The sequence below is a fragment of the Urocitellus parryii genome, chromosome X (assembly GCF_045843805.1).
Source record: "Urocitellus parryii isolate mUroPar1 chromosome X, mUroPar1.hap1, whole genome shotgun sequence".
Classification (NCBI taxonomy): domain Eukaryota; kingdom Metazoa; phylum Chordata; class Mammalia; order Rodentia; family Sciuridae; genus Urocitellus; species Urocitellus parryii.
The window spans coordinates 129325897-129447950 of record NC_135547.1 but is presented as its reverse complement, the minus strand read 5'-3'; the positions used below and the strand labels follow the sequence as shown (position 1 = coordinate 129447950).

At 44.5% G+C, this 122054-nt stretch overlaps 4 protein-coding genes across 4 annotated transcripts; all 4 read left to right on the top strand.

Annotated features, from left to right (window-relative positions):
* Positions 1-528: 528 nt before the first annotated feature.
* LOC144250725 (zinc finger protein 124-like) lies at positions 529-23929 on the top strand (the record flags this gene model as incomplete). The annotated part of the gene is made up of 4 exons (XM_077793676.1): positions 529-693; positions 22822-22948; positions 23124-23184; positions 23872-23929. Coding segments are annotated over exons 1-4 (294 nt in total), but the record flags the coding sequence as incomplete, so codon positions are not given.
* LOC144250797 (uncharacterized) lies at positions 23926-27078 on the top strand. Its single transcript, XM_077793928.1, has one exon. The coding sequence runs from the start codon at positions 23990-23992 to the stop codon at positions 26288-26290; it is 2301 nt and encodes a 766-aa protein (XP_077650054.1). The 5' UTR covers positions 23926-23989; the 3' UTR covers positions 26291-27078.
* Positions 27079-40377: 13299 nt separating this feature from the next.
* Positions 40378-67208, top strand: LOC144250809 (uncharacterized). The gene is made up of 4 exons (XM_077793968.1): positions 40378-40522; positions 63290-63416; positions 63593-63653; positions 64341-67208. Exons 1-4 carry the CDS (start codon positions 40475-40477, stop codon positions 67135-67137), a joined length of 3033 nt encoding a protein of 1010 aa, XP_077650094.1. The 5' UTR covers positions 40378-40474; the 3' UTR covers positions 67138-67208.
* A 35512-nt stretch (positions 67209-102720) lies between these two features.
* LOC113175734 (arylsulfatase H-like) lies at positions 102721-115782 on the top strand. The gene is made up of 9 exons (XM_026380058.2): positions 102721-102854; positions 104095-104216; positions 106345-106470; positions 106800-107223; positions 109717-109853; positions 110801-110935; positions 113243-113405; positions 114428-114549; positions 115415-115782. Exons 1-9 carry the CDS (start codon positions 102721-102723, stop codon positions 115780-115782), a joined length of 1731 nt encoding a protein of 576 aa, XP_026235843.2.
* Positions 115783-122054: the final 6272 nt, after the last annotated feature.

Sequence of the window (122054 nt, the reverse complement as noted above, 5' to 3'; positions counted from 1 at the left end):
ATGTTTCCTGTTAAGCGCAGGCTGCCTCCTCAAAGATCAGAGGCCAGGAGGTAATGAGAACTACTAAAATAATTTTAAAATTGTTTTCATTAGTAGATATCATATATATGTGTGATATATATGATAGCTTTAAAGAGTGTTTGAAAAATTTGGAGACAGTGTCTTTCGAATTTGCCTGTGACACCTATATATATATATATGCTTTGTTTTTGTGTTGAGGTTAAACCCAGGGCCTCGCCATGCTAGGAAAGCACTCTATGGCTGAAGCCTAGCTCAGCGCCAGGTGTCACCACTGTACCAGAGGCTAAGCCAAGGCTTCCCACCTGGATTAGTTAGCAGCACAGCCAGGAAGCTCTGCCTGAAAAGGGCTTGAGCCAAGAATCTGTCACTCTACCCAATTTCAGCCAGTGATTGGCCACCTTGGCTGTCAGTCACGACGCAGAGGCGGGCCTGGAGGCCATCCATCCGGGATGCGTGGGGAACTGTCCAATCAGTGCGCAGAGAGACAGGAAGGGCGGGCTTCCGCAATCTCGCAGGCTGTTTTTCTTCCTGGATTCTCCTCCTGATCCTTCAAGCCAAAAGTTTTCTGCTCCAGGGACTCAGGTGACTTTGCACAGCCTGTGTCCCCACCCCCATCTTGGGTGCATGGAGGTTCCTCAAGAGGACGCGGGGTCACCACAGAAGACAAAAATGGTGAGTTTGCTACCAGGACTGAAGGTTTCGGTCACCATCTGCCTTGGGGGCCGGCGCGCAGGTGAGCTGGGGAGCGCCGAGGAGTCCCCACTGACGCGTGGCCCTGTCCCTTGGTCTCGTGGGGTGAGCTGGGTTTTGGGTTTTTGAGGTGAGCTGCTGAGCGTGGCAGAGTCCCCGCTGGCAGGTGGCCCTGGGCCCTGTCCCCTGGTTCCCTGGGTTTGGAAGGGCGGCTCAGGTCCCTGGTGTCCCCTTTGCTCCCTACTGGTGGCCCGACCCACTCTTCCCAACGTGGAGGAAGCAGGGCCACAAATGCACCTTCCTCCTCCCAGGGGAGCTCCTCCGGAGGCTGCTGTAGGTCCCCCAAATTGCAGGCGCCTCCTGCCTTCTAAACCCACCTTCCCTCCACCTCACAGCTCGGCCTGTAAGGGTCTGGCGGAGCGTTGGAGAAAGAGACCACAAGAGACCAGCCTCATGCAGTAAGGAGGGGGAAGTTTTATTGAACCAGCATGCTGGGGCTCCGTGCCCACTCAAGAAAGGAGAGCAGCCCAGAGCCCAGAGCAGAGGTCAAGCAGGGGAGGGCGGGGGGTTGCATACATCAGAACAAATCATGTTGAGGCGCGGGAAAATTGAACAACAACTTTGAGACATGATTAGTCACATTCATTGGCGTGAACAGTCTGGGTAGAGGTGATTGGTCACCCCTGAGCGGGGTACACATTTAAACAGATTGGTTTTGTGGCCTGGATGCTTTCCTGCTGAGCTATTTGGAGCCCTTAGCTATTAAACAACCAGGGAATCAATGGAAATATTTACTGGGCAGTTCAGGTATTGTCCTAACAGCTACAGAGATTACAGGTTCCGGGGTTGCAGAGGAATTTTAACAATACCTGGTCTATTTTTTTTTTTTTTTTTAGCCCAAGCCTTGTAATTTAGAAACCTTACAATGTCTTTTACACTTAAACTCAGACATTTGCAGCTTAGAATCAGCTTAGAAATTTTACCTTTACAGGCCAGACATTCGTTCTTCCCACTCGGTCCAAATGGACATCGTCTGGTAATTGTCACTTTTCATCTAGTGAAATATTGGAGAGAATAGTTCTTTTCTTTTAATTGGGGATCCAAACCCAGGGAGCTTTATCAGCCACATCCCCAGCCTCCCCTTATACTGAATTTTGAGATGGGCTTCCACTTGAAGCTGGTCTCCGACTTGTGATCCTCCTGCTTCAGCTTCCCAAGTCCCTGGGATGACAGGCCTGTGCCACTGTCCCTGGCAAGAAGAACACTTTTGAAAGCCTTTGTTTTCTATTTGTGAATATTACACTTGAGGGGAAACAGTAATCACTTAACACTTTCCTGTGTTTGGTCAAAATAATTACTTTAAAGGGAATAAGGCATTTGTTTATAGAACCTAGGGATATTGAATCCTGGGCTATGTACCCAACCCCCCTCCCTTTTTGACATAAATTATTTTTTAAAATTTATTTATTTTTTCTTCTTTTAGTTATTCATGGCAGTCGAATGACTTTGGACACAGCAGACATAAATAGAGTATAACTGCTCCTTTTTCAGATTGCAGTTGATGTCGATTCACACCAGTCCTGTAGTCATATATGCACATAGGGCAATTGTGTCTGATTCATTCTGCTCTCCTTCATCCCCAGCGCTTTAAATTTGATTTTCAGACAGGGTCTGGCTATGTTGCCCAGCCTGGCCTGAAAGTCATGATCCTCCTGCCTCAGCTTCCCAAGATGTTGGGATTAAAGGCTTTGACAACCCCAGCTATGGAAAATAGTGCATTTTAACCCAAATATTAATGACCATACTCAGGAACATGGATTCAAGTACTGCAAATGGTGTATGTGTCCCACCCTGGAGGACAGATATTGAACCCAGGGGCACTTAATCACTGAGCCACATCCCCACCCCTTTTTATATTTTATTTTCAGACATGATCTCACAAAGTTCCTTATGGCCTCACCAAGTTGCTGAGGCTGGCTTTGAATTTAGCAATCCTCCTACCTTAGCCTCTCAAGCTGCTGGGATTACAGTTGTGTGCCACTGTGCCTGGCCTACATGAACTTCTATAAAAGAAAGTTGTGGAACCAATTGCATTAGTAGAATCATTAGACTGGTGGACTACAGAAAAAATAAAATGAAATGTGTTCTGCCGTTATTACATTCTTTCTTTAGTAGATGGTGGGGACTAGATGTCTGGTAAGGGTAGTGATACATTCTGACAAGTTTTAAGAATTGTGGTCTGATACAGAAATTAAGATGATTGGCTATTAAACGGCATCTTCCTTAGGTGTAGACACCATGTCTGATTTCGTGGGCAGATTTTCTCTTTTGACGACTCACAGGGTCCTATGTTCTCAGCCACTGTCCTCTCCTGGAGCTGCCCCAAGGTGCCCACAGCTGCCCTGGTCCCTTCAGGGTGAACAGAACTTCAGGCCCTGGGTCAGCTCCTCCTAGAGGACAGCCTGAGGTGTGGGGTGCAGCCTCTCAGGGAAGCTGCTGGGGGCTCTGTGCTGAGGAATCTCCTGGAACAGGCCTCATCTAGACAGCTACTTCCTTGGGACTTTGTTTACCCCAAGCCCTGTTCCCATTCCTTGGAGACAGGTGGCCAGTCCACCTGTGGATGCTGGTGCTGAGTGGCCAGGTCAGCAGTGACTCCTGCCCTTTCAGTCTCTCACAGTGTGAAGGAGCGAAACCTCTCCCAGAGCATAAGGACCACCCACCCCAGTGCAGAGCTGTGCAAACCTGAAAAGCCTCATAGACTGGAGTCATGGTCCAGGTCTCTTGAAGGGTGATCCTGGAGGCTTTCAGTGAGCAAGACCAGGAGGGAGCATGTCCCTGCTGTCAGGGACCTTCCCTGCCCCTTGAGCCTGACACATGTGTGCTCCCTCAGCACCAAAGCTTTCTGTGTATCACTTTGAAATGATGTGCTCACTTATCTGAGGCCCAGGTTTATTTATTCAGAACCAAATGGGATGGACTATTATTAAATAGGCAAAAAAGAAGTGGATTTTAAAGTCTAGTAACATTTCCATTGTTAAAAATTCTAATTTACAGCCAGGTACAGTGATGCACACCTGTGATCCTTGCTGTTCCAGAGGCTGAGACAGTAGGATTGCAAACTTGAAGATAGCCTTAGCGACTTAGCCAGGCCTTATGCAACCTGGTGAGACTGCGTCTCAAATAAAATATAAAAATCGCTCAGGATGTGGTAAAGTTCCTCTGAGTTCAATCTCTGGTACCAAACAAACAAACAAACAAATAAAACCCACCTAATTTACCTTTTGCTACCCCTGATATGTATAGAAAATTTGAGAGTCAATCTTGTCTTTTCAATGATTTCCAGTTGAAAGCCATGTGGTAGATTCCAGAATGCCACTTAACATACAGAGAAACTCTGTCTTCCATTTTGCTGCTGAAAATGAATTCATTTTACAAAAATAGTTGTGAATAAATTTATGAATGCAATTTCATAAAAACTAGTTTCTCTCCTTTACACGGTCATAAATTTGACAGGGGATGACAGCTTGTGGTTGTTGTTCTCTGGACTTCACAGGTTCATGTTAACTGTGTGCTTTTTTGGTATCAGGAATGGAATCCATAGGTGCATAACCACTGAGCCACATCCCTGGCCCCTTTTAGATTCTTCCTTTTTAGTCAGGGTCTTGCTACATTGCCTCAGGCCTCTGACCCCTGAACAACTGAGGTTACAGATGTGCACTATCATACCCATCTTCATTGCAAATTTTAAGGACAACTTTGGCGATATCTGAAATACCCAACTGTGGTCATTTAATCACTGAATAATTTATCAAATAGTAAATGAGCATTCCCACCATGTTACCTGATTCCTGTTTCCTCCTAAGTGCCTCCTCTTAGGGCCTCCCTTTTGGGAGATGGCCTTTTAGCTTATGAAACTTGGGAGTAGCATAAATGCTCTCTCTGTTCTCTCTGTCCTGTACAATATTTTCACTGGTCTTAGATGCAGTGTACTATTATCCATGCCCTGACTTTCACATAATTTTCTGAAATGCTCTTTGTTTTTTCAAAGAGTGTGGATCATGGGAAAGTTCAGTCTCCTTTGTAAGAAAGTGTGTTGTCTTTCCATTGATTTTGTTGCCTCTCATTGTGTATCTTTTGTATTATAATCTTTTTTATCACTCATTACATATATTTTCAGTTTTTCTTTGTGATTTTTTTAATTGTGTGTTTGTGTTGTGTGTGTGTGTGTGTGTGTGTGTGTGTGTGTGTGTACTGCTGAGGATTGAACTGAGAGCTACCAAGTTCTTTACTACTGAGCTACTCTCCAGCCTGAGATAATTAGTATTGTAGACTGTTGTTTACTTATTTGCTGATGTATTGAGTGCTGGGATTGAAGCCAGGGACTTGCTCATGCTTATGTTGTCCTCCAACAATGAATTTCAATGTATGAGCAGCATTTTGGGGGTGGGCAGGTATTTAACTGGGGAATAAACCTACAGGCACTTGACCACTGAGCACATCCTCAGCCCTTCCTATTTATTATGTACTTTTTAATTTTTATTTTGTACAGTTGTAGATGGACAGAATACCTTCATTTTGTTAATTTTTGTGTGATGCTAAGGATCATACCCAGTGCCTCATACATGCGAACAAATGCTCTGCCACTCAGCTACAATCCCAGTCCCCCCATTTATAGTTGATGAAGACCAAGTCTCACAAAATTTCTGAGTGTCTTGCTAAATTGCTGAGAGAGCCTCCAACTAGCCAGTTTCATGCCTTGACCTCCCTAGTGGCTGAAATTACATGTGCACACCACCACACCAGCAGTTGGCAGGACTTTTGAAGACTTATCATCCAATTTCTTTCCAGATGGAAATAATATTGAAAATCATATTCCTTCCTTTTGTCCATAGATTTGAAATTTGTAATTATGACTCTTCTTCTTTGCTTTATCTTTGCATTATTATGAAAAAGGTATTTAGCATATAATATTGTTTCTTATGTATATATTTGTAAAAATCCATGGCTTGGTAGTTTATTCATTTCTTTATTAGATAAACTTTGTTTTTCAGAGCAATTTCAGGCTTACATTACTTATTAGTGAGTGTTCTCTAGAGGAACAGCATCAACACGAAGTGTGATTATAAAAGGGGGACATATTAGATTGGCCTACTTGACCTGAAGCTGGATGTCCACAGTGGCCATCTGCAGCTGGAGAGCTTGAGAAGTAGTAGCTGCAGAGTCCAAGAGGCTGAAGCCTCAGAAGAAGAGGGAGCAGTGGTGCTGCCCTAGTCCAGACCAAAAGTTCTGGAAACTCCCTGGAGAATCACAGGCAGAGTCCACTTTGGGAGAGTGAAGAAGGCAGAGTCTGATACCCTCAGGCCATTGCAGCAGCCATTGGAGAAGAAAGGGGCTTGCTCTGCTGCTGCTTCCTTCTTCTTCCAGCTTTTGTTCCACCCAACACACTGTCCTATTGGATGGTGCTGCCTAGCTGAAGGAGGTTCTCCAGGTTGATTCGCTGTTCCACATGTCAATCCTTTCTAGACACACCCTTATGGACACACCTAGAGGCCTCTTAATCACAAATATCTCTTAATCCAATGGGGTTTACAATTGAAATGAGCCATTACATATAGTATTAAACACCCTTTCTCCACACTGTTTTCAACATCTTGCATTGATTTTGGATGCTTGTTAGTTTCTGAACCAGTGTCCTACATTGAGTGGATGAAGCAACTGTTATGCCAGATTCGTGGGATCCCAATAGACCTCCAGGAGCTTAATCTGATGGAATCACACAAGAGTCTTTATTGCAAGCTCGAGCCTGGACTCACAACTGTTTCTGACTCAGCAGTCCCAGGGAGTGAGTCCCCGTCCTTTGTCCAGTGAGATTTTATAGGTTTGTGGGGGATACTCTATGCGTCACAACATCACACAATAAATCATCCCATACTGCGGGGAAGTCAAACAACAACTCTTAACATTGATTAGCACATTCAATGGTTGGAAAAAAGTTGGGTAGGGGTGATTGGTTATTGCAACAGGGGGATTCATTTTAACTGATTGGTTTAGGCCACGAGGGGTGTATGTGCTAAACTATATGGTTTCCCAACATGTTATCTACCACCATAATAAACTACTGGGGGGTCATCTGGCATTCCAGGTATTTTCCCTGTCTCATGCTGATTGGAGGTTTGCTAGGGAGTGCTCTGTGGTTCAGCCCCCTTCCCTAGGACAGGCCTTGAGGTAGAAGCTGCTGTTATTTATTTCTTTTTAAAAATGGAGTCACATCAGTTTCTCACAACACCTTATCATCAGCTGAAATCCATCCTTTTTCTTAGGGTTCGTCCTCTGTGTGGTGTGATTTTGTGTGTCACATATTCTACATAATAATGTCATGCAGAAGAGTTTCACTGCTCTGGGAATCCTGTGTTCCCCCTGTTCATCCCTCCTCCCCAGCCCTTCCTGCCTCTCTGCTCGCTAAGTTCCTGGCTCCCATCAGTTCTGCTAGTGCATCTATAATGTTGTCTCTTGTGGAATGTTCTTGACTTTGACTCTTACTGCACTTGCCTTTCAGACTGGCTTCTCTCACTTTCCAGTCTGCCTTTAAGGGTGCTGTATCTTTGCAGGCTGCAGAGCTCACTTTCTGAGTGATGATCTTTGGTGTGGTTAAACTGCAGCTTGTCCATTCAGCATTGAAAGGTGCATCTTCCTTGCTTCTAGCTTTGGGCAGATATGGATATGGCTGCTGTAGTCACTGCTGAGAAGTTTTCTGTGCATATTTTTCACCTCATTTGCATAGACACCTGGGAGTGTGGTGAATTAATTGTAGTGTGCACCATGTTTATTTTGTAATAGCGTGACTGTCTTCCAGAGAGAGTGTTCTTCTCTCCATTCACATGAGCAAGGGAAGGGTTCTTGCTGATTCATGTTTTCACTGTCTTTTGGGGCTGTCATTGTTTGGCATTTGACCACTCCAGTGGGTATCTGGTGGTACCTCATTGTTTAATTAGAAGTTTCTTAAGTATGTCCTGATGAACATCTTCTCCTACATATATTAACTGTCTCTGTTTCTTGGATGAGTGTCTTTCCAGATCTTTTGTTCACTTCCACATTGCTTGCTTTCTTACTGAGTGTTCTTCCTGCATGTTGAATACCAACCCAGTGTCACTATGTGTCATGAAAACATTTTGTCCAGTTCTCCAGCATGTCTTCTCATTCTCTCAAGTGCATCTTTTGAAAAACACAAACTTCATTTTGATCAAGTTCTATTTAAAAGTTTTTTGCTCACAAATCATGTGTCTGATGTTGCATATGAAGCTGTCATGCCAGCCCAGATTTCTGTGTAAGTACTTCTGTGTCATTTTAGTGAAGTTCTGAAGTTTGCATTTAGTACTATGATGTATAGGCAATTTTTTGGTGTTGGAACGTGAACCCAGGGCCTCCTAAGTGCCAGGCAGGTGCTGTGCTAGAGCTGCAGTCCCAGCTCTGTGTCCTACTTTAACACTGAGGCTCCACTGGGAGCTGATCTGTGACAATTGTGAAATGAGAATGCTTCCTTTCTTTGTACATTAATGTGCAGGTGTTTTGGCAGTATTTTCCAAGAGAGTGTATTTTCCATTGCTCCTTTGTTAAAGATCAATGGAATAGATTTATATTGTGCCAAATACCACTGTGTCTTGATGATTGTAGATTTTTAGTAGTTCTTAGCCTCAGGTAGTGTTCATCCTGTGAATTGAGTGTTCATTACCATGTTGGTTGTTCTGGATCTTTTATTACTGAAGAAATAACTTTGGGGCTGGGGAAGTGGCTCAAGCGGTAGCACGCTCGCCTGGCATGCGTGCGGCCCGGGTTCGATCCTCAGCACCACATACCAACAAAGATGTTGTGTCCGCCGAGAACTAAAAAAAAAAAAAAATATTAAAAATTCTCTCTCTCTCTCTCTCTCTCTCTCTCTCCTCTCTCACTCTCTCTTTAAAAAAAAAAAAGAAATAACTTAAAAGAATTTTGATTAGGATTATATTGAATCCATAACTGAAGTTGGTAAGAATTGATGATAGCACTGAGGTTTCCCATGTGTAAACATCAAATATCTCCATGTGTTTTCCTTGTCTTTGATAGTCTCATTGGAAGTTAGCAGTTTTTGTCATACAGATTTTTATCAGATTTATATATGAGTATTTCTCTTTCATTGGTGCTGTATAAGTGGTGTGTGTTTGTTTTTCTTTATGGTTTTGTTGCTGGGTGTTGGACTCAGGGCTGCTCTACCATTGAGCTACATTACCAGTCCTTTTAATGGTTTTGTTTGGAGACAGAGTCTTGCTAAATTGCCCAGGCTGGCCTCCAAGCTGGGATCATCCTGCCTCTGCCCCCTGAGTGGCAGGGATCAGAGGCATGGCCTCCATGCTCAGCTTGCTGCTGTCAACAGGATGATAATTGTCCTGTTTATAAACATGACAACACTGACATCATGGAGTTGCTTTTTATGGTTCTTTGGGGGATTCCACATAGAGTAAAAGATCATGCTGTCTCTCTATAAAGACATGGTGTTTTTCTGAGCTTGAGTGATTTTCGTTATTCTTGACTTTTCTCTTTAACTTTTTATATAATCAATATTTATTATTTAGCTTTTTGTTGTGATGGGTAATGTTAATTGGTTTCCAATTTTAAATCAGCCTTGCATAGCTGTAATAATTCCCTCTTGGCTGTGGTGTATAATTTTTTTTATTTATTTTTGGACTCAATAAAGTAATGTTTGAGGAATCTTGCATTCATAATTGTGAGAGTCATTCATACTTTCCTTTTCTATATAATACTTTTCTTTATCTAATTTTGATAATTTGGTAACATAGAGCTCAGAAAGAATTAGGAGGTTTTAACTCAGCTTCTGTGTTCTGGAAAAAAACAGTAGAAAGTTGGTGGCAGGTTTCACTGTCTCCTGGAAGCGTGTTTGACATGTCAGACCCTTTCTGTGTGTGTGTGGGTGGGGCGGTAATTAGTTATTGAGCCTGTTTTGTGTATCTCTCCTTGTGTGTAAGTTGTAGGAGATTGTTGATAAACACAGTCTGATTCCCTCTTTAAAATTGGGAGCCATCTCCCCACAAAGACATGAGAAGCTAATTTCAGGTTTACTAAAAATTACTGCAAATTCTGATCTTGCTTGGAATGCCTGCCCATGCCTTGAACTCACCCATGCCTGGCTCTCTCTGGGCAGATAGCAGCCCTCTCTGAAATTTTAGTGACACCTCAGAAATCTTGGCCTTCCCTGGCCAGAAAATGACCCTCTCTGAGGCTGTAATGACCTTCATAAATTCTGATGTGTTGGCCAGCAAAAATGTAAACTAGCCTTGTGTTATGCTCCTCAGAGTTTTGTTTTCTGTAATTTCTCAAACTCCTCTTTGGTGACCTTCTGGGCTATAAAGCTGGGCTGCAAGAAAGCTCCAGAATTTATGAAGGTCATTAGAGCCTCAAAGAGCATCGTTATCTGGCCAGGGAAGGCCAAGATTGATGAGGCATCACTAAAGTTTCAGAGAGGGCTGCTATCTGGTCAGAGAGCCAGGCATGGGTGAGTTCAAGGCATGGGCAGGCCTTCCAAGCAGTTTAGAGTTTGCAGTAATTTATAGCAAAGATGAAATTAGGTTTTCATGCCTTTGTGGCAAGATGGCTCCCAATCTTAAGAGAGAATTAGGCTGGGTTTATCACATGCTAGGGAAGCACTCTTGCACTGAGCCACAAGCTCAGTCTCTGTCCTTTGTATTTTGGGCCTTATGTCAGTTTTTCAGTGATGCTGATGTTCATGAAGAGCTTGATTTTGCAGACTGTCGATTTCCTGATTGTGGTTTCATCAACACCCTCTCTGTTACCTTCCTGTGCTTGATTTAGGTTTACCTTGCCCTTCTTTCTCTGGTCTCCTGAAGTGCAAGTTTCAATGGTTGCTTTAGCTCTTCTTTTCTGAAAGGTGCTTTGGATGCCTTAGATACCAATGAGGCATCCCCTGTGCTGTTCTCTACAGATTTCCTATGGTGGACTTTTGCATTTCATTTCCTTTAAAATGGTCACCTTTTCTCTCACCTCTTTCTCCTGATCTGTTGAGTCCTGTGCTTCACCTCCCTTTGCCTGGAGGCTTTCCACCTCCTTCTGATCTGATTTCTGCTTTAACTCCCATGTTCTTTGGGCATACATGGGCTTTCACTGGTGTTGCACACTCTCACGGGTGTAGTTTAGGGCTCAGAATGTGCCTTGTCCTGGGGGGTGTTGCTGTGACCCTCAGAACTCGGTGTGCTTTAGGTTTGAGTGAAGGCCAGTGAAGCCCTCCTGTCTGCTTCTCTGTCCCATGTCTGTCCTGACAGAGTTGGGCTGATGTCTCCCAATGGAAGTGTGGATTCGTTGTCCTGGGCAGTTCTGTATGTCTCTGCCTGATGTGTTTTGACTTTGTTTCAGGTGCATGCTTATTAAAACTCTCAGACAGTTCATTGAAATTTTAGCCTAGGGAGGGCACAGGTCTGTATTTACAGTGGTCAGGAAGGCGGAGGCAGGAGGACTCGAAGTACAAAGACAGCCTCAGTGTCTTAGAGAGCCCTGAATATATTATAGAGATCCTATCTCAAAATAAAAATGAATAAATAAAATTAAAAAGAGCTGGGAGTGTGGCTCAGTGGTTAAGCACCTCTGTGTTCAAAATCTGGTACAAAAGGAGAAGAGAAAATTTAACCTAGGCATTTGGGAGCCTGATCTTTCTCAGGGTTGGTCAATCTCATGTATTGTTTGTTGTTGAGCATTCTTTGTATATTTTGTTGTTGAAAAGTGAATGGAAATGTGTTCTCCCCTTTTCTCCTACCGTACTCTTCCTGTTTGGAAGGCTTCATGCATTTGCTGAGTCGCATTCCTCACACTAAAACACTCAGGGTCACTCCAGGGAAACTGGGCTGCATGAAATATTCACACAAGAGACACAGATACCTTTTTCTTTGGGTCCTGTGATGCTCCTCTGACCTTAAAGGGAGAGAGAGAGAGGGAGAGGGAGAGGGAGAGGGAGAGGGAGAGGGAGAGGGAGAGGGAGAGGGACAGGGAGAGGGAGAGGGAGAGGGAGAGGGAGAGGGAGAGGGAGAGGGAGAGGGAGAGGGAGAGGAGAGGGAGAGGGAGAGGGAGAGGGAGAGGGAGAGGGAGAGGGAGACCAAACTTGTTGAACCCTTTCACTGAGGAAGAACCATTGAAATGAGGCAAGGGGTCAGGTTTCAGGGGGCTGAGTCTAGCTTCCTGATGTCTGTGTCAGCAGGTTGACTGACATCTAGGAAGGCCACACCCAAAGGCACAGCAAGAGATGGGGAGTTTCCATGGACCATTCTATCCCAAACAGGGCAAAGGGGTAGGATTACAGAGGAAAAGGTGAGTGTAGCTCAACCTCAGGGGTGACACCTACATCTGAAGACATGCCTCTGACTTCCTGAGCTGGGACAATGCCCAAGTGACCATGAAATGTAGTGATCTGTCAGAGCCTTTTGCTTCAGGACTGGAAGGTGGGGGCTCAATAAGAGTGGCTCCCCACATATTTCCTCTTCCTTAATATTTGAAGGCAATTGGGAAATTATTTTTTTCCGTCACTGGATTCTTGGTCCGAGGTCATCATGATCTACTCTTGAAACACAAAAGGCATTAGTAGAAAACATACTATCTCAGGGACATAACCAACTTGGAAGATCCAGGTTATTAATATTATTCTTCTGCCAAACACTCATCAGAAGACTCTTCATCTTTTCTTGATTTATTGGGAAGCCTTGCACTTGGCAATGGTAACATGGACATGTTCATTTGGCGTGGTGCTTCAGCCTTTCCACAAACCATGGAGCAGAGGGCTCAGTCACAATATTTATTACAGTGGCTTTTTAGAGCATTTTAACTCAGTTCTAACTAAGTTTGAAACAGAGCGATAAAGACTATATCACAGAAGCAAGGAATGATATTTAAAGTAGTCACTTCAAAGATCATGAGACCGGAGCTGGCCTAGGTCTGGTTCATTGGCATGCACCTGTTTCAGACCCCAACATGAACTTCAGCAGAGTGCAGCTCTGAAATACCAGCCAGCAATAACTAGCGATGCCATAAGGTGAGTTGTATTCATACAGGCTACAGGATATTCATCATCCTTTTTCTTAACTCTCACATTTAAGGAATCTATTAGTTCGGTCAGTGATGTAAACATTCTGAAGGCAGAAGACAAACATCCAAACATCCTTTTGGGTGCCATCTCACTGAGGGTTAGGGTATTACCAATCAACCTCCAGGTGCCAGGCATCCTCCTGTAATTGCTCTTGTCCGTTCTAGGAGACCAGCCTAAAATGCATCCACTATTTCTAGATCTCTTGTGTTGTACTGACCAGACATTTGCATAATACTTAGGAATACCCAGGAATAATACTTAGGAAAGGTGCCAGTTTCTATTGTAGAATGATCAGGGCAAGGATGCATTGGTGGATATTTTAAAGAATAACTGGCCTATACAGAAAAAAAATCTATTAATCTTTCTGACAATTGTTCAGTTAGGTAAATACAGTCTTAATCTCTAAGGACCAGCATGATTGGCTGCTTTAGGTTTCTTCCATGCTGTCTGTTTCCAAAAGATATTCCCAGTCAGCCTGTTTACCACAGGATCAACATGTGGGTATAGCTGACCATGGCAGTTAGGAGAATTAATCTAGTTATGGGTGGACTTTCCAGTCCACACTGTAAAGTATATTAAAAATGGACCACAGCTTAAGTAATGGGAGAAGGAGAGTTTCCAGAATTCCAGTTTTTTTTTTCTCTTCCCCTGTAGTGGAAGGGAACACACTGGTAGGTTGAGATGAAGGAGAAAACACTGATTTTTCTTTCTTTCATGAGGAAAACATAGAGACGGCAGGCTGCTATGATGAAGTGCCAGATCCACCTTGTGATCTGGTGGTCCCCAACTCCCAAAGAAAAGAAAGAACACGGCTCCAGAGACGAAGAGCTGAGAGAAGGCGCAGACGCGGGCCAGCATGGGGGAGAACTAGGTGGTACCCAAATTCGCTGCCCTCAGCTCCCTGCTGGTGGGTCCCTGGGGGTAGAGAGTGGCAGGAGGGGGTGGGGCTGGATGCAGAGGAAAGGGACATGCTGGGGAAACCACCCGAGCTGAGGCCCGCGACCTGGGTCTGAGGAGTGGAAAACCCACAGGGGTCACCCGGAGTGTTCTGGTGGGTCACCCTGAGCCTGGTCTCAGTTCTGGCAGGTGATCCACACTGCCTGGACTGGGATGTGGGTTGGTAGCCCAGTCCTGGTCCCTGGCTCCCAGGGGATGGGGGAGGGGTGGGCGTGATGGGCTCCTCCCCTTCCCCTCCCCTCCTCCCTGCCAGTGCCGCCCCCACCCAGCCCACTGCAAGGAGCCTGCTGTCTCACCATCAGCTCAGCTGTGCCCTCAGCATCATGTGGGCCTGGCGATGTGGTTGGCACATCAGCTGGGGGTGGCCCATCTGGCCCCTGAGACTGGAGGAAGAGAGCTGGCCAGGTGGGGTGGCTCCTGGGGACAGTCAGGCACTGCCTCTTCTCTTACATTCTTGCCCCCGTCCTTAACAAACAAGGCGCACTCGTCCACCACACCCGTCACCCCCGCATCCAAGCTCCACAGTGCCGGGCAGGGGGTGCGGTGGGCGGGGGACTGTCCCCAGGCCTGGAGGGCTTGGGGTCTCAACCCGGCTGGCGTCATCTGCCCTAGGCAGCTGGAACTCCGTGGTGCTGGGAAGGGCACCCTGGAGGGGCTGATGAGCTGGTGTAAGTCACAGGTGATCTGGTCCTTGATTCCAGCCCCAGGGACCTGGGCTGCCAGGGAAGGCACAACCAGCCAGGCCCTGCCTCCACTGGGTAGGCTGCGTGGCCCACGGGGCTCCCTGCCATTGGAGACAGGAAGGCAGTGCCTACCTCACCAGGACCTGGCCCTGGTGATCCTCCTGGCGGAGGCCCTTGGTGGGAGTGTTGTCCACCGGGCCTCAAAATGGCCTACTGCTTCAGCCACACGACTGCAGTCCCCACCGCCAGGTCTCCTTCAGACCCCAACCCCTTAGGTGGTCCACCTTGCTCAGCAGACACAAAGACCACAGGCGCTGGGGTGGTGGGGTGGGACAGCTCTGCAGGGCCAGGGCGGCCCTCTGTTCTACCAAGGCCACCATCTCTATGACAGAGAGCAAGTCCACATCCTTCCCTGCTGAAGTGGGGTCCCCCTCGGCAGCAGGGGTCCCTCCCGGCCCCTGGGTCCTGAGGAGCTTTGGGGGCTTCCAGACAGCTTGACCCTGGAGCTCCTGTCCTCCCTTGTCTTTATTTAATAAAACTGAGTCAAGGCTTGGCATAAGCCATAGCACTGCCAGTTTAGGATGTAGGTAATAGTACAAGGATTTCAACGCTAAGAAAGAATTATCTTTTATGCATTATTGCAATTTCCCAATATAGACTAGTTGATCCATCCTAACAACTTAAAAAGAACTCTCAATCTCTTTTTGAGAGAAGGTCTCCAAATACCTCTGTATTTTAGAATATTATCCTTTCAGGACTGGGGATGTGGCTCAAGCGGTAGTGCTCACCTGGCATGTGTGGGGCGCTGGGTTCAATCCTCAGCACCACATAAAAATAAAGATGTTGTATCCACCGAAAACTAAAAAAATAAATATTAAAAAAATTCTCTCTCAAAAAAAAAAAGAAAGAATTTTATCCTTTCAATAGGTGTCTCTTAATTATCTTTTAGAAAATATGATGAAGATTACTTCCCAGGCAAGGGAATAACATATAAATCTTACCATATTTTTTGTGGATAATAGGTCTAGTCAGAGAACTTATATCAATGAATTTCCAACCAATTTTGCAACTTTTATTGTTCAAAACCAATGTGTGACTTTAATTTGAAGAACATCAATCTTAATAAAATGTTCTCCCAAATCTCTCAATTATCCAACAAAAGTAATATATAGGAATTAGCAGAGGATTTGAGTCAATTTTAGTCCTCCAAGGAGAATTGCCAAAATTGGAATCTAAGTCAGTAGTTTAATATATTTAGTGTTTAGTCAAGGATGTGAATTTATTCACCAAAATTAATCCTTACCTGAAACAGTAAAAAATCATTAGGCAATAAAGACCTTCCTTAAGAAAAATAAACTTAACATTTTAATAGGTCTTTATCTTGTCAAAATATGGGCAAATATTTTAGCTCATATCAGCATAGTAAAATTAGGGAAATACCCTGAAATATCCTTGAATTAATCAGTTAAATTTTTATGGTCAATCCAGTACATATAAATGTTCTTCTCAATTGTTTTAACTTTCTATGTCATCTGTCTAGTTATCGATGTAAAAATCTTTCCATTTAGACAACTACTTTTATCATTAAAATCTAGAATATAAAGACCTGTTTCACCCAAAGATGATTCCTTTCATCTCCTTAGGACCTCCTATGTGTGCTTTCTCTCTGTTGAAGCATCTTTTTCTTTTACGAGATTTTCCTAGTTATACTTTGGAACAATTTGTGAAAACCGTAGAGTCTAAGGAAATTATTGCACTTTCATAACAAATGTCTGAATGAAAATACAGTTAAAGCCCTTGGATATTCTTATAGACAAAGTCATATCTGTTTATTCTAAAAGTTTGTGCAGTAATTTGAGATTACTTGATTATGTTTTGAAAGTAAATTTATAGTAAAATACATTCATCTCAAATGTCTGTAACTAAAAGGCAGAGCATCAGGTAAATGCATGTGTAAAAAATATATAAATTATGTGTTTTCTGTTGAAGAAAAACAATTAGATAAATATATATTAATTAAATAATTTGACATATGTTAATTATTTTATGGATCAACAACTATAGGTTATTCAAAGAGCATAACTTGTAGTTGTATTAACTTTATGTAACCACGTGGTTCTTAAGATATTTTGGATCCATTTCAATTTATTTTTAACTAAGAGTGCATTCTTTTTTTTTTTTTTTTTTTTTTAAATATTTATTTTTTAGTTCTCGGCGGACACAACATCTTTGTTGGTATGTGGTGCTGAGGATCGAACCCGGGCCGCACGCATGCCAGGCGAGCGCGCTACCGCTTGAGCCACATCCCCAGCCCCCAAGAGTGCATTCTTAAATGTGATTCACACGATGTGGCTGAAATAAGATCCTTAAGTATATTTTATTCTTTTTGACAATACACAGGAATGAGAATAAGGATTTCTTGATTATCACAGGAACATTGCCGGCTTTTGTTCCTGCAATAAGCAAATGCATTCCCATAACCTCCAAAATGAAAAGCAAAATATAAGAGGCATATGTTTGATATCTCTTATCAATAGAACATTATTTAGCTACAACCACAGAGAAAAGTCAGGTTGTGGAACTCAAAAATAACTTAAACTTGGGCTGCCACACAGTAACCTGTGGAATTAGATTTTTTCCTGAAAAAGATGTCTTTCCTTAGCATTTCAAGTGGGGATTCTTAAAAGTGCAGGCTCTGTAGTTTCAGGATCAAATCTGTGTGAAACAGGAAGGAAGGTTAGTGGCTGGGAGGCGGGACCAGAAGTCCTGTCTGAGTGACAGTGGAAGGACCAATAGGAAGCCTTGGAAATGCGGGGGTGGGACCAGGAAGTCCACTTGGCCAGCCGGCTTTGGGCGGTTACCATGGTGATGGAAACAGCAAGGATCCTGCTGCCCATTGTTCAGGGCAGAGGCTCCCTGAGCTTCCCAGCGGGTTGCCTTGCCTTTGGTTTGTTCCTATGAAGCCTCATCTGGAGACCTGTGAACGTCTAGTGCGTTCGGGTCCCTGGGTAAGGGTCGGGAAATCATGGGGACACAGGGGATGCAGAGCCAAGGCAGCAATTGCAACTGCATGCTGAGCTTTATTTGCATGTTTCTTTTATATTCTTCTTCTATCAAAGCAAGCAATTCTTCAGTAACACTTCACCCACATAGCCCAAATATCATGCCTCAGCGGGTACACAGAGCTAAATTCAAATTGTTCCTGTTCCCTTTGATAAGTACCCTCCCAAAGTTCTTTGTAGACATTATCTAATCCCCGAATGTACTGTTCCCAGGTCCAGTATGCAGGAAGCTTCTTCCTCTAGGCCAAACCATGCAGAAGCTTGTGTCTTGTGATAAGGGGAAGAGAACATTTCCTCCTCCTAGCTGGGCTTGCCTCAGCTGACCTAAATCACAGTCACAGCTTCTTGCAAAGTGTCAGGCTGAGGGAGCTAAACTCTGCACACTTAAACCCCAACAGAGACTTGCACTGCTGTTCACACTCTTGCAATTCATGGATGTTTTCCTGTATGATCCCTTCACAGTGTCCTCCTGTCTTTTGTACTTTCCCTGGGAGTGTGTGGGTCCTTTAAAAGTGAGTTTTAACTTCAGACACCAGTGTTACTCTCAGATTTTAAGGCACTCTGCACCCAGGCCAGGTTGCTTAAGGGTTCAAAGCACTGTTGGCGGTGGCTCTAGTTACAGACACCACAGGGAGCAGAGGCTAGGCTCAGTTACAGTCTTTCTGATCCATAGGACAAGAGTGTAGCAGAGGTTCAGAACCTTCTGAGTATTCACAAAACAATAAAAATATAAAATTCACTTCTCTACAGGTAGAGAATCCTTGAATCAACTCTTAGCACAAAAATTTTCTTCCCTTTTTCTCACTGTCCCAGCACAGACTTCTAGTACATATACCCCCCAACATGTTTTTACCTAATGTTTCAAAACATAGATTCACAAAAACAATCCCAAAAAGTGCACAAAAGTACTTTTCCCATGGGAGAGGACTGAACTTCACAACATATCCCACTAATCATCTTAATAACTCTTTACATTTATTTAGAGTCTCTAGAATTATAAAAATATTTTTTTCTCTAAAGACTGAATATTCTCAAATATTTAAGAGTTTAATCTCACAGATTTTTCTTCTAATTCAGTTCCTTTCTATGATTCAGCCCACAATACTCTGCAATCCGAAGCATGCTTAACTTCTGGAGAGAAATTCCAAATGCACTAAATTCATAAAATCACTCTGAGGTGGTTATATGGGCCACAAATTGTCGCATTCCTCACACTAAAACCCTCAGGGTCACACCAGGTGAACTGGGCTGCATGAAATATTCACACAAGAGACACAGATATCTTTTTCTTTGGGTCCTGTGATGGCTCCTCTGACCCTAAGTGTATGCAGAAAGAGAGAGCACAACAGAGAGAGAAAGAAAGTGCTGAAACCTTTTATTGAGGAGAAGCCATTCCAATGAGGCAAGGGGTCAGGTTTCAGGCAGTTGAGTCTAGCTTCCTGATGTCTGTGTCAGCAGGTTGACTGACATCTAGGAAGGCCACACCCAAAGGCAGAGCAAGAGAAGGGGACACACAAAGGGTGTTTCCATGGAATATTCTATCCCAAACAGGGCGAAGGGGTGAGATTACAGAAGAATAGGTGAGTGTAGCAAAACCCTGTGGGTGACACACTTACACCTGAAGACATGCCTTCGACTTCCTGAGCTGGGACAATGCCCAAGTCACCATAAAATGTAGTGATTGGTCAGAATCTCTTGCTTCAGGACTGGAACGTGTGAGTCATTCAGAGTGGCTCCCTACAAAACTGCTTTGTCTGCGGTGTGTGGTGAATTGGCTTGTGTTCAGTCCATTTCTAGACTCCCCTGAGTGCCGGTGTGGTGGGACAGAAGGAAGCTTCAGCCATTTGGGAGCTGCCAGGCTGTGGATTTGCAAGCTGCCACCCAGCAGCTCTGCTCTCTGACCTTTCACCCTGCAGGCTGGCAGCAGACAGGTCCCTGTAAGGAGAGAACCAAGCAGCAGAAGCAGCCCACACAGTAGCAGGGACAGAGCAGCCCCTCTTTAGGTTGAGTGCAGCCAAAGGCCCTGGCCTCTAAGAGCTGAGTCCCTAGGCGGTGGATAAGCATGTGTCCCTGTAAGGGATATCAAATAGATGGCACCAACTCCCCTGCCTCAGTGTTCTCAAACGTTTCTTATGCTTAAAAGTAAAGGCCCTGATGTGCTCAGGCTCAGGCTTTGGGAGTTGTTCCTCTGGGCTCTGCTGCCACTACTAAAGTGTTGCTGCCAGATCTCGGTGTCCTTGCCCTCATTTGCTGCTTCACCAGAAGCAAGGAAAGAGCAGTGGCAACAGCAAGAGCTCCGTGCTCTGGCTCCTCCAGGGAGCTGTGCTGGGGCCTCTGCTTTAACACAGACTGGTGCTGCTTCAGACTCTGCTGTCCTGCGCTCTGCCCACCCCAGCCTGGAGAGACACCAGTGCTGAGCTTGCAATGAATGCAGCTCTTGATCTTCTCTGAAAGGGTTTCTCCTGGCCTTTGTGGGCTTCCTTACCTCCTCTGTATACCTAGGTATTCTTATTTTGGGGCACAATAAAGTGGAGTGAACTCAAGTGTTTTTAAACAATGAGCCAAATCCCCTGCCCCCTGTATTTAAATTTTTTTTTTTCAATTTTGAGACAGGGTTTTGCTCAATTGCTTAGTTGCTCCCTGAGTTGCTGAGGCTGGCACTGAACTTGCAATCCTCCTGCCTGAGCCTCCTGAACCTGGGTATTTTTGAAACCTGATTTCCAAAAGAAATTCTCCCTCAGCTTTCTTCTCTAGACTTCAGGTGGTGGTTGAGTGGCAAAACAATAATTTGCTACTATTCCTATATGCAGGCTGTGGGTTTAGTTAACTCTTTTTAAGGAATTCCACCTACTTTTTCACAGTGATTTCTTCTGACTTAGAACAGTGAGAACCTTTTAAAAATTTCTTTAAGATGTTAGCATAGTTAGTTCTGTGATAAATTTAATAGAAATTAAAGAAACTTGGGAAAGATCTGCTGTGTGCAGTCTGTAGCCAGTGACTAGGGTCTCACACTGGGAGGTCACACCCCTGTCCTGCACCAGAGAGGGGCTTTCTGAAGGGGGAGTGAAGGTCACACCCTGCTTGCTGCTCTCCACTGTTCTCCAAGCTGTGGAGAACCTCAGGAGCTTTCACACATGATGATGTTCTTGTTCTCATGGTTCTGCTTGTGTGTGGAACACTCCCTCTCTCTGGAGTCATCTTCACCTTGGATGTAAATGATTCTCCTTCTTGCAAGGTCCGTTGACTATATTTGTGGGAGTCTCTTTCTGGGCTCTGTTCTGGTCTATGTTGTGGAAGTACACTGAGGGTCCCAGACTCTGAGTTGTGTCATGTTGGTGTCTAGTTTGATCTTTTTTTTGTGTGTGTGCTTATCATTTTTAGAAAATTGTTTAGCTTATTTTTCTCTAAAAGTAAATTTTTCCTAGACATAGTGGTGAGTGCCTATAATCCTAGCTGCTGGGGAGGCTGGGGCAGGAGGATCGTAAGTTTATAAGCTAGTCTCTGCAACTTAGGAGGCCCTGAGCAACATACAACACCCTGTCTCAAAACATCAAATGTGTCAGGGATGTGACTGTGTGGTTCTGCTCCCCTGGATTTCATCCACACTGTGTTTTTGTTTATTTATTTGTTTTTCAATTTGTCACACATAAGTAAGTAAATAAAAATATATTTCTTTGAAATTTCTGAAATGGGTTTTAGTCTTTGACAGTTAAATGTACAATAAATCACATTTGTCTGCAGAATAGAGGGAGGAAGTACTTGGCATGTAGATTCTCATTTGCCTGGACTATCATTGTGTTCTCTCCCCAAGACACCTGCTGTCACCCATAATTTTTCCATGCCTTGAAGAACAGCCCACTAAAGGCTTTCTCTTGGGCTTCTACTAGCCTCTGTTGATACTGTCCTCCTTCAAATGCCATGTGTCTTGAGTCCTTGAGCATGGTTCTTTGTGAGTGGCAGGGTCATGTTCTGGTAGGTGGTCCTCTTGGCTGTTCCACAATGTGCAGAAATCATAGGCTGCTTAGAGACCCACATGGAGTGGCCTGTTTCACAAGCAGTCAGCGTGGCATAGTTCAGGATTCTGGGCTACAAACCTGCTGCTTTAACACACCCTGGAAGTGCTTGTGCCTGAGGTTTTCTTGCACCAGCTGTGCTACAGGAATGAGGAATCTCTTTCATGACAGACCAACATTGTACATGTGGCCTATCTTGATCAAAGTGTCCTTGAGCAGAACCGTGGTGTGTGTCTCATGACTGTACATGACCTGAGTGAGACATCTGCTGTTCAGAAGAGCTTGAGAATCATTGGACATTCATTGTTGCCACAAGGTTTGGAAAAGGATTTTCTGCTGTCTGTTAAGAAAACTGTTTTTCAGACCTATATCATTTTGTAAGGCTGTTGTTTGGATAAGGTGACTTCTGGGGGTCATTGAGTTTTTTCTAAGATACATGCCATCTTTCCATACACCCCATTCTGCTTTGACATTAACCACTAGAAATTATTATATTGTTGTGTTTATTAATCCATATGCTTGATTACTAATGGGTAAATTTGTTCTGGAGTAAAGCTCCTGCAAACTTCTTGTTGTCCTCAGTGAATCACACAAGTTGAGCTCAGTCCCCAGTGAACATATTGTGACAACCTGTGTGGAAGATCGTCTAACTGTTGTCTATGAGGGAAACTCTTTAGTGACTCCATACTCGGAGGGTGTGGGTTGGGGCTGATTCTAGGCACTTCTTTAAGGATGGAACAATTGACTTTCAGAAGGAAACAGGAGATCAGTAAATGCCATGTTGTCTATATTAACGTGGAGGCCCAGTGAGCCACTGTGGTTGGCAGGATCTGTCTCAAAGGCTAAGTTTTGTGATTCCAGCAATTTCCTACTCAGTCAGCTTTCTTTTCTAAGGGTAAATAATATGGAGAATGCTAATATTAGCTCTCTACTGCACAGGATGTTGGTAGGATGGTGATAGAGATGCAATCAACAAATAAGTTAAGGGTGAACCGAGAGCCCCTCTTACTTCCTGTGAACTCACCAAAAGTGATTTCACCAAAGGAAGGCTGTACAACACTCTCTGTTTACCTGGTGTGGGGCCCAATTCTAGTGTTGGAGTGGCTGTGAGGACTTAAGTACACTAAAGACTTCATGGGCAAAATCGTGGAATTAATCGGGAGGCCAGGGAATCATGTGAATATCATGCATGTTGAGTATAGATTTCTCACACTGTCAATCTCTCCTGGCCTCCACTACACATTTGTGGGATATTTTAGATCTCAGCGACCTTTGAGGATGTGGCTGTGAACTTCACCCAGGAGGAGTGGGCTTTGCTGGATGCTTTCCAGAAGAACCTTTACAGAGATGTGATGCTGGAAGTCCTCAGAAACCTGGCTTCTATAGGTAATAATGTTGTGTAGTTATTTAATCACATAGAGAAGTCGTGTTTATTTTGGTCATTCATGTAGAACATATAAAGACAATCAATTGGTGAATTATTGTAGCATAAAATGCTCCATAAATTTGGAAAAGCATTTCTGTCTCCTAAAAATTTATAATGTTTGGTTTGGCATTTTAGGAAAGAGATTGGATGACAAGAACATTGAAGATCAGATCAATAATTCTGGGAGTAATCTAAGGTAATTGTACTCACAAGAGGAATCCTTGAGGAAATCTGAGAATGTCATATAATTTGCAAGAAATGTGCACAACTTTAAATGTATTTATTCTTACAAGATTTTTTACCAAAAACATATACTTAACTGAGACTGGGGTTGTGACTCAGTGGTAGACAGCTTGCCTAGCACACTTGTGGCACTGGGTTCTCTTCTCTGCACCACATTTAAATCAATAAAGTTTATTCACAACTCAAATAAATTTTACATACATGTATATTTAACTGTAAAATATACTCAGTCTTTTCAAAGTACTTGACATTCAAAAGTACTATGAAATTGCATATGTAAATATGACTATTTGGATAATAGTCATAGGCAATCTGTGTTGCAAAGCATTGTTTCCTCTCAATCTCTTTATTTTCTGGCAATTTGAAGAAGTTGGAAAACCTAGTCTTTACCTGATGTTGGTAGTAATGTAAGCATAGCACCTTTAAATAAAAATAAAATCATGAATGAATCAAGCATTAATCATGTGCTGATCATTCTTTAAAGAAATCTTATGGTAAACTTCAAAGGCAAAGAACAGTATGGGGAAATTTTCAATGAGATTCCAGTTCTTAAGTAGACAAAGAAAAATTTTAATAGAGTGAATTGATATGACGGCATTATGTGTGCAACTGACTGCATATGTCCTTCATACCTTCACAGGCACTTCAGATCTCACTGTGGGCATGAATGCTATAAACATGAAGAGTGTGAAGAGAAGCCATGTGAATTGAAACAATATAGAAAATCTGTGGTTTCTCTCAAAAGTGTTCACACACAAATGTTAACACAAACTAGAGATGAACCATATGAAAGTACGATATGTGGAAGAGTCATCAGTTGTTCCAGTGACATTCAAAGACATGAAGATTCTCATACTGAGTGCCAACCCTATGAATGTCAACAATGTGGTGAAGCCTTTTTTTCTCTCCCAGCTGTTCAAAGACACATGACAACACACAGTGGAGATAAACCTTTTCAATATGAGGTATTTGGGAAAGCCTTTCATTCCCGCACTTTATTTAGAAAACATGAAAGAACTCATTCTGGAGAGAAACTCCATAAATGTAAACAAGGTGGTAAAACTTTGGTTTCATTCACAAGTCTTCGATGTCACATGATCAGGCACACTGGGAAAGCACATTTCAAATGTAAGGTATGTGGAAAAGACTTTGCTTATCCCAGTTTACTTAGAATACATCAGAGGACACATACTAGAGAGAAACCGTATGAATGTCAACAATGTGGGAAAGCCTTCAGTACTTCATCTTACCTCCAGATACACGAACAGACTCATACAGGAGAGAAGCCCTATGAATGTAAGCAGTGTGGAAAAGCCTTCACTCAGTCTGCTCACCTTCACTCTCATGAGCAAACTCATACTGGAGAGAAGTCGTATAAATGTCAACAATGTGGAAAAGCCTACACAACTTCATCTTACCTTCAGATAAATGAACAAATCCATGCTGGAGAGAAGCCCAATGAATGCCAACAGTGTGGAAAAGTCTTCACTACTTCCTCTAACCTTCAGAGACATGAACGAACTCATACTAGGGAGAAGCCCTATGAATGTAAGCAGTATGGCAAAGTTTTTACTCAGTCTGCTAACCTTCACTCACTTGAAAACACTCATATGACAGAGAAATTTTATGAATGCCAACAATGTGGAAAAGTCTTCAGTACTTCTTCCTACCTTCAGATACATGAACGGATTCATACTGGAGAGAAGCCCTATGAATGTAAGCAGTGTGGGAAAGCCTTCACTCAGTCCAGTCACCTTCACTCACATGTGAAAACTCATACTGGAGAGAAGCCCTATGTATGTAAACTGTGTGGAAAAGCCTTTGCTCGATCTCCTCAGCTTCACATGCATCATCGAACTCATACTGGAGAGAAGCCCTATGAATGTAAGCAGTGTGGGAAAGCCTTCACTTACTCCTCTAACCTTCACAGACATGAAAGAACACATACTAGAGAGAAACCCTGTGAATGTCAACACTGTGGGAAAGTCTTCACTACTTCAACTTACCTTCAGATGCATGAACAAATCCATACTGGAGAGAATCCCAATGAAAGTCAACATTGTGGAAAAACCTTTGATACATCCAGTGAACCTCACATGCATGGAAGAACTCACACAGAAGAGAAGACCAATGAATGCCAACAATGTGGAAAAGTCGTCAGTACTTCTTCTTCCCTTCACAGACATAAAGGGACGCATACTGCAGAGAAGCCCTATCAATGTCAACAATGTGGAAAAGCCTACACTACTTCATCTTACCTTCGGATACATGAACAAATCCATGCTGGAGAGAAGCCCAATGAATGCCAACAATGTGGAAAAGTCTTCACTACTTCTTCTTCCCTTCACAGACATGAACGGACACATACTGGAGAGAAGCCCTATGAATGTGAGCAGTGTGGCAAAGCTTTTGCTGTATTGTCTACCCTTCACTCACATAAAAGAACTCATACGGAAAATAAACCCTATGAATGTCAACAATGTGGAAAAGGCTTCACTACTTCTTCTTCCCTTCACAGACATGAATGGAAGCATACTGGAGAGAAGCCCTATCAATGTCAACAATGTGGAAAAGCCTACACTACTTCATCTTACCTTCAGATACATGAACAAATCCATGCTGGAGAGAAGCTCTATGAATGTCAACAATGTGGAAAAGTCTTCAGTACTTCTTCTTCCCTTCACAGACATGAACGGACGCATACTGGAGAGAAGCCCTATGAATGTAAGCAGTGTGGCAAAGCCTTCACTCAGTCCTCTAACCTTCACTCACATGAAAAAACTCATACAAAAGAGAAGCCCTATCAATGTCAACAATGTCGGAAAGCCTTCAGTACTTCTTCCTACCTTCAGACACATGAGCGGACTCATACTGGGGAGAAGCCCTATGAATGTAAGCAGTGTGGCAAAGCCTTCGCTCAATCCCATCATCTTCACAGACATGAAAAAATGCATACTGGAGAGAAGCCCCATGAATGTCAACAATGGGGAAAAGCCTTTGTTGCATCCCATCAGCTTCACTTACATGAACCAACTCATATTGCAAAGAAATTGTACTGATGAAAACAATTGGCAGAGTCTTCTGTTATTACTGTTCTTCTCATCAACATGTTGGAAGTTTACTGGAGAAAAATTCTTTAAGTGTGAAATGTGGTGGATCAATATTTCTTGTCCCCTTCAAACACACTGCTCACTCTGCTGAATATTGTACTGGGGATTGTACTGCAGATTTGGTCTGGTGGCCCTCTACCACTGAGACACATCCTCATTCTTTTTGATATTTTTAATTTTGAGACAGAGACTTGCTGAGTTCCTTAGGGTTGTTCTAAAATGCTGATGCTGGCCTCAAACTTGTGATCCTTCAGACTAAGCCTCCCAAGTCTCTGGGATTAAAGGCATACATCACCACATCTGGCTGAATAACTGTTTAAATGTGAAAAAAATATAGCAAATCATTCCATTTTCCCTGTTGTCTTCAAAGCCATTTCCCTCACTGGAAAACAAACACTCTGAATGGGGATGATTTCCTATACTCTATCAGCTTCATGTTGTAGACCTATTTTTCTTTTCTTTTATGAAAATTCTCATGGAGAGAAGCCCTATGAATGTGAAAAATGTGGGAAATCTTTTAATTTTTGCAGTTTATTCTGAGTACTAAATAGATTCTTTTGGAAAGATTCATGCCAAAATGAATAAATCCTATGCAAGTAGGAAATACAAAGGGTTCTGATATTTTAGTTTTGTTCAGTTGTATTAAAAAAAAAATACTGTAGAAAATCCTGTGGATAAGCCATGTTGGGCAGTACTTAATTTTGACAGTTTTATTCAAAGACATAAAAGAATTTACATCTGGGCTGGGGATGTGGCTCAAGCGGTAGCGTGCTCGCCTGGAATGTGAGCAGCCTGGGTTCGATCCTCAGCACCACATACAAAGATGTTGTGTCCGTTGAAAACTTAAAAATAAATAAATAAATAAATATTTTTTAAAATTCTTAAAAAAAGGATTTACATCTGGGAAATCCCGTCTGCTAAAGAATTTTGACACCCAATTCATGTCTTTATACATGTACTTCGTACAATGATGTCCTTCACATTCTTTCATCCTTGCTAATCTTTTGTCCCCTCCTTTTCCCTCCCAGTTCTCCACTTTAGCTAGAATTCATCTAATCCTTCCATGCTCCCCCCATGTTTCCCCTATGAGTCAGCCTCCCTTATATCAGAGAACACATTCAACATTTGTTTTTTGGGGATTGGCTAACTTCACTTAGCATTATCTTATCCAGTGCCATCTATTTACCTGCCGATGCCATGATTTTATTTTCTTTTTTATTGCTGATTAAAGTTCCATTTTGTATGTATGCCACTTTTTTTAATCCATTCATCCACTGAAGGGCATCTAGGTTGACTCCACAGTTTAGCTCTTGTGAATTGTGCTGCTATAAACATTGATGTGGCTGTGTCCCTGTAGTATGGTGTTTTTTAAGTTCTCTGGGTATAGTCTTAGGAGAGGGATTGCTGGGTCAAATGGTGGTTTCATTCCCAGATTTCCAAGGAATCTCCACACTGCTTTCCAAATTGGCTGCACCAATTTGGAAGTCCCACCAGCAAGGTAAGATGGTACCTTTTCCCCTGCATCCTCACCAACACTTATTGTTGTTTGTCTTCATAATAGCTGTCATTCTGACTGGAGTGAGGTGATAGGTTAGAGAAGTTTTGCTTTGCATTTCTCTAATTGCTAGAGGGGATAAGCATTTTTTCTTATACATGTTGATTGATTGTATATTCTCTTCTGAGAAGTGTCTGTTCACGTCCTTGGCCCATTTGTTGATTGGGTTATTTGTTTTTTTGGTGCTTAGCTTTTTGAGTTCTTTATATACAATAGAGATTAGTGCTCTGTCTGATGTGTGAGGGGTAAAAACTTGTTCCCAGGGTGTCGGCTTTCTGTTCACCTCACAGATTGTTTCTTTTGCTGAGAAGAAACTTTTTAGGTTGATTCTATCCCATTTATTGATTGTTGGTTTTAATTCTTGGGTTATAGGAAGTTGGGGCCTAATTCCACATGATGAATATTACAGACTACTTTTTCTTCTATTAGATGCAGAGTCTCTGGTTTAATTCCTAGGTCCTTGGTCCATTTCAATTTGCACTTTGTACTTGATGAGACCTAGGGATTTCATTTTATGTTGTTGCTTATGGATTTCCAGTTTTCCTAGCACAATTTGTTGAAGATGCTTTTTTCTCCTGTGCATGTTTTTTGCACCTTTGACTAATATAATATAATTGTAATTTTCTGGGTTAGTGTCTGTGTCCTCTATTCTGTTCCATTGGTCTACCAGTCTGTTTTGGTGCCAACACCATGCTGTTTTTGTTACTGTTTCTCTGTAGTATCGTTTAAGATCTGGTATAGAGATGCCACCTACTTCAGTCTAAGGATTGTTTTAGCTATTCTGCATGTCTTATTTTTCCAGATGAATTTCATGATTGTTTTTTTCTATTTTTAAGGGAATGCCTTGGGAATTTTGATGGGAATTGCATTATATTTGTATAATGCTTTTGGGAGTATGGTCATTTTGATCATATTAATTCTGCCTATCCAAAAGCAAGTTAGATGTTTTCATCTTCTGAGGTCTTCTTTGATTTCTCTCTTTATGGTTCTGTAGTTTTCATTGTATAGATCTTTTACTTCTTTCATTAAGTTGATTCGCAAGTGTTTTTTTTTTTTTTTTTTTTTTTTAGGATATTGTGAATTGGGTAGTCTTTCTCATTTCCTTCTCAGAGGCTTTTTCACTGATATTCAGAAATACGTTTGATTTATGGGTGTTGATTTTATATCCTGCTACTTTGCTTAGTTCATTTACTAGTTCTAGAAGTTTTCTGGTGGAGTTTTTTGGTTCTTCTAGATATAGAATCATATCATCAGCAAATAGTGCCAATTTAAGTTCTTCTTTTCGTATAAATATCCCTTTGATTCCTTTCATTTGTCTAATTGCTCTGGCCAGCATTTCAAGAACTATGTTGAATAGAAATGGAGAAAGAGAGCAGCCCTGTCTTGTTCCAGTTTTTAGAGAAAATGCCATCAATTTTTCTCTGTTTAGAATGATGTTGTCCTGAGGCTTAGCATGAAAGCCTTTACAATGTTGAGATATGTTACTGTTATCCCTAGTTGTTCTAGTGTCTTGAACATAAAGGGGTGCTGTATTTTGTCAAATGCTTTTTTCTGCATCTATTGAGATGATCATATGATTCTTATCTTTGGGTCTATTGATGTGATAAATCACATTTAGTGATTTGCGTAAGTTGAACCAACCTTGCATCTCTAGGATGAATCCCACTTAATCATGGTGTATAATCTTGGTAAGCTGTGTTTTCTATTTTATCACTTGATATTGGTCTGTTTCAATTGTGTATGTCTTCCTGATTCAATCTGGACAGATCGTATGACTTAAGAAATTTGTGGATAACTTCAATGTCTTCTATTATCCTCTGTATTTCTGTCATATCTGTTGTAATATTATCATTTTCATCAAGTATACGGGTAATTCGAGTTCTCTCTCTCATTCTCTTTGTTAGCATGGCTAAGGGTCTGTCAATTTTATTTATTTTTTTAAAGAACCAACTTTTTTGTCCATATTATCAACTGTTTCATTTGTTTCAATTTTATTGATTTCAGCTCTAATTTTAATTATTTTTTGCCTTCTACTGCTTTTGCTGCTGGTTTGTTCCTCTTTTTTTAGGGCTTTGAGAGGTAGTGTGAGGTCATTTATTTGTTACCTTTTTTTTCTTTGAAAGAATGAATGCCATGCAATAAATTTTCCTCTTAGTACTGCTTTCATAGTGTCTCAGATTTCCATCGGTTTTTTATATGTTCTTATTAATACCTAAGAAATTTTTAATCCCCTCTTTGATTCCTTCTGCAATGCATTCTTCATTCAGTAACCTATTGTTTAGTCTCCAGGTGAGGGAGAAATTTTTACTTTTTATTTTGTTTTTGATTCCCAATTCCATTTAATTATGATCTGATGAAATAAATGGTAGTGTCTCTACTTTTTTATATTTGCTAACTGTTGCTTTGTGGCATAGGATATGGTCTATTTTAGAGAAGGATTCATGTGTTACTGAGAAAAAATTGTTTCAGGTTGAAATATCCTATATGTGTCAATTAAGACTAAATTATTGATTATGTTATTGAGTTTTATAGTTTTTTAATTCAACTTTTGTTTGGAAGATCTGTGCAGTGGTGAGAGAGGTGTGTTAAAGTCACCCGAGATTATTGTGTTGTGGTCAGTTTTACTCTGGAACTTGAGAAGCGTTTTTTTGAACATAGCTGCACCATTGTTTGGGGCATATATATTTATGATTGTTACATCTTGTTGGTGTATGGTTCCCTTGAGCAGTATGTAATGTCCATCTTTACCCTTTTCATTCCCATTGGCTTGAAATCTACTTTATTTGATATGAGTATGGAAAACCCTGCTTACTGGTGCAGTCTGTGTGAGTGGTACGGTTTTTCCCAACCTTTCACCCTCAGTCAGTGTATGTCTTTTTCTATCAGATGAGCTTCCTGGAGGCAGCATGTTGTTGGGCCTTTTTTTATTTTTTTAATCCAGTCTGCTAGCTTATGCCTTGTGATTGGTGTGTTTAATCCATTAGCATTCAGGGTTATTATTGAGACATGGTTTGTATTTCCAGCCATATTTGTTTATTTTTGTTAATTATCTTGCCTTGGTGTTCTTCTTTGATTAGATTTTTTTCCCCCTTTGGGGTACTACCTTCCTCTTCTGATTTTCATTGTTGTTTTTCTTTTCCTCTTCATTAAATATTTTTCCAAGGATGTTTTGTAGTGCTGGTTTTCTAGCTATAAATTCTTTTAACTTTTGTTTATCATGGAAGGATTTTATTTCATCTTAAAATCAAAGCTTAATTTTACTGGATACAAGATTCTTGGTTGGCACCCATTTTCTTTCAGCTTCATAGATGTTGTTTGAGGATCTTCTAGCTTTTAGGGTCTGTGATGAAAAAATCTGCCATTATCCCAACTGATTTTCCCCTATATATATTCTGATTCCTTTCTCTCATGATTTTTAAAATTCTCTCCATATCCTGTATGGTGAGCATTCTTATTATTATGTGCCTTGGTATGGATCTGTTTTGAGTTTGTACATTCGGCATCCTGTAGCCTCTTCAATTTGGATTTCCAATTCATTCTTCGTGTTTTGAAAGTTTTCTGATATTATTTCATTGAACAGCTTCTTGATTCCTTTGGTTTGGTCCTCTATGCTTCCCTTTATGCCAATAACTCCTAAATTTGGTCTTTTTATGGTATCCCATATTTCTTGAATGTTCTGCTCCTGGTTCCTTACCATTTTCACTCTGTGGTCTATGTTCCCTTCAAGATTATATATTTTATCTTCATTGTCTGATGTCCTATCTTCCCAGTAGTCCACTCTGTTAATGATGCTTTCATTTGAGCTTTGAGTTTGGTTCATTATTTCATTCATTTCAAAGATTTCTGTTTGTTTGTTTGTTTCTATGTTTGTTTTAGAACCTCTATCTCCCTGTTGAGGTGACCTTTTGCTTCTTGGATTTGTTTATGTAGCTCATTATTGAAGTGATCTCTTACTGCTTGTCTTTGCTCTCTTATATCTTCTTGGAGTTCACAGGACATTTTAACCATGTATATCCTGAAATCATTCTGGGTCCATTTTTCTGCTGTAGCTGCCATGATTCTAATGATGTGTTGTCTTGATTTGTTTGGGCACTTTCTTCCCTTGTCTTTCATGTTACTTGTGTGTCTTCCTTTCCAGCTCTGTGGTTCTGGGGTGTTATTGTTTTTACCCTATAGATTTGTAGTGCTATTGTAAGTTTTCAAGATCCCTGCTTTGTGGGGAAGGATGATGTTAACAGATCCCAATATCAACAATACATCATGTATGAACAATTTGTTGTTATGAAGACATTTACAGTTTAGTCTCAATGTCCAGAAATGTTGGATTCCATTATTATTTAAAATATAATCCTAGTTTTGTAAAAAGGTTTACAGTCTCTGGTGGTGGACAATGAACTGGGGGTCTGCCATGATGATACGTGGCTCAGAGGGAGTTCCCATCTGCCAGCCATGCTCACCAAATATGGGGAAAAAGGTGATCCAAGATGGAGCCGGTCTGCTTCCAGCGCTGGGGTGACCAGTGACGTGGGGAGAGCTGGGTGATGGCCTCGTGCTGTGGGTAGGTAGCAGCTGCGTGACCTGTGTGGGAATGGTGCAGCCTGGAGTTCTGCAGAGGGGCTGAGAGGTATTTCTGCTGAGCCGCTCAAGAGCTGCTTGTGGCTAGAGCTGTGGGCTTTGGGCCTGGAGTAAATAGTCTTACTCGATCACTGAGGCTCTGAATTCTCCACTGGGCTTACAGCATGTTGATTTCTATGAGAATCCACTCTAGAGAGGATTTCACGCTCTCTGAGATCTGTATTCTGATGAGGTGAGACCTGGGCCATGGAACAACACAGGATGCTGCCTGTCTCTGGCCCACCATCTTGAATTTCCCCCCTTCTGCTCTTGACATGATATGGTACCCTTTCAACCGTCAAGGCCTCTTTAAACAGCAGGGAAGAACTCCAACTGGAGAAAAGCCTTGTATGTAGAAATTTGATAAGATATTCCTTGTTTCAGATCTAGTTAGACTTGTTCATATTTGAGGGAATATTTTGTATTATTTATTATTATTATTATTATTATTATTATTATTATTTCAACCCAGAGGTGCCTAAACACTGAGACACATCCCAGTCTTTTTTTATTATTATTTTTTTCAATGTTGAGACATGGTCTCACTTGGTTGCTTAGGTCCTAAGTGGCTGAGGCTGGCTTTGAACTTGTGATCCTACTGCATTAGACTGATATAGTCTTCACTGCCTTCAGTAACCTCGCTCTTTTGAGAAAACAACTGTGGGAGTGTGAAAAGTGTATGTGCCTTCATTATCCTATTCACAGGTGATAAAAATGCACCCTAGAGTGGATGTAAGGATGGCATCAAGGTGAAGATGTGAAAGCAAGGTTAAATCTGTTATTGTTAGATTCAACTTTTCTGTATTTTAAGTTCTTTGCATCTGCAGTCAAATCTCACATATTATGACATAATCTTATATATACTGTGCATTTTTGTGTGTGCAAAAATGTTAGTTGCATTAACTTTTGGTCACAGCATTTTAATACTTTTTTTAGAGTTTTTATGTCTCTCCTTCCATTAAGTACATTTTCTCTAATAGTGTCCATTTTTTGCAGTAAAGGCTTTATCAAATTTAAAACTCGGGTCTCATAATATGAAAACTTTTTCTATATGGAATTCTGATATTTTCTGTGTCCTCAAATATTGTATGACTTTTACAGATGTTGTGATAAAATAAAAATTGAGAGAGGTTTTAGATAAATAATTACCAGGGTCAGAGAATGGAGAAGAGAAAAGGAACATTACCATCATTATATCTGGAGTCTTTAAGCACTGAGCCCCATCCCTAGTCCTTTTCAATTTTTTGTGTTTTTTTTTGTTTGTTTGTTTGTTTCACTGAGGATCTTGCTAAGTTCTTCTTAAGGGCCTCCATTTCTTGCTGAGGCTGGGTTGAAGCTTGTGATCCTCCTGCTATGACCACTGAAATCACAGACATATGCTACTGTGCTCAGCTCCTGGGTGTTTCCTGAATCCCTGATGTAAATCAAAATGTGCCTTGTTTGTGTCCAGTTTCCAGGTGTCACCAATTCAGATGCAGGAATTACCTCTTCATGTCTTTCTCTATGTTAACGTCCTTCAAGGTCTAAGGTTCTAAAATGATGCTGATCATCATAAGAACATTAACTCACACCTTCCAAATTATTATTAGTTCAGTTGAACTAAACTGGAGTTGACTTGGAAAAATGTATACTAGATAATTTATGTTGAAAATAGGGGTGGAAGAACTATTTCAATATTTAAGTAAACCAATTATTGATTTCTATGAAGAGCTCATGATATAATGAACTTCGGTTACTATTCCCTTTCATGCACCAGGCACCAGAAAAGCACTTTAGCAGGGTCACAGAGGCTATCAGAAATGCCCTGGCGCTCAGGTGAAGGTTTTCCAGAGCAGCAAGTCACATTAAAAAACACCTGGGAGGGGTGAGTTGTGCCACCCACACATGCACTCACACCCATGTGCACACACATGTACAGGATCAAGTCACCCTTTTCTCTACATACCCTCCCTAGTGCAGTGCATTCATCCTCACTGTGTCATGCAACTATTGATTTCTTTGATTTTTCTCACAATGTTGCTGCCCACTATTCCTTCTCAAAAATCATTTGTTATTTCCTGACTTCTCAATTTAGCCTTGTGTCATTCAGAAGTTTCAGACACATTGTGTGTGTTAGTTGAGGCCTCTCCACTCCAGCTTTGTGTACAGATTAGTGAAATATCTCTTCCTTCCTCCTTTTCTCCCTTTGTTATTTCAGACATTACCCAGGAGGCCTCCACCACTGAGCTTCACCCTAACCCTCTTAATTGTTATTTTTTAAGAGAGTGAGGCTAGCCTTGAACTTGTAGTCACCCTGCCTCAGCCTGCTACAGCTGGGACCATAGGTATATGCCCTTGTGTGCCCTACAAGAATCATCACCAATCATTGCAATTACTGATATCTGTGAATCAGTCAAATTTACTCTCCAATTAGAAGTGTCAAAATTGGAATATAAGTCAGCATTTTAAAACACTTATTGTTTGATCAAGGTTGTATAAATTTGATTCATTATAAATTGGTCTTTGATCAAACAATACAAATTGTAGGTATAAGTTTAATATTTTAATAAGTTCTATCATGTCAGAATGTGGAGAAAAAGCTTACATCAGCATAATAAAATCAGGGAAATAGGCTAAAATATCCTAGAATTGATTGTTCAAATATATATAGTCAGTCCAGGTATACATAAATCTGTTTCTCAATTGTTTTGACCTTTCCATGTCGTCTGTCTAGATAATTATATAACATCTTCATCATTAAAATTTAGAATATAAAGACCTTTTCATTTACCTGAAGATGATTTCTTTCTTCTTAGGACCTCCTAGTAGAGATCCTTTTATTTCTGTCACTTAGGGCTAGATAATCATACTAGCAAACATGGGTGTTTCCTCTCTGCAGAAACATCTTTGTTTTCTTCTATAGAAATCTTTCTTTTTGTTTTACTTTGGGACAATTTTTATAAATCTTAGAGTCTAAACAAATTACTTATTGTACCTTGATAAGAAGTGTCTCAGTGAAAATATAGTTAAAGCTGTTGGACATTTCTGTTGACAGAATCATATCTATTTATCATCTTATAAAAATTGGTACAGTAATTTGATAATTAGAGATTGCTTGATGGTTGTATACCTCTTGAAATAGATATTTTAGAATAAAATACATTCATCTTAAATATCTACTATAAAATGCAGAGCATGAGATAAATGCATGTATAAGAAATATAACTGAAGTGTTTACTGTTGAAAAACGATTAAAAGCAAATAGATACATATTAATTAAAAATCAGACATGTATGTCAATTATTTTATGAATTAAGGACTCTAGATCATCCAAATAACTGGAAAAATATGCATTCATAATAAAAATATAACTTACTGTTATATGATCACGGAATTTTAAAGTGAGCCTCATTAAATCGTGTGGCTCTTAAAAGTATTTGGGCCCATTCATTTTACTTTGGACTAGTAGTGCACTCATTCTATTTGTGATGTCATGTGATGTGGTTAAAAAAATTCTTGTGTATACGTTTGTTTGTTTATTGTAATTACTTAGTCAGGAACGAGAAGAAGGACTTCTTGGTCATCACAGAATCATTGTGAGGAAGGATCTCAGATGCTGGCTTTGATGTCTGAGGGGTGCAAAACGCATTCCCATAGTCTCCAAAATTGTAAGAAGCCTATGTTTGTGACCTTTCCTCAATGGAACATTATTTAGTAATATTACCTAGAAGAGCAAAAAGAAGCACTCTAAAGGAAGCTGTTGAGACACACACACACACACACACACACACACACACACACACACACACACATATAGTTATTTAGGTTCAGAGCAAGTCAGGCTTAGGGCTGCAACGGGGAAGCCTGTGGAGTCAGATTTTGCCTGAAATAGATCTCTTGTATTTCAGGCGCACATTCTTAAAAATGCAGGCTCCCTGAAGCTCCAGTGACCAACCTGGGTGAAGCAGGAAGCACAGGTTAGTGGCTGGGAGGCGGGACCAGACGCCCTGCCTGGGTGACAGAGGAAGAACCAATTGGAAGCCCTGGAAAATGGGAAAGGCCTGATGAGGAAGCCAGGCTCCGCCCCCTAGGCTCCCCTGGTTACCATGGTGATGGAACAGCTGGGAACTGGCTGTGGCTGCTGCAGCTGCCTGGGTCCCAAGGTCAGGGGTTAGCTCTCTCCTCCTTAATGGGCTGTTTCGCTGTGCCTTCCCCTCCCCCTCCTGTTCTCCCATCGTTTACATTTTCCCTTTCCAGAGCGTGGGCACTTTAAAACAGTGATTTAAAGGCAGAGGCCAGCATTACTGTCCGACCCTAAGGCGGTCTGCCTTTGGCCCCTAGACCAGGTTGCTTAAGGGTCAAAAGCACAGCTGGGTGGGGCTAGTTAAGACATTTTAGGGAGCAGCAGCTGGTCTTCTATCCTGCAGCTGAGTTAAAGCTGTTCCAACCCCAGTGGGACAAGACTGCAGGGAAGAGGCTCAGTACAAATTGTTTGAGCACATTTGAAAAAATAGCAGAAAAACACAATTTGCCTCTCTACCGGCAGAAAATCTCCTGCATCAAATCGCACCACGAAAAATGTTTCCTTTTTCCTCTTACTCTCCAAACATTGACCCATAGACTATAGATTCCAAAAAATCTTTATGTTGTTAGGGGGGCAAAATTGTGATGTATGCAGTGGAGGGGAGAAGAATGTGCATACGCTTTTGCCCCTTCCAAAGCTTTATTCACTCAAGTTCCTCCATACAGTTTCACTCTATAGGTTCTTAATTCGGAAAACACAATCCTTAATGCTGGGCACTGCAATAGACATGATCAATCCTCAGCGAACAATTCTAGATGCATTCTAAGCACTGCAAAACACACCTAATCAGGGCAGGCTAGTGACAGCCATTCCCTCTGCATGCTGAGTTCAAAGGTCTAAAGTCCTAGGCTTTGAGTCCAGCAGATGCACACTCACTCAGACCGTGGTAATCAGGTCTGGATCCAAGGTAGGCTTTCCCTAGCGTGGAGCGTGGAGTGGATGACCTGTTGAGGAGGGGGCCGTAGGGAGGAGTTGGGGCTCTCACCAAGGTCCAGGTGAGGCGGTAAGTTTGAGAGCCATGAGGATCATGCAGAGACTCAGGAAAGATGCCAAGTGATGGGATGTCTGGTCCTCAGCAGGCTCTCCAGCTCTAGTGCATCCTTGTTTCAGCTGGCTGAATCCCTGTTCATCAGCTCTATCATTTATACTAAATTTGGGGGCTTTTGACCCCCCTTGAATCCTTATCAGCTACCACCATATTTCTCAGTGATGTCATTTACCCTGGGTCAGAAACTCTAGTCTGGTGGCCTCCACCCTGATCTTCTCCCTTTCCCTCTTTTCAGGCAAGGACAGCCTGCCAGGGGCTTCACTCTCTCTATCAGGGTGAGGGGAAGGAACTTGTTTGAGGCCTTACTGGAGGGATCTGTGGATGTGCCTGGTGAAACTGCAGGTTAAACTGAAGTTTTTAAAGTGGAGTTGCTTAGGCTCAGGCCTAAGGCCATCCTAACACTTTACCTAATACTTCAAAATAAAAAAATACACAAAAACAAAACCTTCTCAGAAAAGCAATTTTCCCATAGGAGAGCACCGAACTTAGCAACATATCCCATGAATCACCTTCATAATTCTTTATATTTACTTATGGTTTCTAGAATTGCAAAAATATTTTTTGTTTTTCTTTCTACAGACAACAAATTCCCAGATCTTATGAGTTTAACATCATAACTTCTTCTTCTGTCTAATTCACTTACTTTCTACAATTCAACCCACAACACTCTGAAATCCTAAGTGCACTTAACTTCTGGAGAGAAATTCCAAACTCACTAAATTTCTAAAATTTACACTGAAGTTCAAGTACAGGACACCACATGTCCCGACACAGGACTAAACCAGTCAGGGTCACTCCAGGTGAACTGGGCTGCATGACATTGTCAGACAGAGACAGAGAAATGTCTTTTTCTTTGATTCTGTGATGACTCCCTCACCCAGCTCCCCCAAAGGAGGCAAGGCAGGCAAGAAAGAGAGAGAGCAGGCCTGGAGCCCCATTTTACTGGGGAGAAGCCACTCAAATGAGGATAGGGTCAAGATTCAGGGGGTGGAGTCTTCCTGATGTCTGCTGCCAGTAGGTTGACATCCTGGAAGGCCACACCCATCTCATGTGCTGTGTGGGGATCAAGGGCAGAGCAAGGGAAGGGGACACACAAGGGGAGGTTCTATGGAACATTCTATCCCAAAAGGGCACAGAGTAGGATTCCAAAGGAACAGGTGGGTGTAACTCGACCCCACTGGGTGACGGCTACTCCTGGAGCCACACCTCACTATGTGAATGGGGGTGAGGCCCAATGTGTTGTGGGGTGCAGCAGCTGTTCCATACTACCCAGCTGCCCAGCATGTGGGTGTCAGGGCACCCCAGGAGGCTGTCTCCTGCGCAGCCAGCAGAATGCAATGGCTACTCTTGGTAAAGCTGTGGGACAAACGTGAGGCAGTCAGTGTCCGGGTCCAGCAGTGCTCACCGGGTCCCACTGTCCCATGGTCTACACAAGCAAAAATTGCTTCTTCCCCCCTGTCCAAGCTCTGGGGTGGGCACGTCACAGGTTTAAGTGGGTGTTATTTGAAGTTGTCCCCCTCAGACTCACAGTCTGAGCCATGACCTAATGGAGCACAGCTCCACGACCATGGTTTACATCATGAGTGGGAAATTGTGACGTGTTTGGCAAAAATAATGGTGAATGTGTTGTCACAGAAATTGTCTCATGTGTGTGTTCTCTTTAGCTTGATTACATGGGAGGTTTTTTGCACATTTCATCTGACAAGGGAGCAATCTGGATGCTGGGTGGAGAGGGTGAGGGGCTCCCTAGGGCTGAGGACCCAGGATGCTCCTCTGAGCACATCCCTGCATCCTCCAGGGGAAGTTTGATCGCAGGATGCCTTTTGTCTGGGGTGTCTGTGGGTCACGTCCTCTCCACTGTCAGGAGAGGGTCCCGGGGTCAGGACTGTTGGGGCTCCCAGGAGCCTGGGTTTCCTGTTGGGAGTCAGAAGCCTGAGCAGTAACCTCCACACAGGGGCCAGGGGCTTAGGATCCTGTCCCCATTGCTCAAGTGAGGAGAAGGACACGTTTCCCGCCACAGGGGTGGCTGAGGTCATGGCACAGCGCCAGGCTCCCCGAGTTCCTCTCCTGCAGGGATGCTGCTGCCCCAGTTTTGCTTTGGTTTTTATTTCTCTCCTTTGCAAGTGGCACCTTGCATGGTGTCTGTTTCTGGAAATGTTGATATATTTTCACTTTTTACATGAGATTTGTGTGTATTTTATAGTAGTAAATGATAAAGTATCATAATGACAGCGTAGATTTATGCATTCATGACATTCTAAGTTTTTTAAAATTTTATATAATATAAAATAAACCCAGTGGGGCTTGACCTGGATCACTAAGCTACATCCCCACCCGTTTCCTTTCATTTTAACAGAAGGTCTCACTGACCTTGGGCTCCTCCAGCCCCAGCCTCCCTGAGAAGCTGTGCTTTGTTTTTTGTGTTGAGGTTAAACCCAGGGCCTCGCCATGCTCGGAAAGCACTCTATGGCTGAAGCCTAGCTCAGCGCCAGGTGTCACCTCTGTACCAGAGGCTAAGCCAAGGCTTCCCACCTGGATTAGTTCCCAGCACAACCAGGAAGCTCCGCCTGAAAAGGGCTGAGGCCAAGAATCTGTCACTCTACCCAATTTCAGCCAGTGATTGGCCACCTTGGCTGTCAGTCACGATGCAGAGTCGGGCCTGGAGGCCATCCATCCGGGATGCGTGGGGAACTGTCCAATCAGTGCGCAGAGAGACAGGAAGGGCGGGCTTCCGCAATCTCGCGGGCTGTTTTTCTTCCTGGACTCCCCTCCTGAACCTTCAAAACAAAAGTTCTCCACTCCAGGGACTCAGGTTACTTTGCACAGCCTGTGTCCCCACCCCATCTTGGGTGCATGGAGGTTCCTCAAGAGGACGCGGGGTCACCACAGAAGACAAAAATGGTGAGTTTGCTACCAGGACTGACGGTTTCGGTCACCATCTGCCTTGGGGCCCGGCGGGCGGGTGAGCTGGGGAGCGCCGAGGAGTCCCCACTGACGCGTGGGGTCTTGGTCTCGTGGGGTGAGCTGCTGAGAGTGGCAGAGTCCCCGCTGGAGGGTGGCCCTGGGCGCTGTCCCCTGGTTCCCTGGGTTTGGAAGGGCGGCTCAGGTCCCTGGTGTCCCCTTTGCTCCCTACTGGTGGCCCGACCCACTCTTCCCAACGTGGAGGAAGCAGGGCCACAAATGCACCTTCCTCCTCCCAGGGGAGCTCCTCCGGAGGCTGCTGTAGGTCCCCCAAATTGCAGGCGCCTCCTGCCTTCCAAAAGCCACCTTCCCTCCACCTCACAGCTCGGCCTGTAAGGGTCTGGCGGAGCGTTGGAGAAAGAGACCACAAGAGACCAGCCTCATGCAGTAAGCAGGGGGAAGTTTTATTGAACCAGCATGCTGGGGCCCCATGCCCACTCAAGAAAGGAGAGCAGCCCAGAGCCCAGAGCAGAGGTCAAGCAGGGGAAGGGGGGGGGGTTGCATACATCAGAACAAATCATGTTGAGGCGCGGGAAAATTGAACAACAACTTTGAGACATGATTAGTCACATTCATTGGCGTGAACAGTCTGGGCAGGGGTGATTGGTCACCCCTGAGCGGGGTACACATTTAAACTGATTGGTTTTGTGGCCTGGATGCTTTCGTGCTGAGCTATTTGGAGGCCTTAGCTAATAAACAACCAGGGAATCAATGGAAATATTTACTGGGCAGTTCAGGTATTGTCCTAACAGCTACACAGATTACAGGTTCCGGGGGTAGCAGAGGAATTTTAACAATACCTGGTCTATTATTTTTTTTTAGCCCAAGCCTTGTAATGTAGCAACCTTACAATGCTCGGTATTTTACACTTTAACTCGGACATTTGCAGCTTAGAATCAGCTTAGAAATTTTACCTTTACAGGCCAGACATTCGTTCTTCCCACTCGGTCCAAATGGACACCATCTGCTAATTGTCACTTTTCATCTAGTGAAATATTGGAGAGAATAGTTCTTTTCTTTTAATTGGGGATCCAAACCCGGGAAGCTTTATCAGCCACATCCCCAGCCTCCCCTTATACCGAATTTTGAGATGGGCTCCCACTTGTTTTGAAGCTGGTCTCCAACTTGTGATCCTCCTGCTTCAGCTTCCCAAGTCCCTGGGATGACAGGCCTGTGTCACTGTCCCTGGCAAGAAGAACACTTTTGAAAGCCTTTGTTTTCTATTTGTGAATATTACACTTGAGGGGAAACAGTAATCACTTAACACTTTCCTGTGTTTGGTCAAAATAATTACTTTAAAGGGAATAAGGCATTTGTTTATAGAACCTAGGGATATTGAATCCTGGGCTATGTACCCAGCCCCTCTCCCTTTTTGACATAAATTATTTTTTAAAATTTATTTATTTTTTCTTCTTTTAGTTATTCATGGCAGTCGAATGACTTTGGACACAGCAGACATAAATAGAGTATAACTGCTCCTTTTTCAGATTGCACTTGATGTCGATTCACACCAGTTCTGTAGTCATATATGCACATAGGGTTATAGTGTCTGATTCATTCTGCTCTCCTTCATCCCCAGCGCTTTAAATTTGATTTTCAGACAGGGTCTGGCTATGTTGCCCAGCCTGGCCTGAAAGTCATGATCCTCCTGCCTCAGCTTCCCAAGATGTTGGGATTAAAGGCTTTGACAACCCCAGCTATGGAAAATAGTGCATTTTAACCCGAATATTAATGACCATACTCAGGAACATGGATTCAAGTACTGTAAATGGTGTATGTGTCCAACTCTGGAGGACAGATATTGAACCCAGGGGCACTTAATCACTGAGCCACATCCCCACCCCTTTTTATATTTTATTTTCAGACATGATCTCACAAAGTTCCTTATGGCCTCACCAAGTTGCTCAGGCTGGCTTTGAATTTAGCAATCCTCCTACCTTAGCCTCTCAAGCTGCTGGGATTACAGTTGTGTGCCACTGTGCCTGGCCTACATGAACTTCTATAAAAGAAAGTTGTGGAACCAATTGCATTAGTAGAATCATTAGACTGGTGGACTACAGAAAAAATAAAATGAAATGTCTTCTGTCATTATTACATTCTTTCTTTGGTAGATGGTGGGGACTAGATGTCTGGTAAGCGTAGTGATACATTCTGAGAAGTTTTATGAATCGTGGTCTGATACAGAAATTAAGATGATTGGTTATTAAACGGCATCTTCCTTAGGTGTAGACACCATGTCTGATTTCGTGGGCAGAGTTTCCCTTTTGACGCCTCACAGGGTCCCATGTCCTCAGCCACTGTCCTCTCCTGGATCTGCCACAAGGTGCCCACAGCTGCCCTGGTCCCTTCAGGGTGAACAGAACTTCAGGCCCTGGGTCAGCTCCTCCTAGAGGACAGCCTGAGGTGTGGGGTGCAGCCTCTCAGGGAAGCTGCTGGGGGCTCTGGGCTGAGGAATCTCCTGGAACAGGCCTCATCTAGACAGCTACTTCCTTGGGACTCTGTTTACCCAAAGCCCTGTTCTCATTCCTTGGAGACAGGTGGCCAGTCCACCTGTGGATGCTGGTGCTGAGGGGCCAGGTCAGCAGTGACTCCTGCCCTTTCAGTCTCTCACAGTGTGAAGGAGTGAAACCTCTCCCAGAGCATAAGGACCACCCACCCCCAGTGCAGAGCTGTGCAAACCTGAAAAGCCTCATAGACTGGAGTCATGGTCCAGGTCTCTTGAAGGGTGATCCTGGAGGCTTTCAGTGAGCAAGACCTGGAGGGGGCATGTCCCAGCTGTCAGGGACCTTCCCTGCCCCTTGAGCCTGACACATGTGTGCTCCCTCAGCACCAAAGCTTTCTGTATATCACTTTGAAATGATGTGCTCACTTATCTGAGGCCCAGGTGTATTTATTCAGAACCAAATGAGATGGTCTATTATTAAATAGGCAAAAAAGAAGTGGATTTTAAAGTCTAGTTACATTTCCATTGTTAAAAATTCTAATTTACAGCCAGGTACAGTGATGCACACCTGTGATCCTTGCTGTTCCAGAGGCTGAGACAGTAGGATTGCAAACTTGAAGATAGCCTTAGCCACTTAGCCAGGCCTTATGCAACCTGGTGAGATTGCATCTCAAATAAAATATAAAAATCGCTCAGGATGTGGTAAAGTTCCTCTGAGTTCAATCTCTGGTACCAAACAAACAAACAAACAAATAAAACCCACCTAATTTACCTTTTGCTACCCCTGATATGTATAGAAAATTTGAGAGTCAATCTTGTCTTTTCAATGATTTCCAGTTGAAAGCCATGTGGTAGATTCCAGAATGCCACTTAACATACAGAGAAACTCTGTCTTCCATTTTGCTGCTGAAAATGAATTCATTTTACAAAAATAGTTGTGAATAAATTTATGAATGCAATTTCATAAAAACTAGTTTCTCTCCTTTACACGGTCATAAATTTGACAGGGGATGACAGTCTGTGGTTGTTGTTCTCTGGACTTCACAGGTTCATGTTAACTGTGTGCTTTTTTGGTATCAGGAATGGAATCCATAGGTGCATAACCACTGAGCCACATCCCTGGCCCCTTTTAGATTCTTCCTTTTTAGTCAGGGTCTTGCTACATTGCCTCAGGCCTCTGACCCCTGAACAACTGAGGTTACAGATGTGCACTATCATACCCATCTTCATTGCAAATTTTAAGGACAACTTTGGCGATATCTGAAATACCCAACTGTGATCATTTAATCACTGAATAATTTATCAAATAGTAAATGAGCATTCCCACCATGTTACCTGATTCCTGTTTCCTCCTAAGTGCCTCCTCTTAGGGCCTCCCTTTTGGGAGATGGCCTTTTAGCTTATGAAACTTGGGAGTAGCATAAATGCTCTCTCTGTTCTCTCTGTCCTGTACAATATTTTCACTGGTCTTAGATGCAGTGTACTATTATCCATGCCCTGACTTTCACATAATTTTCTGAAATGCTCTTTGTTTTTTCAAAGAGTGTGGATCATGGGAAAGTTCAGTCTCCTTTGTAAGAAAGTGTGTTGTCTTTCCATTGATTTTGTTGCCTCTCATTGTGTATCTTTTGTATTATAATCTTTTTTATCACTCATTACATATATTTTCAGTTTTTCTTTGTGATTTTTTTAATTGTGTGTTTGTGTTTGTGTGTGTGTGTGTGTGTGTACTGCTGAGGATTGAACTGAGGGCTGCCAAGTTCTTTACTACTGAGCTACTCTCCAGCCTGAGATAATTAGTATTGTAGACTGTTGTTTACTTATTTGCTGATGTATTGAGTGCTGGGATTGAAGCCAGGGACTTGCTCATGCTTATGTTGTCCTCCAACAATGAATTTCAATGTATGAGCAGCATTTTGGGTGTGGGCAGGTATTTAACTGGGGAATAAACCTACAGGCACTTGACCACTGAGCACATCCTCAGCCCTTCCTATTTATTATGTACTTTTTAATTTTTATTTTGTACAGTTGTAGATGGACAGAATACCTTCATTTTGTTAATTTTTGTGTGATGCTAAGGATCATACCCAGTGCCTCATACATGCGAACAAATGCTCTGCCACTCAGCTACAATCCCAGTCCCCCCATTTATAGTTGATGAAGACCAAGTCTCACAAAATTTCTGAGTGTCTTGCTAAATTACTGAGAGAGCCTCCAACTTACCAGTTTCATGCCTTGACCTCCCTAGTGGCTGAAATTACAGGTGCACACCACCACACCAGCAGTTGGCAGGACTTTTGAAGACTCATCATCCAATTTCTTTCCAGATGGAAATAATATTGAAAATCATATTCCTTCCTTTTGTCCATAGATTTGAAATTTGTAATTATGACTCTTCTTCTTTGCTTTATCTTTGCATTATTATGAAAAAGGTATTTAGCATATAATATTGTTTCTTATGTATATATTTGCAAAACTCCATGGCTTGGTAGTTTATTCATTTCTTTATTAGATAAACTTTGTTTTTCAGAGCAATTTCAGGCTTACATTATTTATTAGTGAGTGTTCTCTAGAGGAACAGCATCAACACGAAGTGTGATTATAAAAGGGGACTTATTAGATTGGCCTACTTGACCTGAAGCTGGATGTCCACAGTGACCATCTGCAGCTGGAGAGCTTGAGAAGTAGTAGCTGCAGAGTCCAAGAGGCTGAAGCCTCAGAAGGAGAGGGATCAATGGTGCTGCCCTAGTCCAGACCAAAGGTTCTGGAAACTCCCTGGAGAATCACAGGCAGAGTCCACTTTGGGAGAGTGAAGAAGGCAGAGTCTGATACCCTCAGGCCATTGCAGCAGCCATTGGAGAAGAAAGGGGCTTGCTCTGCTGCTGCTTCCTTCTTCTTCCAGCTTTTGTTCCACCCAAGACACTGACCTATTGGATGGTGCTGCCTAGCTGAAGGAGGTTCTCCAGGTTGATTCGCTGTTCCACATGTCAATCATTTCTAGACACACCCTCATGGACACACCTAGAGGCCTCTTATCACAAATATCTCTTAATCCAATGGGGTTTACAATTGAAATGAGCCATTACATATAGTATTAAACACCCTTTCTCCACACTGTTTTCAACATCTTGCATTGATTTTGGGTGCTTGTTAGTTTCTGAACCAGTGTCCTACATTTTATTAAGAGAGTGGATGAAGCAACTGTTATGCCAGATTCGTGGGATCCCAATAGACCTCCAGGAGCTTAATCTGATGGAATCACACAAGAGTCTTTATTGCAAGCTCCAGCCTGGACTCACAACTGTTTCTGACTCAGCAGTCCCAGGGAGTGAGTCCCCGTCCTTTGTCCAGTGAGATTTTATAGGTTTGTGGGGGATACTCTATGCATAACAACATCACACAATAAATCATCCCATACTGCGGGGAAGTCAAACAACAACTCTTAACATTGATTAGCACATTCAATGGTTGGAAAAAAGTTGGGTAGGGGTGATTGGTTATTGCAACAGGGGGATTCATTTTAACTGATTGGTTTAGGCCACGAGGGGTGTACGTGCTAAACTACATGGTTTCCCAACATGTTATCAACCACCACAATAAACTACTGGGGCTCATCTGGCATTCCAGGTATTTTCCCTGTCTCATGCTGATTGGAGGTTTGCTAGGGAGTGCTCTGTGGTTCAGCCCCCTTCCCTTGGACAGGCCTTGAGGTAGAATCTGCTGTTATTTATTTCTTTTTAAAAATGGAGTCACATCAGTTTCTCACAACACCTTATCATCAGCTGAAATCCATCCTTTATCTTAGGATTCCTCCTCTGTCTGGTGTGATTGTGTGTGTCATGTACTGTACATAATAATGTCATGCAGAAGAGGTTCACTGCTCTGGGAATCCTGTGTTCCCCCTGTTCATCCCTCCTCCCCAGCCCTTCCTGCCTCTCTGCTCGCTAAGTCCCTGGCACCCATCAGTTCTGCTAGTGCATCTTCCTTGCTTCTAGCTTTGGGCAGTTCTGGATATGGCTGCTGTAGTCACTGCTGAGAAGTTTTCTGTGCATAATTTTCACCTCATTTGCATAGACAGCTGGGAGTGTGGTGAATTAATTGTAGAGTGCACCATGTTTATTTTGTAAGCGCGTGACTGTCATCCAGAGAGAGTGTTCTTCTCTCCACTCACATGAGCAAGGGAAGGGTTCTTGCTGATTCATGTTTTCACTGTCTTTTGGGGCTGTCATTGTTTGGCATTTGACCACTCCAGTGGGTATCTGGTGGTACCTCATTGTTTAATTAGAAGTTTCTTAAGTATGTCCTGATGAACATCTTCTCCTACATATATTAACTGTCTCTGTTTCTTGGATGAGTGTCTTTCCAGATCTTTTGTTCACTTCCACATTGCTTGCTTTCTTACTGAGTGTTCTTCCTGCATGTTGAATACCAACCCAGTGCCACTATGTGTCATGAAAACATTTTGTCCAGTTCTCTAGCATGTCTTCTCATTCTCTCAAGTGCATCTTTTGAAAAACACAATCTTCATTTTGTTCAAGTTCTATTTACAAGTTTTTTGCTCACAGATCATGTGTCTGATGTTGCATATGAAGCTGTCATGCCAATCTAGATTTCTCTGTAAGTACTTCTGTGTCATTTTAGTGAAGTTTGAAGTTTGCATTTAGTACTATGATGTATAGGCAATTTTTTGGTGTTGGAACATGAACCCAGGGCCTCCTAAGTGCCAGGCAGGTGCTGTGCTAGAGCTGCAGTCCCAGCTCTGTGTCCTACTTTAACACTGAGGCTGCACTGGGAGCTGATCTGTGATTTTGTGAAGTGAGAATGCTTCCTTTCTTTGTACATTAATATGCAGGTGTTTTGGCAGTATTTTCCAAGAGAGTGTATTTTCCATTGCTCCTTTGTTAAAGATCAATGGAATAGATTTATATTGTGCCAAATACCACTATGTCTTGATGATTGTAGATTTTTAGTAGTTCTTAGCCTCAGGTAGTGTTCATCCTGTGAATTGAGTGTTCATTACCATGTTGGTTGTTCTGGATCTTTTATTACTGAAGAAATAACTTAAAAGAATTTTGATTAGGATTATATTGAATCCATAACTGAAGTTGGTAAGAATTGATGACAGCACTGAGGTTTCCCATGTGCAAACATAAAATATGTCCATGTGTTTTCCTTGTCTTTGATAGTCTCATTGGAAGTTAGCAGTTTTTGTCATACAGATTTTTATCAGATTTATATATGAGTATTTCTCTTTCATTGGTGCTGTATAAGTGGTGTGTGTTTGTTTTTCTTTATGGTTTTGTTGCTGGGTGTTGGACTCAGGGCTGCTCTACCATTGAGCTACATTACCAGTCCTTTTAATGGTTTTGTTTGGAGACAGAGTCTTGCTAAATTGCCCAGGCTGGCCTCCAAGCTGGGATCATCCTGCCTCTGCCCCCTGAGTGGCAGGGATCAGAGGCATGGCCTCCATGCTCAGCTTGCTGCTGTCAACAGGATGATAATTGTCCTGTTTATAAACATGACAACACTGACATCATGGAGTTGCTTTTTATGGTTCTTTGGGGGATTCCACATAGAGTAAAAGATCATGCTGTCTCTCTATAAAGACATGGTGTTTTTCTGAGCTTGAGTGATTTTCATTATTCTTGATTTTTCTCTTTAACTTTTTATATAATCAATATTTATTGTTTAGCTTTTTGTTGTGATGGGTAATGTTAATTGGTTTTCCAATTTTAAATCAGCCTCGAGTAGCTGTAATAATTCCCTCTTGGTTGTGGTGTATAATTTTTTAAATTTATTTTTGGACTCAATAAGAAATGTTTGAGGAATCTTGCATTCATAATCGTGAGAGTCATTCATACTTTTCTATTCTATATAATACTTTTCTTTATCTATCTAATTTTGATAATTTGGTAACGTAGAGCTCAGAAAGAATTAGGAGGTTTTAACTCAGCTTCTGTGTTCTGGAAAAAGAACAGTAGAAAGTTGGTGGCAGGTTTCACTGTCTCCTGGAAGCCTGTTTGACATGTCAGACCCTTTCTGTGTGTGTGTGGGTGGGGCGGTAATTAGTTATTGAGCCTGTTTTGTGTATCTCTCCTTGTGTGTAAGTTGTAGGAGATTGTTGATAAACACAGTCTGATTCCCTCTTTAAAATTGGGAGCCATCTCCCCACAAAGACATGAGAAGCTAATTTCAGGTTTAGTATAAATTACTGCAAATTCTGATCTTGCTTGGAATGCCTGCCCGTGCCTTGAACTCACCCATGCCTGGCTCTCTCTGGGCAGATAGCAGCCCTCTCTGAAATTTTAGTGACACCTCATCAATCTTGGCCTTCCCTGGCCAGAAAATGACCCTCTCTGAGGCTGTAATGACCTTCATAAATTCTGATGTGTTGGCCAGCAAAAATGTAAACTAGCCTTGTGTTATGCTCCTCAGAGTTTTGTTTTCTGTAATTTCTCAAACTCCTCTTTGGTGACCTTCTGGGCTATAAAGCTGGGCTGCAAGAAAGCTCCAGAATTTATGAAGGTCATTAGAGCCTCAGGGAGCGTCGTTATTTGGCCAGGGAAGGCCAAGATTGATGAGGCATCACTAAAGTTTCAGAGAGGGCTGCTATCTGGTCAGAGAGCCAGGCATGGGTGAGTTCAAGGCATGGGCAGGCCTTCCAAGTAGTTTAGAATTTGCAGTGATTTATAGCAAAGCTGAAATTAGGTTTTCATGCCTTTGTGGCAAGATGGCTCTCAATCTTAAGAGAGAATTAGGCTGGGTTTATCACATGCTAGGGAAGCACTCTTGCACTGAGCCACAAGCTCAGTCTCTGTCCTTTGTATTTTGGGCCTTATGTCAGTTTTTCAGTGATGCTGATGTTCATGAAGAGCTTGATTTTGCAGACTGTCGATTTCCTGATTGTGGTTTCATCAACACCCTCTCTGTTACCTTCCTGTGCTTGATTTAGGTTTACCTTGCCCTTCTTTCTCTGGTCTCCTGAAGTGCAAGTTTCAATGGTTGCTTTAGCTCTTCTTTTCTGAAAGGTGCTTTGGATGCCTTAGATACCAATGAGGCATCCCCTGTGCTGTTCTCTACAGATTTCCTATGGTGGACTTTTGCATTTCATTTCCTTTAAAATGGTCACCTTTTCTCTCACCTCTTTCTCCTGATCTGTTGAGTCCTGTGCTTCTCCTCCCTTTGCCTGGAGGCTTTCCAGCTGCTTCTAATCTGATTTCTGCTTTAACTCCCATGTTCTTTGGGCATACATGGGCTTTCACTGGTGTTGCACACTCTCACGGGTGTAGTTTAGGGTTCAGAATGTGCCTTGTCCTGGGGGGTGTTGCTGTGACCCTCAGAACTCGGTGTGCTTTAGCTTTGAGTGAAGGCCAGTGAAGCCCTCCTGTCTGCTTCTCTGTCCCCATGTCTGTCCTGACAGAGTTGGGCTGATGTCTCCCAATGGAAGTGTGGATTCGTTGTCCTGGGCAGTTCTGTATGTCTCTGCCTGATGTGTTTTGACTTTGTTTCAGGTGCATGCTTATTAAAACTCTCAGACAGTTCATTGAAAGTTTAGCCTAGGGAGGGCACAGGTCTGTATTTACAGTGGTCAGGAAGGCGGAGGCAGGAGGACTCGAAGTACAAAGACAGCCTCAGTGTCTTAGAGAGCCCTGAATATATTATAGAGATCCTATCTCAAAATAAAAATGAATAAATAAAATTAAAAAGAGCTGGGAGTGTGGCTCAGTGGTTAAGCACCTCTGTGTTCAAATTCTGGTACAAAAGGAGAAGAGAAAATTTAACCTAGGCATTTGGGAGCCTGATCTTTCTCAGGGTTGGTCAATCTCATGTATTGTTTGGTGTTGAGCATTCTTTGTATATTTTGCTGTTGAAAAGTGAATGGAAATGTGTTCTCCCCTTTTCTCCTACCATGCTGTTCCTGTTTGGAAGGCTTCATGCATTTGCTGAGTCGCATTCCTCACACTAAAACACTCATGGTCACTCCAGGGGAACTGGGCTGCATGAAATATTCACACAAGAGACACAGATACCTTTTTGTTTGGGTCCTGTGATGGCTCCTCTGACCTTAAAGGGAGAGAGAGAGAGAGAGGGAGAGAGAAGGAGACCAAACTTGTTGAACCCTTTCACTGAGGAAGAACCATTCCAATGAGGCAAGGGGTCAGGTTTCAGGGGGCTGAGTCTAGCTTCCTGATGTCTGTGTCAGCAGGTTGACTGACACCTAGGAAGGCCACACCCAAAGGCACAGCAAGAGATGGGGAGTTTCCATGGACCATTCTATCCCAAACAGGGCAAAGGGGGTAGGATTACAGAGGAACAGGTGAGTGTAGCTCAACCTCAGGGGTGACACCTACATCTGAAGACATGCCTTTGACTTCCTGAGCTGGGACAATGCCCAAGTGACCATGAAATGTAGTGATCTGTCAGAGCCTCTTGCTTCAGGACTGGAAGGTGGGGGGTCATTAAGTGTGGCTCACCACATATTTCCTCTTCCTTAATATTTGAAGGCAATTGGGAAATTCTATCTTTCCATCACTAGATTCTCAGTCCGAGGTCATGATGATCTACTCTTTTTTTTTTTTTTAAAGAGAGATTTTTTTTAATATTTATTTTTTAGTTTTCGGCGGACACAACATCTTTGTTGGTATGTGGTGCTGAGGATCGAACCCGGGCTGCACGCATGCCAGGCGAGCGCGCTACCGCTGAGCCACATCCCCAGCCCCGATGATCTACTCTTGAAACACAAAAAGCATTAGTAGAAAATATACTATCAGGGATATAACCAACTTTTAAGATCCAGGTTACTAATATTATTATTCTGCCAAATACTCATTGTTAGAGTCTGTAAACAAGTCAGGATGGCGCCTGGCATTTTGCCAGAGAAATGTTAGAGTCTGTAAACAAGTCTGGATGGCGCCTGGCAAAATGCCAGAGGGAGTGGTTTGTGAAGTAACTCCACGGAGTCATTAAGTGTGGAGATTCCTTATTGGTTGACTGCTGTATCTAGTTTATGCTAATTAAGATAAGCTGTGTGGAATGTATAAATACCGCTCCTGTCCTACAATAAACAGCTCCTACTCCTGCTGTATCAACCTAAGTCGTTCGTCACCCCCGGATATTTTGCCCAGCCAGCTGGGCTGCGGCAGATGGTGGCCCATTACGGGGAGCACCGGGACACTCGGGGGTAAGTGACGAAAAAAGCTGCCCATCCATAGATAGGACGGGAGCAATCAGCTCGTCCCTAAGCAGATAGGGCGAGAGGAAAAAATGGTCATTTTGAGAAAATGGAGAGGATTGATGCAGTTTGTTTCTGTCTTGTTTTGTCTTGGTGTATTGTATTGTCTTTGTGATGAAAATATGGAAGGGGTGAGAAGTAAATTACTAAGGGAAGAAGGCACCCCAATGGAACCAAGAATAGTGAGGGCATGTGTTGATGGAAGCCCGGGAACTCTAGTCAGAAAAAAGAAAGTTCAGAGGAGGAAGGATTATCAGGAAAACAGTTGCAGCAAAAGGCTATTACTGAATGCTTTTCGTTACCAGAGGGTGCATGAATCAGTGCGTAGGCTGCCACATGCACAAGCGGGTCATGGCGTAGCAAGGACTTTTCAAGCAGTGGCAGCCGGCTCTTCTACTGCTGCCAGCCCAAATCTAAACCTGACCCAGAGGCACAGTCTGGCAGGCTCTTGCTCCCTGTGCCTGGAAGCAGTTTGAGACCGGGACTCTCCCCAGGGCCATCTCGGGCTGCTACAGCCAGCCGAAGAGGCTACTGGCTACTGGCGTCCCTGAAGTTTGATCATTTCCAACGTCAGTAACTATAATTGTTCTCCCACACCTGGAAGCTAATGAGTAATGAGCACTATCAAGGCTTATTTCAAATGTAAAAAACCTTGAGATAATGTACTAAATTGTTCAGAAGTTTGTTTTCTTAGTAGAATGCTACAGGATTTTCTTTAGCCATCCAGAATTCCTGCCTTCCTCCCAATGCCAGTAAAGACCAAGGTGGAAGAATTTCCAGTGTTGCTGAAAACCGCACGAGGCTTTGGCTAAAAAACAGACGAGACTTCGGAGCTGTTACTGTTTCTGCTGCTATAGCTTAGGCTAGCTGTCTGCAGAACTTACCTGGACTGTGATTTAAGCTAGCTGCCTGCAGAACTTACCTGGACTGTGATTTATCTGGACTGTGATTTAATCTATTGAGACACTGCTTTACCTGGACTGAAACAACAAACTGCAATTTACAACAAATTGTAACTCGGTATCTTTACAAACGGTGTCATTGCTGGTATAATTTTTCCAAGGGCTTCTTGCATGGAGCCATCAATTGGCTTGGCATTGTGGCATTTTGTATCCTCCCCTTCTGCTTGTAGCAGATTGTTTATGGTATTTGTGTAAAAACCACTATGGTCATTATTTAAATTAAATGAAAGGGGGAAATGTTAGAGTCTGTAAACAAGTCAGGATGACTCATCAGAAGACTCTTCATCTTTCTTGATTTATTGGGAAGCCTTGCACTTGGCAATGGTAACATGGACATGCTCATTTGGCGTGGTGTTTCAGCCTTTCCATGGAGCAGAGGGCTCAGTCACAATATTTATTACAGTGGCTTTTTAGAGCATTTTAACTCAGTTCTAATTTTTGCTTCAGCATTTATCTGACTATGAAAGATCTTGGAAGTAATTTAAGTCAAACATTAAGAAAATCCACATGTTGTAAGTTTGAAACAGAGCCATAAAGACTGTATCACAGAAGCAAGGAATAATATTTAAAGTAGTCACTTCAAAGATCATGAGACGGGAGCTGGCCTAGGTCTGGTTCATTGGCATGCACCTGTTTCAGACCCCAACATGAACTTCAGCAGAGTGCAGCTCTGAAATACCAGCCAGCAATAACTAGCGATGCCATAAGGTGAGTTGTATTCATACAGGCTTCAGGATATTCATCATCCTTTTTCTTAACTCTCACATTTAAGGAATCTATTAGTTCGGTCAGTGATGTAAACATTCTGAAGGCAGAAGACAAACATCCAAACATCCTTTTGGGTGCCATCTCACTGAGGGTTAGGGTATTACCAATCAACCTCCAGGTGCCAGGCATCCTCCTGTAATTGCTCTTGTCCGTTCTAGGAGACCAGCCTAAAATGCATCACTATTTCTAGATCTCTTGTGTTGTACTGACCAGACATTTGCATAATACTTAGGAATACCCAGGAATAATACTTAGGAAAGGTGCCAGTTTCTATTGTAGAATGATCAGGGCAAGGATGCATTGGTGGATATTTTAAAGAATAACTGGCCTATACAGAAAAAAAAATCTATTAATCTTTCTGACAATTGTTCAGTTAGGTAAATACAGTCTTAATCTCTAAGGACCAGCATGATTGGCTGCTTTAGGTTTCTTCCATGCTGTCTGTTTCCAAAAGATATTCCCAGTCAGCCTGTTTACCACAGGATCAACATGTGGGTATAGCTGACCATGGCAGTTAGGAGAATTAATCTAGTTATGGGTGGACTTTCCAGTCCACACTGTAAAGTATATTAAAAATGGACCACAGCTTAAGTAATGGGAGAAGGAGAGTTTCCAGAATTCCAGTTTTTTTTTTCTCTTCCCCTGTAGTGGAAGGGAACACACTGGTAGGTTGAGATGAAGGAGAAAACACTGATTTTTCTTTCTTTCATGAGGAAAACATAGAGACGGCAGGCTGCTATGATGAAGTGCCAGATCCACCTTGTGATCTGGTGGTCCCCAACTCCCAAAGAAAAGAAAGAACACGGCTCCAGAGACGAAGAGCTGAGAGAAGGCGCAGACGCGGGCCAGCATGGGGGAGAACTAGGTGGTACCCAAATTCGCTGCCCTCAGCTCCCTGCTGGTGGGTCCCTGGGGGTAGAGAGTGGCAGGAGGGGGTGGGGCTGGATGCAGAGGAAAGGGAGATGCTGGGTGAGCTGAGGCCCGCAACCTGGGTCTGAGGAGTGGAAAACCCACAGGGGTCACTGGGAGTTCTGGGTCACCCTGAGCCTGGTCTCAGTTCTGGCGGGTGATCCACACTGCCTGGACTGGGATGTGGGCTGGTAGCCTAGTCCTGGTCCCTGGCTCCCAGGGGATGGGGGAGGGGTGGGCGTGATGGGCTCCTCCCCTTCCCCTCCCCTCCTCCCTGCCAGTGCCGCCCCCACCCAGCCCACTGCAAGGAGCCTGCTGTCTCACCATCAGCTCAGCTGTGCCCTCAGCATCATCTGGGCCTGGCGATGTGGTTGGCACATCAGCTGGGGGTGGCCCATCTGGCCCCTGAGACTGGAGGAAGAGAGCTGGCCAGGTGGGGTGGCTCCTGGGGACAGTCAGGCACTGCCTCTTCTCTTACATTCTTGCCCCCGTCCTTAACAAACAAGGCGCACTCGTCCACCACACCCGTCACCCCCGCATCCAAGCTCCACAGTGCCGGGCAGGGGGTGCGGTGGGCGGGGGACTGTCCCCAGGCCTGGAGGGCTTGGGGTCTTAACCCGGCTGGCGTCATCAGCCCTAGGCAGCAGGAACTCCGTGGTGCTGGGAAGGGCACCCTGGAGGGGCGGATGAGCTGGTGTAAGTCACAGGTGATCTGGTCCTTGATTCCAGCCCCAGGGACCTGGGCTGCCAGGGAAGGCACAACCAGCCAGGCCCCGCCTCCACTAGGTAGGCTGCGTGGCCCACGGGGCTCCCTGCCATTGGAGACAGGAAGGCAGTGCCTACCTCACCAGGACCTGGCCCTGGTGATCCTCCTGGCAGAGGCCCTTGGTGGGAGTGTTGTCCACCGGGCCTCAAAATGGCCTACTGCTTCAGCCACACAACTGTAGTCCCCACCGCCAGGTCTCCTTCAGACCCCAACCCCTTAGGTGGTCCACCTTGCTCAGCAGACACAAAGACCACAGGCGCTGGGGTGGTGGGGCGGGACAGCTCTGCAGGGCCAGGGCGGCCCTCTGTTCTACCAAGGCCACCATCTCTATGACAGAGAGCAAGTCCACATCCTTCCCTGCTGAAGTGGGGTCCCCCTCGGCAGCAGGGGTCCCTCCCGGCCCCTGGGTCCTGAGGAGCTTTGGGGGCTTCCAGACAGCTTGACCCTGGAGCTCCTGTCCTCCCTTGTCTTTATTTAATAAAACTGAGTCAAGGCTTGGCATAAGCCATAGCACTGCCAGTTTAGGATGTAGGTAATAGTACAAGGATTTCAACGCTAAGAAAGAATTATCTTTTATGCATTATTGCAATTTCCCAATATAGACTAGTTGATCCATCCTAACAACTTAAAAAGAACTCTCAATCTCTTTTTGAGAGAAGGTCTCCAAATATCTCTGTATTTTAGAATATTATCCTTTCAGGACTGGGGATGTGGCTCAAGCGGTAGTGCTCACCTGGCATGTGGGGGGCGCTGGGTTCAATCCTCAGCACCACATAAAAATAAAGATGTTGTATCCACCGAAAACTAAAAAATAAATATTAAAAAAATTCTCTCTCTCAAAAATAAAAAAAGAAAGAATTTTATCCTTTCAATAGGTATCTCTTAATTATCTTTTAGAAAATATGATGAAGATTACTTCCCAGGCGAGGGAATAACATATAAATCTTACCATATTTTTTGTGGATAATAGGTCTAGTCAGAGAACTTATATCAATGAATTTCCAACCAATTTTGCAACTTTTATTGCTCAAAACCAATGTGTGACTTTAATTTGAAGAACATCAATCTTAATAAAATGTTCTCCCAAATCTCTCAATTATCCAACAAAAGTAATATATAGGAATTAGCAGAGGATTTGAGTCAATTTTAGTCCTCCAAGGAGAATTGTCAAAATTGGAATCTAAGTCAGTAGTTTAATATATTTAGTGTTTAGTCAAGGATGTGAATTTATTCACCAAAATTAATCCTTACCTGAAACAGTAAAAAATCATTAGGCAATAAAGACCTTCCTTAACAAAAATAAACTTAACATTTTAATAGGTCTTTATCTTGTCAAAATATGGGCAAATATTTTAGCTCATATCAGCATAGTAAAATTAGGGAAATACCCTGAAATATCCTTGAATTAATCAGTTAAATTTTTATGGTCAATCCAGTACATATAAATGTTCTTCTCAATTGTTTTAACTTTCTATGTCATCTGTCTAGTTATCGATGTAAAAATCTTTCCATTTAGACAACTACTTTTATCATTAAAATCTAGAATATAAAGACCTGTTTCACCCAAAGATGATCCCTTTCTTCTTAGGACCTCCTGTGTGTGCTTTCTCTCTGTTGAAGCATCTTTTTCTTTTAGAGTTTTTCCTAGGAATACTTTGGAACAATTTCTGAAAACTGTAGAGTCTAAGCAAATTATTGTACTTACATAAGAAATGTCTGAATGAAAATACAGTTAAAGCCCTTGGATATTCTTATAGACAAAGTCATATCTGTTTATTCTAAACATTTGTGCAGTAATTTGAGATTACTTGATTATGTTTTGAAAGTAAATTTATAGTAAAATACATTCATCTCAAATATCGGTAACTAAAAGGCAGAGCATTAGGTAAATGCATGTATAAGAAATATATAAATTATGTGTTTTCTGTTGAACAAAAACAATTAGATAAATATGTATTAATTAAACAATTTGACATATGTTAATTATTTTATGGATCAACAACTATAGGTTATTCAAAGAGCATAACTTGTAGTTGTATTAACTTTATGTAACCACGTGGTTCTTGAGATATTTTGGAATCATTTCAATTTATTTTTAACTAAGAGTGCATTCTTATATGTGATTCACACAATGTAGCTGAAATAAGATCCTTATGTATATATTATTCTTTTTGACTTACATAGGAATGAGAATAAGGATTTCTTGATTATCACAGGAACATTGCCGGCTTTTGTTCCTGCAACAAGCAAATGCATTCCCATAACCTCCAAAATGAAAAGCAAAATATAAGAGGCATATGTTTGATATCTCTTATCAATAGAACATTATTTAGTTACAACCATAGAGAAAAGTCAGGTTGTGGAACTCAAAAATAACTTAAACTTGGGCTGCCACACAGTAACCTGTGGAATTAGATTTTTTCCTGAAAAAGATGTCTTTCCTTAGCATTTACAAGTTGGATTCTTAAAAGTGCAGGCTCTGTAGTTTCAGGATCAAATCTGTGAAACAGGAAGGAAGGTTAGTGGCTGGGAGGCAGGACCAGAAGTCCTGTCTGAGTGACAGTGGAAGGACCAATAGGAAGCCTTGGAAATGCGGGGGCGGGACCAGGAAGTCCACTTGGCCAGCCAGGCTTTGGGCGGTTACCATGGTGACGGAAACAGCAAGGATCCTGCAGCCCATTGGTCAGGGCAGAGGCTCCCTGAGCTTCCCAGCGGGTTGCCTTGCCTTTGGTTTGTTCCTATGAAGCCTCATCTGGAGACCTGCACTGCTGTTCACACTCTTGCAATTTTGGATGTTTTCCTTTATGATCCCTTCACAGTGTCCTCCTGTCTTTTGTACTTTCCCTGGGAGCACATGGGTCCTTTAAAAGTTAAGTTTTAACTTCAGACACCAGTGTTACTCTCAGATTTTAAGGCACTCTGCATCCAGGCCAGGTTGCTTAAGGGTTTAAAGCACTGTTGGCAGTGGCTCTAGTTACAGACACCACAGGGAGCAGTGGCTAGGCTCAGTTACAGTCTTTCTGATCCATAGGACAAGAGTGTAGCAGAGGTTCAGAACCTTCTGAGTATTCACAAAACAATAAAAGTATAAAATTCACTTTTCTACAGGTGGAGAATCTCTCAGCATGAAAATTTTCTTCCTTTTTTCTCACTGTCCCAGCACAGACATCTAGTACATAAACCCTCCAAAAAAAAAAAATATCTTAATGTTTCAAAATATAAAGATTCACAAAAACAATCCCAAAAAGTCCACATAAGCACTTTTCCCATGGGAGAGGACTGAACTTCACATATCCCACTAATCATCTTAATAACACTTTACATTTATTTAGAGTCTAGAATTATAAAAATATTTTTATAAAGACAGAATATTCCCAAACATTTAAAAGTTTAACCTCACAGATATTTCTTCTGTCTAATCCACTTTCTACAATTCAGCCCACAATACTCTGCAATCCGAAGCATGCGTAACTTCTGAAGAGAAACTCCAAATGCACTAAATTTATAAAAATCACACTGGAGTGGCCATATGGGCCACCAATTGTCACATTCCCCACACTAAAACCCTCAGGGTCACTCCAGGTGAACTGGCTGCATGAAATATTCCCACAAGAGACACAGATATCTTTTTCTTTGGGTCCTGTGATGGCTCCTCTGACCTTAAGTGTCTGCAGAAAGAGAGCACAACAGAGAGAGAGAAAGTGCTGGACCTTTTTATTGAGGAGAAGCCATTCCAATGAGGCAAGGGGTCAGGTTTCAGGCAGTTGAGTCTAGCTTCCTGATGTCTGTGTCAGCAGGTTGACTGACATCTAGGAAGGCCACACCCAAAGGCAGAGCAAGAGAAGGGGACACACAAAGGGTGTTTCCATGGAATATTCTATCCCAAACAGGGCGAAGGGGTGAGATTACAGAAGAATAGGTGAGTGTAGCAAAACCCTGTGGGTGACACACTTACACCTGAAGACATGCCTTCGACTTCCTGAGCTGGGACAATGCCCAAGTCACCATAAAATGTAGTGATTGGTCAGAATCTCTTGCTTCAGGACTGGAACGTGTGAGTCATTCAGAGTGGCTCCCTACAAAACTGCTTTGTCTGCGGTGTGTGGTGAATTGGCTTGTGTTCAGTCCATTTCTAGACTCCCCTGAGTGCCGGTGTGGTGGGACAGAAGGAAGCTTCAGCCATTTGGGAGCTGCCAGGCTGTGGATTTGCAAGCTGCCACCCAGCAGCTCTGCTCTCTGACCTTTCACCCTGCAGGCTGGCAGCAGACAGGTCCCTGTAAGGAGAGAACCAAGCAGCAGAAGCAGCCCACACAGTAGCAGGGACAGAGCAGCCCCTCTTTAGGTTGAGTGCAGCCAAAGGCCCTGGCCTCTAAGAGCTGAGTCCCTAGGCGGTGGATAAGCATGTGTCCCTGTAAGGGATATCAAATAGATGGCACCAACTCCCCTGCCTCAGTGTTCTCAAACGTTTCTTATGCTTAAAAGTAAAGGCCCTGATGTGCTCAGGCTCAGGCTTTGGGAGTTGTTCCTCTGGGCTCTGCTGCCACTACTAAAGTGTTGCTGCCAGATCTCGGTGTCCTTGCCCTCATTTGCTGCTTCACCAGAAGCAAGGAAAGAGCAGTGGCAACAGCAAGAGCTCCGTGCTCTGGCTCCTCCAGGGAGCTGTGCTGGGGCCTCTGCTTTAACACAGACTGGTGCTGCTTCAGACTCTGCTGTCCTGCGCTCTGCCCACCCCAGCCTGGAGAGACACCAGTGCTGAGCTTGCAATGAATGCAGCTCTTGATCTTCTCTGAAAGGGTTTCTCCTGGCCTTTGTGGGCTTCCTTACCTCCTCTGTATACCTAGGTATTCTTATTTTGGGGCACAATAAAGTGGAGTGAACTCAAGTGTTTTTAAACAATGAACCAAATCCCCTGCCCCCTGTATTTAAATTTTTTTTTTTCAATTTTGAGACAGGGTTTTGCTCAATTGCTTAGTTGCTCCCTGAGTTGCTGAGGCTGGCACTGAACTTGCAATCCTCCTGCCTGAGCCTCCTGAACCTGGGTATTTTTGAAACCTGATTTCCAAAAGAAATTCTCCCTCAGCTTTCTTCTCTAGACTTCAGGTGGTGGTTGAGTGGCAAAACAATAATTTGCTACTATTCCTATATGCAGGCTGTGGGTTTAGTTAACTCTTTTTAAGGAATTCCACCTACTTTTTCACAGTGATTTCTTCTGACTTAGAACAGTGAGAACCTTTTAAAAATTTCTTTAAGATGTTAGCATAGTTAGTTCTGTGATAAATTTAATAGAAATTAAAGAAACTTGGGAAAGATCTGCTGTGTGCAGTCTGTAGCCAGTGACTAGGGTCTCACACTGGGAGGTCACACCCCTGTCCTGCACCAGAGAGGGGCTTTCTGAAGGGGGAGTGAAGGTCACACCCTGCTTGCTGCTCTCCACTGTTCTCCAAGACTGCTTCATGGAGCTGTGGAGAACCTCAGGAGCTTTCACACATGATGATGTTCTTGTTCTCATGGTTCTGCTTGTGTGTGGAACACTCCCTCTCTCTGGAGTCATCTTCACCTTGGATGTAAATGATTCTCCTTCTTGCAAGGTCCGTTGACTATATTTGTGGGAGTCTCTTTCTGGGCTCTGTTCTGGTCTATGTTGTGGTAGTACTCTGAGGGTCCCAGACTCTGAGTTGTGTCAATTTGGTGTCTAGTTTGATCTTTTTTGTGTGTGTGTGCTTATCATTTTTAGAAAATTGTTTAGCTTATTTTTCTCTAAAAGTAAATTTTTCCTAGACATAGTGGTGAGTGCCTATAATCCTAGCTGCTGGGGAGGCTGGGGCAGGAGGATCCTAAGTTTATAAGCTAGTCTCTGCAACTTAGGAGGCCCTGAGCAACATACAACACCCTGTCTCAAAACATCAAATGTGTCAGGGATGTGACTGTGTGGTTCTGCTCCCCTGGATTTGATCCACACTGTGTTTTTGTTTATTTATTTGTTTTTCAATTTGTCACACATAAGTAAGTAAATAAAAATATATTTCTTTGAAATTTCTGAAATGGGTTTTAGTCTTTGACAGTTAAATGTACAATAAATCACATTTGTCTGCAGAATAGAGGGAGGAAGTACTTGGCATGTAGATTCTCATTTGCCTGGACCATCATTGTGTTCTCTCCCCAAGACACCTGCTGTCACCCATAATTTTTCCATGCCTTGAAGAACAGCCCACTAAAGGCTTTCTCTTGGGCTTCTTCTAGCCTCTGTTGATACTGTCCTCCTTCAAATGCCATGTGTCTTGAGTCCTTGAGCATGGTTCTTTGTGAGTGGCAGGGTTGTGTTCTGGTAGGTGGTCCTTTTGGCTGTTCCACAATGTGCAGAAATCATAGGCTGCTTAGAGACCCACATGGAGTGGCCTGTTTCACCAGCAGTCAGCGTGGCATAGTTCAGGATTCTGGGCTACAAACCTGCTGCTTTAACACACCCTGGAAGTGCTTGTGCCTGAGGTTTTCTTGCACCAGCTGTGCTACAGGAATGAGGAATCTCTTTCATGACAGACCAACATTGTACATGTGGCCTATCTTGATCAAAGTGTCCTTGAGCAGAACCGTGGTGTGTGTCTCATGACTGTACATGATATGAGTGAGACATCTGCTGTTCAGAAGAGCTTGAGAATCATTGGACATTCATGGTTGCCATGAGGTTTGGAAAAGGATTTTCTGCCGTCTGTTAAGAAAACTGTTTTTCAGACCTATATCATTTTGTAAGGCTGTTGTTTGGATAAGGTGACTTCTGGGGGTCACTGAGTTTTTTCTAAGATACATGCCATCTTTCCATACACCCCATTCTGCTTTGACATTAACCACTAGAAATTATTATATTGTTGTGTTTATGAATCAATATGCTTGATTACTAATGGGTAAATTTGTTCTGGAGTAAAGCTCCTGCAAACTTCTTGTTGTCCTCAGTGTAATCACCCAAGTTGAGCTCAGTCCCCAGTGAACACATTGTGACAACCTGTGTGGAAGATTGTCTAACTGTTGTCTATGAGGGAAACTCTTTAGTGACTCCATACTCGGAGGGTGTGGGTTGGGGCTGATTCTAGGCACTTCTTTAAGGATGGAACAATTGACTTTCAGAAGGAAAAGGGAGATCAGTAAATACCATGTTGTGTATATTAACTATGGAGGCCCAGTGAGCCACTGTGGTTGGCAGGATCTGTCTCAAAGGCTAAGTTTTGTGATTCCAGCAATTTCCTACTCAGTCAGCTTTCTTTTCTAAGGGTAAATAATATGGAGAATGCTAATAGTAGCTCTCTACTGCACAGGATGATGGTAGGATGGTGATAGAGATGCAATCGACAAATAAGTTAAGGGTGACCCGAGAGCACCTCTTACTTCCTGTGAACTCACCAAAACTGATTTCACCAAAGGAAGGCTGTACAACACTCTCTGTTTACCTTGTGTGGGGCCCAATTCTAGTGTTGGAGTGGCTGTGAGGACTTAAGTACACTAAAGATTTCATGGACAAAATCGTGGAATTAATCGGGAGGCCAGGGAATCATGTGAACATCATGCATGTTGAGTATAGATTTCTCACACTGTCAATCTCTCCTGGCCTCCACTACACATTTGTGGGATATTTTAGATCTCAGCGACCTTTGAGGATGTGGCTGTGAACTTCACCCAGGAGGAGTGGGCTTTGCTGGATGCTTCCCAGAAGAACCTTTACAGAGATGTGATGCTGGAAGTCCTCAGAAACCTGGCATCTATAGGTAATAATGTTGTGTAGTTATTTAATCACATAGAGAAGTCGTGTTTATTTTGGTCATTCATGTAGAACATGAAAAGACAATCAATTGGTGAATTATTGTAGCATAAAATGCTCCATAAATTTGGAAAAGCATTTCTATCTCCTAAAAATTTATAATGTTTTGGTTTGGCATTTTAGGAAACAGATGGGATGACCAGAACATTGAAGATCAGATCAATAATTCTGGGAGTAATCTAAGGTAATTGTACTCACAAGAGGAATCCTTGATGGAATCTGAGAATGTCATATAATTTGCAAGAAATGTGCACAGCTTTAAATGTATGTATTCTCACAATATTTTTTACCAAAAACATATACTTAACTGAGCCTGGGGTTATGACTCAGTGGTAGAGAGCTTGCCTAGCCCACTTGTGGCACTGGGTTCTCTTCTCTGCACCACATTTAAATCAATAAAGTTTATTCACAACTGAAATCAATTTTACATACATGTATATTTAACTGTAAAATATACTCAGTCTTTTCAAAGTACTTGACATGCAAAAGTACTATGAAATTGCATATGTAAATATCACTATTTGGATCATAGTCATAGGCAAGCTGTGTTGCAAAGCATTGTTTCCTCTCAATCTCTTTATTTTCTGGCAATTTGAACAAGTTGGAAAACCTAGTCTTTACCTGATGTTGGTAGTAATGTAAGCCTAGCACCTTTAAATAAATATAAAATCATGAATGAATCAAGCATTAATCATGTGCTGATCATTCTTTAAAGAAATCTTATGGTAAACTTCAAAGGCAAAGAACAGTATGGGGAAATTTTCAATGAGATTCCAGTTCTTAAGTAGACAAAGAAAAATTTTAATAGAGTGAATTGATATGACGGCATTATGTGTGCAACTGACTGCATATGTCCTTCATACCTTCACAGGCACTTCAGATCTCACAGTGGGCATGAACACTATAAGCATGAAGAGTGTGAAGAGAAGCCATGTGAATTGAAACAATACAGAAAATCTCTGGTTTCTCTCAAAAGTGATCACACACAAATGTTAACACAAACTGGAGATGGACCATATGAAAGTACAGTATGTGGAAGAGTCATCAGTTGTTCCAGTGACATTCAAAGACATGAAAATTCTCATACTGAGTGCCAACCCTATGAATGTCAACAATGTGGTGAAGCCTTTTCTTCTCTCCCAGCTGTTCAAAGACACATGAGAACACACAGTGGAGGTAAACCTTTTCAATGTGAGGTATGTGGGAAAGCCTTTCATTCCCGCACTTTATTTAGAAAACATGAAAGAACTCATTCTGGAGAGAAACTCCATAAATATAAACAAGGTGGTAAAACTTTGGTTTCATTCACAAGTCTTCGATGTCACATGATCAGACACACTGGGAAAGCACATTTCAAATGTAAGGTATGTGGAAAAGACTTTGCTTATCCCAGTTTACTTAGAATACATCAGAGAACGCATACTGGAGAGAAGCCCTATGAATTTCAGCAATGTGGGAAAGCCTTCAGTACTTCATCTTACCTCCAGATACACGAAGGGACTCATACAGGAGAGAAGCCCTATGAGTGTAAGCAGTGTGTGAAAGGCTTCACTCAGTCTGCTCACCTTCACTCTCATGAGCAAACTCATACTGGAGAGAAGCCCTATCAATGTCAACAATGTGGAAAAGCCTACACTACTTCATCTTACCTTCAGATAAATGAACAAATCCATGCTGGAGAGAAGCCCAATGAATGCCAAGAATGTGGAAAAGTCTTCACTACTTCTTCTAACCTTCAGAGACATGAACGAACTCATACTAGGGAGAAGCCCTATGAACGTAAGCAGTGTGGCAAAGCTTTTGCTCAGTCTTCTAACCTTCACTCATATGAAAACACTCATATGGCAGAGAAATCCTATGAATGCCAACAATGTGGAAAAGTCTTCAGTACTTTTTCTAACCTTCACAGACATGAACGGACGCATACTGGAGAGAAGCCCTATGAATGTAAGCAGTGTGGCAAAGCCTTCACTCAGTCCACTTACCTTCACTCACATGTGAAAATTCATACTGGAGAGAAGCCCTATGTATGTAAACTGTGTGGAAAAGCCTTTGCTACATCTCCTCAGCTTCGCGTACATAAACGAACTCATACTGGAGAGAGGCCCTATGAATGTAAGCAGTGTGGCAAAGCCTTCATTCATTCTGGTGACCTTCGCTCCCATGAGCGAACTCATACTGGAATGAAGCCCTATGAATGTAAGTGGTGTGGCAAAGCCTTTGCTACATCTTCTCAGCTTCACACACATGAACGAACTCATACTGGAGAGAAGCCCTATGAATGTAAACAATGTGGTAAAGCCTTTGCTAGATCTGGTGACCTTCACATACATGGAAGGATGCATACTGGAGAGAAGCCCTATAAATGTCAACAATGTGGAAAAGACTTTGCTGCATACTCTCACCTTCACAAACATGAAAGGACGCATACTGGAGAGAGGCCCTATGAATGTAAACAGTGTGGGAAAGCCTTCATTGACTCCTCTAACCTTCACAGACATGAAAAAATCCATACTGAAGAGAAGCCCAATGGAAGTCAACATTGTGGAAAAACTTTTGATACATCCAGTGAACCTCACATGCATGGAAGAACTCACAAAGAAGAGAAGACCAATGAATGCCAACAATGTGGAAAAGTCTTCAGTACTTCTTCTTACCTTCAGGTACATGAACGGACACATACTGGAGAGAAGCCCTATGAATGTAAGCAGTGTGGCAAAACCTTTGGTAGATCTTCTCAGCTTCACATACATAAACGAACTCATACTGGAGAGAAGCCCTATGAATGTAAGCAGTGTGGAAAAGCCTTCACTGACTCCTCTAACCTTCACAGACATGAAAGAACACATAATAGAGAGAAACCTTATGAATATCAACACTGTGGGAAAGGCTTCACTATGTCAACTTACCTTCAGATGCATGAACAAATCCATACTGGAGAGAAGCCCAATGAAAGTCAACATTATGGAAATACCTTTGATACATCCAGTGAACCTCACATGCATGGAAGAACTCCCACAGAAGAAAAGACCAATGAATGCCAACAATGTGGAAAAGTCTTCACTACTTCTTCTTCCCTTCAGATACATGAACAGACACATACTGGAGTGAAGCCCTATGAATGTAAGCAGTGTGGCAAAGCCTTCATTCAGTCTGGTCACCTTCGCTCCCATGAGCAAACTCATACTGGAGGGAAGCCCTATATATGTAAGTGGTGTAACAAAATCTTTGCTAGACCTTCTCAGCTCCTCATACATGAAAGAACTCATACTGGAGAGAAGCCCTATGAATGTAAACAATGTGGTAGAGCCTTTGCTAGATCTGGTGACCTTCGCACACATGGAAGGATGCATACTGGAGAGAAACCCTATAAATGTCAACAGTGTGGAAAAAACTTTGCTGCATGCTCTCAGCTTCACAGACATAAAAGGATACATACTGGAGAGAGGCCCTATGAATGTCAACAGTGTGGAAAAGCCTTTGCTACATCCTCTAACCTTCACAAACATGAAAGACTGCATACTGGAGAGAAACCCTATGTCAAACATGTGGTAGAGCCTTTGGTAGGTCCTGTGAACTTCATGTACATGCAAAAATACATACTGGAGAAAAGCCCTATGAATGTAAACAATGTGGAAACGTCTACACTACTTCTTCTTCCCTTGTGATACATGAGCGAACTCATACTGGAGAGAAGCCCTATGAATGTCTACAATGTGGGAAAGCCTTCACTAAATCCTCTTCTCTTCTGATACATGAACGAACTTATACTGGAGAGAAGCCCTATGAATATAAACAATGTGGTAGAGCCTTTGCTAGATCCAGTGACCTTCACACACATGGAAGGATGCGTACTCGAGAGAAGCCCTATAAATGTCAACAATGTGGAAAAGACTTTGCTGCATACTCTCAGCTTCACAGACATGAAAGGACGCATACTGGAGAGAGGCCCTATGAATGTAAACAGTGTGGAAAATCCTTTGTTACATCCTCTCAGCTTCACTTACATGAACAAGGCTGGACCTCTCTCTCTGTTTAGGGTACCTCAGTAGCCCTGGGAACATCATGTGATGATTTTTTTTTCATACAAAGTATGTAACAAAAGGCAAGGTAAGGAGGGTCCCAGTCTGATGTCCTAATGTAGTGACACTCCCTTCTCCACCTAAGATTCTTAAATAAGCTTCTCCAGAGACCCTCACCATAATTTTCTTTATGTAGACTCCTACAAAAAATGTACAGCTCCACCCCCTCCCACTGGGGGTAAACATAATGAAATTTCAAACTGGAGGTTTAGAAAATTTTAGGGATACCACTGTGAGGCCTGCAGCTACTAAGTTGGCTCCCTGAATCTTCCCTGGGTGTCCAGCCTCATCTGCCCCACATCACTAATGGGGCCTCCACTGGCAAAAGACCCCAGGTCATAGCCAGGAATTCTTGTTTGGACATGATTCAGCAGGGTCTCTGGTGCGAATTCAGGAGCACTGGATTCAAGGTTTCCAGACACTTTAGAGCTGCAACCTTCTTACCCAGTGGTCATGTCCCACACGAAGTCCACAGTGGGTACAGCACCCCGGAGGTGGTCAGCACTCACAAGGGCAATAGTACTCTCCATCCTATAGCCAATAAATTCCCAGGAGTCCTGCTATCCAGTGCTTGCCCTGTCCTGCAGGGGGGTCCTACATTTTGCTCTAAACTTCTGGGTGTTCTTGCTGTGCTCTGCTGTGATCATTGTACCCAGGAGGCCTGGACACTGCTGGTCCTGGGGTCTATTAATGCCTGTGGAGCAGGAGGCACTTGCATGGATGCCCATTTACTCCTGGATCTGATGAACTTCCTGGGCCAGCACCACCCAGTCGTGCCTGGATCTGCTCTTCTCTGTCCACTTCTTCCCTGCACTGCCTGAGCTCAGAGCCCTCAGTTCCCCACACTCATGTTCCTCCTTCCCCAAGGCCTTGGTGGCCATCCTGGACCATGCTCCCTCTCCTGGGGCCTTGTGTGGTCATTGATAAGAGTTCCTTACATGGGGCTGGGGATGTGGCTCAAGTGGTAGCACGCTCGCCTGGCATGCGTGCAGCCCAGGTTCGATCCTCAACACCACATACAAAGAGTTGTATCCGCTGAAAACTGAAAAAAAAAAAAAAAAAAAAAAAAAAAAAATATATATATATATATATATATATATATATATATATATATATATATATAAAAGAACAGAATAGAGTTTAAAAAAAATTTAAAAAAGAGTTCCTTAAATACCTGAGTCCAAATATTTAAGGTAGCAAACAAGCTAAAAATAGGGTGATTGCCACTGCTATCTCTGTTACCAGCCTTTTGCTGTGTCTCTCATGGTGTTTATTTGGAAAGGAAGGTCAAAAATCAGTGCTATGTGTTGAAGCACAATGCAAACAAAAGACCACCAACTCCAATTTTAAATCAGATTAAAGCAAGCTTATATTGTATACAGATAGAATGATGGCCAGCTGCTGTCTCTCCCAAACCCAGGCTACAGATCAGTCCAGCTCTCAGGAAAGAAAAGACAGTCTGACATGTAGGAAGGAGGGAGCCTGAGCTTTATCTCAGTAAGGTGGAGCTCCTACAAATCTTCAGTGAAGTGTTCTAGTTCTGAAGCTGATCTTTGTTTCTTAAATATCATTTTACAAAGCTTACATATATTGTTGCTTGAGGTTACATGAATATTAGCTAACACAATAGGATGTTAATTTAAAGCATAAATTAGAGAAAGGCTGAGAGCTTTTAACCTTTTATGAAAAAGTAACAGAATGATTTTGTGTTTCACAATTTGAACCTTTATATAACTTAGGCTTTCATTAGCTTAAAAATATATTTAAATTATCCCACAGTGTAAAAACTAACATAAAGCTTTATATCTTATTGATAACAAGTTGAGTTATAGAGCATAAAAGGATATATATAAATTTCTAATAAAGTTTATCATCCTTGTGAGCCCAAAATCACCGTTCAACTTTAGTTTGAACAACACCAGCTTGAAATAATGTTCTTTTAAAACTTCTGCCTTTAAGACCTGTATACCTGGAAGATATGAACATATTTAATATACAGACAAGAGTAGTAGCATCACAATTCATTCATATTTTTATAGTAATTCTGTTTAGCTCTTACAGAAATAATGTATTGCAATAATCAAAAAAAAAAAAAAAAGTTGTTGTTTAACCATAGTTGTATCATTCTTAATTCCTTCAAGTTTACTTGCTCAAAAAAAAAAAAAGAAAGAAAGAAATAAAAAACTTAATAAACACAATGTTATGGGTAAATTAATGTTTCAATTTACCCATAACATTAATTTCTTAAATTAATGTTTTAAGAAATCCTTCTCTTTTAACATATAGATTGAACTTTGGTTTATATCAGTTTATTAACATTTGTTCTTAAGGAAAATCCTTAAGAAATTAAAATTAAAATAGAACTTTTTATTTATCTTTCCCATCTGTTGACCCCATTTTTTTGAAAAAATCCTTGTAAATTTCTGAATTTAGGCAAATTATTTTATTTTAATAAGAAATATCTTGTTATTTGCAATACACAGTTAATCACATCTGTTTACCATTTAATGAAAACACAATGTTTAAGAATATAAAATTTTACCTCCAAACACAAAAACAGGGCCTTACTTCAAGCCCCTGTCAATAGTTTATCCCTGAGAAAAATAATTCTGGGAACAGTTATCCCTAAAATATTAGACAGGCAACCCATAGCTTATTTCAATAAGAAATTTAACATAATAGACCTTTTATCAACCTTAATAGTGTGGAATATTGTCCTGCATACATTGATATTATTAAAATTGGTAAGGCCACAAATTATACATAATTATTGAAGCTAATTTTTTATATTAAATAAAGTTATTAAGGATTTTCTTTCAACTGTTTCTTTTTACCCAAAGAATGTTTTAACATAGATCCTTCAAAAGGTTATCACTAGTTCAATGCCATGTAGAATTCTAATTAAATCACTGTCTGAAACAATACTTTTCACTTTTTTTTACTCATTGATATTTGAGATACTAATTCCCACTACTTAGATTAACACTATGTTTGATAATAATAATGATAGTTTTTTATGGATTCATAGATAAAAGACTATTCATTTGTCTATTTCATTCTTTATTAATAGTAAAAAAAAACATCTTCCCCAGGCTTATTTAGCCTCTGGACTTCCTATTTTAGATGGATGTTTACATATTTCACATGCCCATAGTAAAGACCCCCACTCCTAAGTTATAAACTCTGTCTCCCTTCTTTTCAAATTAAGATAATCATTAAAGTTTATCCAGAGCTAAGTTCAAAATATAAATTTTGGTTATATTTCCATTTTTGGTAATTCTATTAAAGTCAAAATTATGTCATTCAATTAATGAAGGCTAATTTCTATTTAACATGGTCTCTTTCCAATTCATTAATATTAAACTTAACATAACTAGTAGATGACCTTAGTGAAGTTTTATTATCAGCTTGAGATAATGAATCCTTTCTTATTATTTAAATACTTGTACTATTGTCTAGCACTAAAAACTAGTGATATTATGGCTTATGCCAGCCTTTATTCAATTTTATTAAATATAGAAAAGGGGGGGAAGGACCTTGTATGCACATACTAGATCTTACAAGTAATTCAATTTTTTTTCTTAAATTGTAATATTAACAGTCTTGTGTTATTGAACATGATTCAGTAAATTAAATGAATTTCAAAATAGTTTAAACCTGTCATTCCGATATGACTAAACAACTTGACCCAGGAAGGTAAATTTTCATCTGCAGAGTTTACAGCCATGCAGCTTCATGAGCTTATCAGGTAAGTAATGATTATGAAGAGACCCCTGTGGGCCCCCCTCTCATTCCCACTCTTAATATGCTTTGCAGTGTGCACTGTAAGTTCAACCCATGAAACCAAATTGATTGTATGACTGTAATGGTCAGTTATATCTATATGTTGATCCTATGGTAAACAGGCTGTCTGGGAGTATATTTTGAGAGAAAAAAAATAGCATATGAGAAACATAAATCAGTCAATCATGCTGGCCATTGGATAATAAGTTTATATATCTGGATAATTGTCAAAATAGAAAAATTGTTGAAATAGAATTTTTCTATACAGGCCAATTATTTACATAAAATGTCCATCAATGTATTATTGTCCTAATTATTCTACAGAAGAAATTGACAACTGTCAGAAGTGGATGGATTGTGCAAATATCTTAGCAGTATGACATAAAGTGTCTAGAAATAGTGGGTATATTTTAGACTGGTCTTCTAGGATTGACAGAAAAACAATTATGCTGCCATGACCCCTGGAGGATTCGCTAGTAACATCTTGACCTTCAGTGAAGGTGACATCCAAAGGGATGTTTGATGTTTAACTTCTGCTTCCAGAATTTTACATTACTGACTGAAATAAAAGACTCCTTCAATGTAAGAATTAAGAAAAAAAAGATGATTAAATATCCTGTAACCTCTGAATGGTACAACTTGCCTAATTTTATCATTAGTTATAGCAAAGGAAAAGGACATCAATCCTCTTCAATCTTCCTTTGACCTAGTGCCAGCTAATCATGCTGAGGTTAACATTCAGGCTTTGAAACAGATGCATGCCAATTAACCAAGCTCTTGGTCTCATTATCCTTGAAGTGACTAGTTTAAACATTATTCCTTGCTTTTACAATTACAGCCTTTGTGACTATGTTTCAAAACTGATAACATATGGATTTTCTTAATAATTTGATTTAAATTACTTCCAGGATCCTTCATAGTTAGGCAAATGCTAATGGAAGGATTGAAACCAAGATAAAGTGCTCTAGAAGCCACTGTAATAAATAATGTCAATAAGTCCTCTGCTCTGTGATTTGAGTAAAAGCTTTAACGTTTTGCCAATTAAATATGTCTGTGTTACTTTGGCTAAACACAATGCTTCCCAATAAAATTGGGAAAAGATTAAGAATCTTCTGATGAGTGTTTGGCAGGGCAATAATAATATCCTGGATCTTCCAAAGTTAATTAAATGATCTTAGTCCTAAATTATTGAAATATTTTATATGGTATGTTATTGAAATTATATTTTCTACTAATTTCTTTTGTGTCTCAATAGTAGGTCATAATGGCCTTTGACCAGGAATAGAGTGGCTGAAGGATATAATTCCCCATTTTTTTTTTTTTATTAAGAAGTGGGGAGTATGTGAAGAGCTGTCCTGAATGAACACATCTTTAAGTCCTGCAGGGGCTCTGACCAATCGCTACTTTTCATAGTGACTTGGGCATTGTTCTAGCTCAGATATCAGGGCATGGTTTTAGGAGTAGACATACCCACTGTGGTCGAATTGCACTCACCTATTTCTTTGTATTCCTGCCCCTTTGCCCTTGGGATAGAGTGTTCCATGGAAGCTCCCTTTGTGTGTCTCCTTCTCTTGCTCTGCTTTGGATTCTCACACAGCTCATGAGATGGGTGTGGCCTTCCAAGTTGTGGATCAATCTGCTGACAGCAAGACATCAGGAAGCTAGACTCAACCCCCTGAAGCTTGACCCCTTGCTTCATTTTAATGACTTTTCCCCCAATAAAAGTGGGTTCCAGGCCTGCTCTCTCTCTTTCTTGCCTGCCTTGCCTCCTTTGTGAGAGCTGGGTCAGAAGAACCATCACAGAACCCAAAGAAAAAGGTATGTTTCTGTCTCTGTGTGATTATTTTGCACCAGCCCAGTTCACCTGGAGTGACCTTGAGTGTTTTATTCCTTGAATGCAACAGATAAAGTAGTGTGTGTGTGTGTGTGTGTGTGTGTGTGTGTGTGTGTATTGGAAAATGACAATGATCAATAAAAGGTATCTCATTTTCATATCTAGCCTAAACTTCTATCATCAAAGAAGGCCTTAAAAAATTACCTACCGGAAAGTAAGATCAAAGGGGACCTCTCTCACTTAATATGGACCAAAACAACTTCCAGGAGATTTTCAAGAGATCCAAATTCATACATAGAAATATTTCAAAATTCATGCCAGGTCTCTAATCTTATCTACAGACATATTATGATATTATTTAGCTAAACATTAAAATAGAGGGCCATCTTAAAAACAATTTTAAAGGAGATTTATCTTAACCATGTCCCAAGAACACAGAATAGAAATCAATCTCTCCCCAAATAGATTAATATCCAACAGATGAACAGGATGCCTACGAAGGGATTATAGAAAGTCCTTGGGAAAAATCCTATTATTTTCATAGAGAAACTCAAAAGGAGAGTACAACACCCTAAATTTATAGGGAGACACCCATTTTCAAAAGATGAGTTTATCATCCAGTTAGCCCTAGACATTCTAAGGGATTCACAGAGGTTAACATAGTTTTAGCCAAGGCTGGATGTTGCACCACAGTTTAAGTGGAGACAAATGGGGAAAACAAAAACAGAGAGACAGAAAAGGACTGGAATTCTAGTCTTGGCTCCAGGAGGAAGATGCTTCCTGGATAAACATGTTACTCTCCTTTTAAGTTATTAAAAAAAAAAAAGCCTTGAAAACATTAAAAACAGGGCCTTACTTTGAGCCCTTATCAACAGTTTATTACAAAAAAATCACTCTAAAAATAGTTACTTTGAAAATATCAAACAGACAGAAATAAATCAGCTCAACAGCCAATGGCTTATTGCAATTAAAAATGTTAACATGATAGACCTTTTCTCGACTTTAATGATATGAGGCAATGCCCTGCCTGCATGCATTGATATTTTTAGAATTGGTAAAGCCACAGATCACACATAGTTATTAGAGCTAATTTTGCTAAATAAAGTTATTAAGTATGCTTATACAACTGTTTCTTTATATGCAAAGATTGTTTGACATAATTACCTCAAGATCATCCCTAGATCAATGTCATATAAAATTCTAAATTAGATCACTGTCTTAAGTTGGGCATAAATGACTGTGGAGTCCAAAGGAGTTGAAGGAGGTGTGGCGTCGTCTGAGGCGGTTCCTGGCTTGCTGCTCTTTGGCCGTCGCTTGCGCGCTATGACTTGCTCTTCCCCGCGTTCTTCAATCTGTTCCTGAGAGTCACTGCTGTCCTGGGCGGCGACGAGGAGCAGGGAGGCGAGCCGTCACCTGAGGCTCTGACGAGAGTCGCCAGCCTGCGGGGTACTGTCACGGCGATGGCCTTTTGCCTGGTCCTCACCTGGAGGAGCAGGTCAGCAATTTGGTCAATTGATGACAACCCTGTTAAACACAGTTTTTCCGCAAACAGTCCAGAATGACATGAACGTATGTGTTATTAAGGGCAAACAGGACAAAGAGGTTAAAAGGCAGAGGGCAGAGGGAGTTCCAAGATGGCAACTAGAGGGAGGCTGCCATTCCTTGTCGCTCCACAACTTGGGATTCAAGCAGAGGTAATACTGTTTCTCTGAAGGCAGCCCTGGCTACCCACTGATCTCTTGCTGTTTACCCCCCATTCGTCTGCCCCTAACCCCTAACTCTAACTCTAACCCTAACCCTCCCTTCTACAATCAGTGCTTTCAGAAGCATTTGGTGGAATGAATATGAAGTTGTATAAAAGATGTATAAATGCTGCAAAAACAGACTGAAATATTTTGATGATATCAGAAGAAGAAAAGGAAAGAAGAGTGTATTTAGGATGCAGATTTAGAATAACAAACAGAACGAGGGTCAGATTGCAGTTTATATCAGTCCTGGGGTGGCTTTGGCCTGGGCTCCATGTAGTACTGTACTCAGGAAAGAGCCTTCCACATTCTTGAAGAAGATGGACACATCAGAGGGGCAGCCTGGGAACACCTCAGTGGCTCAGCATTTTCTACCTTGTACTTGTGACTGGTAGTAAGCAGCAGATGAAGCTCCTTGCACCTGTGATATCATTGCAGCCTTCTTTGGAGAGTTTTAAAGTAGATGCTAGTCTTCTAAGGATAAACCATAGTGAACTTCCAGAGGCACTAGCTATCCCATGTATATCATGAATATTCATTTTCAAAGACAGTGGCATGAGTTCCACCATGATGGTTTAAAATCTACTTATTGCCAAATGCCTCTTAGACCACTCCTCATAGGACACCGTATTTTATCGATTCATTTCTATACCATCTGCTCAAGCTTCAATTTTGTGTTTCTTAAAATACCCAGTTCTCCAAGTTGCCTTATGACTAAGTAAGGTTGGAAAATTCTACATGTACTCCTTTCCTGGAGAATTACCATTTCTATTGCAGTTTAGACTATCAGCCTTTTCCAAACTCATCTGTCACTATGTAATGCCAATGAATATTTAGCAGTACTTATGCTTGGGATACTTGATACTTCAGATTTGTTATGTTGATGAAAGCAGAGTATGCACATTGTTTATAATGTGTAAAACATAATAAGGGCTCAATAAATATAGAGTTGTTATGAAAAAAAAAATAGATCACTGTCTTAAACAACACTGTTGACTTGTTTTTACCCATTAATGTTTGAGATACCACCTCCCCCTACTTAGTCAACATTGGGTTTAATAAAAATAAAGAGTTTTTCATAGATTGGGAAATAAAATTCTATTCATTTTTAATTCCTTTTTTTTGTTAGTGGTAAGGAACAAGATATCTTTCCTATGCTTACTAAACACATGTATTTTCTATTCTGGAAACCTCTCTCTCTCTCTCTCTCTGTCTCTCTCTCTCTCTCTCTCTCTCTCTCTCTCTCTCTCTCTATATATATATATATATATATATATATATATATATATAATATGCCCCTAGTAAAGGCTGAAGATCCTAAATTAAAAACTCTGTCTCACTTCATTCTAAATTAAGATAGTCATTTGGACTTCATCTAGAGCTAATTTTAAAATATAAATTTTTATTATATTCTCCATTTTTAATAATTCTGTTGAAGTTAAAAATTAAATCATGGGACTGGGGTTGTGGCTCAGTGGTAATGTGCTTGCCTAGCATGCATGAGGCACTGGGTTCAATTCTCAGCACCACATACAAATAAATAAAATAAAGGCCCATCAACAACTAAAAAATATTAAAAAAAATTAAATCATGCATTTGATAATACTTCTATTTGCCATGGTCCCTTTAAATAACGTTTGTTAAAATTCATGACCAACTAAGAATGGTAAACCTTTTTTTTTTTTTTACCATTTAAATATTTGTTCTAGTGTCTATAATTAAACTACTGATACTATGACTTACAGGCCTCTACTCAATTTTTTTTTTAATAAACAGGGAAAAACTGGACCACCTATGCACACACTAGATCTTATAAAAATTTCAAGTTTTTTTCTTAATTATGATACTGAGAGTCTTACTGCTGCTGAACATGATGTAGAAAGTTAAATCAGATTTCAAAGGATAGAAGCCAAACCTGTCATCATGAAAATGACTGAAAAACCTGGCATACGAGAGACTTCTGTGGACCATTTCTCAAGTCCGCTTTTAATGTGTTTTGCAGTGTGGACTGGAAAGTTCACCTACATAACTATATTAATTATACTGACTATCATTTTCAGCTACCTATGTTAATCCCATGACACATGATGGCTGTCTAAAAGTATCTTTTGAGAAAAAGAAAAGCATATAAGAAACCCAAACCAGCTAACCATGCTGGTCCTTAGGGATTAAGACTATATTTACCTATCTGGACAATTGTCAAAACAGAAAAGTTGTTGAAATAGATTTTCCCTACTTAGGCCAGTTGTTTACATAAAACATCCACCAATGTGTTATCTACAGTAGAAACTGGCACCTTTCCTAAGTGGATGGTTGTGCACATGTCTTGCCAGTATAACAGGAAGTGTCTAGAAATGCTGGATACATTTCAGGCTGGTCTCCTAGAATGGACAAGAGCAATTACATGAGGTTGCCATGACTCCTAGAAAATTTAACCCTCAGGGAGAAGGCACCAAAAGGATGTTTTGATGCTTAACTTCTCCCAGTAGAATTTTGCATTATTGACAGACCTGAGAGACTCCTTAAATGGGAGAAATACAACTTGTCTTATTGCATCACTAGTTATTGCAGCTCACATTTCAGAGCTGTGGTCTGCTGAAGTTAATGTTCAGGCTTCAAAATAGGTGCACACCAACTAACCAGGCCTAGGCAGGCTCTTGGTCGCATGATCCTTGAAGTGGCTACTGTTAAACCACAATGCAAAGACCACCCGATTCCACTTGAAATCAAATAAAAGCAAGCTGGTAATTCCAAACAGCTGGGGCTGTCTCTCCCGAAACCCATGGGAACAGAAGACAGCCCTGCAGCTCTCCAGGAGCTCAGTTTTGTAGCACAGAAAGTTACACAAAGGGGGGTTTGAGAACTTGTAGATAGTAAAATTTTGATAAGCATAACACAATGGCTAGTTGGTATTTTAGCTGGTCCTGATATCAGAATTTATGAGGCGCCATTGGAGCTTCAGAGAGGGCTGCTATCTGGCCAGGGAAAGCCAGGCATGGTGAGTTCAAGGCACGGGCAGGCATTCCAAGCAAGTTCAGAAATAGCAGTAATTTAGGGTAAAGCTGAAATTAACTTTTCATGCCTTTGTGGTGAGATGGCTCCCAATCTGAAGAGGGAATTAGGCTGGGCTTATCACTACTTTAAATTTTATTCCTTGTTTCTACAACTACAGCCTTTGTGGCTATGTTTTAACACTTACAACGTGATTTTTTTTTAAGGGACTATGGCTTTTATTTTGTTTATTTACATTTATGTGGTGCTGAGGATCGAACCAGGGCCTCACTCATGCTAGGCGAGCACTCTGCCGCTGAGCCACAACCCCAGTCCCTACATGTGAATTTTCTTGATAATTTGACTTAAATTACTTCCAAGTTCCTTCATAGTCAGATAAGGGCAGATGGAAGGATTGGAACTAAGTGGAACATTCTAGAAGGCATTGTAATGAATAATACCAATGAGCCCTCTGCTGTGTGGTTTGAGGAAAGTCTTAAATGCTGTGCCAACTAAATATGTCTGTGTTGCCATAACCAAACACAGTGCTTCCCAATGAGAGTGGGATATGATGAAAAGTCTTCTGATGAATGTTTGGCAAAGCATTCTTAACAACCTGGCTCTTTTGAAGTTAATTGAATGATGTAATCCTAAAAATATGTTGGATCATTCCACCTGGTAGATTTTTGAAATGATATGTTTCCTACTAATTCCTTCTGTGTCTCAATAGATCATGGTGACCTCGGACCATGAATCCAGTGAGTGGAAGACATAATTCCCCAATTGCCTTTAAATATTAAGAAAGGGGGACTATGTCAGAAGCCACTCTGGACACTCCTTTAAGCCCTGAGCAAAAACATTGTAATGCTGTTGGGCCTTACCTCCACTCGTATAATCAAGATGCCGCCCAGGAGTGCTGTCACCCGATGGGGTTGCAATACACCCACTTGTTTGTTGTAAGCCAACCCCTTGACTTATTTGAATGGCTTCTCCTCAAATAAAACCAGGGTTCAACTTGTGTGCCTGCTCTTTTTTTCCATGAACCCTTGAGGTCAAGAGCCGTCCCTGTTTCCTGCAAGTAGAAAGTATTCTGTGTGTTGCGTGCTTCTTTCGTTGTTTGCTCAGTTACTGATGTAGTCAGATTTGGGGAACCCAGCATGGGCCGCCAGCCCAGATAGCTGGCATGATACAGCTCCCCAACCTGTTCTGGAATAGCTGGTTCCACCCTCCTGAGACATCCCGGGCAGCAGCAGGCCACAGCTGCAGGCCTCAGCAGGTGAGTGGATGTGCTCTAAGTTTGAACTGAGCCCGTTTCCAAGTCAGCAAATTCAGGTGAATGTCCAAGGCTTCTGTCCCTGTGCGCTTGGACATTGGGGATCAGTTAGAGGGAAAAGGAGGACCTGTGAGCCTTGCTGGAGAAAGGCTCTGCACACAGGGGCACCACTTCGCCTTCTGTCTTCCTTGTAGAACCTGAGTGAGGGAGGAAGGTTTCACTGTTTCCACTTGAACAAGGTAACAACAAAGGGAGGTGTGCCGACAGAGCCATCGCCTAGGGAGCCTGCACAGGGAGAAGGGCTTTGTGATTTCAGTACAAAGACGATGGCTGGAGGTGCGGACTGAGCCTGAGTGTGTTCTGAGAAGTCCTTTCTGCTCATCAGCAAACCCTAGTGGCTTAGTCTGGCAGACGGAGCACAGGCTGGTTTTTTAATGTTCTGAAGAATTCAATAAAGTGCAAGCAGAAAATATTTAATTATAAACTTACTTCTCTCAAAATACAAACTCAAGGCCTGGGACTGGGGCTCAGTGGCAGAGCGCTTGCCTCACACATACGAGGCACTGGTTTTGATCCTCAGCACCACATAAAAATAAATTAATAAAATAAAGGTATTGTGTCCATCTACAAGTAAAAACTCTATGTAAAAAAATACAAACTCTAGAGGTCCAAAAGAGGTGAGACAAAATGATATTTTTTTTAGCGAAGGTGTTAGCTTTAACGAATGGAGATCTTTTGGAGATGTGGTATTACTCTCAAAAAGAAACTCTTTTTACTGCACAAAGAGTAAATCCTGACATGACAGATTGGAAAAGCTAAGAGTAAACAGAAAAGTAAGATGAGGTGCCTGCCGGTGGTCCCTGTGGCTCTTGAGCCTGAGGCAAGAGGATAAAATTCAAAGCCAGCCTCAGCAATTTAATGAGGCCCTAAGAAACTAAGCCAGACATTGACTCAAAATAAAAAATAAAAAGAGCTGTGATGTACTCGATGGCTAAGCACCTCTGGGTTCAATCACCAGTACGAAATTAAAAAAGAAAGGAAGGAAGGAAGGAAGGAAGGGGAAGGAAGGAAGGAAGGAAGGGAAAGAGAGAGAGAGAGAGAAAGAAAGATGAGGTGATGTGAACTTTCAAATTCCACTTGTGCTGCTCTCCAGGGTAATGGCTTTATTTGGGACAATGCATTTTCCTGGGTCTGAATCTCCTTGACGTTGGAGGCCTCTCCCACTCCATCTGTGCAGCTCGCACCTGAGGTTGCCTGGTCTGAGATAGCAGAGGCTCAAGCTGTTTGCTCATTATTCTTGAGTTCCATTCTCAGCACCATGCATAAATAAAATAAAGGCCCATTGAAAACTAATAAAACATATTTAAAAAAAAAAAGTCCTAATATTGAACCTTCTTGCAAGTTGGGGTGTGTGGTGATTCCCAAGGGATTGTTGTCCACAAGTTTTGTAGAAACATAACTTAGATCCATCATGAGCAAAGTGGCTAGGGATGGTGGATGCACACCTCTCCTCCTCTGAGGGACTTGGGAGACTGAGGCAGGAAGATTGCAAGTTGGAGGCCAGCCTCAGCAACTAAGCAAGATCTTGTCTCAAAATAAAACAGAAAAGGGGCTAGATAATGTGGCTTAGTGGTTGAGTTCCCCTGGGTTTAATCCCCAGCACTCCCCCCCCCCCAAAAAATGGTGGCAACTTCACCAATGACCAGTGACCACAATCATCCTACAAGAGTCCCCAGTCCCTCGTGTGGGTTCTCAGCTTCAATAACTCCACAGATACCAGCAGTACAACCTCTCTCACATCATTTTAATATCTCAGCAGGAATCTTTCTTTCTGAACTTAATTGGTTTTGCAGAGCTCGAAGACAACATTCGCAATTCTGACTTTTGAGCTTAAGGTCCTCTGATGAAAAAAGCAAAAGTTACTGGAACATAATGACAAAACCAAAAGGTGTGTTGTGTGGAATCTCAAAGTAAATACAATATAGAGGAAACAAACACCAGGAAATGTCAAAAGATGCTTGCAAGTTGGTGGGCTTTGGCCTCCTGGAGCTATTGCCCTGGGACTTTCTGGGTGCCCCGTTAACTGCAGTCCTTGGAGTTTTGCATCCTGCTGAGCCACAGCTAGATGGGTAATGAGGCTCCTTGGGAAGCCTCCAGGTTGCCAAAACCACACAAAGTCACGTGACTTCAACAGCTGCACACTGGGGCCTGCGTCTCCCATGGCAGTGTGGAGTCTGGGTGGATCATGGACTGTCCAGTTTCTGCCCACTGCAGCCCAGTGGGGAGCAGAGAGCTGCCTTCTCCAGGACGCCTTTCTCCTGTCCAACCACAGAGGGTCACCTCACACTCCTGAAGCTGCCGTCTCCACCTGCTCTAGGGGATACTGCAGACAGTCCCAATTCCTGTGCCCAGCCTGCTCTGGAAACCACAGTTAAAGCTGCTATGTTTAGTATGTATGTAGGTGTAGATACATAGGTGGACAAATGGACAGACAGAGAGACACTGATACGTTAATGAGTGGATGGCTGGGTGGATGGGTGGATGAATGGGCGAATGGGTGAATGGATGGGCGAATGGGTGGATGGATGGGCGAATGGGTGGATGGATGGGTGGATGGGTGGATCAAGGGGTGGATGGGTGGATGGATAGTTCGATGGTTGGATGGAGGGTGGATGGTTGGAAGAATGGGGAGAAAGGGGAGAAGAATTTCTCTCCTTCTCAGGTGCTATCCTTGAAGAGTTAACTTGCCCAGAATGTTAGACCAGGACGCAAGAAAAGACCACTGACTCCAATTAAAATCAAATTAAAGCAAGCTTATTATTTCTTTTTCTTTTTTTTTTATTTTAAAGAGAGAGAGAGAGAGAGAGAGAGAGAGAGAGAGAGAGAATTTCAATATTTATTTTTCAGTTTTTGGCAGACACAACATCTTTGTTTGTATGTGGTGCTAAGAATCGAACCCGGACCGCACGCATGCCAGGAGAGCACGCTACCGCTTGAGCCACATCCCCAGCCCCCAAGCTTATTATTTTGGCCGGCCGGGCTGTCTCTCCCTCCCAAAAGGGCAGGAACAAGACAGCCCCCAGCTTTCCTGCAGCCCAGCTTTATAGCCCAGGAAGTTACACAAAGGGGGGTTACAGATAACACAACTCTGACAAGCATCACACTAATGGTAGTTTACATTTTTTGCTGGCCCCCAACATCAGAATTTATGAGGACCATTAGAGCCTCAGAGAGGGTCGTTGTCTGGCCAGGGAAGGCCAAGATTTATGAGGTGTCACTAAAGTTTCAGAGAGGGCTGCTATCTGCCCAGAGAGCCAGGCTTGGGTGAGTTCAAGGCACGGGCAGGCATTCCAAGCAGGTTCAGAGTTTGCAGTAATTTATCATAAAGCCGAAATTATCTTTTCTTGGCTTTGTGGAGAGATGGCTCCCAATTTTAAGAAAAAATCAGGTTGGGTCTATCACAGAACAGTGAAAGAAAAAGCTGATTTCATGTGAACTTCTGAAGACTGTAAACTTCTGAGCCCCTGCCCTTACACGATGGGTATAAAACTCGGAAACTCCCTGAACTCGGGGTTCAGGGGATTGATTGATTACAGCAAAAGCTGTGTCCTCTGAACCTGGCTGCAGCCAAATAAAACTGTTTCCTGCTATCTTCAGTGCCTTGCCCCCTTTGTCCCTACAACAATATGTTCTGGGATTCCTGTGTTCTCCTGCCCTCTCCCTCTTATCTTTCTCCTTCCTTCCTAAGTGACTAGGCCCAGGAATGCTTGGTGAGATGGCCCAAAGGTGGGAAACAGGTGGGCTGAAGGGGGAAGGGCAGGATGCAGCAGCCAAGGACACCTTAACAAGCTTATAGCTCCCTGTAGGGAGGGGCAATTCCTGGCACAGGTTACCTTGGCAACAGGTTGGAGCAGGGGCAGTTTCTTGATAAGATCCCTCAAGGGACAGTCTCCAACTTCCCAGACTCACTCAAAACGGGCCTCCTAGATCCAACCTGACTCCGTTTACCTGTCTACACTGACTTCCTGTCTAATTCTGGCTTTGATATGCTCAAATTCGGGACCCCCAAAAGATCATCAGAGACTAAGATGGATGTAAGCAGCGAAGAGGTGATTATTGCGAGCTAGCTCGGTCCTCCACATGCACACAGCAACTGGTGACGCTGAGAGGCCCCGAGCCCAGGGTTTGCAGCAGTTTTATACACTCTTTGGGGAAGGCAGGGACTTCACATGCATCATAGCATCTCTCAGCAAATCATCACACACCACGGGAAAATCATAAAACAACTCTAAAACACGATCAGAACATTCACTGGTGGGAACAATTGGGGTAGGGGTGATTGGTTACTACAAGAGGGGGATTCGTTTGAACTGATTGGTTTAGGCCACGAGGGGCGTACGTGCTGAACTACATGGTTTCCCAACATGTCATCAACCACCATAAACCACTGAGGGGTCATCTGGTATCCCAGGTATTTCCCTGTCTCATGCTGATTGGTGGCTGCAGGGGGTTGCTATGGGTCCCCACCTAGCCTGACTGAGTCAGGGGCACCTGGCGCAGCAGATCTCTCCTGTTCTTTGTAGATAAACAACTCAGCAGGCTGGGAATGCGCCTAGGAGTGCTCTGTGGGTCTTTCCAAGGACCAGGGTCACATCCCTTTCCTTGGACAGACTTTGCTCTGAGGTTGAGGATGGTTTCTCAAAAATGGAGTCACATCGGTTTCTCAGCTTCAGCGACACATAGTCTCTGAGTTTGTTTTGTCACCAGACCTCTCTACAGTCCTCCCATGTTAAGGTCATTTGAGCTCAACTCTCAGTAAAGCGCAGGCTAATGTGGCAAGGGTTAGGGTTCAGAGCCCTGGGCCTGCCTTTTGTGTCCTCCATGGGTCAGGAGGCAGCTGATGGTTGGCCGGAGCCTTGGCCCAAAGGCCACGGAGCTCAGGGTGCGCCAAGCGGCAGGGACACTAGGATTTTAAACCACAGATGGGGGATTCAAAGCAACCCCAGAGACGCAGTGCAGCCGGCAGAGAGTCCCTGAGTGTCAGAACAGGGGGCCAGGCGCCCGGAGAGCACCAGGGGCTAAGCTTAAAAGGGACAAGGAGCGTCAGTGGAGGGTCCTGGCCTCCAATCGCCCCAGGACCCAGAGGGACTCCGCTGCCCAGGACGCGCTGGGGGTGGGGCAACCGGGGAGGGCGGGCGGGTGGAGTCACAGTGTGTGCGGGGGAGGGGCAAGCCCTGCTGGGGGGAGGGTGGCTGGAGGGAAGGGGCGGGGGCTGCCGTAGATCGTGTGCGCGGGGAGAGGGGACGAGGCGGCGCCCGTGGGGATGGGGGACCAGAGGCCCTCACATTGCTGGAAGGAGGGGGACGCAGAGGCCCAGTGGGCGACCTGGAGGACCCTGAGGGTGATGGGCGTGTCCTAGCGCTGCGAGGGGGACCCAGCTGGGGTGCGGGGCGGGGATGGGGGTGAGTCAAGGGTCTGCAACCCGCGTTTTTTATTGGGGGGGCATAAGGCCGTGCTGGGGTGTTGGGGGCTGGGCTGAGCTGCGCTGGTGCAGGACGGGGGACTCGGGGGCCCTGGAGCAGGACGGGGCGTGTTCTCGTGTTGGGGGCTGGACGTGCTGGGGGTGGGACAGGGCGGGCCTTGGTAATGGCGGTCTGGGCGGACTTGGGTTTGGGCGGGGGAAGAGGCAGGAGCCGGCGGAACCTGTCGAGGGGGAAGCAGGGCCTCGAGGTGGGCGGTGTAAGGGGCGTGTCCTGGAGGGTGGAGTGGACAACCGGGGGTGGCGCAAGGGGCGTGCCCTAGAGTCGGGGGGTTGGCCGTCTGGGGGCGGGACAGGGGCAGGCCTGAGTGTTGGGCACCGCGGAGCTGCCCCAGGGTGGGCAGAGGGGCCCAGGAGCGGACTGAGGCGCGACTTAGGAGGAGAAGAGGCGGCGCAGGGGTCCAGTGGCGGCCCTAGTGCTGGGGGGAGGGGAGAGAGGCCCGGGAGCGGGACAGCAGTGGCTTAGACTGTTCCTGGGGACTCCCCAGCAGCATCAGGGAGGGGGCGCGGGGCGTGCAGGGGGACTCAAGCCAGGTCCCCGTGTCGCGGCCGGGTGGTTGTCAGGGAGTGATGGGGCCAGACGGCCTTATGGGGAGGGGACAGGACTGGAGTCTCCGCGAGGAGGGGCAGGGTTGTGTTTTACTGCGTGTGTGTGTGACAGGCAATGGTTTGGGAGGGGACTGAATCCCGTGGTGGGGGAGAAGGACCCGGAAGGGACGCGGAGGGCTTCGATTTCTTAAGGCATCGGGCTGCGTGTCTTAAAAAGTGTGTGTGGGGGGCGTGTCACAGCCGTGTCAGAGTGACCAGGGGACGTGCCTTATGGAGATTGTGGGACTTGGCTCTGGTTGGGTAGGGGGACCAGGGACATGTAGTTGTGGAGGGTTCCCGGCTCCGAATGGGAGGGACAGAGCGGGTCTTAGTGGGGGGACACTCCAGCCCATCTGTGCCCACCTGGTGTGGGGGGACACAGGCCATGAGGGGGCAGGGACCGGGTCTCGGAGGGGCTCGGAGGTCCGAGGGTCTCAGGGTGGGGACGCGAGTCTCCGAGGCCCCGGGGCGGGGCGTGTCACCCCGCTCGCCCCGGGAGCGGCCCCACGGGCGTCACGGGCGCGATTTTCCGCGGCTCGACCCTGGCCCCCCTCCTGCTCGGCCTGCGCCCCCTCCTCCTGCTCGGCCCCGCACCTCCCTGTGCGCCCCACCCCAGCGCTGCTCTCCGCGCCCGGGGCTGGGTTTCGGCGACTCTGGGTCTCCGGGCACCGCCGCTTCCTCCCCTAGGGGCCGTCGCTCGTCCCCTCCTGGGCCTGAGTGGGGCCGCGTCCCCGGGTCCTGCGTGCGCCCCTCTGCTCCGCGGATCCCAAGGCTGCGCGCTGGCGCCGCCGCAGGACCTGGACCTCAGACCTGGGCGCGCGATCCACCCCAACCTCCGCGCCGGCGTCTCTCCCCACTGGGCAGGGGCCGGCTCCTGGACCCGGCGGCTTAATCCGATTAACCTCCCAACGCTGGGCCTCCAGGGTGGCGCCTGGAAACAGGTTCTCCCGGGGAAGCTGGGGCTTGGGAACTGTTTAATCCGGGTGGGGCCCCAGCACCGTGAGCCCCCAGGCAGCCAGGGCGGCCTAGGGACCCCATTTCTTATTCCGCAAATTTAAATTATTTGCATTTCCATCTGCTCCAGGATTTACAGATGGGGTTAGAGCCAGAAACCCCAAATACAGTACGTTTGGAATGCATTTGCCAAATCTCAGTTGTGAACATCCTAGATTAGCAGCCCAGTACCTTGTTTGGATTGTTTCCTTTTCCTTTTTATTTTTGTGTTTTTTTTTTTTTTTTTTTTTTTTTTTTTTTGGTACAGGAGATGGGACCACTGAGCCCCATCCCCAGCCCTTTTCTATATCTAATATAGAGACAGGGTCTTGCTGAGTTGCTCAGGGCCTCAGAAAGTTGCTGAGGCTGGCCTCCAAAATTGCAAGCCTCCTGCCTCAGCCTCCCAAGCTGCTTGGATTACAGGCGAGCACCACCACAGTGGACAAGATTATGTTCTTTAAGGAGTCGAGTCCTGGGAGCAAAGATCTCTAAGAATGCAGGAAGCAAGTGAGTTGGGTGCTGCTAGGCAGATTTTCAAATGCACTGAGCACGACCAGGGGTTACAAATGGCCTAGGGCCATGGGAGCTGGTTCCCTGGGGAGAATTTGAGGAAGGTTGTGAGGGTAGGGGAAGGTGGGTGGGTCCTGATTCTGCTGTCTCCTGGCTCAAGACAAGAATATCCATAGAAAGTTAAATGCAGGACGTAACATAGAATCTCATTACATAATAATAAGAGTATAATCATAACGTAATAATGCATAAGCTCTACATTATGTGAATGCACCTGTGTCAATAATCGTGTTGAAGAGGTGCACACCTGAAATCCTGGGACTTGGGAGGCTGAGGACTGAGGATTGCAAGTTAGAGACCAGCCTCCTCAATTCACAAAGGCCTTAAACAACTAAGAGAGAGTCTGTTTCAAAAGAAAATATAAAAAAGGGGGCTAGGGATGTGGCTCAGTGGTTAAGCACCCCAGGTTCAATCCCTAGCACCAATAATAATAATAATAATAATTAAAATAATACAATAATTTTGTTGAAACGTCTGCAGAATTGAAAGCTTGATACTTAATCGGTTAAGAACATGGAGCCTCTGTGGGGACTTGGGCGACAAAGTCAACAGAGTCAAGGGTGTGGCTGGGTCTGAAGAAGGTGACCCAGCCCAAAGGATGCTGAAGAACTCAGAGGTGTCAAGATGGGCTGGTGACAGGGACACAGCTGGCCCAATGTGCTGGCTTTCTGTTCCACCCAGCATGGGTGGTGGGAAGGAAGCAGGGCTCCTAGCGATGGCCAGTTGCCATCTCTTTCCTTATCCCAAGATCCACTGGGCTGGAGATGGCTTTGGCCATCAGGCAGAGGTGGAGTTGGCTTCGGGTGGTGGCCCGAGGTCATCCATGAGCACTCAGGGTCTGGGGGTCTCTAATCCCCCGGGCTGGGGTGTCTTGTTACAGCAGCCCAGGGAGACTCATACAGTGACCAGCAGCCCTCTGACCAGTGCGATGACCTGAGTGTGGGTGTCCTCCCCAAAATCTTATATGGAAATCTTTACCCCCCCCCCCCAGGTGATGCTGTTAGGAAGTAGGAGCCTCTGGGAGGGGACGGGGTCCTGAAGGTGGAGCCTTTATTGCTACTGAAAGCCATAAGCTGAGACTTGATCCCTTGGCATGTGCCAAGTCTTTTATCAAGACATGTTTGTCCCCTGGGACTTCCCCCCTCTGCACCTGCAAATCTGTGCAATTTGGAAGCACCTTCTGTTGGCAGAGTGGCCTCCTCTGGGCTGGACCGGGGTCCTCTGTCCCAGCCTCTAATTGCAGGAGGTCCTGGGCTCTTTGCTGGGAGCCCAGAGTGGCCCCTGAGGGTGCGTTTCATTCAGTGTGGATTGTGCATAGTGACTTCATGTTGATGTGCAGAGTCACTGGTGACCACCCAACGGATGCCTGAGGTCAGCACAAGGAGCTGTATGGACCGGGCCCCTCCCACGCAGATGGCCACTGCCCTTGGTCCTCTGTGTCGCACCAGCACAGGAGGAAGGGGCTGCAGCAGGGCTGTAGCCATGTCCCCCACAGGTTGTGCAGGGTGCCCAGCTGCTGCTGAAGGGGCTCAGAGACCACTGATGCTCCTCCAGGCCTGCTGGACTCTGCCCACCACCTCGTGGAACCAGGGCTCTGAGTTAGGCATGAGGATGCAGGTCTCAATAAAAGTGACCTCAGGAGCCATTTTGCGCTGTCTGGAGCCACCAGAGGTCTGGTTGCAGGGTGTTGGGTGTCTGTGTCTGTAGGGGACCTCGTTGTACTCCCGGTCCTGTTGTTGCCACCGGGCTGTGTGCAGAGTCCTCTGGCCGAGATGCAGCAGGACCTCGTGGTCCCCAGGAGCAAGGGCAGCGGGTCCCGGCTGTCAATCACTCTGCAGGAAGCACACGACACTCAGCACCAGGGGGCGCCAAGGAGCCCTGCTGAGCGTATCCCAGGAGAGGAGGAGAGTTGTGCAGGTGTGGAAGGGCTGGGGGGCCTGGGGGGTCCAGGAAGCCTGGGGACATCGCCTTGGAATCAATGTAACCAGCTTGTGGGTTTGATTGGCATCGCCTTGGGTACAACGTAAGCAGGTTGCTTGCTTTGATGGGTGGCACCTTTAGATACAGTGTAACCCGGTCACCTGGTTGCATTTGGTGTCCCCCAACTTGCCTGGAGTGGGGAAAGCAAAGCCAAGCACTGAGGACAGGCCTCTCTGTTCCACACGCCATCGACCTTGAGCCCCGTGGAACAACCCGTGTCCACCCCCCACCGCACCCCACCGCACCCCCCACCCCAGGTCTACCAGCTTTCAGGGATATTAATAAAAGGCATTGTGTTGTGTCCCTCTACACCTAAAATATAAATTAAAATTTAAAGAAAAGTTCATGCTCCCCCCTCAATGCAAAATACATTAAGTGCGTTTTCAAGAGTCCCCACAGTGTGGACAGTTTCAAGATGACCCGAGGGTCCAAGAGCAAAGTCTTTCGCTGAGACTCGAGGCAAACTCTGAGCATGAGCCCCTCAGCCTCGGTTTCACTCTGGCCGTTCAAAGTCTTTCAGAATCCTTCTGCTCTGATTTCTGCTCCTGAATATCACAATGAACTTGGCTAAACGCGGCCAGCAGTGTCCAGGCCACATCCTGAACACGAGGTTGCTTAGGAATTTCCTCGGCCAGATTAAGAAGACCATCGTTCTTGTTGGACATGCGTGGCCCTAATCTTTGGGACAAGCATGTGCTCCTGGCAGGATCAACCAGGTAGGTCATGCCGTGTCCTTAAACAAGGCCGGGCAGCCCTGGCCTCTCCGGGATGGTCACAGGGAGTGGCATCTCCTTATCTGTCCGCCCTGTCTTCTGCTCTCTGCAAACACAGCTCATCAGACCGCACCCGCCCTGTTCTGTGTGGGAGGAGGTCGGCTTCGGGTACCAGGGACCTTGTCTGCAGGCTTGTGCCACCAAAGGCTGCGTCTACCTCTTCTGATTGCAGTCACAGCTTTGCATAGTGCACTGTCCTGCAATGGGGACCGAGCGCAGGACCCCCCTGGACCCCAGTCCTGCAATCGGAGGACACCTAGGACACCCATTTAAATGGTCTACTCTCTCCTAATAACCCATGTCCACCCTCTTTAAATCAAACATAAACGGCCCCTAATGCTTATTATGGCGTGAATGCTGTCTAAATCGTCATTCAGGACAGTTGCCACTTTACATAGTTTTATTTTATTTTTTTTTTTTAATTTGGTACCAGGGATGGAACCCTGGGGGTATGCTGAACCACGGAGCCCCATTCCCAGCCCTATTTTGTATTTTATTTAGACACAGGGTCTCCCTGAGTTGCTCAGGGCCTCCATAAATTACTGAGGCTGGCCTCCAAACTTGTGATCCTCCTGCCTCAGCCTCTTGAGCCACTGGGATTACAAGCATGCCCCACTGTGCCTGGCAATGACAGAATTTTTGTTTTTTAAATACGGCTAATGGGGTAGTTAAAAGAAAACACCACGAAGCCTTTAAAATAGTTGTCCTTACAGTTTTCTAATAAATATTACAAGCGCTGGGTCCTTCTCCTCCCCTTACCCACCTCCTCCTGCCATCCCATGTCTCATGACACTGCTGTCCAGTGGAGCTTGGGGCACAGAGGGAGCAGCCCCTCCTGGACAGAGCTCCCCGCCCCTAGCTGCCCCTGCCACCCCTGCCCTTTCTCCAGGAACCTGGGGACCCCCCAGGGCTACCTGGAGCCACCGGTGACCCAGAGCTCAGGAATCTCAACATGCACATTCCTTAGAGGGTTGCTGCAGCTCTGATGGTTTTAAGATCAAACCAGACAGTGCCAACCCGGCTCACAGGGGCGCCGGGCTCACGGGAGGAACGTCCCTGCAGGGCCGGGCACGTCTGGGCAAAACCCCGCCCGACTGCTCTACCTTGTCCTGGTCGGATCCTGAGGGATCTCAGTGGCGCTGAGCAAATCCCAGGGTCTAGGTTCAGCGCCGTGAATTACGAAGACATTAAGAGGAGAAAAGCACATCGGCTCTGTCAATGGCAGCTTCTAGAAGGTCCAGGAAGCCAGTGGAGAGCAGCCCAGCTTCGTGACACACCCACCTGCCTGGGGCTGGGGCTGGGGCTGGGGCTCAGTGGCAGAGCGCTTGCCCAGCAGGCGGGAGGCTCTGGGTTCGATCCTCAGCTCCACATAAAATTGAATACATGAAATAAAGGTATTGTGTCCATGTATAACTAAAAAATAAAAACAAAAAAGAAAGAGGGAAACAGAGGCCGGATGCAGTGGTGCACACACCTGTAATCCCAACAAGTCAGGAGGCTGAGGCTGGAGGATCACAAGTTGGAGGCCAGCCTCTGCAATTTAGTGAGACTCTAAGCAACGTAGTGAGGCCCTGCTTCAAAATAAAAATAATAATAAAAAATAAAAAGCACTGGGATGTGGCTCCGGGTTTAAGGGCCCCTGGGTTCAATCCCTGGCCAAAAATGTCTTATAACTGAGGCTCCAGGTCCTGCCCTGGTCCCCAGGAGCACGTTCCAGACCATCACCCCCCGAGAGCCACAGCACCGAGACCCTCATGAGATGGACACGTGGGCAGAGTCAGAGGGTGGACGGTGGGTCAGGGGGCAGGCGATAGGGGCCACAGCCCGGGAGTCAAGGTTCTCCATCTGCAGCTCTGAGCTGGGCACCGTCCTTTCTGGGAGGGGTCGGTCCACGCAGCTGCTGAGCTGTCCATCAGAGTCAGGAGGGGACCTGGGCGGGGCTCTCTGGGCACTGCCCTGGGACTCCCATAAAACTGGAGTCCAGGAGGGGCATGCTGTCCCTGTCCTCCCTGAGAGGACCCCCTCTGTCCCTCGAGAGTGTCCCCTGCCCCTTTCCACCCCTGCAATACAACACTCCTGCTTGTCACTCTGAGTGACAGCTGTGACATCTTGCTGAGTTGATGGCCTCCGTCTGATCATGTCCACCAGACCTCCTTGCCCAGGCGTGACCCCTCCCATGTCCCAAGGGACCCGACAAGGACACCTCTTGCGTTCTCTGGTGGGGCTGGAGCTTTGCTTCAGATCCCTGGTCACCTTCTCTGTCGGAAAGATGATCCGCCGGCGCCCCTCCCCTGTTTCTGCTTATTTGTGACCCTGACAAGTGGCTCCCGACCTGGACAGGCACGTCCCCCACCTGGGGGGGCCTGTGGGCAAGATGCTCGTGGCCTTTCCTCACATCTCTGCGAACATTTCCTCCATCAGGACAGCAGACCACTGGTGAGATCACCTGAAGGACTTCCCTTGACCTGTCGGGTCACTTCCTCCCTGGGTTGCTGGGCTCCTGGGCTGGCTGGCTGCCCCGGGAGGGCCTGATTTTTCTGCTTGGGGTGGGACCTGTGAGATGCATAAACCATGGGTCGGTGACGCTCGATCCAGACTGTGCCACTCGAGGAAGGACATGGCTATGGAAGTGACCAAGTCCCACTTGCAGACCCAGAGCAACCACTGGGCTTAATTGGTGTTTGTTGAATGAATGAGCGAATGAGTTAAGCAACCAATGAGCACCCTCCTTTCTCTTCCCTGGGGTCTCAGACACCCCTATTTTTCTGCTCCCTCAAGTCGCTGGCCAATCTTCACAGTTAACTTCCCATCCATTTGGAAGCGCTGAACGACCAACATTTGGGCGGTAGTGATCTTTGCTGGAATGATCTTTCTGGGACTCTTCTCTTGCCAACATGGGAATCCAAGATGGCGCACGCGCTACTGAACATGGAGGGCCATCATGGCGGAACTTGGACCCAGACCCAAGCTAGAGCTTTTCCTGCTGTGCGGCTGCAGGGAGGTCACTTAACCTCACTGTTTATCCATTTTCTCGTTTTGCATTTTATTTAGAGACAGGGTCTCCCTGAGTTGCTTAGGGCCTCGCTTTGGCAGAGGCTGGCTTTGACCTCGCTATCCTCCTGCCTCACTTTGACCCCAGGTTGGGGGAATTTGCAGATGCACAATGATGAGTAGCAGGTCTTTTTTTCTCTCTTTTTGTGGTGCTGAGGATTGAGCCCAGGGTACTCCACGACTGAGCTACATCCCTCTTAAATTGCTCAGGCTGGGCTTGAACCTGCCACCCTCCTGCCTCAGCCTCCCCAGCAGCTGGGAACACAGGTGTGTACCGCTGTACGAGGCTGCAGACAGCTCATAGACTCAACTAGGATGCTCACATCTGTAACTTGGCACCAGAATTCCTTAGTGTAAGAAGCAAGAAAACTGGCTGAATTCCTCTGAGCTCCCGAGCAAGGTCTAAAAATTTTTTGAGAGCCCCGGAGATCCCAGTGACTCAGGAGGCTGAGGCAGGAGGATGGCAAATTGGAGGCCATGTCAGGCTCTACCTTTGAGCCACAACCCCAGCCCCTTAACTGTAGTCTTTAATTTTTTTTTTTAAATGTTGCTCTTAATTGTTTTACAAAAATTATGTTAGCCTGGTAAAGAGGTGCATGCCTGTAATCCCAGCAACTCTGGAGGCTGAGGCAGGAGGATGGCAAGGTGGAAGCCAGCCTCAGCAACTTAGTGAGACACTGTCTTTACATAAAAAATATATATATATATATATATATATATATATATATATATATATATATATATATAATAAAAATGGCTGGGGATGTGGCTTTGTGGTTAAGCATCCCTGAGTTCAATCCCTGGAACCCCCCACCAAAAAAAAAAATCAGAATTCTTTTTGGTCATCTTGGAGCCATATTTGATTTCGTGACCCCGTTCACTGGGCACGTATGTTGAATGCTGGTTGAATGAATCCTTTCCTAAATGGCAGGTGTCTGGGAGGCTATGTTTAAGCCTACGATTATAATTGATGTACCGTGGCAGTGCCCAGCCTGGGAACCTGGTAAATATTTAATTATAGTAAAGACTCCAGCCACGCAGCTCCGTGGTAGGAGCTCGGCACTCGAAGACCAGTGTCCACAAATGTAGGAGCCCAGGGATCGACCGGCTGCAAGTAAGTAAAAACACGGATCTTGCTGCACTTGTGTAGCTGGGCAGGCTGGCGTTTTTTGAACCACCTGTGAGGTGGAAAGTAGAGAGGGTTGGTTTTACCAACCTCTAGTTCTTTGTGCATTTTCTAGAACTTTCTACGCAGGGGGTCTTGCAGTGGAAGCTCTTGTTTTTGACTTATTTCCCTTCTAAGATCCGTGAGTGTCATTGCCTGGGTCCCTAATCCACTCCTTGGGGTTGCTCAATCCATGGGATGCTGGCCTTGGAAGACTTGGATTTCCCATTCCCCCACTGTTGGGCACCTTGTTGGGGATGGTGGGTTTTGAGCCGGTGGTCCATCTTGACATTTCGCTTACAATCCATTTGGAACCTCTGGACTACCACCAATATGGTGGCAGTATGTTACCTTAGCTGGGATAGGCTGTCTGGGACCATTGTCTTGTGAACATGGGAATCCAAGATGGCGCACGTGGTCAAGAACATGCAGGGCCATCAATGCAGGACTTGGAGACGGTCCTCAGCTCTAGCTGTAGTGTGTTTTGTAGCAGTCGGTGGCATCTGGTTTAAGAGTTTTTAAGCCATGGGGACGAGGAGCATTGTTGGGTGGCAGAATGACAAAAAGGCTTCGTAAACCCAAAGTCTTGCCCTCCATCTTGATTGGCAGGTGACAGCTTTATAACCTGTGGTGGGGGTTTTGCAGCTCATTCTGATGCAATCCAGGTCATCTTGCATGATGTCTCTGCCCTGAATAAATGAATTCTGCACATGTTTATATTTTTTTGAAATTTTTAAATTGATTTTTTTAAAAATAAACGACAGCAGAATGCATTACAATTCTTATTACACATATTCAGCCCAGTTTTTCATATCTCTGTATTTAAAGTAGTTGACACCCAAATCAAGTCTTCATACCTGTACTTTGGATAATGATGTCCATCACATTCCACCATCCTTGCTGTTCCCCTACCCCTCCCTTCCCCTCCCACCCCTCTTCCCTATCTAGAATTCATCTATTCCTCCCATGCTCTCCCTCCCTACCCCACTATGAGTCAGCCTCCTTATATCAGAGAAAACATTTGGCATTTGTTTTTTGGGGGGGATTGGCTAACTTCATTTAGCATTATCTTCTCCAACGCCATCCATTTACCTGCAAATGCCATGATTTTGTTCTTTTTTATTGCTAAGTAATATTCCATTGTGTATATATGCCACATTTTTTTTTTTATCCATTCATCCACTGAAGGGTATCTAGCTTAGCTCCACAGTTTAGCTCTTGTGAATTGTTATAAACATTGATGTGGCTGTGTCCCTGTAGTGTGCTGTTTTTAAGTCCTTTGGGTATAGATGGAGGAGAGGGATAGCTGGGTCAAATGGTGGTTCCGTTCCCAGATTTCCAAGGAATCTCCACACTGCTTTCCATATTGGCTGCACCAATTTGCAGTCCCACCAGTAATGTATGAGTGCACCTATTCCCAAAAGGCAGAAGGAGTATATTAGAAACATTCTAACAATATACTGTGATCTAAGTTGTGCAGATGTGTGAGGTTGATCTCTTTAAAGTTGAGACACATTAATATTTGCGGTTTGCAGGCACCTCGAACTTTGGCAAGGAAATATTGGAAAAGCCTTTATTATTATTAATATCATCATCATCATCATCATCATTATTTATTTTGAGACAGGGACTCACCAAATTGCTTAGGACCTCACTAAGTCATTGAGGCTGGCCTCCAACTTGCAATCCTCCTACCTCAGCCTCCTGAGTCACTAAGATTATAGGCATCCAGCTTAAAACCCTTCAACATTTTAAAAAGCTGAAGTCCCCCTTCATACATAGATTCACTTTCTGTGGTTTCAATCAAGGACACTCATATCACTTTTATTGCAGACTATTGTCCTATGCTACCGATGTTAATATTACTTTTGTTTTTCTTTATCTCTTGCTGCTTTTACTTTATCAGTGAAAACTTTTCATATCTTTGTGCACAGAGGAGACAGCATAGTGTGTGTGGGGTTTGAAGCGATTGATGGTTTCAGGCATCCCTTGGGGGGTCTGGTCATGGGGCGGTCACCGTGCGATCACAGAACTTGCATGCTGAGTCTACAGCGGGTTGTAGGAGAGAGTCAGGATTTGGAACTATTCGTAATGCACAGCGTTCAAGAAGGGAATCGTCCTTCCTTTGCTATTCTACTTCACAGGGTTCTCAACACAGGGAAGAGATGGCTCGGACCCCAGGGGGCTGTTTGGCAATGACTGGGGACATATTTATTGCTATACGGGTGGAATGGGGAATCCGGTGCTTGTGAGCCCAGAGAGGCTGCTTCACACCCTGCAGTGCACAGCGCTGCCCAGCACAGACAGTCTCCAGCCCCAGGTGCCCACAGTGCAAAAGTGACTCTCTCTGCACAAGATGCTTTCGGTGCTCAGATACTTGCTGGAAATCAGCCGTGTTATTGATTATGATGATTTAGAATAGGATTGCACCTTTTAAAAAAAATATGTGGCAATATAGGGGAATTCAGATTTCATCTGAGGACACAGGAATTCACAGGAGCAGCCGGGGGCGGAGGTGTAATTGCAGCCGCTCCTCACGGAGAGGTCACAGAGGATCGGGAGGTCACATCCTGCCCCGGGGTGTTTGTCTTTTTCTCAAGATGAAAGACCTCGTAAAAGTAATTGTCAGTTTCGGGGTTGACCTGGGATTGGGGGACAGAGCCTTACAGAATGACAGAGCTCTGCCATCAGAGACGCCTCGGGATGTGCACCCCCTCATTGCACGGGGAACGTTTTAAAGACTAACTCCTGACTTTGGAGAGGAAGGGGCAGCTCTTGCATTTAAAAAAATAAAAATAAAAGACTTGCAAAAATCAGGCAGTGCATTAATATGCAATGGGAACCTTTCTTTCAAAGTTGGATTTATAGGTATATATTGGGTGCTGCTGGGGGTGAGGGCTCTACCTCTGAGCTACACCCCAAACCCTTAAGTTAAACTTTAAATGACCGTTCCAGGAAAAGGGGCGGCTCCTGTCTTTACCATCTAGATCCTTTCCAAACGGCTGTGGGTACCTCTGCTCGCAAATTTGCGCCGTGCTTTGAAAATGTTGATGCAAAAGGGACATTTTGACAGCTGTGCGCTAGAAATACCAGGGACCCTCCCCCGCCCTGCATGCTTTTTAAGGAAAGCTTGCTTTAAAATGTAAATTTCATGCATAGAACTTGGAAGGGTGTCCCTCTCTTACAATGGATCCAGCTCTCTCCTGCTTTGATGCTGGGGACACCAAGAGACTCACAGGGTACATTGTCTTTCCCCATTTGTCTTCGGAGAGCAGATGGTTCAATTTGGCTGTGTCTAAAAAACAGCTTTACCCGCCACATCTTTGATCCTGGCTCCAGCAATCCCCGACACACACCTGCTTTCTTTTGGTGACTGTCTCTTTTGCATTGCAATATTTAGCGGCAACTTATGCAACTTCCAGATTTAAAAAACGATTGCTCTTTGCATAGGAAGGCACACTATCTCGTCACCCTTAAATTTCATTTTGTGTGCTCGCTGGGGTTATGTCTATGTTTAGGGATTCCTTGATCACTGGTTTCTTTTGGGTCTCCTTTCTAATTTATGTATAGAAAATGTAGCATTAGGAATTTTTTTTTTTTTTGGTTTCTTTGTTTTTTCTCTCAATGTGACATTGGCTGATGATTGTTCTCGGCATGCGGCGAAAGGATTATCCAATTATTTCTATTCATTTTCTACGGGTGCTGCCATGAATTACCCTAAACTGGCTTCTGGAGGCCACAGATATTTATTCCCTCCCCGTCCTGGAGGCTGGAGGTGGTCCAGGGTGGGCAGGGCGCGCTCCTCCCGAGGCCTCTCCCCTGGGCTGGCAGCCGCCGTCCTCCCCCTGTGTCCTCCCGGGGCCGTCCCTCTGTGCGCGTCTGTGTCCTCATGTCCTCTTTTTATAGGTGCCCCGGTCCTGTGGCGTCAGGGCCACCCTGGTGACCTCAGTGGACCTCAATTATCTTTTTAAAGACCCAACTCCAAACGCGGTCACTCCCTGATGTCCCGGGGCCCAGGGTTGTCTCCCAGCCATAGTGGAGGAGGTCACTGAGCCCATCATTCGGGCCACTCCTCCCTTTACTTGTCAGAGGGATTTCGACCTCGCTGGGGACGTCCACTTCTGGGCCAGCCGCATTGAGCCCTTGTGCATGTGCAAGCACACCTTCCCCTGTCCCTTGCTGCTGGACATGCCCAAATGTCCTCTGACGCCATCATGGGACACTCTTCTCCATCACCTGGATTCCCCATGTCCTGGGGTGGGGGGTGGCCTCTTCTCCTGTCATCCAGAGTTGGTGACACGCTGGATCATGTGGGATCCACCCGTCTTCCTTCGTTTGGAGGTCACCACCAGGTCCTGGCGCCTGCCCGTCTCTTCTTGGTCTTTGGGAATGGCCATCTGTCCCCTCCCTGCTCACCTTGCACCTGCCATTTTGAAATGGAACCTGGGTTTGGTCCCATGGATTCCCAGCCTTCCTCTCCCGACCCCATCGCGGTGGTCTGTCCTGGGTTTGTTCTACCCAATGGTGTCCTTGAAACGCCCTTGCCTTAGCGACCTTCTCCTCAGTTGCCAGTCACGGAAATATCCTATAAAATACCTCCAGGCTCTGGGATGGGGAGATGTGAAGGCATTTTTGAGCTCAGCCTCGGGTGCCGCTCTGCAGACATCTCAGGTGACACATGAACGTATTGCACTATTTTTAAAAACATGGATATATTTTTTTTCTGATCCCAGGCATTTGGGATAATGCACGCTCAGGTTGCATTAGCAAATATCTAACAAACTCCTGTGTGTTCACGAGTGCTTCTGTCTCTGTCCCCTAAAGTCTTGGGAAAGTCTAGATTTACCTGCTGTGGATTTACCTGAATTTTTCTAATCTGTTGCACAGTGAATTCGAGAAATGGAAAATTAGTGTTTTTTTTTTTTTTTTCTTCTTTCTGGTTATCAGGGATGGAACCCAGGGGATGCTTGACCACTGAGCCACATCCCCAGCCCTTTTTATTTTTTATTTAAAGACACGGTCTTGCTGAGTTGCTTAGGGCCTCACTCAGTTGCCGAGGCTGGCCTCCAGATTTGATCCTCCTGCCTCAGCCTCCCATATCGCTGGGATCACAGTGGATGCACCTCTGAGCCTGGTCACAGTGTGATTTTTATTTATTTTTTTAAAGTAGTGGTTTCAATGAGGTCAGATCTAATACAAAAAGACTCATAATATTCAGCCAACAGGGTGATGGATCATAGGGACAAAATAGGAATAAATGTGTGGAGGAGCCTCGGGGATTAGAAAGCCCCATACACCACAGGGTGCTGCTGCTGCTGAGGTGCATCACCGGCTGTCTGTCCTGCGGGGTCTTCTTAGCCTCCGCCCCGGCTCTCCAGAGACCCTGCGTGCTCCATTGAGGCTGAGGTCACTTGTTTGTCATTATAGATGGCAACCCCAGGGCGTGCTGGACCACTGCCTCCAGGGGATGAGGAAGGCTTTGGTCTCTGATGCTCTCAACGTCATCTCTTCCGCAGGTCACAGAATCTGGAGCCATGGGACGGCCACTCTGCGGCTGGTGAGTCGCCCACCTGGCACAGGGGTCATTTCCTGGGTCCACAGGGAAGCCTTCCTCCCCAGGGAGGCTCCATCCTGCCCGAGTCTTCCTGCTCTCGGCCTCGGAGATGGGTGCTTAGAATCCCCCCCCCCCCCCGGGGTTGTGCCCTGGGCACTGTCCTCCTGGGCCCCTCAAGCTGGGCCTCCTGGAATGGCCACTCTATTTAAAGTCACGCGGTTCATGATTGACGTGTCCTTATGGACTGGGGCATTAAGGTTTCCGCAGTAGTCTGGTCTGTCTGTCTGTTCTACCTCTATTATCTATGTATCCATCCAACTATGCAGCTACTGTCCATCTGTCCACTATTGATTCTCTATCATCTATTTAATCTATCCATCTCTATTATGCATCTATCTATGTATCCATCTATTTATCTATCCATCTTCCATCCATCTTATCTATCCATCCACCCATCCATCCATCTCTCATCCATCCATAAACTCTGTCTATATCTATCCATCCCTATTATGCAACTATCTCTGAATCTATCTTCCATGTATCCGTCTATTTATCCATTTATCCATCCATCTTATCTATCCATCCATCCATATATACATTCATCCATCCATCCATACATTGATCTCTCCATCCATCCATAAACTCTATCTATCTATCCATCCATCTTCCATCCATCCTATCTATCTATCCATCTACCCATTCATCCATCTCTCCATCTATCCATGAAGTCAGTCTATCTATCTATCCATCCATCCATCCATTCATCAATTCATTCATCCATCTTCCATTCATCTTGTCTATCTATCCACCCATCCATCCATCCATCTCTCCATCCATCCATAAACTTTATCTCTATTATCTATCTATAATCTATCCATCTCTATTATGCTCCTGTCTATGTATCTATCGTCCATGTATCCATCTATTTATCTATTTATTTATCCATCCATCTTATCTGTCTATCCATCCATCCATCCATACACAGATCTCTCCATCCATCCATCCATCTTCTGTCCATCTTATGTATCTATCCATCTACCCATCCATCCATCTCTCCATCCATCCATGAAGTCAGTCTATCTATCTATCCATCTATCTTTTATCCATCCATAAACTCTATGTCTATTATCTATCTATCCAAATCTATCCATCTCTATTATGTATCTATCTATGTATCTATATATCTATCATCCATGTATCCATCTATTTATCTATTTATCCATCCATGTTATCTATTTTTTTCTTCCATCCATCCATCCATACATACATAGATCTCTCCATCCATCCATGAACTATATCTATGTATCCATCCACCTTCCATCCATCTTCCATCCATATTATCTATCCATCCATCTCTCCATCCATCCATGAACCATCCATCTTATCTATCCGTCCATCCACCCATCCATCCATCCATCTCTTCATCCATCCATAAACTCTATCTCTATTATCTATCATCTATCTATCTATCTATCTATCTATAATCTATCTCTATTATGTATCTATCTATGTATCTATGTATCTATCATCCATGTATCCATCTATTTATCTATTTATCTATCCATCTTCCATCCATCTTATCTATGCATCCATTCACCCACCCATCCATCCATCTCTCATCCATCCATGAACTCTGTCTATATCTATCCATCCCTATTATGCAACTATCTATGTATTTATCTTCCATGTATCCATCTATTTATCTATTTACCCATCATCTTATTTATCTATCCATCCATTCACCCATCCATCCATCTATCTCTCCATTCATTCATGAACTCTATCCATCCATCCATCTTCCATCTATCTTATTTATCTCTTCATCCACCCATCCATCCATTAACACACACTCTCTCTCTCTCCCTTTCTCCACCTATCTTCCATCCATCATATCTATCCATCCATCTACCCATCCATTCATCCATCTCTCCATCCATCCATAAACTTTATCTCTGTTATCTATCCATCCATCCACCCACCCATCCATCATCCATTCATCTCTCCATCCATCCATGAACTCTATCTATCCATCCTCCCATCCATCCATCCATCCATCCATCCATCCATCCATCCATCCATCTCTCCATCCGTCCATGAACTCTACCTATCTCTCTTATCCATGTATCTATGTATCTATCTCTCTATTGCTATCATCTATTTAACTATCTAGGCATCTATGATCCATCTATGTATCTATGCATCTATCTCTATCATCCACCCATTTATCTGTGTATCTAAGTATCCACCGTCTGTCTACCATTTATCATGAATCTATCACCTATCCATGCACCTATCACCCCTATCTATGCCTCTAAGTGCATATCTTCGTATTTAGCAGCTAATTTTCTCTGCATCTATCATATCTACATATCCATCCACCATCCATCATCTGTCCATCCATCATCTCTCTTATCTAGATATGTATCCATCCTTCCATGCATTTGCTCCATCTATCTATCCATCATGGATCCATCCGTCCATCCACCTATCACCTCTACCATCTGTGCACTGATCATCTATGTATCTCCGTTGTCCATCCATCTCTGTCATGTACCCACCTATCATCACATCTCCACCTGCTCAAGGAAATATTTCCCTTCCTACTGTTTTTCTTTACCTGTGAGCTTACCCTCTGCAGGTCTCATATTTTGTGAGATTTTGTTTCTGGCTGTCCTCAAACACCTCCAGGTCTGGCTCTCCTCTGTGGGACGTTCAGGACTCAATCCTAGAGTTGTGTTGTCAATGACAATCTATTACAGCCAAAGGACAAAAAAACCAACAAAATCAAGAACCCAAGAAATGAATAGACCGTACAGTCCTTTGCATATGCAATTTTAAGAATATGCAAAACTAATTTTTATTCCTTCCTTCCTTCTTCCTCCCTCCCTCCCTTTCTCTCTCTCTCTCTCTCTCTCTCTCTCACTCACTTTTGTGCGGAGGGGTACTAGGGACTGAACTCAGGGACCCTCAACTCCTGAGCCCCGTCCCCAGCCCTATTTTGCATTTTATTTAGAGACAGGGTCTCACTGAGTTGCTTAGGGCCTCGCTTTGGCTGAGGCTGGCCTCCAACTTGTGATCCTCCTGCTTCAGCCTCCCGAGATGCTGGGATGACAGGCGTGTGTCACCACACTCAGCAAGATCTCACTTAAATTGCTCACATGTGGTACAATGACTACTTAAAACTGACTTTATAATGAGTTACCTAGGTGTATCCTATAATGAGGATCAATAAATTGCCCAAAATGTACACATTAATTTTTTTTCCTTTTTATTTTTTCTCCCCCTGCCACCAAAAAAAAAAAAAATGTTTTCAGGAAGCACTGGCTGTGGATGCCCCTATACTGTCTGCTTGGTGGCCTGAATGGGACATTTGTGACATGGAACTCCAGGCCCAATATCGTCCTGCTGATGGCGGACGACCTTGGTTTGGGTGACCTGGGCTGCTACGGTAACAACACCGTGAGGTAAAGATGCCTTGTGGGATGTCCACCTGCTGTGTCGGAGCCCGTGACCCACCCCATGTCTCTGCTGTCACGGGGACACCAGAGTCCAACGTCAGTATATTGGGGTGGTGGATAGCAGAGGTGGCCCAGGACGCTGGATGCAAAATGGATATTCATGCAGCATACAGTGGAGACTACAACATGCACCATGTGTCCTTTTGCATTTGGCTAGTTGAACTGAGCCTCATGTCCTCAGAGAAGATGTTGGAGCTTCCTACATTTCGTCTCTACTCACAGGAAATGCCCAGAAAAACCTCAGATGTGTGTGTGGGATGGTGAAACTAACATGCTCAAGTTCATATGAGATCGTGACTGGATAGGCTTCTAGCCGCTTTTTAAAACTTAAAATTTTTCTCTATCCTTTTTTTTTTAAAAAAATCTGTAATCAGATTTACATAAAATTTTATATTGATTTTGGAGACTTGAAAAGATTCAACAGCATGGGAAATAAATTCCATACTGTCACAATTTAGTTATTGAAGAGGCTGGTTTTTTCTACAAGAAACCCATTAAAATTTTGCTTCATCTAAGTTCCTCGTTAATTTTAGGAGAGTAATACCAACAAATGAACTCACTTTTCTATTGAAATGCTCCTAAACTCAGACTCAAAATAAGTTATACCCAGGGAACGATATTGTTATCCACTAATAGTTTTGCCCACAGAGTTGGTAGGACACCCCCCCCCCTTATTTTCAAGGATCTATTCCAAGATCCCAAGTGAATTTCTCAAACTTTGGAGAGTACTGAATCCTATATATGCTAATTTTTTCCCCCTACAGTAGCAGGAGGGTAGCATATACAGGGTGGATACACTGAACAAAGGGATAATACATGTCCCTGGCAGGATGGCTCAAGAATACATTGTGGTTTTCAGAACAGTGTGCAATTTAAAAGTAACTGTTTATTTCTAGAATTTGTCCACCTCATGTTTTTGGACCAGGGTGGACCATGGGTAAGAGAAACCTCCTCACAACCCCAAAGTGCAGATAAAGAGTGAACTCTACTCTGTTCTCTGTCTGCTTGTAACTACCAAACCATCTAACGAAGAAGATAGATCAAGGTATCAGAGAGATAGAAGAGTGTATTTTCAATTGGCCAGAAACAGTCATCTCAACCCAAAAGAGAACAACTTTGAATCTCAATCCTTTTTGGGGAGGGATTGGAAACCCACCTGCTAAATTCTCTATATTTTTCCCTGCAGCACCCCTCACATTGACCGTCTGGCAAACGAGGGCGTGAGGCTCACCCAACACCTGGCAGCAGCCTCCGTCTGTACCCCGAGCCGGGCGGCTTTCCTCACTGGCCGGTACCCCATCCGATCAGGTAGGAGAGGAAAAATGCAAGAGAATTTTGACTCATGGAAATTTCTTTTCTTCTTTCCTTCCATCCTTCCTTATTTCCTCCCTCCCTCCTTCTCTCTTTCTTCCTTCTTTTCTTCTAATTATTATTTAAATTTTATTTTGTAGGATTGGAGATTACACCCAGAACCTCCCACATGCTAGGCAAGGGCTCTACCACTGAGCCACATCCCCAGCCCTTTTCAATTTTTATTTAGAGACAGGGTCTTACTAAGATGATTTGGGCCATGGTAAATTGCTGAGGCTGGCCTCCAGTTTGCAATCCTCCTACCTCAGCCTCCAGGGTTACTGGAATGACAGGTGCACATCACCACACTTGCCCAATAGTCCTATCTTTAAGTACTTCTGTAGAGATGCTGTCCCAGAATTATCCCTGAAGTGTCTCTGCATTCTCTTTCCCTTCCTCTTCAGTCCTTGTGACAAGGCAGCCATGTGGGGAGCCAGATAGACCATGAATCACATCACAAGTTTGGATTTGAGATTTGAGGGATGGGAACCTGATGGTTTCTAGAGAGGAATCTAATGGGACTCTAAGGAGGGTTGAGTGGGGCACGGACAGAAATGAGAAGGGCTCCTCCTAAGATGACTGAGTGTTTCACTGTGACCAAAGAACATGACAAGAAAAAAAAAATAGAGGAATTAAAGTTTATTTTTGGCTCATGAGTCAGTCCATGGTTGGCTGATTCCATGGCTCTGGCCCAAGGGGAGGCAAAACAAAATGGCGGCAGGGCCTGGAGGAGGAGAGCAGCTCAGGACAGGGCACCAGGGAGCAGAGAGAGCTCTGCTCACCAGGGACAGGATAGACATCCCAAAGGCACAGCCCAGGGACCCCCTCCTCCAGCCACACCCCACCTGCTACAGTCACCACCCAGTGAGTCCATCCAAGTGGATTAATCCATTGAGTAGGTTACGGCCTTCATAATCAAATGATTTCACCTCTGAACTTTCTTGCACCGTCTCCCACAAAAGCTTTTGAGGGACACCTCATATCTAAACCATAACTCAGAGTTTGGTAGGAGGGACATCCTATGGTAAATTGGGACATTGTCCGCTTGAAGCGGTGTCCCCAGATTGTGGCTTCAGAGATGAGAGTCAGAATATTTCATGCAGGTAGTTATCCAAACATGGCGCTGGATTATGCTGGGCTTGGCTGACAAGGGTTGAAGCAGTTTGATGTTGGAATGTCCGTTCCACATGCTGAAATGATTGAGGTCCCCAGGTCTATTGCTCCCTAGTTCTGAAGTTGAAGGCACAAATTTACTTCAGGAGAAGAGATGTAGATGAGTGGTTTCCCTCTCTAGGCAAGTTGAAGGTCAGCCCTGTCCTGAGCTGCTCTCCTCCTCCAGGCCCTTCCGCCATTTTGTCCTGCCTCTCGTTGGGCCAGAGCCATGGAGTCAGCCACCAGGGACTGACTCATGAGCCCAAAATAAACTTTCTTCCTTTTATTTTTTTTCTTGTCACGTCCTGTGGTCACAGTGAAACAGTCATCTTAGGAGGAACCCTAAGTGTTTGGTACATGTCGATGCTAAGAATAGTCATGCATTGTTAATGTGAAATTCAGACATAACGGATGTCGTCTATTGATGTAATCTGGAAACTAGGGTTTTAAAGGAACGCCAATCAAGTGGGAGGAGGACCCAAATCTATAGCTTGAATCAACCATGGATGGACGATTTATTTGAAAATAATATTATTTGTATGCTAAAAATTTATGGACTTTTTCTTGTTACTCTTGAAAAAATAGTATGTAAGAACTCTTTGCACACCATTTGCATTAGGTATTATAAATAATTGAGTGTGGATTTAGAGCGTATGTAAGGGTGTGCATTGCTATGCAAAACCTGAGCCTTGTTTTACAAGCAGCAGCGTTGGTGGGTTTTGGCACCCATGGGGTGGTCTCTGGACCCAGTCACACGGAGACACATAGGGTTGCTTCTGCAGCTATAAAAGGTCGACGATTCTATGGGACCAAAGGACATCGTTGGGGTGCAGGATGGGAGAATTTGGAACGTGTCGGGGTGAGCCCTGGTATTTCGCCTTTTATAACCGAAAGGTCGACCGCGATGCTCATCTGTTGCTTTGTATGAACTCAGGAATGGTTTCGTCCAACAGCCTGAACCGTGGCCTCACCTGGCTTGGTGGGTCTGGCGGGCTGCCCGCCAACGAGACGACCTTGGCCAAGTTGCTGCAGCATCGGGGATACCGCACGGGACTCATAGGTAGGTCCCCGTAAAATGAGTGAATAATAAAAAAATAGAAGGCGGACGGGGACCCGTAAAGTGGAACAAATGACAGAATTGAGGGATTGTACCAGGGGAGTCCTGCGCTCATGATGGGTTCCCTTGATGCGTGGCTCTTGGCGAAAAATCCCACCTGGAGAATTTCGTCCACTTTCCCATGAGACAGACGAAGGGGTGATGGCATCCTCAAAGGTCACCAGGGAGACCAAGAGGAGGCCACCACGATCAGAGTCCCAAAGCGACGATGGACACCCCCCAGGGTGGTCACGGTGGCCGCTGTGACGGGTGGACTTTTCTTCTCCTTCCAGGGAAGTGGCATCAGGGCTTGAGCTGCGCCTCCCGGGATGACCACTGCCACCACCCCCTCAACCACGGCTTCGACTACTTCTACGGGATGCCCTTCGGGCTGCTGAGCGACTGCCAGGCGTCCAAGACCCCGGAGCTGCACCGCCGGCTGCGCCTGCGGCTGTGGATCTGCACCTTGGTCCTGGGCCTGGTGCCCGTCCTGCTCCTGCTGCCCCACCTGGCCGGCTGGTTCTCGGTGCCCTGGAGCGTCATTGGCCTGTCTGCCCTCGTGGCTCTCCTCTTCTTCGTTTCCTGGTACTCCAGCTACGGCTTCGTGCGGCGCTGGAACTGCATCCTGATGAGGAACCACGAGATCGTGCAGCAGCCCATGAGGGAGGAGCGGGTCTCGGTGCTGATGCTGAAGGAAGCGCTCGCCTTTATCGACAGGTCTGCCGTCCAGTCCTGGGGACTTTATTGCATGTGAATTTGTGTAGGACTCGATGAAAGGGACTGTGACAAATTTTTTCAGGGTGACATTTTAGATATTCTTAAATCTCTCCTTGGATAGAAAAAAAAAAAAAGAGTTAAGTTTCCTACCATTTTTTGCATGCAATTTCCTCCCCTGCTCTTGTCCATAAAAGTGGGGTGAGAGTATTTTAATGCAGATCCCCTCCCTGGGGACGGGCGTGCAGATAGATTGAAATTTGCAGTGGGTCTTGGTTTTGCTTTTCCTTAGAGACAGATGGGGGAAGACATCTCTGTCCGCCAGCTGCTGGGGAGGGACCCTGAGCTGATGGAGACCTAGTTTTAAGATGTTTAGGTTCCTTACGAGCTAAGTGTATGTTCCAGGCATCATGAAGCAGGAAGAGGAAGGAACGAAAAAAGAGTCGTTTCTATAAATGTCGCGTCGTACATTTATTGATGTGCCCCTGTTCGCCCTCGGTTGGTACTTATTCACCCAGATGCTCTAGATGAATTGGTGTCTAAGAATCATATTCTGTCCAGAGATGCCAGAAGAGTTCAGATATTCAACCACCCGTTCAATATCCAAACCTGTGTTACCAGGGAATAAAAGAAGAAGAAGTCACCTTTTTGGTCACAGTGACCCAAAGACCTGACAAACACAATGTAGAGGAGGAGAAGTTGACCTGGGGCTCACGGTGTCCGAGGTCCAGTCCCTGGTGGCCGACTCCATGGCTCTGGCCCAAGGGGAGCAGAACAAGATGGCGGCAGGGCCTGGAGGAGGAGAGCAGCTCAGGACAGGGCACCAGGGAGCAGAGGGAGCTCTGCCCACCAGGGACAGGACAGAGACCCCCAAGGCACAGCCCAGGGACCCCCTCCTCCAGCCACACCCCACCTGCTACAGTCTCCACCCAGTGAGTCCATCCAAGTGGATTAATCCACTATTAGACTACACCTTTTACAACCCAATCATTTCACAATATGGCGGCAGGGCCTGGAGGAGGAGAGCAGCTCAGGACAGGGCACCAGGGAGCAGAGAGAGCTCTGCTCACCAGGGACAGGACAGAGACCCCCAAGGCACAGCCCAGGGACCCCCTCCTCCAGCCACCCCCCACCTGCTGCAGTCACCACCCAGTGAGTCCATACAAGTGGATTAATCCACTGACTAGGTTACACCTTTCATAACCCAATCATTTCACTTCTAAACTTTCTTTTGTTGTGTCACACATGAGCTTTTGGGGACTCCTCATATCTAAACCATAATAATTAGAGGAGGAGAAGTTTATTTTGGCTCATGGTGTCCGAGGTCCAGTCCCTGGTGGCCGACTCCATAGCTCTGGCCCAAGGGGAGCAGAACAAAATGGCAGCAGGGCCTGGAGGAGGAGAGCAGCTCAGGACAGGGCACCAGGGAGCAGAGAGAGCTCTGCTCACCAGGGACAGGACAGAGACCCCCAAGGCACAGCCCAGGGACCCCCTCCTCCAGCCACCCCCCACCTGCTGCAGTCACCACCCAGTGAGTCCATACAAGTGGATTAATCCACTGACTAGGTTACACCTTTCATAACCCAATCATTTCACTTCTAAACTTTCTTTTGTTGTGTCACACATGAGCTTTTGGGGACTCCTCATATCTAAACCATAATAATTAGAGGAGGAGAAGTTTATTTTGGCTCATGGTGTCCGAGGTCCAGTCCCTGGTGGCCGACTCCATAGCTCTGGCCCAAGGGGAGCAGAACAAAATGGCAGCAGGGCCTGGAGGAGGAGAGCAGCTCAGGACAGGGCACCAGGGAGCAGAGAGAGCTCTGCTCACCAGGGACAAGACAGAGACCCCAAAGGCACAGCCCAGGGACCCCCTCCTCCAGACACCCCCCACCTGCTGCAGCCACCACCCAGTGAGTCCATCCAAGTGGATTAATCCACTGACTAGGTTACACCTTTCATAACCCAATCATTTCACTTCTAAACTTTCTTTTGTTGTGTCACACATGAGCTTTTGGGGACTCCTCATATCTAAACCATAATAATTAGAGGAGGAGAAGTTTATTTTGGCTCATGGTGTCCGAGGTCCAGTCCCTGGTGGCCGACTCCATAGCTCTGGCCCAAGGGGAGCAGAACAAAATGGCAGCAGGGCCTGGAGGAGGAGAGCAGCTCAGGACAGGGCCCCAGGGAGCAGAGACAGGGAGAATCCAGGGACAAGATATAGTCCCCAAAGGATACCCCTAGTGACCTACCTCCTCCAGCCACACCCTACCTGTCCACAGGGAATCAACTCAAGTGGATTAATCCACTAATTAGGCTACACCTCTCATAACCCAATCATTTCACCTCGGATCCTTCCTGTGCTTCCTCACACATAAGCTTTCTGAAGCCACCTCTTCTCCAACCCCCAAAGGAGCTCTCTCCACCAACAGTCCCTCGCCCAGGTTGGGACTGGCTCTCGCTCACGCAGCTGATCACCCCGACTTCCCGCCCCCCCAGGTACAAGCGAGAACCTTTCCTCCTCTTGGTCTCCTTTCTTCATGTGCACACTCCCCTCGTGACCAAGGAGAAGTTTGTGGGGCACAGTAAATTCGGGCTCTACGGGGATAACGTGGAAGAGATGGATTGGATGGTGGGTGAGTAGCGCGCCCCGCGCGGCGTTCAGTCTCAGATCCCCGGGCTGCAGCAAAGCCACTCGGGACGGGTTGTGTTCAGTCACGTGCGGCTGGTTGGACATTCACATCATGGACACCCGCATACGTTGGTCCAATGCATTCAATTATAACCTGGGTCTAGGTGCAACGATGCCCGTGAGATATATTCCAAGATCACAGCCGCAGGTCATCGAGGCCATCGGAGGCCAGCCATAGAGATGTTTCCGTTTTAAAAACCAAAGACTCCTTCGTGAGCCCTGTGTTGCAAGATCAGTGAAATGCATCCTGCATACAACCACCCCTCCGAGCTTTTGGACGTGGAAGGGAAGCAAGTTCTTGGCTATTAGTGTCGCAGGGCAGGCTCGGACTTCATGGGGGACAGCGTTGGCATTTGCCCAAAGCAAAGCCCCGTGTCTCCAAGTCATGGCGAGGAGCACAGTATCGATGGCGGCGGTGATCAGTTGGAGGCTGGGGCTGGGGGGGAAATGGGTGCATCCCGTCAGGCCAGGATGGTGACGTGCTGGTCGCTGACCCCTGCGATCTACGCGGGACGGATGTTCTGCCGCTTTAGGAGCCTTTTGGGTTTAATCCACTTTAGTCCCGGGGACACTCGACCCCTGAGCCCCGTCCCCAGCCCTGTTTTGCATTTTATTGAGAGACAGGGTCTCCCTGAGCTGCTCAGGGCCTCGCTTTGGCAGAGGCTGGCCTCCAACTCACGATCCTCCTGCCTCAGCCTCCTGAGCCTCTGGGATGACAGGCCTGTGCATGTCCTACCATGTGGCACGTGTCGGGCCGTCCCAGGAAGGTGACTGGGATTCTGCAGGACGCTCAGTGCAGCCGTTGGCCTGTCCCCTGCTGTCTGAGGGGGTGCACAGAGCGGGGACAGTCTCGTGGCCTGTCGTGACGACCTTCTTTGTGACCCCTCCCAGGTAAGATCCTGGAGGCCCTGGAGGAGGAGCGGCTGAGCACCCGCACCCTGGTGCACTTCACCTCCGACAACGGCGGCCGCCTGGAGGCACTGGACGGGGCGGCCCGGCTGGGCGGCTGGAACGGCGTCTACAAAGGTGACAGCCCCGGGGACACCGGCTCTGCCCTGGACACCGCCCGGGCTCTGCTGCTCCGAGGCACCTTCCCGTCAATCACGCTGACCCACGGAAGGAGGCTGCGGCCTCGCGGCCTCTGGGGGGCTTCCAGGGGGTGGAGGGGAAAATGTTAGGGCTGGTGACAACCTTGGGACAGCAAATTCACTGGACCTCACGGGCCACCAACGGCAGGGCTTCCCAGCATCCGCACTGTGGGCCTCTGGGGCTGGGGGTGCTCTGGGGTGGGCTGTGCTGTGCGCTGCAGGAGGTGGAGCAGCCTCTCTGGGCCCCACACACCAGGAGCCAGGAGCAGCCCCACCCAGGGTGGGAGAGCCCCCTGGACAGACAGGATGGGTAGATGGCAGAGACATAGATGGACAGATGGATAGATAGGTAGACAGGATGGATGGATGATAGAAGATAGATAGATGATAGACAGGATGGGTAGATGACAGAGAGATAGATGGACAGATGGACAGGATCGGTAGATGATAGAAGATAGATAGATGATAGAATTGATAGATGACAGATAGATGGACAGGATGGATAGATGATAGAAGATAGATAGATGATAGAAATAGTAGATGACAGAGAGATAGATAGGTAGATAGATGATTGATTGGCAGATAGATAGATGATAGACGGCAGCTGGGTGGATGGATGATGGACAGAGGCCCTGTCCTGCAGGTCTCCCCTGCACTGGGGGCCTCTGGGGCTGGGGGTGCTCTGGGGTGGGCTGTGCTGTGCACTGCAGGAGGTGGAGCAGCCTCTCTGGGCCCCACACACCAGGAGCCAGGAGCAGCCCCACCCAGGGTGTGAGAGCCACCTGGACAGACAGGATGGGTAGATGGCAGAGAGATAGATGGACAGACAGAATGGGTAGATGACAGAGAGATAGATAGATGATTGACAGGTAGGTAGACAGGATGGGTAGATGACAGAGAGATAGATAGATGATTGACAGGTAGGTAGACAGGATGGGTAGATGACAGAGAGATAGATAGACAGGATAGGTAGATGTTAGATAAATGATAGGTAGATACATAGACAGGATGGATAGATGATAGATGATAGATAGATAGACAGAAAGAACAGGTAGCTGTCAGATAGATAGATAGACAGGATAGGTAGACGATAGATAAATGACAGATAGATAGACAGGATGGATAGATGATACATGGTAGATAGATAGATGATAGACAGAATAGGTAGATGACAGATAGATAGATAGATAAGACAGAATTGGTAGATGACAGATGATAGATGATCGACAGAGACTCTGTCCTGCAGGTCTCCTCTGCACTGGGGGCCTCTGGGGCTGGGGGTGCTCTGGGGTGGGCTGTGCTGGGCGCTGCAGGAGCTGGAGCAGCCTCTCTGGGCTCTGGCATAACTCCAAGCTATGACAACTGGAAGTGTCCCCAGACATAGCCCAGTGGGCTTTATGGGAAGCAGATCCTTCCACCTCCCTCTGAGGTAGTGTATTCAACAGCTCAGCTACTCCTGGGGGCATCGCTAAACCACACCAACACAAAGACAATTTGAGAAAGGCATTCGACGTTGGCTCTTTTCTTCTTACCTTGGAAAACACCAAGTCGGAAAAACTGTAGGGTATCAGGGTTTCCATACAATTTCACATCATTGGATTGGGCGCGGTGACGCACCCCTGACATCCCAGCGGCTCGGGAGGCTGAGGCAGGAGGATCGCAGGTTAGAGGCCAGCCTCAGCAACTCCATGAGACTCTGTCTCAAAATAAAAAAAAAATAAAAAGGGCTGGGGACATGGCTCAGCAGTTAAGCACCCCTGGGATCAATCCCTGGTCCCCAAAACATAGGTGTGTATCTAATTTAATCCACGTAGTCATCTCCGTGTGTGTGAGCACAGCCCTCCGTGTTCACACAGAGATGAAATTGCCTTACGATGCATTTCTCAGGAGGAATACACCCCCATTTTTTAAGCAATGCACACACACACACACACACACACACACACACACATGCACCAACTGTATACGATGAATTAAAACCAAAATGTCATTCTGTGGCTCTATATGTGTGTCTGTATACAGTCAGGAAAACTATCTGCACCTACTCTGATGAGTGTTGTGATTCTTGAACCTATGCATGTGTTGCTTTCGGCCTTGCTAAATTGCTGAGGCTGGCCTCCGACTGGCGATCCTCCAGCCTCAGCCTCCCCAGCTGCTGGGAGGAGAGGCGTGCGCCACGGCGCCCGGCTGGACTGGTCTTTCTGTTCCCTAGAGAACCATCTTCCTCCCCCATCTTTGGTCGCAGGTGGCAGCGGCATGGCCGGGTGGGAAGGGGGCATCCGCGTGCCTGGCATCTTCCGCTGGCCGACAGTGCTGCAGGCCGGGAAGGTGATTGACGAGCCCACGAGTCTGATGGACATTTTCCCAACGCTGTCTTACGTCGGGGGAGGGATCTTGCCCCACGACAGGTAGGAAAACAGACCCTGCTCCCGGGGAGGGAGATCTCTGCAGGCAGGTGAGGGGCTACGGCTTCCTGTGGGGACCCAGCTCCCTCCCTGCTGGGCACGTGGTGCAGTCTCTTGGAACATGTCTTACTGTCCGCTTTCCTAAAAATGACTGTCTTACCCCTCTCCATTTTTATAGAATCCCCCTCCGCTTACACAGTTTCCCCTTAGGCTGCTCTGGCTTCTGCGGATGCGAGAAAACATCCAGCCCTTGACTTGCCAAGTCTGGCTTATTTCACTCAGTGTCATGTTCTCCCCTTCCCCTAGTGATGGGCAAACACCCTATTTCCACCCTTCTTTATGGCTGTGTAATACTCCACTACATAGATCTCACATTGTCTTGATCCTTTACATCGGACTTATATCCTTATGTGCACATGCTGGGTCGCCCTCAGGGCTAGGATCCAACCCTGATGCATCTTGACAACCTTCCTAGCTCCCAGGTCACCAAGGTCCCTTACTATTAGTGGATTCCCCCCCGTCTGCAGATTGGACCAACACTAAATCCGTTGGGGAATCGTCGACGTCTGCAGTGAATGTGTACGGAATTTTTTTTTTCTTGAGGTTATTCCCTGTAGAATAGAATTTCTCAACTGTTTTCTATCATTTATGAAAATGCTGGTAACTATAAAGGAATCAGCGTACAGATAAGCCACTGCGTTAGGTGTGACCGGTCATCTCGTGAAGATCTAAGATGTGCAGGGTCACAGGAAAGGGACTTGGGCATCCAATTTAGCATCCACCCCATTTAAAAGGCAGCTTCAAATTGCTCTGGATGAATAAAAGGTGCCTACATTGAATTATATGCAGAGTAAATGATGGAAATGGGGCTGGGGTCAGCTCGGAGCCTTTCCTGGGCTGCAGGACATTTCCGTGATGCATCTCTTCCAACCCGGGACCTGAGTCCCGAGGGTCTCCCCCTCGGCTCCTGCTGGTACCCAGCGCCCGGCTCACCCCCTTCCCCCCCCGTGCCCTTCTCTCCTAAGGGTGATTGACGGCCGGAACCTCATGCCCCTCCTGGAGGGCAGGGTGGCCCACTCAGACCACGAGTTCCTCTTCCACTACTGCGGCACCTACCTGCACACCGTCCGCTGGCACCAGAAGGACTGTGAGTACGGAGACCGCGGACGCGGGGCAGCGGGAGAAGGGGTGGTCTCTGCCTTTCTCACCTGGGAAGGAAGGAGGACGGGGAGATGGGAGGGAGGGAAGAAGGGTGGACTCCACCTCTGGACTTCTGACCATCTCAGTTCTGACAGCGGCGCTGGCTTTAGATAATTCTCCACGGGGCTCAGGCCCCATCAGATCCAGGTGCCACTTGGGGTTGGCATCTCCATGATCATGGTGGCCACCGGGAGTGGAGGTTGCTCAAAGGCCCCGGCTTGGAGCTGCCAGATGACGGGGCTCTTCCACTCCTTGGGATTTATCCAAACTGAACCAAGATCGTGCATTTTAGTTGATCCTGGGTATATGCAAACCCGTGTTTAGAGCAGCGTGGTTCATAGTAGCCCAAGCACAGGGCCCCCCACCCCAGGTGTCCATCAGCAGATGGATGGATAAAGAGAATGTGGTCAATGGAGTACTATGCAGCCATAAAAAATGACATTGTGGGACTTGCCAGACAATGGATGGAACTGGAGACCATCCTGCTGAGTGAAATAACCCAGACTCAGCGAGTCTTATGTTTTCTTATGTTTGTGGAAGTTAGAGAGGAAAAAAGAGAGAATCTCATAAAAACAGAAGAAAGACCAGCAGAGTCCAGGAAACGACACAGGGAGAGGGAAGAGGGGAGGTATCGGGCAGTGAAAGTCATAAAATTATGTTGGGTTCGTGTACAAGTCTGTATCAATGCACCCCAGGGTTATTCACAATCATAACGCACCAAGAAAAGATTGAAAAATGGAGATTCATGTTTTCCCAGAAGCCACCTGTAACCCATCACCCACGCGATGTCACACTGGAGATGTCTTTTTCAGGCGGTACTGTGTGGAAGGCCCACTATGTGACGCCCAACTTCCACCCCGAGGGATCCGGCGCCTGCTACGGAAGCGCCCTGTGTTCCTGTTCTGGGGACGTGACCCACCATGACCCCCCGCTCCTCTTCGACATCTCCAGAGACCCTTCCGAGTCCCAACCGCTTACTTCCGACAATGAAGCCTTGTTCGACTCCGTCATCAAGAAGATGGAGGCCGCCATAAAGGAGCACCGTGGGTCCCTGACGCCTGTCCCTCGACAGTTATCTGTGTTCCACACCATTTGGAAACCGTGGCTGCAGCCGTGCTGCGGGACCTTCCCCTTCTGTGGCTGCGACAAGGAAAGTGACATCCTGCCCACGGCTCCGTGAGCGCTGGGGTCACTCGTTACCCACCACGGACACGCTGTGTCAGTCAGATTTTCATTACTGTGACAAAACACCCGAGAAAAGTCAACTTAGCTGGGAAAGATTCATTGGGGACTGTGGTTTGGAAGGTTCAGTCCCTGGTGGGCCCACTCCATGGCTCTGGCCCAAGGGGAGCAGAACAAGATGGCGGCAGGGCCTGGAGGAGGAGAGCCGCTCAGGACAGGGCAGCCTGGTACTAGAGAGACAGGAGCCAGGGACAGGATATAGTCCTCATGGCCACATCTCCATTGTCTTATTTTGTCCCAGTAGGTCCCACCGCCTACAGTTCCCACCATTTTTCAGTCGTCCATTCAAGTGTGAACCCATCAATGGATTCACCCACCGAGGAGCTCAGGAGTCCTAGGGGAACATTCCAGATCCAAGCCACACCACATGCCTGAGTGGGTCTACCATTTTGGATCAAAATGGCGGCCACCACCTTGTTCCAATGCCCAGACTTTAGCTCCCCTTCAAGTTGCATTGGGGAAGGTGGATTCCGGGCCATTATTGGGAGGGGGTCCCGTTAGTAACCCCTCCTGGCGGACGCCCGACCCCTGCACCTAATAAATCAGAGTCATTTCATGTCCCCGGGGGTCTCCAGGGAGCCTGGGGGCCCTGCTGGAGTCGGTTTGCAAACCTGGTTGTTCTTTCCTTTCTTCTTCTTTCTTCGTCCTCCTGATGGACAAGGACCTGGTTCTGAGGCAAGGTGCCTGTCCCCTGCCAACCCTGCCACGGGGCAGGACTTTCTGTGCCTTCTGCATTGCGCGTGTGTGTGCGCTCACGCGCGTGGGTAACGGGGAGGACTGCCGTGAGCCTTGTACAGGTGACTTCGTGGGAGTCACCTGCTGCAAAAGAAGCACCCGACGAGTGTCATTGTCACCAATAAATACCATGACGGACACCGTTGGTGTGAAGTGGCATCCGGGGCTGTCCCCGGGGGGTCCTGGGGGACAGAGGAGGAGAGACCGTCTTCAAAGGAAAACAGGGAAATGGTGACGTTGGATTTTCAGGGGAGGCAGGTGCACGCCCCGGGGGCCCTTCCACAAAGATGAAGCCAAAGGGAGCCGCAGCCGAGCACCGGTCAGCACAGACCACAAAGGACAGGTGCCATCGAGTCAGAGGAACAGAGGACATTACGTCATCAGCAAGGCTAATGCCCAGGATGGATTGAACTAATATCAGTGTCACATATTGATACTATGATTCATCTATGATATCAGTGCTATTAATATAATGATATCGATGTGAAATATCAAGATTATTAATAGCAAATTCAGATTAATAAATGATAATATGGCATAATAATATGATAACATATAATGTAATATACAATGATATGATATATAATAATACAATAATATAATATGATATCTAATAATACAATAATATATAATATAATATATGATAATACAGTAATATATAACAATATGATATATAATAATACAATAATATAATATGATATATAACAATACAATAATATATAATATATAATAATACAATAATATATAATATAATATATGATAATACAATAATATATAATAATATGATATATAATAATACAATAATATAATATGATATATAACGATACAATAATATATAATAATATAACATATAATACATAATAATACAATAATATATAATATGATATATAATAATACAATAATATACAATAATATAATATATAATAATACAATAATATATAATATAATATATGATAATACAGTAATATATAATAATATGATATATAGTAATACAATAATATAATATGATATATAACAATACAATAATATATAATAATATAATATATAATACATAATAATACAATAATATATAATATGATATATAATAATACAATAATATATAATATATAATATATGATAATACAATAATATATAATATAATATATAATAATACAGTAATATATAATATAATATATGATAATACAGTAATATATAACAATATGATATATAATAATACAATAATATAATATGATATCTAATAATACAATAATATATAATATATAATAATACAATAATATATAATATATAATATATGATAATACAATAATATATAATATAATATATAATAATACAGTAATATATAATATAATATATGATAATACAGTAATATATAACAATATGATATATAATAATACAATAATATAATATGATATCTAACAATACAATAATATATAATATATAATAATACAATAATATATAATATATATGATAATACAATAATATATAATATAATATATAATAATACAGTAATATATAATATAATATATGATAATACAGTAATATATAACAATATGATATATAATAATACAATAATATAATATGATATATAACAATACAATAATATATAATATATAATATATAATATATAATATATAATATATAATATATAATATAATATATGATAATACAGTAATATATAATAATATGATATATAATAATACAATAATATAATATGATATATAACAATACAATAATATATAATAATATAATATATAATACATAATAATACAATAATATATAATATGATATATAATAATACAATAATATATAATAATATGATATATAATAATACAATAATATATAATATAATATATAATAATACAGTAATATATAATAATATGATATAAAATGATACAATAATATATAATAATATGATATATAATGATACAATAATATACAATAATATGATATATAATAATACAATAATATATAATAATATGACATATAATAATACAATAATATATAACATAATATATAATAATACAATATATAATAATATGATATAATGCTACAATAATTTATAATATAATACATAATACACAATAATATATAGTAATATGATATAATAATATATTAATATAATATATTATATTAAATTATTATATAAAAATAGTATTATTATATAAATCATATAAATTATTTATATATGATTATAAATCATTATATAAAAATAATTTATGTATATATGAATTATTAATATATAATAATTATAAATTATCATATATAAATAATCTATGTATATATAAATGATTAATGTATAATTTTTATTACATTAATATTCATTAATATAATACTTGTGATAATTATTAATAATAATAATCAACATGAATTATTAAAGAATAACTATTAAATTAAAACTGGAATCACTATTAAAATATTAAATTAAATGACACACATTAAAAGAGCGACCGTAGCCCCAGTGGGTGTTTCAAGACCGCCCCATAATCTCTTCCAAGTGCAGAGGTCTCCATGTGGATCTCCGACTCCCAGCGTCTGAGGTTAGCATGACTTTTTTTTTTTATTAAAAATGCCCAGTTTGGGAAGAAATTAGAGGAACACAGTGGAAATTAACCAGCACTAGATCCCGGGAGTCGTCAGATTCATCGAGAAAGAAAGGAGGCACAGGGGGGTGTGCTGAGGACGGGGACCAGGAACGGGTGTTTCATGGGGACCCAATTTCAATTTGGTAAGATGAGAAAGTTCTAGAAACAGGGGGTGCTAATGGCTGTCCATCAAGGTGGACGTTCGGAAGACGCCAGGACTGTCTGTTTAGACAGGGTCCAAGTGGGCCGGGTGCGAGGGCGCACGCCTGTCATCCCAGCAGCTTGGGAGGCTGAGGTAGGAGGATCGTCAATTGGAGGCCAGCCTCAGCAATTTAGCGAGGCCCTAAGCAGCTCCGGGAGACCCTGTCTCTCAATAAAATACAGAATTGGGCTGGGGCTCAGGGGTCGGGTGCCCCTGAGGTCGATCCCTGGTACCCACAAACCCCGATAAAAAAGTAAACACAATTTCTGGTGGATGGGAGTCCAGGAGGAGCCATTGATTCTAAGGGACAGCCACACTCGGGTTGGTGACATGGGGCTGGCAGTGTGGCCAGGGGGAGGGGGACACTCAGGGGCCTGGACAGGCTGCTGGGGATCTGCAGGATGCAGCAGCCCAGCTTGGGAGTGGTCCAATATCGCCCCCTGTCCAAGACCCCCGGGCTGGGCTTCCTCTTGCCTTCTAGGCAGATTTGCTAGAATGTTCCTTTGTCTTAGAGACACTCGTTTGGATACATTTCGTGAGGCAGGTCAAAGACGCCTTATTTTTTAAAAAAATCAGCAAATGATGATGGTTCCGAGCAGAAAGAAAAAGCCAAGTGAGTTTCTATGGAGCGCCTTTACCTCTTCAGGGCTGTATGCTATTTCTTCCAATCCTTGAAAGAACATGGCACACAGAGGGATACTCAGCCCTCTCTGCTTACAGAAGTAGAGGGCGCTGACCGATTTCTTTTTTCTTTTCTTTACCAGACCCCTGTGTTCAGAACCCAGCCGGAGGGAGGCTGTCATCTTTGCAAGGATTCCTGCATCAAATACAGCCACTGCAAAGATTCCCTGTTGAGAGTGTGATTTTTAGAGTTTATGAGGCACTGATTTCTGGAAATTTCCCAGGTAGTAACTTCGCATTAGGACGCCTCTGCTCAGGAGGGTGTGGCATGGGATGCTGGGTCGGCCTCAGGGGGCGATGCTGGGCGAGCTCACTTCCACCCCCAGGAAGTGCTGTGCCCTATTTTGCATTTTATTGAGAGACAGGGTCTCCCTGAGTTGCTTAGAGAGCCTGGTTTTGGTTGAGGCTGGCTTTGAACTTGCCATCCTCCTGCCTCAGCCTCCCGAGCTGCTGGGATGACGGGCGTGTGCTACACTGAGCCCAGCAGCATCTCATTTCTGCGATGGCACATGACCGTGGAGGTTCACGGGTCGTGGACTCCGTAATGAACATAGGAAAGTGACGTTCCCTTCATTCCGCTGACTTTCCTGTTCTTATCGACAAAATCACCATCATCTGCCGATCAAAAAATAAAATAGGAAATAAAAGCAATACGCCTCACCTCCATCTCCACCTTCTCCCCCCTGGTCTGACTGAGCCGGGAGAGTGTGATGCACACAGCTCAACTGACCACTAGGGGGCAGGGGCGACTCAAAATCTGGGACACAAAGCATTTTGGAAATTCTACCCATTTCTGTCCCTTTTACCACAAAGCATCCCGCCAGACTGCACTCTTCCAAGGGGAATTTGCTGTAGAAAGGTTTCCCCGAGCCTCTACTGTGTTTGTCGAGGATGATGGAGCCCCAGTAAGAGCGGGCGGTGCCCATGACTCATCCGTCTTTGCCTTGATTTTGTGCAAGAAAAGACTTTTCCCCACATCACGGTTGATGGGATACAGAAGTCCACCCTTGACCCCTGAGCCCCGTTCCCAGCCCCATTTTGCATTTTATTGAGAGACAGGGTCTCCCCGAGTGGCTTACGGCCTCACTTTGGTGGAGGCTGGCTTGGAACTCGCGATCCTCCTGCCTCAGCCTCCGGAGCCATCTGGAGCTGTGCCTCCGCAGCGAATTACCCCCGAGTGTGGTACCGACGAGACTTCTGGCTGCCCCGGGGAGTCGGGGTCATCTGGACCATGTTTCTTGCTCCTGGATATAAAGTCCAGGGCTGCTGTTCTTTTTTTTTTCGGGACAACGTGGCTGAACCAGGCTCCGGGGAACCACGGATTCCAAGTCCTGGCCGTGACCCTATAACTGATTTCACGGGCTTGGGGCGATTTTGTGGGAATGAAGGGGTGAGAGGCTCCGGCAGGTCTCCGTGGAGCCAACTGGTTGTTGCTTTTGATGCAAAGCCTTGCCCACGTGCCTGCCCCATCTGCAAAGTCCGGGGAGACTTCCTGTGACTTTACCCTTGAACCCTGGTGCCGGTGCAGAAGAGAGGTCTCAGTGCCTCCTTCTAAGGACCCTCGCATAAAACACACGGGAGGAGGCCAGGGTCCTGACTTGCGCCTTCCTGAGCCACACGAAACACTGAGCACTCAGCCTCTGACCTCCTAGGACTCACCCCGAACCTTTGAACCTATATTTATGGCATTATCAAGGATAATTCTTGAAAATTGGCATCTGCTCTTGACCCCAAATTGAATCCCAATGTACCAGACCTGAGGATGCGCTAAGAGATCTAACTGGACGCTCAGGGTGTCCGAGGTCCAGTCCCTGGTGGCCGACTCCATGGATCTGGCCCAAGGGGAGCAGAACAAGATGGCGGCAGGGCCTGGAGGAGGAGAGCCGCTCAGGACAGGGCACCAGGGAGCAGAGAGAGCTCTGCCCACCAGGGACGGGACAGAGACCCCAAAGGCACAGCCCAGGGACCCCCTCCTCCAGCCACAGCCCACCTGCCTACAGTTAGTGCATC

Coding starts and splice junctions, on each gene's coding strand:
- LOC113175734 (XM_026380058.2), top strand. CDS start 102,721: ATGCCCCTATACTGTCTGCTTGGTGGCCTGAATGGGACATTTGTGACA. Junction 106,471..106,799: donor ATACCGCACGGGACTCATAG/GTAGGTCCCCGT, acceptor TTCTCCTTCCAG/GGAAGTGGCATCAGGGCTTG. Junction 113,406..114,427: donor GGGATCTTGCCCCACGACAG/GTAGGAAAACAG, acceptor TTCTCTCCTAAG/GGTGATTGACGGCCGGAACC.
- LOC144250809 (XM_077793968.1), top strand. CDS start 40,475: ATGGAGGTTCCTCAAGAGGACGCGGGGTCACCACAGAAGACAAAAATG. Junction 63,417..63,592: donor CAGAAACCTGGCATCTATAG/GTAATAATGTTG, acceptor TTGGCATTTTAG/GAAACAGATGGGATGACCAG. Junction 63,654..64,340: donor AATTCTGGGAGTAATCTAAG/GTAATTGTACTC, acceptor ATACCTTCACAG/GCACTTCAGATCTCACAGTG.
- LOC144250797 (XM_077793928.1), top strand. CDS start 23,990: ATGTTAACACAAACTAGAGATGAACCATATGAAAGTACGATATGTGGA.